Source organism: Thermobia domestica, chromosome 11 (assembly GCF_964235325.1).
Source record: "Thermobia domestica chromosome 11, izTheDome1.hap1.1, whole genome shotgun sequence".
Lineage (NCBI taxonomy): Eukaryota > Metazoa > Arthropoda > Insecta > Zygentoma > Lepismatidae > Thermobia > Thermobia domestica.
The window spans coordinates 209,145,067-209,261,696 of record NC_137464.1 but is presented as its reverse complement, the minus strand read 5'-3'; the positions used below and the strand labels follow the sequence as shown (position 1 = coordinate 209,261,696).

At 35.3% G+C, this 116,630-nt stretch overlaps 1 protein-coding gene across 2 annotated transcripts; it reads left to right on the top strand.

Annotated features, from left to right (window-relative positions):
- The first annotated feature begins 35,188 nt into the window (after nucleotides 1–35,188).
- Nucleotides 35,189–99,878, top strand: LOC145664694 (uncharacterized). 2 transcript variants are annotated; one of them, XM_081731555.1, is made up of 5 exons: nucleotides 35,189–35,311; nucleotides 71,449–71,583; nucleotides 80,414–80,599; nucleotides 89,163–89,462; nucleotides 97,909–99,878. In XM_081731555.1, exons 2-5 carry the CDS (start codon nucleotides 71,532–71,534, stop codon nucleotides 98,412–98,414), a joined length of 1,044 nt encoding a protein of 347 aa, XP_081587681.1. In that variant the 5' UTR covers nucleotides 35,189–35,311; nucleotides 71,449–71,531; the 3' UTR covers nucleotides 98,415–99,878. The 2 variants fall into 2 exon arrangements, with proteins under 2 accessions (XP_081587681.1, XP_081587680.1); XM_081731554.1 differs by having other exon boundaries at nucleotides 35,269–35,447.
- The last annotated feature ends 16,752 nt before the right edge of the window (nucleotides 99,879–116,630 follow it).

Sequence of the window (116,630 nt, the reverse complement as noted above, 5' to 3'; positions counted from 1 at the left end):
CGCAGCTCCCGAAGACTGGCCGAAAAGCAGTAAATAGAAAAGAAGCACTTACATACTAGAAGTCTTTGAGGTTCCTGAGAAAGGATAAGGTACAAAAGCGCTTGATTTTTTTTTTATATATTATTGTTAATTTATTTATTCACAAAGCGGTTATGCTTAATAAATCTAAGAAATGAGATCCTTAAGTTTTACTTCCCACGGTTATGGCGGGTAAGCTAGGAGATACGTCAAATATGGACTTGTAATAAGGGTGGGGGACTCCTTACAAGTCTGGAGCTCTGCAAGCTTGGCGGCTCTTGTGTTCTACACTGCTTCACGTTATTAAAAAGCAGCTTGACAATCAACTTGCACTAATAAGCTTTAGAACATTATCTATATATATAAAAGAGAACGTACAAATCCTTTGTCCGCTCATCACGCTAATACGGCTGAACCAATTTCTTTTATTTTTGGGGGGTTATTAGGATTTGGACCCTAGATGGTTTTTATCATATCACTTTAATTTTCAATTACCAGTGTCTTGAGATAATTGACCATTCAGGTGTCCATTACGTACAAATCCTTTGTTAGTTCATCATAGGTATAAAAATAAACGTATTTATATGCAACCCGCATGACCGTGTCACTCGGCGGGTTAACATACATGACAGGCGTTATAATGGTTTTTATCATATCACTTGAAAGCGAAAAAGTAAAAATTATCTAAGTAACAAAGTTTATTGCGTTCGGGGGTGACCGCAGCGAAGCGGGGCGGGTTAACATAAATGACAGGCGATATAATGTTAACATTTACTGCAATCTTCTATGGTTTTTATCATATCACTTGAAAGCGAAAAAGTAAAAATTATCTAAGTAACAAAGTTTATTGCGTTCCGGGGTGACCGCAGCGAAGCGGGGTGAACGCTGCTAGTCTTCACTATTTAAATAAATACAAACTCCACCACCACTAATTCGAGAAACATAAGCAATGTTTATACCTTGCACTTTATCTGCAACAGCCAATAAATAGTCCTCTAAGACTAAACCAGGAGTACTATCGAATACCACAGCATTTTTTATTAGGTTGCATATTCAATCCTGTTTGTTTTCCGTTATTTACAAAATTATCTGTATTAATATCAGTAGTAGGCGTTGTTGCCATAGCAGCCTTATTGGCTCCTAGTCAACAAATTTGTAGTTATAAATTCTTCATATATATATATATATATATATATATATATATATATATATATATATATATATATATATATATGTGTGTGTGTGTGTGTGTGTGTGTGTGTGCAAACAATATTACCCACAAATACACATTTCAATTCACAGAGTGTAATGAAACTTAACACTTCCGCAGACTCCTAGATAGATAGATAGATAGATAGATATAAACACTATGCAAAGTGTTTTTTTCAAAATAACACTGACAACGTTTAGGTGGGGATTCCTGATACCAAGATAAGACAAAAAGTATAGCCCAATCTGGGTGCTGCCATGCTATGACCAGGCTTTCGACCTTCCTTTCGACGCTATGAAAATCCAAAAATTTTTCGGAGAAATGGAAAAACAGCCATAACTTGAGAAAAAACTGTCGAACCATTTGCTATCCATAATAAGATTCCCTATGCTAAAAGACTTACAAATCGAATTTACTTGATGTCTTTATACGCTATTCGTACCCTTTGCAGTTCTTACAATCAACCTACAATAGTAGTCCTCAGTCTTTTGATGACTACGACTTTTCTCAGTCTTTGTGAGCCACATCTGATCAATCCTTTCTTACAAATACTAATAGCAACAATAATAACACGTATTGAAAGCTACCTTAACAGTAACCCACCGACAAACTGTCAACAAGTCCTGAAGAGACGCGGCCACCTGTTTGGAATAACTGACTTAAGAAAACGTACTTACTATTTCTGGACGAAAGAAACTACGAATTTCACATTCTGAGTGTCTTGTACTTTCTGTACATTGGTTTATCGCACATTATTTACATATCTGTGAGAATCACAGTTGTTCCTCAGAAGTGGGCTTAAGATGGCTTAGTGATGGAGGGCTCACTTGTAGGGTGAGGGAAACCTCGTTCGATTCCAGACTACAAAAGTTCGTTGTAAACAACATCATATAGAGATTATTCTCGGTCCCGGGTTTTATTCCCGGTTGAGGCACTCGATCAAAAAAGTGTAAAAATCTTTTTAAGTCCGGCAATCCTAAATGAGGTTTTCCTGGGTTTTCTTCATTCACACCTGGCAAATGTTGGGATGGTGCCAAACATATAGGTCCCAGTCCGCTTCCTTCCTTCCACAATCCTTTCTTCCTTCTCTTTCCTCTGATAGTATGAACGAAGAGGGACATCATCTTTCAAAGACGTGACTGGCTACCATAGCCATAGATGCCGAAAGTCCAGAAATCTAAATCCTAAATCCTGAATAGGGATTATTCTGTTTTCTCCTACACTTTCATTTCATGAATTCTTTCGCAATAATTACAGTAAGTAGCTCTCATTTATAATCTGTCTCCCTTATTGGATCAGAAAGCGTATGCGGCTTTAGCGTGACAAACCCACCGGGAATAGAAGGTGGTCTTCCACGGTAAAGCCAGAAACGCTACTTACATAACTGGGAGTGATCTCTCTTTTTCCATTAGCCTAGAGAGCATAAAAGATAAACGTTATAGATTTCGTATCACATCAGTTCTTCCTCCGAGAGTTTATTCTGTACTGAGACAAAGTAGATCAATCAAACATAGAGTCATTTAGGGACATTTCGACACGTTAAGAGACAACTGGACACTACTCTGAAAGTTACGATAATTTTATTCTGCAAAAGCCGTAATACTTGCAATAATCCTTGCCCTAGGTATAAAACACAAAATCTTCCTCGTGAATGCAGTGTTTGCAAATACAAGAACACATAAACGGAATCGTGCGGAAAAGTGGATTTTGGAAGTCTTGAAGGATAAATCGACAGTTACTGTAGGAGATGTCGACACTATATAAACAATGAAATCCTTCACATCTTCGAAAACAGTGTCCTTAACAACAAACATAAAACGCAATAAAATGCTAGATGTAAGGTTTCTACTACCTACATATGACATTTGCAAACTTTGCTGCGCTTCATTACAACCTAAGTTGAAATACAATAACACTGAAACAATGTAAGCTCGTTAATAGAAAACTTTGTTTTCAACCTGTTTTGCAACACATTGCTTTCAATATTTCACTACGCATAATAATCAATAATCGAAAATCACAACTTAACACAATCATTTTCGGAATCCATATGCGAAGAATCCAACAGAAGTTGATTTCTTCCATCTGAAACTGACTTTCTCATAGTCTTGTTCCACAATTTTGTCAGGATTCCTACAAACAAAGTTGCCATAAGATAAGTTGAACTTATTTTTCAAACTGCGGAAGAAAGATACATTAAGGATTGACAGTTTTGAGTACTGTGTAGTGGGAACATTAGAGGCTTTCTTTAATACATCAGGATCTTTGACACATGTACTGTGCTAACCTATAACCAAAGGTGCTTTACCATTAGGCTTATACCGAACTGAATGAGCGTGTTTGTTACGTAACCTAAACTTATGATGTATACACTAAAATGAACCAAACTGTAGTCCTTTTGTCTGATGATTTTCCTTATAACAAAGGAACTACATTTCGAAATCTCCCTACAATCACTGTCGATTTCTCCCCTAAATGCATTGATCGACAAAAGCTGGTACGAGTTGTCATTGTAACAAGCAATGTGTGTCAGTCTGACACAGATGAATACAGAGGGTGTACTTTATTATAATAACAATCCTTTGCCTCCTTTCATTAACATATATTACCGCTATACCTAATTTTTGACTTACTGAAACTTATAACATGGATGTTTGTTTCTTAAATAAAGCTTTATGTACACTCATGTACAAAATGATTGTCGCATATCTATAACTGTCTCCTTGTAATTATATAATTTGATAATGATTTTGCAGGGTACCTTTAATACTGATACTATGTGTATAATCGGGAAATGTATATATGAACAAAAACACCAGAGGTGCAAAAAGTGCAGCCAAGTTCGTCAGCCTCAAAAAGTGTTGAGATGAGGATGGATGAGCCAAGTTCCTTGGCCACTGCATCTGAAAGGGACACTGGAACTTGACGCGAGGTGTCTAACATATTCGAATACATTAAGATGTCTGTTCCTAGTTTCACGGCAGGGACATTTCAGTCCTAAGGCTATTGCTGATCCCCAAATCCACCACGCTCACAAACACCACCCCTAAGGCTCGTTAACATCATTTACTTTGACACTTCGTGGAGGAATATAAGTTTTCCTTGTCTGGGTTTGGAGCCACCAATCTTACTGCAGTATTCTGTATATGTGCCTTAGCTCATTAGCAAAGTTGATATTCCTAAGGTTGATGGTGGTCCCAAACCCACCACGCCCACCACCACTATCCCTAAGGTTCCTTAACATCATTTTCCTTGACACCAAGTTCCAGTATCCCTTTCAGATGCAGTGGCCAAGGAACTTGGCTCATCCATCCTCATCTCAACACTTTTTGAGGCTGACGAACTTGGCTGCACTTTTTGCACCTCTGGTGTTTTTATTCATATTTCACTTCTTTTTGTAGTTCACCATGTCAATAGCGTATATCTTAATTGTGGCATATTATTGGATTTAAATTTAAAATTGTACATTTTTAAAGGAGTCATAATGTGTCACATACAACATTAGTTCCCAAGGGCTCTCCCACCGGAAATCGAACCCAAGACCTGTACAAGAAAGGCGCACATGCTAGCCACTAGAACAGCGGGGAGGATTTATTCTATCAAATATCTGTCAGAGCGTTATGTCCAAACGAGATTCCTATTCATTTACCCGAACTACAAAATCACGATCGCTAACATCTCATTTTTCATTGCCTAAATACGAAGAGTATCAACAGGGCCCAAAACCCTTGATGCTGAATCCTCGCTGCTACATCACTAAACATAGCTGGTGTTTCAATATACCTAGTTGTTCTCTACCTTTTCACATTGCGAAATTACGAAGTTCATTACATGACGCGCATGTTGCGCAGTTTCATACTGCCTCGGGTTTTCCTTCCAATGATATACGCCTTTCAAATAGCTTGTAAAGTTAATAATATTTGCCACCAATATATCCTAACTGTATATAAAGCTACATGAACTGGCATAAATTAAAGAGGTGCTTCCGGTTGACGTGGAAAGTTGAATGATGAAGGGGGATGAAGAATTTTCCCATGTTATTTAAATGGGTCTTTTTTTTTTTTTTTTTTTACATATAATCTCATGTTTTAGGAACTTGGAATTGGAATAAAAAAAATGAAATTCAGTATGCTTGTACGTTTTCATTAGTATTACCTAAGTAAATCAGTAAAAATAAACAATTCCAACTTTGGAGTGGTTTTCTGGGGAACTGAAAAATCTTTCCCATGGTACGTATTTATATGGGACACCTTTTACACCTCAAAATTATACGGCACTTCCTGTAGGGCTACAATGATTAAATTTGACGTGATTGTAGTTTGTCGGAACTAACCGACAGAAAAATTGCCAAAACTGAATATTTTTGATTTTTAGGGAGTCTAAAGAGGAGATGAAGAAATTCCCCATGCTATTTAAATAGGCCTGTTTTTGGACTTAGAATCTCATATTTTAGGTACTTGAAATTGGAATACAGACGTGAAATTCGGTATGCTTCAACGTTTTCTTTTGTATTACCTAAGCAAGTCAGTAAAAATGAAAATATCCAAATTTAGAGTGGTTTTATGGGGAACAGAAAAACCTTTTCCATGTTATTTATATTGGACGTCTTCTACACCCCAAAATGTTTAGGCACTTCCGGCAGGGTTAGAATGATGAAATTTGGCACGATTGTATCCTCCCGGGACTAACCAACAGGAAAATTGCTAAAATTGAATATTTTTAATTTTTAAGGAGTCTAAAGGAAGATGAAGAAATCACCATGTTATTTAAATAGGCGTTTTCCTGGAATACAAAATCTTATCTTTTAGATAGTTGAAATAGGAAAAGAAACTTGAAATTCGGGAATTGTAAGCTTAAGAGGTGTGAGGAAGTACGACGAGCAAAGGCGAGGGTGTGGGGGCAAAACCCCGAAGGCCAAATTCAGAAAATATGAAGAGCAAAAGGCACGAAATTCACTGTTGATGAAAAGGCTAATACGTAAGAGATTCTCACACTGTTCACAGATAGAGACACGAAGTATCAAGAACATTTTTACATAACGAATGTGGTAACTATAATATAATTCTGGTACCAATATATTTACGAAATCGGTTACATTTTATTGCTAGTCTCACATAAATTCGAACAATTGGATTTCTCATTTATTCGAAAACTTCATTAATTTTAAACCTCTACATTCTCACCTCTACATTATCTTACTTATCAAATTAATTTCAATATCTATTTAATACCAATGACTGCAATAAAGGAAAAATATTCACCGAAAAAAGACAAAATATTGGCTTTCCTTGTCTGGGTTTCCAACCACGAAATTTACGGCAGTATGTACGTGTCTTAGCCCACGGTTTTAAAAGTTAACTGATTCACAGAACGTGCCTCATTAACTTGCTTAACTACTTATTACTAGCTTTCACTTATTTTACTCGCACACTGAGAAAAACTGTATGTGGCGTACGTAAAAACGTTTGTTACATGTCTTAATCCTGTAGTTGTTGGACTTAACGTACACTAAAATATGACTGAATAAGTATATTTGAACGTACTTTCCGTATAAGTGTTCCGAATAAACATACTTTCCACACGAACGAAAAGACTGTATGTAGGCGGTCAGGATCTCACATACAGATGGCCGTATGTAACTTATAGCTGACGTACGTAATGTACGGAAGACTGTTAGATATCAGACATCCTGCAACGACATTGTGTAACATCTAAGCGGGAAAGAGGGCAGTGCGTATGTAACATATGGATAACGTATGTTAAGTATAACCAATACACCAGCGAGGAGGGCACCAACTCGACCACTCAGACGATTGACAACATTATCACTATGCACATGATGTATTCAATAACGGAATCGTTCCCGATTTCTGATTGTAACGACAGTTTTTTTTTTTTTGCTAATGAAAAAATTTCAGTAGCAAATTCCTCAAATTTCATTTTCAAGCCGTTATAGTGTACCTTTATGGAGAGTTTCGCATCTTTATCTCATTAAGAAGTACCTAATGGCTATGGACAGTTCTTCGCCCATAAAAATTCCCATAGTACATTCCTTAAATTTGGAACCTTTATTTACACAGGTCATTCATTACATATGGTAGGTACCATTATGCAGAGTTTCAAATCTCTATCTCATTTGGAAGCACCTAATCAATGATGAGTGAGTAAATGAACCTATCTCTGTTTGAGTAAGGACAATTTTTCACACATAGAAAACTCCATAGGACATTCCTTAAATTTCGGATATTTTTCATATTCAAGCTATTATAAGCTACCTTCGTGTAGACATTCACATCTTCATCTCATTGGGAAGTACCTAATGGCTACGGACAATTTTTCGTCTATAAAAAAATTCCCATAGCACATTCGTCACATTTCGGACTTTTTCCATACTCAGGTCATTATAAGATACCTTTATGCAGAGTTTCACGACTTATCTCATTGGAAATACAAAATCAATGTGATGAGTGAGTGAGTGAACCAATCTCTGTTTGACTAAGGACAGTTTTCACCCATAAAAATTTTCCATAGCACTTCCTTAAATTTCGGACATTTTCCATACTCAAATCATTATAAGGTACCCTTATGCAGAGATTCATCCTTCTATCTCATTGGGAAGTACCTAATTAATGCTATGAATAAGTCAATCATTGAGTGAACCGATTTCTGCTTGGCTACGGACAGTTTTCACCCATAAAAATTTCCTTTAGTACATTACTTAAATTTCAAACCTTTTCCATACTCAAGTCATTATAAGGTACCAATATACAGACTTTTACGTCAATATTTCATAAACAAGTACTTAATCAATGTGACGAGTGAATGAATGACCGATATCTGCTTGGATAAAAAAGTTTTTCACCCATAAAAAAATTCCCATTGCACATTCCTCACATTTAAGACTTTTTTCACACTCAAGTCATTATAAGGTACCTATATGCACAGCTTCACGTCATTATCATTGGAAACTAACAAATCAATGTGATGAGTGACTGAATGAACCGTGCTTTGCTAAGGGAAGTTTTTCGCCCATGAAAAATTTCCAATAGCACATTCCTCACATTTCGGAATTTTTTCACACTTAAGCCATTATACGGTACCTTTAGCCATTATAAGGTACCTTAAGCCATTATAAGGTACCTTAATGCAGAGTTTCACGTCTCTATCTCATTGGAAAGTACCTAATCAGTTTGATGAGTGAGAAGACGAACATATTTATGTTTGGCTAAGGAGTCAGTGAAACGATTTTTTTCCTGGCTAAGGACAGTTTTTTGCCTATAAAAATTTCCCATAGCACATTCCTCAGATTTCGGACTTTTTCCATACTCACGTCGTTATAGGGTACCTTTATGCAAAGTTTCACGTTTCTATCTCATTGGGAAGTACCTAATTAATTTGATGAGTGAATGAGTGAAACGATTTTTTCCTGGTTAAGGACAGTTTTTTGCCTATAAAAAATTCCCATAGCACATTCCTCAGATTTCGGACTTTTTCCGTACTCACGTCGTTATAGGGTACCTTTATGCAAAGTTTCAGGTTTCTATCTCATTGGGAAGTACCTAATCAATTTGATGAGTGAGTGAGTGAAACGATTTTTTTCCTGGCTAAGGACAGTTTTTTGCTTATAAAAAATTTCCCATAACACATTCCTCAGATTTCGGACTTTTTCCATACTCAAGTTATTGTAGGGTACCTTTATGCAAAGTTTCCGTTTCTGTCTCATTGGGAAGTACCTAATCAATTTGATGAGTGAGTGAGTGAAACGATTTTTTTCTTGGCTAAGGACAGTTTTTTGCTTATAAAAAATTTCCCATAGCACATTCCTCAGATTTCGGACTTTTTCCATACTCATGTCCTTATAGGGTACCTTTATGCAAAGTTTCAGGTTTCTATCTCATTGGGAAGTACCTAATCAATTTGATGAGTGAGTGAATGAAACTTTTTTTTCTGGCTAAGGACAGTTTCTTGCCCATAAAAGATTTCTCATACGATATTCCTCAGATTTCGGACTTTTTCCATACTTATTTCGTTATAGGGAACCTTTATGCAGAGTTTCAAGTTTCTATCTCATTGGGAAGTACCTGATCAAATTGGTGAGTAAGTGAGTGAAAGGATTTTTTCCTGGCTAACTACAGTTTTTAACCTATAAAAAATTTCCCATAGGACATTCCTCAGATTTCGGACTTTTTCCATACTCAAGTTATTGTAGGGTACATTTATGCAGAGTTCCAAGTTTCTATCTCATTGGGAAGTACCTAATGAATTTGATGAGTGAATGAGTGAAACGAATTTTTCCTGGTTAAGGACAGTTTTTTGCCTATAAAAAAATTCCCATAGCACATTCCTCAGATTTCGGAATTTTTCCGTACTCAGGTTGTTATAGGGTACCTTTATGCAAAGTTTCAGGTTTCTATCTCATTGGGAAGTACCTAATCAATTTGATGAGTGAGTGAGTGAAACGATTTTTTTCCTGGCTAAGGACAGTTTTTTGCTTATAAAAAATTTCCCATAACACATTCCTCAGATTTCGGACTTTTTCCATACTCAAGTTATTGTAGGGTACCTTTATGCAAAGTTTCCGTTTCTGTCTCATTGGGAAGTACCTAATCAATTTGATGAGTGAGTGAGTGAAACGATTTTTTTCTTGGCTAAGGACAGTTTTTTGCTTATAAAAAATTTCCCATAGCACATTCCTCAGATTTCGGACTTTTTCCATACTCATGTCCTTATAGGGTACCTTTATGCAAAGTTTCAGGTTTCTATCTCATTGGGAAGTACCTAATCAATTTGATGAGTGAGTGAATGAAACTTTTTTTTCTGGCTAAGGACAGTTTCTTGCCCATAAAAGATTTCCCATACAATATTCCTCAGATTTCGGACTTTTTCCATACTTATTTCGTTATAGGGAACCTTTATGCAGAGTTTCAAGTTTCTATCTCATTGGGAAGTACCTGATCAAATTGGTGAGTAAGTGAGTGAAAGGATTTTTTCCTGGCTAACTACAGTTTTTAACCTATAAAAAATTTCCCATAGGACATTCCTCAGATTTCGGACTTTTTCCATACTCAAGTTATTGTAGGGTACATTTATGCAGAGTTCCAAGTTTCTATCTCATTGGGAAGTACCTAATGAATTTGATGAGTGAATGAGTGAAACGAATTTTTCCTGGTTAAGGACAGTTTTTTGCCTATAAAAAAATTCCCATAGCACATTCCTCAGATTTCGGACTTTTTCCGTACTCAGGTTGTTATAGGGTACCTTTATGCAAAGTTTCAGGTTTCTATCTCATTGGGAAGTACCTAATCAATTTGATGAGTGAGTGAGTGAAACGATTTTTTTCCTGGCTAAGGACAGTTTTTTGCTTATAAAAAATTTCCCATAGAACATTCCTCAGATTTCGGACTTTTTCCATACTCAAGTTATTGTAGGGTACCTTTATGCAAAGTTTCCGTTTCTGTCTCATTGGGAAGTACCTAATCAATTTGATGAGTGAGTGAGTGAAACGATTTTTTTTCTTGGCTAAGGACAGTTTTTTGCTTATAAAAAATTTCCCATAGCACATTCCTCAGATTTCGGACTTTTTCCATACTCATGTTCTTATAGGGTACCTTTATGCAAAGTTTCAAGTTTCTATCTAATTGGGAAGTACCTAATCAATTTGATGAGTGAGTGAATGAAACTTTTTTTTCTGGCTAAGGACAGTTTCTTGCCCATAAAAGATTTTCCATAGGATATTCCTCAGATTTCGGACTTTTTCCATACTCACGTCGTTATAGGGTACCTTTATGCAGAGTTTCAAGTTTCTATCTCATTGGGAAGTACCTGATCAAATTGGTGAGTAAGTGAGTGAAAGGATTTTTTCCTGGCTAACTACAGTTTTTAACCTATAAAAAATTTCCCATAGGACATTCCTCAGATTTCGGACTTTTTCCATACTCAAGTTATTGTAGGGTACATTTATGCAGAGTTTGAAGTTTCTATCTCATTGGGAAGTACCTAATGAATTTGATGAGTGAATGAGTGAAACGATTTTTTCCTGGTTAAGGACAGTTTTTTGCCTATAAAAAGATTCCCATAGCACATTCCTGAGATTTCGGACTTTTTCCGTACTCAGGTTGTTATAGGGTATCTTTATGCAAAGTTTCAAATTTCTATCTCATTGGGAAGTACCTAATCAATTTGGTGAGTGAGTGAGTGAAACGATTTTTTTCCTGGCTAAGGACAGTTTTTTGCCTATAAAAAATTTCCCATAACACATTCCTCAGATTTCGGACTTTTTCCGTACTCACGTTGTTACAGGGTATCTTTATGCAAAGTTTCAGGTTTCTATCCCATTGGGAAGTACCTAGTCAATTTGATGGGTGAGTGAGTGAAACGATTTCTTTCCTGGCTAAGAACAGATTTTTGCCCATAAAAGATTTCCCATAGGGCATTCCTCAGATTTCGGACTTTTCCATACTTAGGTCATTATAAAGTACCTTTATGCAAAGTTTCACGTTTCTATCTCATTGGGAAGTACCTAATCAATTTGATGAGTAAGTGAGTGAAACGATTTTTTTCCTGGCTAAGGACAGTTTTTTGCTTATAAAAGATTTCCCATAGGGCATTCCTCAGATTTCGGACTTTTTCCATACTTACGTCGTCATAGGGTACCTTTATGCAGAGTTTCAAGTTTCTATCTCATTGGGAAGTACCTAATCAATTTGATGAGTAAGTGAGTGAAACGTTTTTTTTCCTGGCTAAGGACAGTTTTTTGCCTATAAAAAATTTCCCATAGAACATTCCTCAGATTTCGGACTTTTTTCATACTCAAATTATTGTAGGGTACCTTTATGCAGAGTTTCAAGTTTCTATCTCATTGGGAAGTACCTAATCAATTTGATGAGTAAGTGAGTGAAACGATTTTTTTTCTGGTTAAGGACAGTTTTTTTGCCTATAAAAAATTTCCCATTGGACATTCCTCAGATTTCGGACTTTTTCCATACTCAAGTTATTGTAGGGTACCTTTATGCAAAGTTTCAAGTTTCTATCTAATTGGGAAGTACCTAATCAATTTGATGAGTGAGTCAGTGAGTCAGTGAGCCTGAAAACTGCATTTTTTGCGGGTCCAGTACTCGAATATGGTTGAAGGTAGGAATGTGAGATTTGGCATATGAGTACATATGTGGGATATCTCTTTATATTCTAAATTTCATGTTTCTATCCTTAATAGAATCGTTTTTACAAAGCCTCGAAATCGGCGATTTTACCCAAAACTCTTGTTCGTGTATCAACATGCACGGCAGTGCATGGCAGCCAAGTTCCGCGAAGCAAATGAAAACTGGCCTGCACTGCCGTAAGCATATTATACACGAACAAGAGTTCTTACGGCAGTGCAGGCCAGTTTTCATTTGCTTCGCGGAACTTGGCTGCCATGCACTGCCGTGCATGTTGATTTATGGTAAATTTCATAGGAAAAGAATTATAAATACGAAAATTATAATGAGTAAAATAAAATTTTGCTAAATGGACAAGAAAATTTTATTTTCGTTTCATTGTTCTTATTTACTGTTCTTTTGACATGAAATTTGGCACATACGTGTCTTTGCCACTTATACACATACTAACATTATAAGAAATACAGGGCAAATTCGTTATCAAATTATATTCCTACAACAACATATTTATAGACAACCGACAATAATTTTGGACATGAGTGTACTATTTTAGAGGCTTCTCCTTCCTTTGCAACAGGTAAGATAAACTTCTCTGCATATGCAATTTGTCACTGAGAACCGACATTAACCTTTCACGTACTAAATGTTTCTTGTCGCGTGCAGGTATGATCACTAGTTTGCCAGATCTTAAACGTCTCAATAAATGATCCCCTGTGTATCCTTCTTTTCAACTCTAACAATGGTCTTCTAACTTGGCCAACGTGCTGCGACTTTTGTTCGTTGAAATATAGAATCTAATTGTAGTTAATTTTGCTCAATCGTCTGATAAAATACCCCAGAATTCTCTGGACGCTACCCAGGCGCCGCCCGCGCATCACAACCAATAGTGCATTAATAGAAACTACGACCAAAAGTAATGGATGTTCCCTTTTACCTGACTTCAATCCGAGATTTTGTTCTCAAGTTATGACTGTTTTGCCATTTTTCGGACTAATTTTGCGGCTGGTCATAGCGTCAAAAGAAAGCAGTTCTGCACCCAAGTTGGTCTATACTTTTTGTCTTATTTCTATTTATGGAATTCCCCGTAAACTTATATATATATATATATATATATATATATATATATATATATATATATATATATATATATATATATATATATAGGTATAAAGTAGAAGATAAAAATAAATTACCAAAAGCACTTTTAAAACTAATAACAATTTTGGTCGTTTATTTTTGCCCTGTATTATATAAATAGATAAAGGGTGGCCACAAAGTTCCGTTACCCCTTGATAAATACAGCACTCCTTCAGACGTTCGACACAATACCAAAATGAACCAAAGTGATCTTTACCGCTGAGTGTGCGATTTACAGGAGTTCTGGCGCATGCAATGTGGTCTTTTAGTCCACACTTTTATGACGAGTTGGAACAGAATCCCCCGTATGTGATGATATGGGCAGGCGTGACAGCAGACGTGTTTGGGCCGTTCGTTTTCGACAGTGTTGTGAATCACCAGCGATACTTGGACATGTTGCAGAACTGGTTCGCTCCTCTCTTGGAGAGGCATCTAATCAAAGATATATATAGGTTTCAGCATAATGGGGCACCTGCCATCATGCCGTAGCCATACGCGAGTAACTTATGGCAGTCTTTCCTGGACGTTGGATTGGTTTTGGTAGTCCGGGTCTGCCAGCACCACTTGCCTGGTACCACGAAGCTCAGACCTCACAACCTGTGATAATGCGCTATGGGGGGTTCATAAAGGGCATCGTTGCACAAAAACCGTTACGACAGCACTGCCGAACTGACAGAAGCTGTGAAACAAGCTTTCATTCAAGTTACACCTGCAATTCGTCGCACAGAACCTGGCGGTGTATTATCCTTTGCCACCGGTCGACAGACTGATCCTTTGGACACTTAATGTTTCCTCTCTCAGTAAAACGTCTCGAAAGCATTGTTGTTCATATCATTCAGTTCTTTCAGTGTAGTTATTTACGTACGTTTCAGGGGCAACAGGGTTTTGTGACCACCCTGTAGATAGATATAGATACTCTAAACATAAGAACTGAAAGAAGTTTTACACAATGAAACGCCTAAGTGAATTGACTCAAAACAGGATAATCCTTTCCTGATATGAAAAATAACTATTCACAACTATTTAACTGCTTTTTTTTCTAAAGTAATAAATTAACAGTAGAAAAGATTTGTGGTATTATTATGAAATCTCCTGAAAAGAAGACCTTATTTTCATGTACCGATATACCGATAAAAATATACCATCAGAAATGTAAAACACCATAATATGCTGCTGCGCCTCGAAGAACCGCTATGTGACGTTTTTGTCGAAAATGAGTTATGAAATGTGCAAATAAACCTGAAAGCTGTCAGGCAGCATCCCTTACAATGTGAGAAGTAAATATTCAATAGTTTTTTCCGCAACAATTAAAAAAAAATAGATTGAAATTAAAGGCTTTAAATTCTAATCACGTACGTATTGATCCTTTATGTGCTTATAAAGGCGCCAAAGATAAACCGATATGTGCTACATAAACACAAAAATACTAATATAATATTGTTGAAGCAACTACAATGTCTGGTGCATAATATACGCAGAACAAATTTTATTATATTTTTCAAGTTTTTCCGTGTATATTTGGCAAAATTTTGTTTGGAATGTTTTTTACTTCTCCTGAAAAGTTGTGGTTTTAACACATAGCGGTTCTTCGAGGCGCAGCCACAATATACAAGTTATTTGATACACTTGCCTTTAGTTGTAATTATTTGTCAAAATAGATATTTATACAGTAGTAAGACAAGCTTGCCACTGCCTTAAACTTTTACAGTAAGTGCTACAGACAGTACTACTAATCAAGTTCTAGATAATCCTAATTTCTGAAAAATAGCCCAATTTTTGTTCTTCCCAAACTTTGACCTGATCTGTCCTAGTTTGGACTTCACACATACGCCCTCTCACAGCACTTCCACTATCACAAACCTATGACACACAATATTCGGCAAGTGCTCCTAAAAGAAATAAGATATTTATAGCCACTTTTGATATGTCAGGTACATTTCTAATTTCTGAAGGGCTTCAATTTTACAAAATACTAGTTTACGTTATTTTACGCACAAACACACACACTAAATTGTCCGTAGCACTACGTGTTTCTTTAGCGTTAACACTCACTTTCGCAGCTGCATTCAATTATGAAATAATTTCATACTGCAATATAAGCTTCACCACAACACTTACCAACTTCCTCAGATGGTTTGTTTCTCAAAAGACAAAAATTTTGTTGTTTTCTCGTTCTTCGTTGCAAGATCTACAAATGAAGTAGTGGCTAGTTAGTGTTCGATTTACAAAACAACCAGAGAAGACCTTCTGTCTTGTCCTGATCTATTACGCAGGTACAATTTTAGTCCCTTTGAAAATGTATGAATCGGCTGCATGCACATGATAGTGTCAGTATGATTTGAAATGAATCTCTGGTCTGAGGAAATATAGATTTGGGAAGTAAAAACAAATATTGGAATGGTATTGTAGTTAGATCAAATTTCCCCATTTTTTAACATAATTTTTCACCATGTTTATTTCGGATTTATTGAACTCGATTCCAATGTTTTTCCACATAAGCTCCCAATGCTTTTTTTTATTTACGAAAATCGATTGTTTAAGATGGCAAGCTTGCACCCTCTCGAAATAATTTTGCCCTTATCACTAAAGTGCTCAACTAGTTCCGTTATAATGGTATCTAACATAGGATAAATAATCCCGTATCATGAAATCTGCCGACATTTTGGATGATATCTAACCAATAATTAAGAAATTGTTAAGTTTATTGAGTTGAGTTGAGTTCAGTTGAGTTTAACGTCCCTTTCATCAGCAAGGCTATATAAGACTTGGGCCCACCGATTAACGTGGAATCCGAACCACCTGAGCTCCCACCAGGAATCGAACCCGTGTCTACCACGCCAAAGGGCCGTATGCTAACCACTTAGGTACGAAAGAGCTCTAAGTTTATTGCTTCCAAACTTAGATTTTCTCTTAAACTCTTGATCTGTTATATCACAGTTATTTTCCTGAGCAAATTTAAGTACCTTCAAGAAAAGACTTAATGATGCTTCTTCCGTTCGTATATCCTGTAATGTTTTTTTTTCTACTGTGAAGATATGTGTATTTGGACACATGGCAAAGTATCTTATTTTGAACAATGGGACATTTCATTTTAAAAGAACATACAGTTAAAAGAATAACCATTTGTTTTAAGTTAAATTACCTTTCGACTTTTTTTTTCTAAGTTCATTTGCCTTTGCTGTCTGTCATTTACTTCTTATGTTTGTAATTTCTCAATTAATAAAATAACAGATTGCTTCCCCGTCCGCATTCCTATCATCACCTTACCTTGGTTAATCTACGAGCACGCACTTTTTCATCGAGACGCAAATCAGAGTGAATAACCGAGGATATGAACCCAGAAGGAACGCCATACAAAATCGATTGAAAGACTATTGGAAGGGACAGTCGACATGGAGCGAGAGACGAGTTAGAATGTAGACCGCGAACTTCATTTTGAAATTTACGTTTGATAGCCTTGCTCTGTCCTATAGAGCACCTTTGTTTCGGCTAACGCCAGATAGCCATCTACGACGATGTATTGCTTTTTGAGAAGAAGTTTTAAGTTTAACTAAAGTTGCGGTCTTCGTGAAGTTGGTTACTCAGTCCGGGTTTCGCTGACTTTTAACCTTGGTTACTTGAACGACCAGCCAGCCAATCAGAGGGATGGACAGACGTCGGCCCGTTGGAGGAATCGTCGAGAGGACAACGTTCAGACCTGCAAGTAAGTGCGAGTAGATTAACCTATCCTGAAAGTTATTCCCTTCTTACCCCTTTTCATCCCCTTTTACATCACAGTCTGTTTCTTTTGTACGTGTTGGATTTTATTTAAATGCAACCCAGGTTGGATCCCGTACCTCGTATCATGTTAAGTTCAACGTATACAAAATCCTGGGCGCAACTTGTCGGTTCTGCCATCCCCAATCACGTCATTTAACCTGAGCTTTCAGACCGACAAGGGGCGACTGCACATGGCGGAGATGTGGTTTTAACTTGTGTAGATGCACACATATCTGCGACCCTCGATTTATTTTGCTTTAGTTTGTTTGCCGCTCACCGTTAGAATTTAATGCAATTCTATTTGTTTTACCACCCTCCCTCCACCCTCTCAATTTGTTGAGTTATTTTGTTTTATGTGCATTTTAGTTATATTATTTAGAGATATTTAGAGGAAATGGTGAATACTAGCATTATGGCACAAGCTCGACTTACGTCTCTAGATTATATTGAGCGACCCACATTTTTTCACGGCAAGTATGGGGAAGACGTCATTCGTTTTTTTGAGTATTTCGAATCTTGCTGCGTCATTTATGAGTTCAATGCAGTAAAGAAGCGTCATTTGCTTCCATATTTATTACGGGACGGAGCCTTAGCGTGGTTTTTAGCTTTAACTAGGACAGAAGAATTTGTGAACTTGTCGTATGTGGACATAAAGAAACGTATGATTACACTATTTGGAGGTTTTGTAGTTAAGAAGTTTACGGAACACACCATTCGTTCTGGAGATCAAAAAGAAGGGGAACCTATTATGACATATATTTATGAGAAGCTAGATCTCATACTTAGTTTTGATAAAGCCATGCCTATACAAAAACAAATCAATTTCCTTATTGAAGGGTTATTGCCTCAGTACTTTAAGCTTACATGCAATAAATCGTTTTTATCCGTTGATGCGTTATGTGAATTTCTATTACAAGAACAGTCAGCTGAGTTAATAGTGAATTATAAGACGCTTATTAAAGCTAATTCGAAAAAACAAGTCTTGCAGTATATTACACCGGAATTTATCGCTAAGATAGCTGATGTTTCATTGCGCGATAATTCTCATGTTTCATTTCCTCTCGAAGAACAACAGGGAAAAAAAGAAATGCTTGCACGTTTGCATTATCATATCTCATCCGCTGGGAAAGAATGCGGTGATCAACAGTCAGTAGATTCTATTCCGTCTCATCAACAGAAATGTAACTCTTTTTCTTCTTTTTGTTCCTCTGAATGTAAGAGTGCCAATAATAATAATAATATGCATGATAGAATGGGCTCTGCGACGAATACTTCTGTTGTTATTGCTAAGAAAGAACAGAACAAGCGCAAAGAGAATCATAGTTCATCTCACGCGAATAATAAAATACACTGTCCGGCCAAAGTATTAGAGTGCAACATGGCACAATTCAAAGGAAATGATAATTGTAATGTTTTACATAGCGGAAATAGTTCAGGGAATAGTGAGAGACCTGCTTTTAAGACCCTCACGATAACTACGCCCATTGTTAGGGATAGGATTCTGCCTTGTATCAAAGTTACTATTGGAAATAAAGAGTATAAAGCATTGTTGGACTCTGGGAGTCAAATTTCAATTTGCACTCCTTCCTCCGAACACTAGACTTGTTAAAAGACGTACTATCATCCGTGGCATCTCGGGTAAAGGACTAGAAACTAACACGTTAGCTGTACTGAAGTTCAAAATTGACGGCTATTCATTTACGCACACTTTTAGAGCTGTAGACAAATTTGCATCTTCTGTTTTGTTGGGGAATGATTGGTTTCTTCCTCAACATGTAACTATTAACCAGGATATTCACGTAGTTCACATAGTTAGGTTTGGGAAACCTACTGATCACGCGCTACCTGAAAGTCATGCTATAGGCACAGTTTCTGAACAAACAGCGAACCTCATGCAAGCCTATTTCATAACGGCGAAATCTGTTACTTTGCCACCAAATTCCAGTGTTTCAGTACCTGTTCGAAAAATTAATAATTTAGTGGGAGTTAAAAATATTTTGCAACCCAATGAGAAAATCTGTTCTAAAGCCGAAATCTTTGTTAATGAGTCTAGAGTGGATCCTGTTAATCCTGTCATTAGAGTAGACAACCCAACCAACAAAAAGTTGTGTTTAGAGAAAAATCTTCATTTAGGTGAAGCTATTGACATTAGGCCGCATGCACATTACCCAAATGATACAGATAGTGTTCAAAATCATGGTTTAGCCAGTAAACAAGACAACAATAACTTTCCTGGTGGTTTTGATGTCAAGCGTGTGGACATTAACCCTCAACTTTCGGACGATCAGAAGCAAATGTTTTATTCTGTTATAGAGGAGTATAAGGATTATTTTTCTTGGTCAGAAAATGATTTTGGAGTGGCCAAGAGCTACGTACATGAAATTAAAATGCTAGACAACGTCCCAGTTCACACCAATCAGTTTCCTATCCCCTTCCACCTAAGAGAAGAAGTTAAAAAACAGATTGATACTTTGCTCAAACAAAAGGTTATTAGGAGGTGTATCTCGAGTTATAACTCGCCTATTCTTCTCGTGAAAAAGAAGTCTGGATCCTACAGATTTTGTTTGGACTGTAGAGAGATCAATTTACACATTGCACCAGACAGTTTTCTTGTACCGTCAATAGAAGACATTCTTTCGCGTCTTAGTAAGTGTTGCTACCTGTGCTGCTCGGACTTGCTCAGTGGTTTTTCCAAGTGAAAATCGCGGAAGAATACCAACACGTCACTGCCTTTTCAATCCCAGGAGCTGGTTCAATTTGTTTCACAGCACTCCCACAGGGCCTTATCACTAATTCCGCTGGTTTAAACAGATTAGTAAAAATGACATTGGAAGGATTAGAATCTGAACAAATTTTCGGGTACGTTGATGAATTTTTTGGGGGTGGGAACACTTTTGAGGATGTTATCAATCTCACCAAGAAGTTATTTCAACGAATTAGAGAACGTGGTCTTAAACTTGCACCAGAAAAAACGAAATTGGCTTATTTTTCATTAACAGTTTTGGGACACGATATTTCGTACGATGGCTTGCGAATTTCCAAGAAAATAACTGACCCCATTAGTAATTATGAACGTCCGAAGACGAAAAAACATGTGAAAAGTTTTCTAGGATTAGCTAGCTTTGTAAGACGATTCTTACCTAATTTTTCTGAAATTGGGGAACCTTTGAACTCACTTCTCAGAAAGGATGTACCGTTTAAGTGGACGCAAAAACAACAAGATGCTTTTGAAAAAATTAAAGACCTTATCATAAAATCGCCATATTTGATGCATTATAATCCAAAACACCCTGTATACTTGCTCTGTGATGCATCAACTCGTGGTCTGGCTGCCGTGCTCAAACAACCCATATGCTCTCCAGATGACCCAGAGTTAGCACCTATTGCTTATTGTAGCCGTAGCTTAAGTAAAAGTGAGAAGTCTAGACATCTCTATTAACTTGAACTTTTGAGTATTATATATGCCTTTAGATCCTTTCGTTACTTTTTGCTAGGACGTCACTTTTTTTTTGAAAACCGATTGTAAGAGTCTTTTGTTTTTGAAGCAGACAAAAAATGTAGGTAAATTTGCTAGGTGGCTTAGTTTTATTGAACAGTATAACTTTACTGTGACACACATATCTGGGATATCTAACATAGAAACTGATGCACTTTCACGTTTTTCTCGTGCCCCCAGGGACATTTCTGATGAGCAACAAAATGAGGAAGACCCTCGAGTATTTTCTTCCACTGTTACTGAGTGTAACAATATGCGAAGTGACGAGCCTTCTCTCAGAGATGAACAAATGAAAGACCCGTTTTATAAGGATATTTTTGATTGGTTAGAAAACAAGGAAAAGAAAAATCCAAAAATTGAAAGACAAGCATTTTATTTCACGGTTAAAGATGGAATATTGTATAGAAAACAAAAAACATCTAGTGGTATGAAATTTTTAGTTGCTGTACCTGTTTCATTACGCTATAAAGTTTTTGATGCGGCTCATACTTCTGCCATTGGTTCAAGTCACGGAGGCTTTTCTAAGACATATGATCTTTTAGTGATATCTGTGTATTTCCCCAATATGAAACAGTATATTTATCAGAAATGCAAAGAATGTTTAATTTGCCAGTCCAGCAAAAATAAACCTGGTTCTGCTTATGGCACATTGCAAACGTATCCTCAAGTGCCGCCCTTCTATCGCATTTCGTAGACATTGGAGGGGTGTATTCCTCGAGTAATATTTTGAGACACAAGTATTTGATTGTCGTTGTCGATGCTGCTACTCGGTATACTATTTGTGGTTCATTAGCAGATATAACAGCATCTTCTGTAAGTAGTTTTCTTTATGAAAATGTAATTTTGAAATACGGTATTTTCAAAGAATTAGTCACAGACAAAGGTCCATGTTTTACAAGTAACCTATTCAAGGAGTTGTGTGCGATGATTGGAGCTAAGATTCGATTTGTTAATGTTCAAGCACATTACACTAACGGGACTGCTGAGATAGCTATCCGAAACATTGAACAGAGACTGAAATCTGCGTTGTGTAATAAAGATCAAGGGAAATGGGTCGAACTGCTGCCATCTGTTGTGTTAGCCCACAATTTAACTGTTAATTTATCCTCTGGATACAGCCTTTTTAAACTTTTGCATGGATTCAGATGTAGAATGCTACACGAAGCAATTTTGGACACCCCTTGTCAATTTCAGGACAATGCTGAACGTTTACAGCAACTTGGAGAAATACGAGATAAAGCCCATGATAAATGGTTCCAGAGACATAAGACGGCGACGAAATTTTATGACAAACGTCATTCGAAACCCAATTTTAAAGTCGGAGACAAGGTATGGATTTTGGACAGTACCATGAAGAAAGGATCCACCAGAGCTTTCAATGGACGTTATTTTGGTCCAGGAATCATTCAAGATATTGACCACCCAAATTCCTATTTTGTTAAGTTCAGGACTGCGCGAGGAAGATTCAAGGTTGATTCGATTGCAGTACAAAGATTGAAGAAGTACTACGAGATACAGGAGAAGGAAAACGAGGAAGAGGGAGAAGAAGATGATGTTGACTTGGATATACAAAACGTTGTCGAGGATGCTACTGCGAATGCCTGCTGTGCCGAAGTACAGGAAGAGAAACAGAAGAAAGAAAGAGAAAAAGAACACTATGAGATCATTTTTAATTCTCATAGTGTGAATCTTCGTGAATCTATGTGAATCTTCGTGAAGTTGTGATTGCCAACCAATTACCCACTTGGGCTGAAACAGGGAAGAATTGTTCCGGTTTGAAACCGAAGTTTGGTGCCAATTCTGCAATCAACAAGAAAATCAGTGTTTTTCGTGGAGATATTGCTATGATTAAAGCTGACGCTGTTGTCAACCCCACGAATGAATTACTTATTCCATTAGGAGGAGCAGACAGAAGTATCCAAGAAGCTGTAGGAGAAGAATTTCGTAAAGATTGCGATAAAATACGTTCTTTGAAACCAGGACAAGTGAAGATTGCTCTAGGCTATAATCTCCCCGCTGATCATGTATTATTGACGTGTGGTCCCAGAGATGCGAACAAGAAGACTTTGGAGAATTGTTATAACAATTGTTTTGATTTTGTGTTGAAAAATCAGTTTTCAACTGTGGCTTTTCCTTGCATCGTTGCCGGTGCATTTCATTTCCCTAAGGAACCTGCTGCGAGAATTGCATTGCTGAGTACACGCAAATTTTTAGAGAATCATGTGGACAACGTAGACCGTATTGTATTGTGTATTTTCGACAAGGATAATTGGGATCTCTATCAGCGTCTTTTACCTGTGTATTTTCCCCTGGAAAAAGGAAAAGAAGTGGAAGCTGTTTCTCTTCATTGAATTTTTTTTTAAAAAAAAAGAGGAAAAAAAGAAGACGGTTCTCAAAGGAAGATTTGATGGATTAGGGACATCTGTGAAGTTGGTGACGAATTTTGTTTTGACACTGGCCATGTCATTATGGAATTTGTTTTGGTTTGTTTGTATTTCTAAGTCTTGCCGGCAATAACAATTACAACGAAGAGAAGGAGAAAAAGGAGTACTCATAGACATCATTGTTTTTTTTTCAGTTACTTAGAACTGTTGGTTAACTTTGTAGAATACGTTCTTTTTCCTGGTCATCTTATCTACAGCTTATGAACTGAATAAATTAGTATCTAGGCGCCAAATCAACATCTTATTGATACATTATGTTTTGCAGAAGAAAACTAGGGAGATAGACGCAACTATGAATTGATATGTGTATGCTATCTATGTTATGATAGTGATGAAGAAGGAATTCTTACGTTTTTTGCATTTTTCAAGATGCATTTTATGATATAAATGTGGATGTAAAGAAGAATGCAGTTTTTCTTTCCCTGGATTTTTGATTTGATCCTACGATTTGTTATTAGTTATTGGGAATATACTCAGTCTATGTATTCTTTTCAAATGAATATACACTGTTATAACCTCTAGTGTGATTTTAGTGATCTTTTGGAATGATCAATTTTTCATCGCCTGCAGTGTATACCCTAATAAATTTGTGTATTTCATTTTGAAGATGACTTGGGATTTATGTATGATGAAGATTTGTGCTTATTTGATGTATATTTTTGTATATTTGAAGATTTGACTTGATTCCACATTTTCCTGTGGGCATACGTGCTTTTACTTTTGTATAAAAAAAAAAGAAGTTTTTTTTCTTTTAGCGCATATTTAGTTAGGGATTTAGGAATATGTTTGGTGATAGTCTATCATGTTGATTTCTTTTAAGGTTTTAATAGCCAGTGCAGAGGGCTATAACTCTGCCAACACGTCGGACATTGTGGAACTAAATTCTCCACAATTCGTTTTTCTAAAACCTGAAATCAACATTCTTTTGTGTTGTTTTATCTATTCTTTCTATGGGTAGCTAGATTATTTTTTCTTCTACCGCGTAATGATTATTTTGATTATAGAGTTACAATTTTATAGGAATTGGAGTCTTTTTTTAGTTACTATATATAGATATATACGCATGGATTATGGCTTAGTTATTACTTTTGCATTTTTCCCCCTGATTTTTCGTCGATTTTTTTCATTCCATTAGATTATCCAATTATTGTCCGTACTCCCATATCTTACATGTTTTAGACAGTCATTGACTGTATCCTCTAATTTTTGTGATGTTACTATTACATACCTGTCTACCCTACTCCTATAATCTAATTGTACTGAATGAACTTTCCAGTTAAGTGATGTGCAAGGACATTGTACCTGTGATTTCCAGACCTACATTTGTGCTTAGTGATGCTGTGTTTACAACATTAACGTTGCTGTGCTTACGTCATTTGGCATTGACTGTTCTGCTATCAACTGTGTTAGTGTGTGAAAATTTATGCTGTACTCATCATTTCTTATCATATGATTCTTTCCAGACTATATTTGTTGCTGTGCTTTTATCATGAAGACTGAATGGAACTACAAAGATGCTTATGCTTTTTTAAAACAGAAATTCTAAAAAAAGTATTTTTTTTGTTTGTCTCCGAAATGTTTTCATTCGGGACTTTGATTTCAGGGGGGGGATGTGAAGATATGTGTATTTGGACACATGGCAAAGTATCTTATTTTGAACAATGGGACATTTCATTTTAAAAGAACATACAGTTAAAAGAATAACCATTCGTTTTAAGTTAAATTACCTTTCGACTTTTTTTCTAAGTTCATTTGCCTTTGCTGTCTGTCATTTACTTCTTATGTTTGTAATTTCTCAATTAATAAAATAACAGATTGCTTCCCCGTCCGCATTCCTATCATCACCTTACCTTGGTTAATCTACGAGCACGCACTTTTTCATCGAGACGCAAATCAGAGTGAATAACCGAGGATATGAACCCGGAAGGAACGCCATACAAAATCGATTGAAAGACTATTGGAAGGGACAGTCGACATGGAGCGAGAGACGAGTTAGAATGTAGACCGCGAACTTCATTTTGAAATTTACGTTTGATAGCCTTGCTCTGTCCTATAGAGCACCTTTGTTTCGGCTAACGCCAGATAGCCATCTACGACGATGTATTGCTTTTTGAGAAGAAGTTTTAAGTTTAACTAAAGTTGCGGTCTTCGTGAAGTTGGTTACTCAGTCCGGGTTTCGCTGACTTTTAACCTTGGTTACTTGAACGACCAGCCAGCCAATCAGAGGGATGGACAGACGTCGGCCCGTTGGAGGAATCGTCGAGAGGACAACGTTCAGACCTGCAAGTAAGTGCGAGTAGATTAACCTATCCTGAAAGTTATTCCCTTCTTACCCCTCTTCATCCCCTTTTACATCACAGTATGTTTCTTTTGTACGTGTTGGATTTTATTTAAATGCAACCCAGGTTGGATCCCGTACCTCGTATCATGTTAAGTTCAACGTATACAAAATCCTGGGCGCAACTTGTCGGTTCTGTCATTCCCAATCACGTCATTTTTAAGTAAATAATCTGAGCTTTCAGACCGACAAGGGGCGACTGCACACTACTAAGGTATCAAATGCATTAGCATCTGCTAGAGTAATTTCCTCTTCTTGAAGAAATGCATTCAATCCGTCCGTGGTTCCGAAAATGTGTGTAAAGACAGACACACATATTTTTCTAGAAATATTAGTTGTTTTTATAGACCCATAGTGCCATAGGACGTGTCACCTACTTCCCGTAAAGCTTCAAGAACTACGCAGTAATTTTTCAACACATCTGCTTCAGTTTGAAAGTGAGATGACTCTAGTGATGTTGAAGAACTCGGTATACTGGAAAGCTTCAGATCAAGTGATATATGAATATCTTGAAGGCGCCCGTGAGGAAGTACTGAGGAAAAATAATTATGGATACTTTGTAAATTTTTTTTTTCTAATCCTTTGTTTTCCTTGACGAACATGCATGCAATAATACCAGAATAAGCTGATGGGGTTAATAATTTGTATAGGCTGTATAAGGATACACTTCTCTGAAAATAGCTTGATCTCCTGAAATATGCCCTCTGCTAATATTTACACTATCGTAGGCCTGACTCACACGTACACTTTCCGCCTTTACTGATGAATCATGCAAGGCATTTACAAAAGCTTTTGGTATTGCAGGATTCTAAGTTTTATAAATTTTGAAAAAAAAAGTTTTATTGGTTTATCATCTTTAACACATCTTGCACATATACTAAGCTGTTCATTGATACTAATATCGTGGGTTTCATCAGCTATAGTTTTGAATTTCCAAGATGAAATTAATTATTTTAATAACTACCTTCTCTGTTTCATCACAGCATGATATAAGTTCATTTTCCGTTCCATTTCCTTGATTTCCAATTAAGTGCATATCCTGACTACCCATTTTATGGTATTTTTGTGAAAGTAAAAATTAATTCAAAGGCTGTTTACATTTGCGTTGTGTACATTGAACCGGACTCCAGTATCTCTCAATATGATTACTTCTTTCAATTTATTGAAGGTAATTGTGAAGTATGCAGCACTATTCTCATAGTAGGGGATATGAACTATTCTTAAATTAATGGAAGGCAATTTTCTTTTCTTAAGTTGACAGGCAAATATCAGCATTTATATAATTTTCTATTGTATTATGACCTAAGATCCCTTAATAATTTGTGCAACAGCTTAGGAAGAACGTTGGACCACGTACTCTCTAACCTTGAGAATGTTACTGTAGAAAGAGAGCTGCATCCTCTCGTAAAAGAGGACATGCACCATCCGTGTCTTCTCAAATATATTGTGTAAGCAAGCAATAAAATCGAAATCCCATAAAAATATTTTAGGTTTCAACTTTCGAAAGAAAAGTTTTTTGCGACTTTACAAAGATCTACATGAAGTTAACTGGTTAAGCCTGGGAACTTACCGGGATGTAAATAGAATGGTGGACCAATTTTACGAAATAATTTATGACACTTTTCGCAAAAGTATTCCCTTGAAAATAAAAGTCCACAAAAATTTTTCCATGTTGGTTTACAAGTAGTATAATAAAAAAATAAAAAATAAATCGTACCACCGTGCTTTTTGGCTGCGGGGAAAGGGAAATTGTCAATATCATTACAACGAATTTTGTAAATTGCGGAAGGAAGTGAAACAGGAAATAGCATGGGAGTATAAATTATTTTAGAAACGGAAATCAACATCCTCTAAGTATAATATTTATCCTTTAAGTATAATATTTAACAATTTATTCTTTAAGTATAATATTTAATTTTGCAATAAGAAACAATGTTTTCCCTGACAAATGGAAGCACTTAATAGTTTGCCCAATTCGAAAATTGGGAAAGAAAAACAATATTGAAAACTTTCGGCCTGTTGCAATTTTACCAGAATTTGCCAAGATATTTGGAAGTGTCCTATATGTTCGAATACTAAATCACGTGCGCCCTGCAATCTCGGTATATCAACATGGGTTCTTACAAAGTAGATCGACAGTTCAAATTTAGGTAATATTACAGACTTTATAGCTTCTTCTTTGGACAACAATAGTCAAGTAGATGTTATATACACTGATTTCAGTAAGGCTTTTGACACAGTACAACATGATGTTTTGCTACATAAATTAGCTTTATTTAACTTTAGTCCTGCTATGGTTAATTTCTTTTCCTCTTATTTGCATAACCGTAAACAGTCCGTTATCTATAAAGAATTTCTTTCTAAAGAAATAGACATGATTTCAGGAGTTCCGCAGACATCGAATTTGGGGCCTCTTCTCTTTTTACTTTTTTTCAATGATCTTCCGTGTTGTATTACAAATTCAGAAAAACTACTGTTTGCAGACGATCTCAAAATATATGCCAAAATCAAAACACAAGAAGACTGTTATTTATTACAACAAGACCTAAAAAAGGTAATGAATTGGTGTAAGGTAAACAAACTTCAGATGAATGTAGATAAATGTGTATCTGTGACGTTCAGTAGAAAAGAGTTTTCTTGCGAATATTCGTATTCCATTGGTGGGGTAAATTTAAATAAATCGAACTCAGTGAAAAATTTGGGAGTAATATTTGATCATAGGTTATCATTCAACCAACATGTAGATAAAATAACTAATGAAGCTTACAGGAACCTCGGATTCGTAATTCGAATGAGTAATGAACTTAGAAATGAGATGACATTGAAGACTCTTTACTTTTCGTATGTTAGGGCTAAATTAGAATATGCATCAGTTATCTGGAATCCATACTTAAAATCTGAATGCCAGAAAGTTGAGCAATTACAAAGTAAATTCTTGAGATATTTTACCTAGAAAAATACCGGTCTTTATCCCAAATTTGAGCACTATACCAATCTTATTGACAGCTTTAAATTCGTTAGACCAAAGAACGTTAGACAGGATGTTAGAACAAAGAAGAATACTAAACTAACTAACTAACTAACTAACTCTATGGCCTATGGAACCCGGAGGTTCAATGCCGCGTTCACAAAAGCTCTCCACTGACTTCTATCCTTAGCTAACTGCATCCAGTTTCTACTCTGTATTCCAATCTCTGCGAGATCCATCTTAATATTGTCCTCCCATCTGCGCCTAGGTCTTCCTAATGGTCGTTTTCCAATTGGTCTTCCAGTCAAGACTTTGAAAGCGTCTCTACTTTCTTCCATTCTAGCTACATGAAGAAGAACACTAACTGACTTAATTTTTCTCTTTCGACTTCTGCATAATAAAATTGACTGTCCAACGCTGTTACAAAATCTATTTATTCAAGCCCCGTCCCTCAAGACGCGTGCAAAAAATAATAACATATTCTTTTGCCGGAAAGCAAGGACAAATATAGTGTAATGTCACCTACTTGGAGAATTAGTGCTGCTTACAATGCAATAAGTAAAGAGAATGTTTTTGGATATATTCAGTAACAAAGAGCGTCACTTCAGGAGCCAAGTTTTGGAAACCCTATGATTTATGGCTTATTTGTACACTTAATGTATTTTATTTGTCTTGTCTTGTTATTATGCATTTATTTATGTATGTATTTAAACTTATTTATCATCATTACACTTACTGGTTAACTGGACATAAACACTAATGTTAACCTTCTGTAACTGAAGTTTTATACTCTGTTGAGGGTACAAATACAAATAAATAAATAAATAAATTATTTAATTAATGTTGCACAGAAAGGAGACAAGTGGCAGGAGACAATATGAAAGGTCTGCTGTGAAAACTTAATTCTAGAAGAAAGAAAGAATCAGAATTAATTAGTGTTCTATTCGTTTTTAAAAAAATGCATTTTGGCGCTTAGCACCTTTCTTCTTTGTGGGGGCGATATTTTCAGGAAGTATCAAATGTAGATCGGATGAATTGTAGATGTAAATATGTTACAAGTATTAGTCTTACAGCTCCATCAAAACAAACCCAGGGTCAAAAATAAATTAACAGTACACCTATACACGCTAAAGATAAAGTACAAGGATAATTTGTCCCTTAGCTCTAAACGCTCCTAATGAATTATATATTATTATTATTATTATTATTATTATTATTATTATTATTATTATTATTATTATTATTATTATTATTATTATTAGAACGAATAATAAATGGATAAATCAAAATAGATTTAGGGGGCACATGAGACTTTTAGGGGAACCGGTGCACCAGCAGGACTCCTCTCTAACGATGTCATTGTATTCGTAATGATATGTAAAACATAATTCAATGTGTAAGTGTTATAACAAATTCTTTCTTTCTCTCTTTTAGATTCCATTTTGCAGTACCTTCAGGACGACAGAAATGCAGTGTTTTCTTCATGTTAGTATGTATCCATCTATATTTGTAGCTGCTTCTTATAGTAGAATGTAGCGTAGGTGTTATATACCTAGGTATATAAGTTGAAAATGTAAATATAGTAGTAGCATTAGTAGCAGTAGTAATGGTAGAAATAGTAGATAGTAGTAATGAGGAAATAGTGCATTAGTAGTAATAGTAATAGTACTTGTAGTTGTTGTGGCGCCTAGACTTCATCCTGCTCCTTATCGGTTAGTAATGCAAGACATGCTACACGTGTATGTTTATAGCTATTTTAATGACTTGTGTAGAAGACCTTTTGTTCCACTGAAATTAATGTAATTGCTAGCAATAGCGTTACCTCATTATTTGCGTATTCTCTACTGTCTTGTAGTAATTATATAACTTTGTAACATATAACTAACTCAACATGTATCGTAAATAATTTATTTCCTTTCTATACACACTGCTTCCTTATCAATGTTAATATAATTTCCTATTACAAGAATGTAGCCAAATATTTCCGTCTGATACTAACATTAACTTTTCCTTCCTTTACAGATGTCGATATTCTATAACACACACGATAGATGGAAGGATGCGTGGATGTTGTACAGGAAATATAGTAAGCAATATTTTGTGATTGTACCCTATAAGGTAAACTAACATTCTGAACTAAGCATTACTAATTCTTATCACAATGTCCGGATTTAAGTTTGAGTTCTCCTGGAATTTGATGAGTCATGACAATATGTTAAGATGAGTAACTGTATTTGAGATTCCAAATCTTGATTTTTCCCGGCTGTAACTCATGTGGTTCGGATTCCACGTTAATCAATAGGTCCACGTCTCATATAACCTCGCTGCTGAAAAGGAACGTTAAGCTCAAAATCAACTCCACTCAACTCAAAGTCTGATTTTAGAAAGAAGACTTCCTTCCTAGTCCTGGACGCCTCTAATGCATACTTAGATAACACTTTGCACGCCGTTAAAATAGAATATTCAAATTTAAAGAACAGCAATCAATATACTTGCCAACTGCTTTTGCTTGATCTTACACCTCTTACTTTTAATAGATTTCATTTTTTTATCTCTATCTAGATTACTATTCTCAAGACACGATAATGTTTCTAGGCATACTCTACGTTGAACTGAAGTTCATTCAACAGTATTTCCGTCATTTTTTCCTTAAACTGTATTAGAAATTAAGTATTATATCTAGACAGCATACATTTTAATCACGCTCGACTCTAGCCATGGGAGCTAAATACACGATTCTGATTGGTTGAAGTTATCCATTTCTCGCCACATAGCACACAAATACCACAATCAAACGTCAACTGCTGTCGGTCCTCGTGGCCGAGCATGCTACCGCACAGGCTAGTAATAAAAGTCGCTTTTGGTGTGGGTTTAAACCCAAGCATTTTTTAAAATTTTAACACTTTTATCATTAAAAGAAGATACAACTAATACTCATTTGCCATTGTACGTAATATATAATGCAGAGAAAGTTATTTCCGTTGCGCAACATAGCTGAGCGAGCGAAGGGGTTAGAAGCCCCACAGGGCTCATCCTGTTCCGCCTTGACCCCCATGATATAAAGTTTGAGACCAACCTTAAACAACAGGCTAGAGTAGCGCGTAAAACAGCTGGCCAGGGTAGCGCATAAAACGTCATAGAGGCTAGGGCAGCGCGTGAAAAAAGTTACTTCCGAGAGTATTACTTTCCCGAGCGTGAGGACCCGCTCGGGAGAGCAATACTCCCAAGAGTACGTTTTTCCGCGCGCTACTCTAGCCAGCTGTTTTATGCGCTATCCTAGCCAGTTGTTTTAAGTTGGTCACAAAATTTATATCATGAAGTACAAGGGGAACAAAACGAGCCCTATATCATGGAGTACAAGGGCATAAGTACTACAACTACTTATCTGCACAAAAATAAATAAATCACTTTTTTAAGTATTATTTTCATATTATTTTAATTTAATAAGTGTTATAAAAATGTAAAAAAAAACTTTCCTCGGGCCGGGTTTGAACTCGCGGCAAAACAGACTTTTATTACTAGCATATAGCACTAGCCTACTCGACCACGAAGGCCGACAGCAGCAAGCGTTTGATTTCTATTTTAATGCAAAGTGGCAAGAAGTGGATAACACCAACCAATCAGAACTGTGTTTCTCGTTTCTACTTCCGGGAGCATTACTCTCCCGAGCTAGTCCTCGAGCGTGTTGTTTCAAATTAATTGCAGTATTTCTTTGTCATTTTCTTGTTTCTCAGGTGTGGCATGTGCATGGAAGTTCAGTCACTTTAATCCCACATTAGCAAACATCAAAACTTCAACTAATGAATATTAGCAACAACATAACAAGACGACAATAAAAGAATATTAGCTATATAATTGAAATAAACTGAAAAATTTTGTTTAAAATAGAATAAATAACTTTGGCACCATCTTAATATTAAATATAACTTGGTGTGGGTTCCCAAGTCCGAGGTAGCATACTATAGTGTGTTTCGTTCTGAAATGTCTTGGGGGATTTTAATACGAGAACTTATCGTAATGCACATATTCAATACAATTATTTTAATCAAACTTTGAGGAACTCAGCATCATCGGGTCCGCTCAAAATCGGCTCCCATAGCGTACAACTCCATGACTTGTTTAATTTTGTAAAATGTTGAATGAATGAATGTTAATTAGTTTCCTCCACTGTTAGAAACATTTAATTTATGTTCCTTTACATTTTATTAAAGTTAGTTTTAGGCGGAAGCATTTATCGTAGCATTTTTCGTGGTAAAAATCGTATCATCGATATCCTACCATGTAAAGTAGCAAATGCTATAGCATTTCTCATGCCATGGCATATCCTATGGCATTTCTTGTCGATAGAACCTGCTCTATTTTGTAGCATTTTCCCTAACATTTCAGGTCCGATTGCAGCACCGTGGTGTGTTAAAAGGAAGCAAAAGATTTTGTGCCAAATAATTTACCGAGTTATAGTGAATGAAAAACTTCAAGCTACCTTTCTCATTTGGAAAATATAATTTGTTAGAGCATTGTTGCTCCCACGTCCACAATCTGATATTTCAAATCCTTTCAAAAATATCATAAATATTTTTAAAGTATGCAATGCTGCTTAAAATTAATAATTATGAGAACTTGTAATTACAAGTACTAAAAATTTTCTGTAATTTATAGAAACAAGGAAAAACAAACCTTTATTTTTCTAAAAAAAAAAATCCCACAAATATCTAATTTTTAGTAGTATAGCACCGTAATTTCTACCTGTTTCACGTATCTGCTAACGGTTTGACATATTTCTTAAAATTGGGTTATGATCTATACGTCTTTCGAATACCATCTATGTGCTCGGAAGTGATACATAATTATTTAAGCACTTTTTAGAAATAAAATCTTTCGGACAAATCAAATTCCTAATTTCTTGAAACTTTGCTCCTACTCATTCGAAGCATGTCACATGATGAGTCATGATCATACTATACAATAGTAAAGTACTTTGGATGTGTATTGCACCGCCCGCAGAGGCTTCCAAATGGATACTGAATTTGGATATTTCTGATATTGTAGCTTCCTTAGTTTCAACTAACTCAACACTGACTAACAAATGTGGTATTGTAAGTTTTCGTTAGATTTGAAATACTGTTCGTAATAATGTGAAGTAATGCCATTTGAAAAATAAACTTTATTTTGGGTAAGTAGATCTTTAAATTGGTAGCACTGCAGAGTGTGAGAAATAATCTCCCTTGTCGATATTTTCATTAAAGATTTTCTCTTTTGTCATCAGGTCAAAATACCCTTCCCCCATAACGAATTGTTCACTGCAAAATGTTCAATATACGTGAGATGATTTTGAGTTTAACGTCCCGTTCAGCAGCGAGGCTATATGAGACGTGGACCTACTGATTAACGTGGAATCTGAACCACATTAGCTCCCGCCGGGAATCGAACCCGGGTCTCCCACGCCAAAGGCGCGTACGTTCACCGCTTAGCCACGGAGAAGCTTTGTTCAATATACGTATAAGTATATAGCTTTATACATATAAGGGGCTCAGTAGTAGAGCGTTCACCTCCGGTGCTTGGGGCCCCGGGTTCGATCCCAGCCCCCGCCAAGTGAACTTTGTGGTGGACACACGTCGTGTGCGTGGGTTTTGTCGGGGTTCTCCCATTTCCTCCCACTTCATTCATTCCACCATTTTATTCATTACTCATCATCACCGTCTCCTTTAGCCTTACCGGCATAAGCATGGGACGTAAAACTCAACGATTTCATTTCATTTTTTCTATACATAAAAGATCTTAATGAATGATTGGTCAACGTCCAGGTAAACCATTTACGCTTGAAACTTGATATTTGGACAGTTCATAAGATTTGTGACAGGTCTGCACGGGCCAGAATTTTTAGCCCAAGCCCGGCCCGGCCCATGAATTTATAATGTGAGGTCCGACCCGAGTTCCAAATATGTTTTAAGCTTTAGGCCCGAGCCCTACTTGAGCCAATGTGGTAATCAAAAGAGCTCGAAATAAGCCCGAATTACAGAAACTTAATAATTAACGAAAAATTATATTTTTATTTACAGCAATTAGAGGTTTAATTTTGTACCTTAAAAGTTCTCCAGAAAGAACGGTCCGATAAACATCATTCTACAGTATATTTGCAAAGTTATGTCCAAAAATGAAAGAAAGGTACTTCTATGTTTAAAAATTTATTGCCCGAGCCCTGCTCGAATCCGAATTGATCAATGTTTTGTAGGCCCAAGTCCGACCCGCGAGCTCGGCCCGAGTCCGTGAGACCTTGTATGCTCCTACTGAGGGAGAGTTTCTGGAAATTCGACAAAGAAAACGAGGGGGCGACAATAGGAGAAGCAATTATTTTGATATTTTACCTAGGTAAGTAGTTTCCATCACAATAAGATAATTTAGTGCACGTTTAAATAGTCGTTAATGAAAACAATTTTATTAATTACTAAATTCAACTTACATTTTCGTTAAGTGATATTTTCAGTTTCGATATCTCTATACTGCAATCCTAGTATGGTCGTTCCTAAATTCACAGATTTCTTTTCTCTCTTCTAAAAATTATGAACATACAAATTCAAGTGAGTTTTCATTACAGGAATTGGATGACGGTGAAAACGCAATACATAGCGGTACGAAGCGAAAGAGAACATTGATTTAAAGAAGTGCTTCCCTATTCATGCACGCAGACGCATTGTGATCGTCAGATGTTTGCTTCCCGAGAGGGGGTTTTTCATTCATACCGCGATCGATCCGTATTGCGTCGAAGCTGTGACGTGAGCAGCGCCCAGGTAAGACATATTGAACAATGAGAGGATACAAGTGATTACAAATTAGAAAGAAGTGAGAGTTATCAGCGAGCATTTTATTAACAGTTACAACATATCTAAGAAGCATAACGGCAGAAGTGTAAATTCCTAGAAATGAGTATGTATCATTTTTAATGTTAATTATAACATTGTATAAGTTTATAAGTAATCCTTAGTTTCATATGACATCTAACGATCGTTCCCGCTTTAACAGAACAAACGCAAAATTACTAGGATCATATCATACCAAGGTTTATGTAAAGTATATGTTAATTACTATACTATAGTTTGCATGATATTCGATTTTTTTTCATTACGGTTAGTAACTAATATTAATATCCTTAACTTGTTTTGCATTTACTTTAAATTTCTTAAAATATTACTATTCAGTGGCGTAGCGTGTTTTAAAATTTTGGGAGACCACCTCTAAAAAGGCTAATCATAAAAAAGATAAACGTATATTTTAAATAAGTCTGGTTTATGAAAACTCTATGAGTATGATTTAACCTGTCTGTTGGTGTGTCCATTCGTTCAGGAGACAAAGACTACCAAGAACTACTAGATAAATCACCAATTTTGGTCAAACTCAGGAATCAGGTCCGTTGATGGAGGTGATATGCAAACCGGAAGTGGTTGAAATAAACAATTTTTGGTTTTAATATTTATCATTATAGAGGAAGAACGGGAATAAATAGCGAGAAGCGATTAACCCTATCAGGAATACATGTCATCACCATCCTTAACTACCTACTAAAGTCAGAAGGGATGGAAATCCACTAGTATTTCCACTTCCAATATTGATCTACACAGAATAGAAACAACAAGATATAACGAGAAGCAGTCTTTTATGGAATTAACATAGTGTTTCAAAAATAGGTACCATCTTCGCTCTCTCTCAGCCCCGTATTCAAAGCGGAAGTGACACATCAATCACTTCGATTATAACGTTGATCACTGTAGAGTATAAATGGTAGTAGGTAGCAAGGAGCGGTTTCTGAAAAAGTGTTCCAAGAATGTATATCTCTACTATAATCTCTCTACTAAAGCAGTAGAAATCCTCTAACGCTTCCTTCTGACTTCAATATTGATTTTAAGCATGTCACGCTGTACAAACCAAACTTCTTCACGTGGTGTACATGCGACAGCGCCATTTGTTTTTTTTCTAAATCTTAAAAACACAAATGTCCTCTCCAGTCGTACTCAGCACCTTTGTGTGAGAGTATAAAACATTGAGATAAGAAAATGGCCAGAAATTTCTCGGTTCAAATTTCATCACAATGGGTTCCTGAAGTCTCAAATAGTAACTCTGGTGGAATTTACCATCTATGAGTAGGGTAGATAAATGTGTCCGCTGTTTCTTGGTTCAAATTTGATAGGTCCCAAATAATGTTTTCGCACAATTTCAGACCGGACCTCAGAAAGTAGCTCAAATTTACGACGAAATTTACCGCCTATGGGCAAAGTAAATAAAAGACTTATGGTTCCTTTGATATGGCTCCTTAAATCTCCCGAAATCCAAACATTTTGGCCAATATCTGGGTCGCCAGTTTGCCAGTGGCCACCGATTACTATTTGGTGCCAAAATATTCAATATCCTCTTAAGTATTGACCAAGACCAATATGATCTCTCTATGACTTACGATTTTCGAGTTATGGCTCCTTAAATCTTACGGAATAGGAACTTTTTTTTGGCCAATATCTCGGGAACGACAAGAGTGACGCGAAAAATTCCATCAGTTCTTTCAGATAGTTTTTCATGCTTTATCGAATGGAGGGCTCAAAATTGAAACATTCGCGAATAACAGGCACACACACATACACACAAATACATAAAGAATTAAGTAACGAACTTCGTTATCCAAACACAACAGAGTCAATATTAGTGAAACAACTTGGGTCTCTAACCGTAAGACTCCAAGGGAGTGTAACTTTTCTTCACCAGAGTAGTTAAGGGTTAAACAAAGATATAGGTTTTCAAGTAGAGTCCAATTTACAGATTAATAATGCATTGGATCACCTTTCCTCTCAGAAAACCTCTGATGTGAAGTGGAACATACAAGTGTAGATAAAAGGGTTCACGTCTTTTCGGTTCGAATTTGATCCAAATATCTTCCTGAGGTTCCAAGCAGTATTTTCAGAAAATTTCAGACACACCAACGTTAAAAAGTTGCCCAAAAATACGATAGAATTTACTGTTTATCGGAGGGTTAGTAAAAATAGTTCACGGCTTTTTAGCTCACGTTTGATTATAATATGCTCCGAAGATCCAAAATAGTGGTTTTAGAACATTTCAGACCTGGGAATCGCACAAAAGTTGCCCAAAATTATGACGGAATTTACTAGCTTAGGACGAGGTAGATAAAAGAGCCCACGACTTTTCGGTTCAAATTTCATCAAAATTTTTTCCTGAGATCCCAGGAAGTATTTTCAGAAAATTTCAGACCGGGCAAACGTTAAAATATTGACCAAACTTATGCAGAATTTATCGTCTATGGACGGTGTAATTAAAATAGTTTTTTTCTTTTTCTTTTTTTGCTCAAATTTGATTATAATATACTCCTAAAGTCCAAAATAGTTTTTAGAAAATTTCAGATCTGGAAACCCACAAAAGATGCACAAAATTATGATGGAATTTAGCACCTTGGGACGAGGTAGACATAACATCCCACGGTTTTCAGTTCAAATATGATCACAATGTATTCATACAGTCCCAAATAATTTATAAGGAAACCAAAGAAAGTTATGTCACTTTTTCACCCACCACCTTCAAACATCGATATGTCACCTTAAACCGTATCTGGAAGATCAAAAATAGTCCCTATCACCGTCGACGACCTTTTTCGAAGGACATCGAAGTACAACTTGATCGGCCGTGAAGCGAAGTGCATTTGTCCTTCTGCTAGGGATTTGAACTAACGTCTTCTAAGGTGATTGTCCAAGGAATGGAACAGGTGATAATCGGACGGAGCAATGTTCGGTGAGTGCTTCCCATCCAAGTCGTAGAATGGTGTCTCGGGTCATCCTAGCCACGTGGGGTTTAGCGTTGTCCTGTAACAGGAGGACTCCTTTGCGATTCAGAAGGGCTGGCTCCAGAGTCTTGAGTTTTTCTTGAACACAGTTCAACTGCTGACAGTACATAGTTGCATTGATGCTCTGACCAGCTGGAAGCAGTTCTCGATGCACGATACCGCGAGCAGTCCACCAAACACACAGAAGGACTTTCTAGGTACCATCACGGCATTTCCCTGGTTTGAATGAGGAAAACCCACGAAAAGCCTCATTCAGAATGACAGGTCTGAAAAAGCTGTTACACCTTTCCAACCGAGTATCCGCAACGAGAATCGAACCCGAGACCGCTTGCGCAGAAGACGACTGCGCTACACGTGGCCACAAGAATTAGACTTAGGAAAGATGATAAAGCATTTAAGGAGGTGAAATTTATATAAATATGGAGGAAACGAGGTATTATTACGATAGTAGTAGAAAATAAGAATGGGGAGATAGTAAGTAAGAGGTGTGTAATCTTACGAAGATAGAAAGAATATACTGAGAACTTTTATGAGAGTAAAAATAGATTGCATGGCCTAGATGTTGAAGTAGAAGATTATAATATTCAGGATTTTAAAGGGTTTAATATAGTTCGGGATATATTTGAAAAAGTTATGACCGGGATGAGAAGTGGGAAGTCAATAGAGATAAATAAGGTATCAATCGAATTCATTTAGAATATTATTCCACCTTTGTAATGAAATACAGTACATGAAATGGGATGATGGTCAAAAGATTTCCTAAAGACGACTATGAGAACATTGAGTAAGAAGTCAAACCCCAGAGAGGTATGGGAACGACAGAACTATTGGTCTCATACCGTATAAGCAAAAATTACGCTTCGAATACCGAAAACAAGTTTGTATAGAAGAACAAATGAAGAAGTTGGGAGAAACAGTTCGGATTTAGAAGCGGTAAGTGCACGGGAGATGCAATTGGCTTATTAAGAGTAATAGGTGAAATGTTTGTAGAAAAAGGAAAGAAGGTGTATGGTATGTTACTTGGTCTACAGAAAATACTTTTGACCGGGTAGTCTGGGAACTGATGGGAGTTTTAAAGACGGTTAGATTAGAATAAAAGGATCGAATGCTTATAAGAATCTTATACGAAGCAGTAGTAAGTGTTCGAATACACGAAGAAGTGACACAGTATATTGTAACTGGGGGAAGGGGAACTCGACAGCGATGTTGTCTCTTGCTAACGTTATTTAATACATATCTAGAGGAGATAATGACTAAGGGATAGTGAAAACAGGATTCCAGTAGGCGTTAGAATGATTATATGTACTGTATATGGTTTGCAGATGATATGGTGTTTGCTACAGAATGGAGGCAGAAAACATAATTAATTAGTTAGAAAACATGAGGAAGAAAATAGAAGAATGCGGGATGAAAATGTGTTAAAAAGACAAAATCAATCGTGATTGAAAGTTGAAATATAGCATTTATTGTCAAATATAGCGTTAGGGCAGAAAAGTAGAACAGTTGGATAGTTTTCGTTATCTCCGTAGCATTATTAGTAGGACCGTAAGTGCGAACGTGAAATAAAAACAAATGAAATCAAACAATGAAATGGCAGAATTTGACCTGACGATCTTAGACTTTTGCAAAAATTGGTGCACAGCTTTATTACAGTGGGAGATGAAAAAATCCCAAGTATTACCACTCTCCTCCTGAAAGTGTCCCCATACAGGGTGTTCAAAAAAACCGGCATTTTTCAGTTACAGTGATTATTAAAAATTGTCATAAAATGGTTAATATGAGCACTAGAGACGTAGAACAAGCACCATTGGAAAGCTTAAAGATTTCTCTAGAAGTTGTACTATATTCAAAAAACCTGTAAAATAAAAAATAACATTTCAAAAATTCAAATCAAGATTTGATTTTTGAATTTCGCATAAAAATGTCCCTCTGAATTTGTTCAAAATTGTCCAAATTGTAGTCTCATATGTGTACTAACACACCACAAAGTTGCATTTTGGGCACTCAATGGGATCTGATTCAAAATTCAACATAAACCAATCATTGCACGATATTGACCATGTGAATATCTGGGTTCAGATCGATAACCATTTGCCTAGAGTTATTTAACTGTAGCATCAAAGGAATTCACATTCAATTTAATTTGTTTCTTGATGTATTCATTTGAATTTACACAATTATCCATCTTTTGACTTATTTAGAGAGGTATTACGTTTATAAACAGTACTTAATACAGGTCATTATTCTTGGTAATCAGCATGGATGTTTCTAAATTAATGTTCGCTACATTGATACATGTTATTTTTATTTCTTTGTTTCAGGATTGCTATTACAGAACATATTATGATAGGGAGGGATATATTTTCCTCCTTTTCTCAATATTTGTATCAAATGTTTTATGAAACACAGTAACACTGCTCACGATCACTTCACACACTTTCAGCACAAACAATTAGTCAATAAATTCTTTTTCCTATTTCAATTATCCACTTCCACATATCTGTGACAGCAATCCTGAAACAAAGGAATGAAAATAACATGTATCAATTTAGCCAATATAAATTTAGAAACATCCATACTAACAAGAATAATGACTTGTATTGAGTACTGTTCGGAAATGTAATAACTCTAAATAACTCGAAAGGTGGATAATTGTGTAAACTCAAATGAATACATCAAGAAAACAAATTAAAGTGAATATACATTCCTTTGATGCTGCAGGTAAATAACTCCAGGCAAATGGTTATCGATCTGAACCCAGATATTCACATTGTCAATATCGTGCAATGCTTGGTTTATGTTGAATTTTGAATCGGATCCCATTGAGTGCCCAAAATGCAACTTTGTGGTGTTTAGTACACATATGAAACTACAGTCTGAACAATTTTGAACAATTTCAGAGGGACATTTCTATAGGAAATTCAAAATTCAAATCTTAATTTGAATTTTTGAAGTGTTATTTTTTATTTTTCAGGTTTTTTGAATATAGTACAAAGCAATCTTTAAACTTTCAATGGTGTTTGTTTTACGTCTATAGTGACAATTTTTAATAATCACTGTAACTGAAAAAATGCAATTTTTTAAAACATTTTTAACACCCTGTATGGAGACACTTTCAGGGGGGCGAGAGGTAATATTTGGGATTTTTTCATTTCCCACTGTAATAAAGCTGTACACCAATTTTTACAAAAATCTGAGATGGTCAAGTCTGATGACTTGTTGATTTGACATGGGATGTCCCAAGATAAGAATTATTTAGGCGAAAGAAACATTTAGGAAGAAGAAAGGCGTGTTTTTGGTCGTTAAAAAAGACTCGAGGTTTCGAAATGTAAGTGTGGAGAAGAATTGAGAGAATCGGCCAGGTCGAAAGGAAAAGGAATAACGAAACGTTATAGATAGTAACAGAGAAGATAATAATATTGGATGTAATTAAAAAGAGGAAGACAACTTGATCGTAATGTTGGTATTTTATCATGAGACATTGCTAAAAGGTATCGTGGGGATAAAAAGAGGGAAGAAGAGAAGGACTGTGATGATAAGTGAATGCAATGGTGGAATTAATAAAGTGGGAGGAAACAGAAGAACTCCGAGAAAACCCCCACACACGATGTTTGTCCACCACAAAAGAAGAAAAAGGCAGTACACTTAATGGACGGTATTAAGTAAGAAAGTTTTTAGGTGACGACTGTTTGAAACAAGTGACCTGCCTCAATTTGAGGCAAGTGACCTGCCAATAATGTCAGAATCAATGATGATGCTGATCATGAGCGTCGATCCTCGAGCGGGCCGACAGAGCCAAGATCTCTCTGAAGTTTGTTTTGGATATATATTTGTATTAAAATCCCATTGATGTCGTCAGATGATACCTGAGAAATCTGAATGCAAACCTCCTCAATTTTACAGAAGTCAGCGCCACTGACGATAACAGATGGGAGTTTACTGGAGATCAGAACAATTTAGAAAGTTTTAAAACTAGTCTTGTCTTTTGAGAAAATATCTGTATTGTCAGGTAAATATAGAAGGATGCATCGGACCTTGAAAGAATAGGAACCCTACATTAGTTAAAGTCAACATGCAACATTTCAAAACCGGAGGTAAAGTAGGTCCAAATTCATACATGTAATCACTATTAATGACGTAATATTACTGTATTCTATCTGTTGTTTCTTTTACGTGAGGCACCGCGTTGACCACATACAGCAAGCTATGTTATAATTAATTCCGTCGAAATTGATTGCCAACGAACCGCGTCGTTGTACCACGTGATTGTACTTTGTATCACGCACTGACATAAAAGGTAACATTGTATGACCTTTGGTTATTTCTGTCGTCATCGTTTTTTCTTTTTCCTCTTATTTTCAGATTCTTCATATGTTGAAGTACATATTTACATGCCATCGTCTGCCAGTACGTAATTTTACACAACAATAAATGCCTGTTGAAGACACCAAAATACATCATTAAAATCGAGAAAAACGAATTTTAAACTTAGAAATTGATACTGTATAAAGACCATGACACTTACACTGTAAAAAATTGATGTGTTATTTCAACGACATGCCTATGTGTTAACACGATTGTGTTAAAATATAACACAAACAAGTGGTTAGAACAACTCACTCTTCATTTGGAATTGTGTCAAATGCCGGTAGTTGAAATGATACACAACCTGTGTATTAAATTAACACAAGTGTAGAATCTCGGGTGATGTTTTCTGCGTGATTGCCAAATATGTTGGGCATTTAATTATAAAAGCTTATGAATTGAAACCACAGACAAACACAGTAGAAAGAAATACTAAAACAAATCCAGGTATACGCAAAATTTCAAAATGCAAACCGCGCGATGTGTTTTCAATTGTTTTACATAATGTTTCTGAAGAAACCATAACAGCACAAGATGTGCTAGGCATGTACCATTTAGGTGTTCTAAATTCATCTCCCACATTTCATACATTTATTGCTTCTTTCTCTAAGCGATTATATACTAGAAACAACAAACGCATCAACTTTATTGTCAAATATGTTGGGCATTTAATTATAAAGACTTATGAATTGAAGCTACAGACAAACACAGTAGAAAGAAATACTTAAACAAATCCAGGTATACGCAAAATTTCATCTCCCACATTTGATGCATTTATTGCTTCTTTTTTTAAGCGATTGTGTACTAGAAGCAACCAACACATCAACTTTATTAGATGGCAACTGTCGCCGATCATTTGAAAGTGAATTTGGAAGAACTATAAAATAAAGTAAATAGACAGTCGTCATTTTGTTATAAAATTACATGGCGAGCAGATTTTATCTTATTGCAAAGGGTTATGGTCGAATATACGCGGCTTAAAGGAGTACTCTGATTAGTCAAATTCTAAAGACCTCAACAATTTATCCCTCTAAAAGCAACATTTTTTTTTCATCGCCTCCGTGGCGAAGTCGGAAGAGCACGCAGATAGTAATTGAAAGGTTGGTGGTTCGGGCCCTCCACAGGCCACTGGAGTATTTTTTTTTTTACTTGTTTAAAGTGTTTTTTTTAGACTCAGCATAATGTAAACACATTACACATATAGGCGATTTAACATATTTTACTGTGTATTAAAATGAAGCTTTTACTAAAGCAAACTCTTTGCATTACGACACTACCAAGACAATATTTTGGTTAGTGATGTGAGGTGGAAAATGTTCCATTTCGGAAAATTTTACTCTATATTTTTCCGGAAAATTTTCCGTTCTAAACAAATATCAGTGACCAAGTAACAGTTCCTTATTAACCATTAAATTGATTGAATTCATGTATAGAAATATTGAAAAAATTAAAGATCGTTTAAAGAATCTGAAAATGTTCATGACTCAGAAAATATTCTGTACTATGTAGGAACAAGTGAAACAATTTTTCAAGAATCGAAAAATTTTCTGTCGTGTATGGAAAAATTGAAAAGCTTTTTATAAGTCGGAAAATTTTCATAATTTTGAATCTAAAAGTAAAACAACGTTTTATGAATCGGAAAGTTTTATTGCTGTGTAGAATTTTCATGGATCGGAAAATTTTCATTATGACGTAAGAAACAAGTGGAAAAACTTTTCATAACCCGGAAAATCTTGAATATAATGTACAATGATGTTAGGTGGAAAATTTTTCACTATATTTAACTGCACATTGAGCTATAAAATTGAATTCTTGTAAAGGAAAGTTAGACAGCAACAAATTATAATTTTCCAATTAGCTTTCGGGAACCGGAAAATTTTCTAATATTTCGAGTTGGCAAGTAAAACTTTACATTGTGTTTCTCTATGTCTCTCTCTCACTCGGTTTGTCTGTGTGTGAGTATGTAAGTGAAGGGAACATAAATCGAGTTCATAGAGTACAAATATTCTATCTCATTGTTTAAAATGTAACAAGAAAGCGAAAAGAAGTTTTTGTGGATTTATCAATTATTTCAAAAACAGAAAATTCCACTACGTCTTTACATATAGGTCTGCCTATGTAATAACTATGTAAAAGTTCCTTATTTTTGCAACAAAAGATAAGAAGAAATACTTTGATTTTATTGTTTTGAAAGCTATGAGAAAACTTAGTCTCACGTGTATTAAACTGACGAAATATGATTTTTTGAGATCAAATGTGAATTCTGAGGGAAGAATACATTGAAGTTTTTGAAACATTTTTGCAGAAATGAAGAATTTGTTCGATTTTTACTTCATGAAACTTTTTTTCACGCAATCTTTATTACAAGTAAATTTTGCGGCTAAATAACGATGTAAGAATAAGTGGAGTATACTTTTATGAATCGGAAAATTTTCATCACTGACTTTGGTTAATGAGGTATAGGTATAGTTGAAAATTACAATTAACTTTTAAACATCAATTTTTGTAGTTTTTTGTTTAACTACAATATTTTGCAAACATGTGATGTATATCAATCAAACTTAGCAAAATGACGTCCTTGGGGATAAATCCTCATGAGTAGTTGTCGAGAAAATAAAAAAAAACTAATTTTATGGACCTACAATGTCAGTGGCGTATTTAGGGGGGACTATCGCGCTCAAGCCTCCTCCCCCCGAAATAAATGTGTTAGTTTTTCGCATTTCACGTACAGTAATAGTCCTTCTTATACCATTTCTAAGAATTTCACTGACTTTTCATTTTCTTCTGCTCATTGTTCAGAAATAATACTGTATTTGTCAAATTTCATTCCATGTAAGAACTGCGTTCTTTTATACTTTCTCTCGTCTATTCTACTCTTCTGTTTCTATCTTCATTCCACCATTTCACTCATTTCTCATTATCACCGTCTCCTTTAGCCTGACCGGCATAAGCGTGGGACGTTAAACTTAAGGATTTCATTTCATTTCTTCTGTTTCTTGTTCTTAGTTGTTACTTTCTTTCGTTTCTCCTATTATACTTTTCATTGTTGTTAGTTATGATTTAAAAAAATGAAATTAAATCGCAGTTTTACGTCCCACGCCTGCTAGGCTAAATGAGACGGTGATGAGCAATAAATGAAAACTGATGGAATGAAGAAAGTGGAATGAAACGGGAGAACCCCGAGAAAACCCTTTCATACGGTGTTTATCCACCACAATGTTCACTTGGCACAAGACGGGATCGAACCAGGGACCCCATGCACCAGAGGTGAACGGTTGTGATTCAAGTCGGCTGTCATCAGTAACACCTAAGCTAAGAGGAGCTGATAAGCGAAACTGGTGTTCTACACCAACTTGCACGGATATCAACTTAACGGAACTTTAGTTATTATATCACAGGAATATTTACATCGTTTAGTTATAAAGCAAGATGAAAATCAAAAGATACACCCCGAAACAAAATTCTAAATATGCCACTGTACAAAGTATTTCGTTCGTTGTCAATAATGATTTATGTTTTATCAATAATTTTTTATTCAGTTTCAACAATTATTGAGTTACTTATTTATGAACTATACACGAAAAATATACACTTAAGTAGCAGATAGTTTATATCAGTAATGATTTCAGGGATTGTGAAATCACCTCTGCTCCCCCCTTCTGGACAAATCAACAAGGGTTACCAATATTTTGGCAGTACTATTTTAATCTTCTGTGCATTGAAATACCTCCTAAGGAAATTGTCTAAATCAGGCGGTCTCCAAACTTTTTCTTATTGCCTAAGGGGCACACTAACTTCTCCACTAACTCCTAAAGGTCAAGGCCTAGCTAGCTCATAATACCAACATACTGTAGCGCCAGCGTCATGTTGTGGGGAGCGGCAGAATTACACAAAACAACAATTATGTTTGGTTACTCGATGTATGCAGGTGGAACTTCCAAGCCGTAGTTTGGGGACCCTTGATCTAAGTCATCACTGGTATCTATGATTGTTTTATCTTCTTCTGACAAGTACACACGTCTACCTGCAGACACATACGATTCTAACAGTGACACATATTATCTTAACAATGACACGCGTACCATTTGTAAACGCCAAATGCCAATGAATATCAGAAATTCTAAAAATGAGGCAGATAATGTATACAAATTGTTATTAAATTTCCTAATATAAATTCTAAGAGTTTTTTTTTTTATATGTCAGAAGATACAATAATTTTATTGTTTATAAAGCCAGTGTCATGTTATATGAACCATATAGAAACATTAGATTCCTTACTCAAAGACTAGTATTGGGACCGCGGTGGCTCAGCGGTAAGGCGTTCACTTCTGGTAAATGGGGTTCTTGGTTCGATCCAGATCGCACCAAGTGAGCTTTGTGGTGGACAAACACCGTGTACGTTGTTTTTTTCGGGGTTCCCCGTTTCCTCCCACTTTCTACATTCCTTTCTCATCCTTAACGTCTCTTTTAGCCTAGCTGACATAAGAGTGGGACGTAACACTTAAAGATTTCATTTCATTTTTTTTCAAAGACTTGTATTGATTGAACAATAACTTGTGAACTTATCTTTGAATACTCTAATGTATTAGCTTGTTCTTAAACCTATGTAGAACGATCTGCTATACATTAGTATAAAAAGAATGGCTCCTATACTAGCTAGCAGAAAAGATTATTACGAAATGAAATTAAATATAGAGTTCTACGTCCCACTCTTAAGCCTGGTAGGGTAAAGGAGACGAATGATTAATGAAAGTGAATGATTGGTGGAATGAGGATGTGGGAGGAAACTAGAATCCCCATGGACACGATGTTGCCCATCACAGATTCGCGTGATCGGAGATCGAACCCTTGCACCAGAGATGATAGCTATACCACTGAGTCGCCATGGCCCCAAAAGAATTGTGACCAAAAAATCATTGATTTTTACCAAAACTTTCTTTTAAGTACTGTATATAGTCCACTTATTTAACATTTAACACGATAAGGAATAACTTCAAAATTAATATTTATTAAGGTTGTTTAATGCATTATCCACTAATGTTTAATGCATTATCGGTTCTCGTTTTGAACCGGTACATGAAAATGTGATTTCCTTCCCCATTTTGAACTGGTACATGAAAATGCGATTTTCTCCATGTTTACCTGCGCCAATTTTGAAAATTCCTTCACTAATCGATTTATCTCGTCGAATACTACAAGAATCATTTAAAAACTCGCGGACACTTTTTTCTTCCCATTTTGAACCGGAACATGAAAATGCGATTTTCTCCATGTTTGCCTGCGCTGATTTTGAAAATTATTTTACTGATCGATTTCTCTCGTCGAGTACTACAAGAATCAATTAAAATCTCGCGGGCCCTTTTTTCTTTCCCATTTTGAACCGGTACAAGAAAATGCGTTTTTCTCCATGTTTGCCTGCACCGATTTTGAAAATTCTTTCACTAATCGATTTCTCTCGTCGAGTACTAAAAGAATCAGTTAAAATCTCGCGGGCCGTTTTTTCTTCCTCCCAAACGATTGTTGCTTCAATTAACTGTTTTCTTGTTGTAGGTGTTCTTACACAAACCAAAAATTTCAAATCACGTCATAAATTTTCAATAGAGTTTAAGTCTGCCGAATTACCGGGCCAAAGAAGTTAATGTTAAATGCCGCGAGGATAGAATATAATGTCTCTGACACGGTGACAAGGAGTAGAATTTTCTTGAAAAATAAAGGGTACATTGTTGAATAAATCTCTTCCCCAAGGTATCATTTTAGTCTGAACAATCATTTGTACGTTTGTGCATTAACAACACTATTACAAATATGGATTCTACCGATCCCACTGGAAGAAAAACATCCCCAAATCATAACACTTATGGGGTACTTTGAGGTTTTAACAGTACACGCAGGACGAAGTGCTTCACCCAAATAAATGTTGATTTTTGTTTCATCACTGTACTAGGTATAGTACTTTGACCTATTGTTCACTAGTGTAGCTAATCCTTGTGAGCCTTGGTCCACTGCATACACATTACACATAGTTTTTGTGTAAGTCATGATTTCATGACAGCCCTGTGTGAAAGCAAACCCATGAATTTCAACTTGTTTCTCACTGTACGTGAGCAAACGTTGACACCAGACGTTTCCCGCGAACTTACTCCAAGATCTTGTGATGATTGAAACAGTGGCGGATATATCCTGGGGCCGGGAGGCCTAGGCCCCCAGTTTTTGAGCGACAAACATCATTTAAGCTATTGTTTATAGCCCCTATGTTTTTGAAAGTTTACAGTAAACACACGATATACCTACCATAGTCTGGATTCTGGCAGCCTCCCGTTCTCGTTTTTATCTTCTATACCCGCCACTGGATTGAAATCTGTCCTTAAAACACAACTTCCAAATGTACTGTTCTGTTTAGGAGAGAATTTCACTTCGACCACATTTACCAATTCATCCGTTTTTTTCACCTCGCTTTCAGAATCTTAGCCAACTGGATACCTACTGTACTTTTATGCATTTTCATCAGCCATGCAATTTCAGTATTGGTTTTACCACACTCACTTAATTTTGGAATTTTATCGGCTTTTGTCGATGTTATATCAAGGGATGGACAAAACCGGTTTTTATAAACCGGAAACCGGTTTCTAGAAAACCGAAATCCGAAAACCTCATTTCGGTTTTCTCCAAAACCGGCTCGGTTTTTTACTGAAACCGGTTCGCTTTTCACCGAAAACTGTTTAGGTTTTCTCCAAAAACCGGTTCTGTTTTTCAGTGAAACCGGTTTCGGTTTTCATCGAAACTGGTTTCGGTGAAATCTTTTGGGAAACACAAAACTATTTCTGTGGAAAGGTAATCGGTTTCCGGAGAACAACGAAACCCTATTCTGATCAGAGATAGAACCAATTTTTGGAAAAAATCAGAACCAGTTTTGAAGCAAACCGAAACCGGATCTGGTGAAAAAGCGAACCGATTTTGGTGAAAACCGGGTTCGGTAAAAACCCGGTTTTTTGGAAATTTTCAAAACCTGGTTTCGGTTTTCCTGGAAACCGAAAACCAAAATACCGGTTTTTGTGCCCACCACTAGTTAGATCACACCTTTTCTACATCCTGTTCCAAGTGTACTGCATGACTTTTTTTTTGTTTTTCCAAAATGCACTCAGTTCAAACATTGTGAAAGAAAAACAAAACTTTTAGGGTATAAATTTGAATCTCGGAACTGACAACAAGTTTTACTACACGTTTGACAACTTCAACACTCCATCAGTGTAATACTGAACACCTACACAATGAGAATGGACAGAAGAATGGTACTGCACAATCAAAGGGTTAATTAAATAGTCGAGTGCAGAACTCAGGGTAAGCTAGAGTAGGTCGGCTATGAAATGAATCTTCGGAAAGGCTAATTTTTTTCATTTACGTCACAGTTTGTGAAGTGTCACCCATTGTTGCAGATATACTAGTAGGAAACTTCTGCAACTTAATTTGCGTTCTAAATAAAATTTCCTTTAATTGATGTATATTTTATTGTATGTTTATGGTTACCTATATAGAAAACTTGTAAACAGATAAAATTACAGGAAGTTGCTATTAATTTTTACATTACTGTAGATATTTTACCTATGTATATATATAGCAAACGTATACACTTGCCATTTGTGACTTTTTTTAAAAGAAAAAACGGGGCCGCGGTGACACAGTGGTAGAGCGTTCACCTCTGGTGCTAGGGGTCTCGGGTTCAAACCCTGCTCCCGCCAAGGGAACTTTGTGGTGGACAAACACCGCGTGCGTTGGTTTTCTCGCGGTTCTCCCGTTTCCCCCCACTTTCTTTATTTCATTCATTACTCATTATCACCGTCTCCTTTAGCCTAACCGGCATAACTGTGGGACGTAAAAAAAACTCAAACTCAGTTTTTTTTTAAAAAAAAAGGAAAAATAAATCAAGTATGAAAATAAGCATATCGATACAAACTTTGTATCGTGTATTGAATACTTTCTTTTCTTTCTTTTTTTTGGGCGGACATCACAAAATACTTCCTTGGCAACCAAAAACCATCTACATTTGATAATTATCAAATATAGTATATCATTGTTCTTGAAACAAGTGATTTATATACAGAAACTATTGAGCACTTTTAGACCACGAGGATTAAATATTGGATGGTTAGAGTAACAGTGAATGGGAATGTCAGCAGCTAGGCTATATGTCTCCGTCACGATAGATACGCCAGGGAGGATTAAATATTAAAACAGGAAGTACTTGGTTCTACAATTTCCGGTTACATTAGAGGGATAAGGTAACAGATTGAAATTCAGATCGTTGTTCGGGCGCTGAATGAATATCGCAAAGAGTTTCTCGATACTCAGTATATAGGAATCAATATTAAAAATGGAAGTTGCACTCGTTTTTACTGCTTCCGGTTTCAGGACAAAAACAATAGAGTTAGATAGAAACCTGTTCTTAACATCCCAAATCTATATCAGTAGACCGTTTATCACATGCTCTTATCGTTATTCCGAGTAGCTTTCGGCCAGTTCAGTTGGCACGTTCTTGGCTTTTGATTATCTACGCTTGCACTTGAAATGCATGCTTTCATACAATCTGCCTTTTGTTGTACTTGCAAGCGATGCTTTATACCCTTCACAAAGCGTCATAGTATCACTGGTCGTTCATTGGCTATTGACTTGACTGGACTTATAAAACGCTTGCGTCAAGCTTGAATGGAACACTGAATACAAGATTGCCCCCATGTAACTTCGTTACTGGAATCCAGCTTGCGGCATGGTTGCACGTTTTCCAATCATGCAGGATGCAAGCTTGGCCGGCTTCCAATTCAAGCTTACAACAAGCGGTTTGCTAGTTGTCTCTGCTACTAGAGATTGTTCTATAGGGATTAATGTTTGAACCTGGAATGGTAGTAATTTCTACCACACTTCGGGTCGCAATCAATTAATAAAGTTAATGCAATATATATATTAAGCATTCTAAAGTCAATATTTATCGAAATATATAACTGTTTTATACACTGCTCAAATTATCCCATTACTCACGATGTCAAGTAGGGAAGAGTACGACACTCCACAGTAACTTTTACAAATGGTACATTATTGAGGTAAATGTACACTCAAGTCCAAAATAATTGTCGCATATCTATAACTGTCTTCTTGTAAGAATATAATTTGATAATGATTTTGCAGGGCACTTTTAATACTGATACTATGTGTATTAATCGGGAAATGTATATTTGTGGTAAATTTCATAGAAAAAGAATTATAAATACGAAAATTAGAATGAGTAAAATAAAATGTTGCTAAATAGACAAGAAAGTTTTATTTTCGTTTTATTGTTTTTATTTACTGCCTTTTTTGATATGAAATTTTCCACATACATGTCTTTGCCGATACACATACTAACATTATAAGAAATACCGGGCGAAATCGTTATCAAATTATATTCCTACAACAACATATTTATAGACATGCGACAATAATTTTGGACATGAGTGTACATGTAAACCATATACTGTATTTTAATTCCAAAGTATGACATTTAAAGAAAAGCCAAAAAATATCAGCACTCAAACGTCACTTCGCTTGTTTGTATCTGAACTGCCTTTCCTTGCTTAAGAATTTTTAATTTAAAAAAAAGGTCTGCTACAGTTTTATACCTTTTAGTGCTAAGTATAGTAAGGTACTTTCACACAAATGACTTTTTCAATCAGCAGTTAAACTGAAACTAGAATATCTGTATTCCTGCGCTGAAAATAATTACAGAACATTTGATTTTTTTTTTTAACTGCAACAGATACCTCTAAATATTATACCTCTAGAGGAAAAAATAATGCTCTATGGCTTGAGCACAAAAAGACAGTAGCACTATTACGTTAATATGAATACAAAACTAAACTTTTAACGCATAAAACACGTCATTCTCATGACAGGTTCATATTTATTCAAGACTGTATTTAGAAAAATTGATGCCAAACAGAAATGAAGATTGTATTTGTTCTCTTCACTTAAACATGATTGGAGTAGATAACTTTAAAATAACATCATTCATGTCAACGTAACTCGTGGCATTGTTTTGTGGTAATACAAATTTAGAGGACCCTGTCTTTTTACGCAGGAACTGAACTTTACATTCATTCGATGAAACACCATCAAGAGTGTCATTTCAGATTTTGTTTGGGGAGGGGGGCAAAACCCCCTTTGATATAAGTAAAGTTTCGCGTTTTTCACTGAGTTACTACTATTGTATTGATAAAATCTATATAAATCTCAAACTCAGGGAGGCAGTGTCCCTCCCTGCTCCCCCACCTCAATGACGCCCCTGAATACCATTAACCTTTCCTACGTAGTGCATCATACATTTTTAACGCTAAACTTCACAAGTATGAAATCACTTTTCTAAATTTGGATATTAGTAATTTCAAATATTAATAATTTCTAAATTTGGATTTCTGGTTAATTTCTCCCAAATATACGTCAGTGACTGAACTATTGAAGGATCGCAATTACTTTCTCGCAGAGGAGAAGGCGTGTCTTCACTCGATGACTCAGAACTGTAGTCATGTTCTTCCTGCTTAGATGCAAATGATAAGACTTGTTTATGTTGATATTTGCTTCCTCCCAGTCTTCCCAAAGCTTCTGTCTCGATTTTTGCTTTTTCGACAATACTTGTTCAAATTCTTGTCTGACCTCTTTCTTTCACGGCTGTTTTCCTTAGCCTACGCGATCTAGCTTTAGGATGCGGCCGAATATCCTCTGCAGTTACAGGCTTGACAGAAGATGATGTAGAAAACATTAAGGAAGCAGGTTGTGTACTTAATGTAGGACAGAATACAGAATACTTCAGGAACATGCTATTTCAATGAACAAGTTGTACTCTGTTCTCTACGAGGTACCAAGAACAGACTCTGGACAAGTATTATTTTCAATGTCTGTCGGAGAAATGGTAGCTGTAGATCACATATCTTGTGAAGGATTTGGACGGTCACGGACTGATGACATTAGATATTATTCTTCTGTAAAGGGTTCACTGTTGAGGAGATAGATTCCTGTTTTACGAAGTCCAGATATGATATTCGTTTGAGTCATCGCAAATAGGTATAGTATTTGTAAGATTTCCCTGGAATACAATAGAATATTTCATTATACTTTTTTTTTTTTATATCTTAACAATGGCGGCTCTAGAGTTCTGCAACACGAAAGTCACATCAGCAACGGGATCAAACTCACTTTGGATCCGTCCCCCTCCCCCAGTTACAAAATCATCTCCTGGTTTTAGGGCCTCTAGTGCAGTGTCATAACTAAAGGCTTGAGAGCCACCCCGCAGACCCGTGGAGTGGGGCCCCTTTTCTACTTCCCACATCACGAGTTGGGGGCCCCCTGATGGCTTGGGCTCCCCGCAATGCAGGGTCTGCGAGACCCTTATTTACGCCCCTGCTCTAGTGATGTTTTACTTTGAAGACATTCTTAAAATTCAGATATTATATATAAATATTGTCTTTGTACTATATCTACTATGTCTTACATATATAATTATTAAGCTGAAATTTACATCCTTTATTCAGCACAAAGAATTCAGGGTACTCAAAAAATAAACAACGATTGGTGTCGCTAACATTACTCAACCAATGAAATGAAACTTATAGTTTGGGTCCCATGCTGTAGCTCTTTACACTAAAAGAGACGGATAAGTTAATGAAAGTGAACATGATATAATTGGTGAAATGAGAATGTTGGAGAAAACTTCGAGAAAACTCACAGACATATGTTGTCCACCTCGCGGACTGGGATTAACCAGAGATCTTTTACACTAAAAATGAGCGCTTTCTACCACTGAGTTACGGGGTCCCCCTCTCAATCGATTCTGAAAAGAAAAAAAAAATTACATAGCCATTAACGTGCATACTTTAGAGTATAATTGGAACGGATATAAAAACTAAGTAACAATAAAAGTTAACTGGTTTAGTTTCTCGTATATTTACTACTTTCTAACTTCTAGAATAAGGAACAACGATATTTTCATGATGCATTAAAACAAGTTTGCATTCAATTTTGATCGTAATCAAAAGAAAAATAGTAATTCATTCAACCATCTATCTTCAGCACCAAGACGTAGACTCATTGTTCAACGTCGACTCTGAATCAGAAGTATTCCTGTTGAGAATCGAATCCTGGTATCCTATGCCAAAGATGCGTTTGCAAGCTATATGTCCATGAGAAAGCTTCAAAATATTCATGAAGCTCCACAAGTCTGCGGAGAAACGAATTTACTGGACTCTCATGAATGCTGTTCGCCTTAAACCTAGGCTATACCATACCATACCATGACAACTGAATATTCTGTTCATATTATTTTATAATTATTCATTTGAATACAAGTGTAACACTTACATGGTTGTCTGTGGCTTTGTGTATTCCTCCCGACAAGGTCATTTTGAATTACAGAACCTATAACCACAAACACGATGCAACTAATAAAACAATGACGTACCGTAAATATACAACTATACACAGTAAAAAATGGTTGTGTTAATTCAACTCAATTTTAACACGGGGCAGTGGTTCCAGCGTGACTACCATTATGCGGTGTTAATTCAACACAGACCTCGCGGTGTGGCGTTTCACACAGTGAGTGTGTTACGTTTTTAACACACAACCGGTGTTGAGCGATGCTAAATTCGGATCTGTGTTAGTATTTTCGGTGTTGATTCGACACCATGTGGGGTCGGTAGTGTGGGGAAAAGTATTGAGTATTACTTTTGGGCGATCTTGTACTAATACGAAGAAAGTAGCACAGTGTGTAGTGTGTTAATTATTTTGTGTTAATATTACACCATGTCAAGTATCAATATAACACAGTCCCTGTGTTATTCCAACACACCATCTCTGTTATAATTCATGGTGTTAATTCAACGCCCCCTGCTTTAAAATTCAAAGTCAGACCACCACACTAACACCGTTTTTGGTGTTAGTTCAACTCCACTTCTGTGTTACTACAACACCTATTTCGGTGTTGAAATAACTCCGTGTGCGGTGTTGATGTAAAGCTGTTTCTTTGCTAGAAAAGCTTGTGATGTGCGCTTACGGCGGTTCGCCATCTTTGAATACTCGCTAATTAACATGGCAACCACTTTATCGCGTTCGGAAATAACAAAACGAACGAACTTAACGAAAAGAACTGCAACAGATTAATTCGTGAACATCGTCAATTTCGTCAAGTGTTTCCGAACGCGCTCTTTCTTGAAATACCCTGCTAAAATGTTAACAGGACGAGGAATGAAACAAATTACAATTTAAAAATAAGAATAGTAAACAACAGAACACTTCATTTAGAAAATCTTCACAAAATTTTTTTGTCGTCCTCCCCACAATTTATTGTGATGTATTTCTTGATGGTGCGAAACACAACATTCACCAACATCTTGTTCAAGAATGATAGGAAACTCTTACCTATATCCTTATAATATAATTGCTTCTTAATCGCGTTTCTACTTGTTTTCCGCCATATTTGAAACACAGTCCCGGTGTTGACTGGTGACTTCTAGTGCAGTGTAGAAGTGACATAATAATACGATGTTGTTTCTCGTTGTTGACATGTTTTTCCCAGAAACATTATGTAAAACAAATGAGAACACATCGCGCAGTTTACATGTTGAAAGTTTAAGAATACCAGGATTTGTTTGAGTATTTCTTTTCTACTGTATTTGCCTGTAGCTTAAATACATAAGCCTTTATAAATAGATGCTCAACATATTTGGCATCATGCAGAAAAGATTCTACGCTTGTGTTGTTTCAACACACAGGCTTTGTGCTATTTCAACTACCGGCATTTGACACACAACTCCAAATGGAGAGTGAGTTGTTCTAACCATCTGTTTGTGTTATATTTTAACACAATCGCCTTAACACAAAGGCATGTCGTTGAAATAACACAACGATATTTTTTTACAGTGTAACATTACTTTCTATTCCCAATATAAAAATATCTACTCACGTTATATCATCTGCTTACATTATATTTTCCACTTAATAATTACCTAGAGTGGCGCAAAACGTTTGTCTTCTAGAAATACTTCCTTCTAAACAAACTGGGAAGCATTTTTCTAGGAAGTGCAAGTGCTGCCAACCTAATTTCTTACAAAGGAAGGAAACACGAAATGGATAATAAGAGGGAAATTTTCAATGTACCACTCCTCCCTCTTTTCCCCTATACGTAATTTAAACGTCGTTCAGTTTTTATTTATATTAGGGAGTCATTACAGTCCTCTTTAACCATAGTTACCATTTAACTACACTAGTTTACAAGGTTTTTGCCATATAAGTCAAATTTATGTATTATTGATGACTATAGATATAAAAAATGTTCCATTACACTCCAGTTTATAGTAAATTATTAAAACCTATTTTCATTCTGTGATATTTTCTATAAAAACAGATATTTTCACAGAAATGTCTGTCTTTGTAAACATAATTATTGTATTTTAATTAATTGTACCGTATTGTATTTGTTTTATTTGTCTCAGAACCGCTGTCAACTAATCTCTAAAGAAGAGCTAGTTTAGCTGAGATTAAGAGAAATCTATGGAATTTCCCAACAGGAATCCTTTATTATATATATAAAGGATTTCTGATTTGAAACATTATGTCTTTCCTTTTTCGTTTTGAAACATTATGTCTCAACTGGAAACACTGCTTTCTGACTCACGTGAGAATATTACAAATGTGATTTATATTTTTGAGCTTAATGTCCCTTTTAGCATCGAGGCTATATGAGATGTGGACCTACAGCTTAACGTGGAATGTGAACTCAGTTCTCGAACCCAGTTCTCCCGGTTTCGGCTTCTTTCATTTGCTCTTAACCAATTAATATTATTGGTCAAAAGTCAAATATGGAATTATACCTAAACAGTCTTGTTTTTCTCTGACCTGCATATTTGGAATTTGTGCCTTTATTAGGGATGCGCACGAGTCGAAACATGCCTCGAATGTCGACTTGACTCGACTCGAATTCGAGATGAGACACACTTTGTAAAATTTTAGACGATTCGAGACAAACGTATTTCTCGAGTTGAATTTTCGAGTCGAGTTGAAACTGCTCGTAAAAATCTAGACTCGACTCGAATGTCTCGAAAATCTTTCTATAATGTTTAATATTAATTTGAAGAAAGTATTGACTCAGAAGCAGCCTTGAAAAAGGGAAACGACGTCCAAACGTCGAGGGGTTGGGCGCCCCCACATCATTACAGATGTCGGACGTCGTAGGCTGGGCAGACTGGTAAAACAGGACAGTGGCGGTAGTAATATCTGACTATAATGCTGGGCAAAGTACAAGTGTGTTTGAACACACACTGCACCGAACACTCCTAACGATGGGCGTCCGCAGCACGACACATCAATATGCGCATGCTAACACCACGACATCGGCAACTACAACTGAAATGAACACGTGACTATCGCCACTGGACCTTGGCGCAGTGGCAGAGCGTTGTATTGTCTGATGATTCCCGATACCTTCTTCATCATGACGATGGGAGGATGCGAATCCGTTAAGAACAGCTCCTTGACAACTGTACTGCGGGACGGAGACAAGCTGGGGGCGGCTTAATTGGAGTCTGGGGAACATTCACGTGAGCATTCATGTGTCTAGTGGAGCTCGAGTTCCAAGTAATGTGCTGCCCCTCCCAAACTTGCCGGATCTGAACCCAATCGTACAACTCTGGTATGTGATTGGACATAACGTCAGAGCACATCGCTCCCCTCCCCGGAATTTACGGGAATTAGGTGACCTGTGTGTGCACATGTGGTGCCAACTCTCTCCAGCGACCTACCAAGGATCATTGCGTCCATGCCAGGACGCGCCGCCGTTGTTATCCGTGCCAAAGGTGGGCCTAGTGACAAGTAGGTAGGTAGTCATAATGTTCTGGCTGATGTGTGCCTATATTTTAATTCGTAGACTATATTTTGACTCGACTCGAATTTCGAAACGTACCTCTCGAATTCGAGCCAAGTCAAGACAGAAACATATTTTTGAGTCGAGTCAGGCTTAAATCTCGTCTCGATTCGACTCGACTCGTGTGCATCACTAGCCTTTATTTTGGCGGTTGCCATACTTCGGTTGAGAAAGCTTAAAGCTGTGTCTTCAAATGTCTTCCGTAATCATCCAGTTAGTTTAAGTATCCGATACCAAAAGCACCTAACGTATCCACACAGCCACGAGGAAAATTAGACGACAATGTGAAACGGTAAGTATTTTAAATACATAAACATTTTAGAGATACGGACCGTTGTTCTATATGGATGCGAAACGTAGTCGCTTACACTGAGGGAAGAATATAGACTGAAAGTATTTGAGAACAAAATCCTGATACGAATATTCGGACCCAAGAGGAACGGGAATAGGGAATGGCGGAAACATCATAACGAGGAACTACATAATTTATACGGTTTACCCAGCATTGTTAGGGTCGTCAAGTCTAGGATGATTAGGTAGGCAGGTCATGTAGCTAGAATGGAAGAAAGTAGAAACGCTTTTAAAGTCTTGAATGGAAGACCAATCGGAAAACGACCATTAGGAAGACGTAGGCGCAGATGGGAGGACAATATTAAGATGGATCTCGCAGAGATAGGAATACAAAGTAGAAACTGGATGCAGTTAGCTAAGGATAGAGGTCAGTGGAGAGCTTTTGTGAACACGGCGTTGAACCTCCGGGTTCCATAGGCCATAAAGTTAGTTAGTTAGAGATACGAACTAAATATATTGCCCCTTCTTTTTTTATAACATATCTTCATGTATACACGGCGTTAGCAAATACATAAACTCCTATCTCAAGCTCCTCTAAACTATTTTAACCATACAAAGAACTAAGAAAAAACGTGTTTAGCTGAATGTAACTATTCAACCTACATAAGATATGAAACGGAGTATGCTACTGTAGCGAATATTATCTCTTTATTGTTATATAAACCTGGCTAATAAGACTTGGCTAAGAGTGTGTGTTTTATTGTGAAAAATTCGTACCTATATTACAGTTTGGATTTTCCTCTTACAATAAAATTTCAAGTATCTGAATGGCAAGCGTTGTTTTCGCTGCAATGAAGACCAATATTTGTATCTAAAAGTTGGAAAGGACATTCGAAAATTACAAAAACTAATATTGAGTACTTTAATGATCCATCCGCTATAAAACCCATACCGCATGGATCTAAATTCTGGATTTTAGTCCACTTTCAAAGCTAGAATTCTCTCGAGTAGAACAGGAAGATTTGTTATTTAAAACATTCACGTTTTCTGCCCAAACAATATAGCCCAGAACTTGAATAAAATTTAATTTTTCCTGATCATTTTTTCTAAACTGGACAAGTTAGAGATTTCTGATTCTCACTAACAAGGCAGGGTACCCAGGTGTAACACGCCGATTGTGATAAGATTGCACAGGCGTAGAGGTCATCGAAAAAGAAGCGACACGTATTTTATATATATATATATATATATATATATGGTCTAGGAATTAATTCGTGCGGTTGGTACGCACACATTGAAGCTGTAGTACAAACACAAAATACATAAATACCTTAAGAAAAATATTGTCCATCGCTAGCCACCACTTTCGCCCATCTGTCAGGCAATGTACGGATTCCGTGGCGAAAGAAGTCCTCATCCTTGGAAGCGATCCAGTCAGAGACCCATGTTCCGATATCTTCTGAAGAAGTAAACCGCTGTCCAATCAAATCGTTGTTCATGCAATCGAACAAGTAGTAGTCCGAAGGAGCAACGTCTGGTGAATACGGCGGGTGGGGTAAAACTTCCCATCCGACATTTTCTAAATAGGTTTTGACCGGTTTTGCGACATGTGGGCGAGCGTTATCATGTTGAACAATAAGTTTATCATGTCTGTTCTCCCATTCTGGTCGTGTTCTGGCCAGAGCTTGCTTCAAACGCATTAATTGTCATCGATAACGTTCTCCATTCATAGTTTCACCCGGTTGCAGCAGCTCATAGTACACCACACCTTTCATATCCCACCATATGCACAGCATAACCTTTGCACAGTGAATATCTCGTTTTGGTTGTGATGGACCTGGTTCACCTGGTTTCACCCAGGCCTTTTTTCGTTTAGGTTTCTCGTAATGGATCCACTTCTCATCACCCGTAATAATTCGATGCAGAAACCCCTTTCTGCTCTGTCGTTGAAGCAGCAATTCGCAAATGGGTTTTCTTCTTCCAACGTCTCTGTCTTTCAATTCATGTGGAACCCAATGTGACATCTTTTGAATCATTCCCATGGCTTTCAAGCGTTTGGAGACTGTTGTTTGATCAACGCCTAATGCTGCTGCAAGTTGTTCCTGCGTTTGACACGAATCCTGCTCGAGCAATGCTGTCAATTCTTCGTCTTGAAATTTTTTTGGCTGTCCAGCTCGCTCTTGGTCTGCCAAGCCGAAATCACCACTTCTAAACCGTGCAAACCACTTCTGGCACGTTCGCTCAGCTAGAGCATGGTCACCATACACTTCCACCAAAATACGATGACTTTCAGTCGCACTTTTCTGCATGTTAAAGTAATGCAGCAGGACACCCCGCAAAAACACTTTATCAGGCACAAATTGCGCCATGTTCACTTAACTACAAACTGGTGTTGTTGACGCTTTAATCCACTGCCCTATACTACGAACGATACGCGATGACAGGGGTTTGCAACACATGTGTGGATACACGGAACTGTGGGACGCTCCGTTCGTTGCGCCATCTCTTGTCCATCCGCACGAATTAATTCCTAGACCAATATATATATATATATATATATATATATATATATATATATATATATATATATATATATATATATGAACTCAAATAGGGGGCATAAAACTGGGGTCAAAATGAGATTATGTGGAATATAGCGAGAACGAGAAGAGAGATCGGAAAATGTTAAGTGTACGAAATACTTCTTTTATAGTCGACGCAAGGCAATGAAGTAGAACACACCCATGCGAAGAAAGCAGAACATCCGGGAAATGGACCGTGTACAACATTGTCACAATGTGTTACGCAAATGAGCGAAAAGGGTGATAAGCAGCAGGGAGAAAGAAGAAACGAAAACAGGAAATACATGTTTTTACTTCCGGTGCATATGTTGCCCGTATGCGAAAGAGACGCAGATTCATCTAAATGCGCGAAGATGGGATAACACGCAGGAAGGATACAAATTCCGTTCGTATAGACAGCCAGTGAGACAGTACTGCGCAGTGGGTTGCATATATCACGTAATGGAAACAACGATGAGATGAATGTTGGAAACGAAAATATATGTAGGCAATAGTAACACAAAAACAAAAATATTACTATTACTGTCATGTTGTACGTATATTTTCGTAGTTATGTATTGTTGATACTCATGCGTGGTACTGATATTACTGTTGCTGTGTATCTTACATATCTGAACCAGCTGCTATTATATTGTACTGTGATATGCACGTTTGTTCCCATTACGCGATATATGCAACCTACTGCGCAGTATTGTCTCGCCGGCTGTCTATACGAACGGCGTTTGCATCCTTCCTGTGTGTTATCTCATCTTCATGCATTGAGATGAATCTGCGTCTCTTTCGCATACGGGCAACATATGCACCGGAAGTAAAAACATGTATTTTCTGTTTTCGTTTCTTCTTTCTCCCTGCTCCTTACCACCCTTTTCGCTTATTTCCGTAACACATTGCGACAATGTTGTACACGTGATTGGTCCATTTCTGGATGTTCTGCTTTCTTCGCATGGGTGTGTTCTACTTCATTAAATTGCGTCGACTATGGGTAGTATTTCGTACATTTAACTTTTTCTGATATCTCTTCTCGTTCTCGCTATATTCCACATAATCTCATTTTTGACCCCATTTTTATGCCCCTATTTGACTTCAATGTGCTTGTTGGCCGATATAAAAAAATACGTGTCACTTCTTTTTCGATGTTCTCTATGTTTGTGCAATCTTATCACAATCGGCGTGTTACACCTGGGTACCCTATCTTGTAAGCAACAAGCTGACATGCTTGGGTATATATTGCAAGAATGGAATTTAGGAACATACGTGAACGATTTTTGGGTTACTATGTAATAAAAAAAAATCCATGTGCTTGTATAAATATAGATGGTTTGTAATAAGCACTAAGTTTTCAACACACTCTTGAAGAACCGACTCTCCTAAACTAAGCCTGAAACCACTATTATTATGCAAATGGGACATTTTTTAAGTTTAACTTCTCATGTGTTATGCCCTTCAGAGTAAATAAGACAATCAATGAGAGTGAATTACTGATTTTTCGTGTGTGTTCTGCCAACGCAAATCGATCCCAAAAACACGTGCACCAAAGACACGCACTAGGCACTAGGCCTGACAGAGATGAAGTTGGTCAGTGTGTCGGTGGGTCAAGTTTTCCGAGTAGGTCAGTGGATCGTGGGTCGTAGGCATCTGACACACTGTGACCCACCACCCACCGTGACCCACTGCAACTCACCACCCACCATGACACACTGTGACCCACTACTCACCGTGACCCACTGCAACCCACCACCCACCATGACCCACTGTGACCCAGCGACTCAGTCTGATCTACCGACCCACTCTGCTCACTGCATTGTAGACAGTATCTTCTGAAGACTGATAAATTTGTCTTCGTTTTACTTTCAACACCTTTATTTCCCTTCCTTTTCCATTTGTTTCTGTCTACTTGCCTGAGGTGAGTAGACTATATCTAAATGAAAAAAGAACTTCAGGCACTTTTGGATATTGATATTTTTAATTGTAATAATAGGAATAGAACTTATTCTTCTACTTGGCTTTCGAGACCTGAGAGTTTTTAGAGGAGCTAACTACTGGAAAAAATACATTTTTGAATCACTGTAATATATAAATTATTATATAAAAAATTGAATGAAACTATGTGTGCCTGATCATCACGGTCAAATTGCAAAGTCAAATGAAATTACTTTTGGTATGTAGTTAAGCCTTAATCCAAATTGGGATGTTGTATTGCTTTCATTGTAATGCATAATATCCTAAGGAGCTCGTGAGAATCCGAATTTTTGCGGATAAAAAATGAGTATCTCGCAAGCCGTTAAACTTACGGAGCTAAAATTCAGTGTATTAGCTCTTTATTGAAAATAAACAGAATGTGTCCTAGCATTTTTTTTAAAATTCTCCTTTATATGCGGGGGGACTTTCTATATATGGAAAATTGGTAGTGAGTTGGTTTGTAAAAATGATCGAAAACGATCGATGTTATTTAAGAAAAAAATCAGAAACAAAAAATACATTGCTTGGCTTCATATATCCGTTGCTTTCTACTATAATAATTGCTGAAGCTTATGTTTATTATATGGAGCGCTTACAGCACAGGGCAATCAACCCAAAAAACTTGTGAGAAAAATAGTCACAAAATTCGTACTCTAAGCTTAATTACACGGAAATTTTAAGTTTGGATTGTACGCATAATTAAATGGAAAATTTTACACTTCTTCTTTCCTTTACGTTGGTCTACTTACCTTGATTTGGAACTTTCAAATTTCATCTTTTTTTCCACTGAAAAGTATCGATAATTCAACAAGGAAATAATTATACTATGATAATTTAATTAAAATTAATCGTAATTTGGCAGATGGCAAACATCAGTGTGGTAATTGAAGGGGAAGAAGGAGGAAAATTCCCATTCACCTCTGAACACTATCCAGAACCTCGTTCCCTTTCGCTTTCTAGAGGAAGGAGGGAACATGCTAATGGCATCAAACCTTCATGTGTAATTACAAAAATTAAATTTATAAACAAATAAGAAATCATCAGTTTATCAGACTTTAATTGATAATTTATGCACACGATTCCCTATCGAAGGTGTGGTAGATGAAGTTTCTGTTCTCCATGAGTCGATATGGCCAACTGACATGGTCGATATGGAAAAGATGTTTTATGGTGATAGAGAGATGATACTTCTCGCTGAGTATTTCGAAACTGACCGAGAAAAATCGTTATCAGACTTAAGTCTAACAAGCAGATTGTCGATGAGGAGTTGCAGAATCGGGTCGTAGAAGTATTATCAATTTCCACGACAGAGTGCGAACGGGGATTTCCCCTTTTGAATTTACAGATGACTGATATTAGAAATACACTAAGTGCTCAAAGGTTACGTAACTTGTTGTTCATCAATGCTAATGGCCCACCGGTAGACAAGCTCGAAATAGAAGAGCTAGTTATTTCTTGGCTGAAGGATGGACATCATTCCGCTGCGGATGATTTACCACGAAAAAGTCCTGGAGGCCAACGGGAAATAAACCCGATTTCAGATTTGTTTTAAGGTGGAAAATTACGAGTAATGGAAAATGTATATTTGTATTACTAATGGCTTATTTGTGTTATTCAACTTTGTACCTAATTTTTAGTAAGTCTCTTCTTTGCTTTAGGTAAACTACTTTGAACAAATATTCATAATAATTGCAATTATGCATATTTGTCACTTAAATTTAACGTAGTGTTTTAGTGATTACACAAATTACAATTATGAGCATACTTTATAGAGATGCTCTCACATAGGGTACGCGAGCACCTTTATACACTATGAAAAACTGACTTTTCAAGTGAAAAAATACTGTGAACTGAGAAACCATAACCTTTTCCATATTGTACAGGGATATTTTCTTGCGAATAGAAGTTTCTTTTGGAATGCGTTTAGAAATTAACACTTGCAAGAATACTCGCTTAGTACAAGCATATTTTAGGCACACACTAATTCCCCCCCCCCACCTCGAGCTGTTTCAATTTCCTCACTGACAAACACTTTACCATTTTATATCGTAAAGGTCAGATCCACCGTTATTGTAACAGAGTGGTACTTGAGCGATTGACTAGAAATTCAAACTCCGATTAGTGACAATTTCACAGTCTTGATTTATTACAATAAACTCCTTAGTCAGTACAGAAGAGGCCGTGGATCGTGTTCAGAGTTGATGACGATGGATTTTGGTGAGTCAGAGTAGGTCACTGTGGATGAGAGTGGTTCATGGTGGGTGGTGGGTCACAGTGGGTCATGGTGCTCGTGGATCAGAGTGGGTCATGGTAGGTGGTGGGTCAGTAGGCCGTGGGTCAAGTTTTCATTGACCCACGCCAACTCTGAGGCCTGCAGGCTGGGCGGAAACACTAAACCATCAATACCAGTGGCATATTGCATAGACATGAAGAAAGCAAATGATACATCTGTATTATTAGATAGAAATCATTGTTAGAAGTACTGTTGACTTTGTGGATCATTGCTATCTTACTGGAATTACAGGGATAATTTAAAAATGCTGTTGTTTTCTTTGTTTCTGGGATATGGGACAACTGAGTCATACTACACTGTGAAAGACTAGTCCTTGAGAAAAACGTGTACACCATGACATCGCAGAGTTAAGTACGTCTCTTTAGAAAATACACACAAAACACTGCTTGTTACTTCCTCTACATACAGAACTAACGCCACTTTCTCGCTTATCTGGGTTAAAATAAGAAAAATTAATAATATGTTCCGTCAGTCAGTCACTTTTTACTATTATTGAAGTAATTTCTAATGTGTCCTTTTCGATCATTATATATATATATATATATATATATATATATATATATATATATATATATATATATATATATATATATATATATATATACCCCTCCCCAACGCGGGGCTGAATTTAGATTTAAACGGCATCGGAAGTGGCACTGTTCATCTTAGCGACCCCGAAAATTATGGATTCGTCACCACTAATATTGATCATTTTCGATCATTTTTATATATCGCCCCTCCGCAATGCGGGGCTGAATTTGGATTTAAACTTTATCAGAAGTGTCACTGTTCATCTCAGCGACACCGAAAACTATAGATTCGGCATCAATATCGGTCATTTTCGATCATTTTTATATATCTTCCCCTCCCCTAAGTTGCACCTTCAAAGTGAAATAATGAAAATCATCCCACGGCCGAACCTTATCCATGTTGAAAATTTGGTCGGGATCAATCATGTGGTTCAAGAGTTATTAAATCACGAACATAGTTACTTTCATTTTTGTATATATAGGTAGATTAGATCTAACGAAAAACTTTGTTAGAGCCATGGATAGCTCGGTTGAAAATTCATTTTATAACACTGTATATTGGATGTATATTTGGATTAACATTAGCACAGACGTGCTGAATGTTTTGTATAATTATAAGAAATATGATTTTCAAACCAAATTGGTCTACAAAAGAAAACTTGAAATACTCGTGTTGATCAGAATTGAAATTTAGAATAATATTTTATTATTTACTATATTTAACCAAGTTTGGGTAAATGTCAATAATAGATAAATTTATTGAAAGTCAGAGTCTAATTTTACAAGACAAGATTAGTTTATTACATTCTGCGTTATCTTATGAGAAAAGTGAATGCATTTTCTAATGAGATGCCATAGTTAAGGGGACAGTCTACTAGATATTTTTCAAAAGCTAACAATTTGTCTTTTGCCGGTGTTTCGTAAGTGGAAAGAGATAATGAAATGTAACTTACTACAATAATAGATAATGTTATTCTACACCCGAAAATATGAATCAGAAGAATTATCAATATTGCCATCCATAGAAATTACAGTGTGAACAGAATTTAAATTACCCAAAAATCTGGGTTAAGGCAGCGACTTGAAAAATGAACTCAACGGTAATTGATTTATCATGCTGTCTTTGTTCCTTATTAACTAATTTTTAAATAATATTTATATTTTTTTGTGATAATTTACATAAGTTATTACAAAATAAATACAAATATTATTTAAAAAGTAGTTAACGGGGAGCAAAGACAACATGATAAATCATCAATTACCCTTGAGTTCATTTTTCTAATCGCTGCCTTAACCTATATTTTTGGGTAATTCAAATTCTGGTCACACTGTAATTTCTATGGGTGGCAATACTGATAATTCTTCCGATTCATATTTTCGGGTGTAGAATAACATTATCTACTATTGTGGTAAGTTACGTTGCATTATCTCTTTTCACTTACGAAAAACGGGCAAAAAAAGTTGTTAGCTTTTGAAAAATATTTAGTAGTCTGTCCCCTTAAATAATTATATTAGTGATTCAATTAAAATTGTTTATTAAAAGCAAAATTCATAGGTAAGATTAGGAATCACGTAGGCCATTCTCCAACACGCTATTACAGGAACATATCATCACCATCCCTGATTTGATATTTATTGTAAGTGTTAGCTTGTTTGGTTTTTTAGATCTATTAAAGAGGACTTTGCGTAAATTTTAAGAGTTACTGTCAACGTTCGGATTTACTAACACATATTAGGAAAATTTGCAAAAATAGTACGGATACGTGTTGGTTATTCTAAATTCATGTTTTGGACAATTATTGTCTCTCGAACAAAGCATTTAATTTTAAACTTGAAAAGCATGTTAGCGATACAAATTTTTACCAGCAAGGAAAATGTATAAGATTAACTTGTTTCTAGGTTTAATAATTAATATTTTGTCAGTTAAAAATACTGCAAGCAGGATTTTAGAATATAGAGAATAAGCTCATTAACTAAATGTTGAAGTATGACATTACAGCTACTGCTGTCATATAAGGATAATGACAAAGAGATCCATTAGTTAATTACTGCTCAATAAACGACTCGGAGTTGATCACTCGTTAACTGCGAAACAATTTTATGTTCTTTTATAAATGGGAAATGTCTGTTTCTGAGTAACGCTAATTACTAATACAGTAAAACTTGTCTTCAGCGGACTCTTTATTAAACGGAAATTTATGTTGAACGGAAATATTTCACGATCCCATGCATTTACTGGCGAAAATCGTGTTAAATTCCATTCATTAAACGGAAACTGTATTACGCGGACAATGAAAATCAAAATAAACCTCTTAAAGGAAAATTTCAAGTTTTGAAGTGCAACATTTAGAAAGTTTTAGACATGCTATGAAAGGTTAGACATATATTATTAGCAAAACAGACGACAGTGATTTGCAGACCGAAGCAGACATGATGGATATACATGCTTTAATTGAGAATTATACGGAAAACCTGAAAGAAGAAGAGGATGTGGAGGAAGAAGATAAATAAGGCATTGAGTTGGAAGAAGAGTGTAGGCCAAAGTCTTATCAAGATTCTGTCAAAAGTTTAAAGGAAATGCAACATTTATCTTCCGTCGGAATGACTTATATCCTTAGTGTGTTTCTCAGGCTAACGTTTTTGTAGAAAGTTGAGCTGACAAGCAGCGATGTGTTAAAAAAAAAACTTAGCTATTGGAAAAATTTCGTTAACGTGTGTACTGTATTTTTTGTGTTCATTGTAAGTTGTGCATGTATTAATTTGTAGTAGAAATAAATACTAATTGACTAAGGTACTTACAGCATCTTGCTTTATCTGAGTATGTCCATTATATGCATGTACTTTTTTTTTACATAGGTCTATCTTCATTAACCGGAAACCCACCCTTACCGGAAACCTACCGGAATTTTTTTCAAGTCCCTTTCGACTCCGCTAAGACAGGTTTTACTCTATCACCTCTCTCTACTACATTCGCTACCTGCTTTTGTTTGACAATGAGTTGTAATAATGCTTACCATGAACTTGCTTTTATTATTAAGACAAAGGTCGTATTTTTTTTAAATAATAATAAGTAAGGTTAAAGCTATTCATAAAAAATTCACAGGTATTATTCCATGTCAATCACAATTTAGTAACTAAGTAACATGAACGCAGCATATAATCTACAGGCAGTTATTATTTACCTTTAGGAGAATGCAAAGCTTAAGGTTTACCGGCTCTCCACACGAAACATGCCACATTAACACTCACTAGTAAATATAAATAAGGTTGTAATTGCCATATAAAGATGCAAATTTACTGTACGGACCCACAAATTTGTAAAGTTTACAGAACAAATTTGTAATAACATTTTAATAAAATAGTGTATTAAATAATCTGAATTTGTTTTGTTCTTATCTGTGAGATGCATATCTACGTAAAAATACATTAATGAAATTCAAACCTGTTATGCACGAATTCGCTCATAAGGAAACTAGTAACCACGGTATATAAAGCGAAATGAAGGGAAGTACCTCAAGTCAATGTGCTAACTCATGACACACAACTATAGAAGTGTCCGAGAGTTAAAGGATAGTGGTGAAATTTACGTTAGCAGTGTGTTATATTTCTTTGGAACAAAAATATGCAAGCAATGAAAGCATAGAGGAATATTACTTATAACATCTTTAGTAACGTATATGCCATATACAGTATTTTGCGCTATTCTCGTTTATGTGCATACTCACTTTCGCTGACGCGTCTGCTCCCTATGGACGCACCCATACGCTAACGCTTGGGCTCCCCTGCTGCGCTCCTTCATTCACCAGGTCAGATAGCATTCTTGCTTTTTAAGACAAAGGCCACGTAGCACAAGTCACTTAGTGCAATAGTTCTTATCGTGTATATACACTGAAGAAAACACATAAAGTAAATATGTACAGGGGAATCCAAGTCCCCACCCCAGAAATAATTGTTTAAGGTACAAAAAAGTCAATTTACTGAAAAAGAAGTGTATATCTCCAATGAATTCATGTATGGATCCATACAATAAAACTACACCCATATAAATTCCTCAAGTTGTTCCATGTCTTTTACTTCCTTTCTTAAAATAACTAATGGGTTTAATTAATGCTGCAGCCATAAGCCATGTCAGCTATTACACTATACATTGTTAAAAAGTATACAATTGTTTTAAGCAAATTGATAAACACTATGGTTTATAAAACAATATGGAGCAGACATGTTGTCCGAAAACGCCCGTGTTAAACTAATTGCTGTACACTGTAAAACATTGTAAAAAGTAAGATTAACGTTGTCAGAAATGTCCACACTCATTTAAAATTTGTTTCACACTAAAAAGAACTATAAAAAAAACATTTGTACAAAATTAAAATTGTATTAATCCGTCCGTCCGAGATGGACCGTCCTATATCGGCACCATTTAATCTCGAACCCCCTGTTTCATGTCAAGTACAATATAATTTAATAACTATCATCACGAACACAGTAGCTATATAACTTACAGACAGCTGTTCCCGTTTACCTTTAATACAGTGCAAAGTTTAATATGGTTTACGCCAACCGACATAAATATATTACCATTAACACTCACTAGTAAATGTAAATTAGGTTGTAATTACTCATATAAATTCTACAAGTATTTATTCCATGTCAAGTACAATATAATATAATAACTAACATCATGAACAAAGTATATAAGCTACAGACAGTTGTTCCCGTTTGCCTTTAGGACAGTGTAACCGGAAGTTACTTGGTGAGCAAACTGAATAAAAAAAATGTAAGCAATTCGAACCTTTTAATAAGTTCGATTATAACCTACAGCGTACAGCGAGTCGAAAGATTGGGAGGACAATTAGCTTATATCGATTTAAATAAACTTGTAATGCTCAACATACCAGTTTAAAGAAATAGAGCACATCATATTCTTAGAGTACAAAAATGCCATTGAATCCAGTAGTTAATAAATGCATAGAAGTTCAATTCTTTCTGGGTTCTTCTTATTATTCAGAAAAATATAGTTTAAGGCTTATTTCTCTGTATTCAAAGATCCTTGAGTTTAAGTAGCTTATTTTACATTAATAACTAATTCCCTAATTGATGATTAAGCTTTCTGTAATTTTTTTTCTTTAACAGGTATACAAGAACCTAACAGAGATACACGTTGTCTGAACATGAAAACAATGGACTAGTACTACCAATGGTTGAAAATAATAGCTATGGAAATTGTGAAAGATGTTTCTTCTTTAGTTCTTATTCTGTTTCTTCAAGGTAAGATAATTATTTTTCATTAACGAGAATACTTTATACTTTGAACGAAATCTTACATATACCAATGTAATAAAGTAATATTTTATTTCCTCTTATCAATATTATATACAATGTTTCGGTCGGGTCTGGGTCTCGTTTCTCAGACCCGGCGTGACCTAGTAACACAGTGATCTAGAAATAGCCATATATAATGGCAACACTACGGCATTATTGCAAAGTTTACAGCAGATTAATGAGGTCAATTACTCACTCGAATATTCAACTGTTCAATTCCCTATGTGAAATTTCTTAATAAAAGTACAATGCCTGATATATGTAAAATATAATTTGTTATTTATTCACCTTCTTATACTGAGAGAGAATAGTGTGAGTTTGCACATTTATTCAGTATCTTATACTGACAAAGAATACAGAGTTTGCACACTTATTAATCATCTTACACTGAGAAAGAATACCGTGCGTTTGCGCATTTATTCGTCTTCTTATATACTGAGAAATTATACCGTGAGATTTCACATTTATTCATCTTCTTATACTAAGAAAGAATACCGTGAGAAAGAATTAGGGCGTGTAAGTTTTATGTCAGTTAATAATATAAAGCTATAATATTCGTACAAGGTACACTGTATATTGTTTTTGAATATGAAAGGACCTAATATGATGAGTAAATAACATTGATCCAAGTTAAAACATTAAAAGATAGAAAAAAAAACTCACCTTTCCCAACTCGACATTTTGTTGAGTTTCCGCCAAATTCACTCCTTTCTATAAGCACTAAATAAACAAATGACAAGCGGATATTGCAGGTCCAGCGTTACCGTAGACCAAAGCCATCTATTCGTAAAATAATTACTTTAAAATAACAGTATATAAAAGAAAACAATCAAAAAATAGACCGCTACATTTTGGGGCAATAGGAAGATATGGGTTAAAATACTCGTACGTATACAAATGGGTAGAAAGAAGTTTCCAATAATTTTCGTAAACTTAAATTCTTCCCAAGCGAAAAACTAATATATTGATAAGGGAACTTTTTAATCCAATTGCAAAGTTCTCGGTTTTTGCAATTCACACAAGCTATTGAAGTACTTCATTTTAAAAATTGAATATGCTCGTTTCGGAGATTTAGTAGGGGAAAGTCGGACAAAACCGGAACCCAAAATGTTTTTGCTTCTTCCTCAGCATCTATATGAATGGTATAGTTTGAATTAGTTTTCAAATACTAAATAGATTTGTTATTGACACAAAAATGTTTATTTCAGTGGAAAAAGCTGGTAAATTTGGAGAGCAAAAACATTTTTTTAAAGGGTATGCAAAAACCCAGTTTTGTCCGACCAGATCGGACAAAACCGGGTACATGTAAAATAATTACAAAAAAGCTTTTCTTTTGCAAGAAAAATATGTAATTACTCCCAGAACTAGTACAGTAAGAATCAATACAACTGAAAAAATATGTGAGCTTAAAAAGTACGGAAAATATAGAGGGCTAGACTATATTAAACCAATAACATAGAAAAAATAATTTTAGGTCACAATTTTGTTAAATCTAAGAATAAAAATCACAAATAAAAGTTTCATCATATTAATCTACATTGCTACAAGCTTCGTGTGCCCATCCTTTACAGTTAAGACACTGTATCTAACTTTCTCAGATTTACACTGTACTACCCGGTTCTGTCCGACTGTTGATGTCCCGGTTTTATCCTATTATTCAGAGCTACAGGCCTAGTACCTCTCAAAGAGCACTAATATCCTGATTCATCACATGAAATAACAGCAGGAAGAGTTATTATTATATGTTGTATACTTACATAAGTCAATCTTCCAGTGGTTAGGAACAGCAGTATATTATCGATGGGAGACAAATGAAAACTTTTCTTCACAAATTCTTCAATACATCGCCAACGACAAAGAAGCCAGTTACTCAGCTTTCTCTTAAACTAAGAATGACATGGCGGTTGTTTGCAACTAATTCCATGAGTTGGGCGACATATAGTGGCACTAATATAGCCAGAAAACCCAGGTCCCGGTTTTATCCACCTACCTGGTTTTATTCGACTTTCCCCTACTAGCTAGTTCTAGTTTTCTAACTGGTGATCTATTGTATATGCATGTGTGTGTGTGTGTGTGTAGGTATAACATGCTATGTTTAAGGAAGTGTTGCAATATCTTAAAAATGAAAATTCGTGACGCTACTAAATTACGAGAATCTTTGAAATGCTTAAAATGAAGTGTTATATATTATTGTGCTGCCAAAATGTCTTGAGCCGTGGCAAAAATGCGAACTAAAGTTTATACCCTCACACACCCTCGCGTTGAGCCAATAAGTAGTGATGTGAGGTGGAAAATTTTCCGCTATATTTTTCCGGAAAATTTTCCGTTCTAAAAAAGTATCAGTAATCAAGTAATAATTGTTCAGAAATCATAAAATTGGTTGAATTCATGTACAGAAATGTAAAAAAGTGAAAGATCGTTTAAAGAATCTGAAAATTTTCATGGCTCAAGACAATTTTCAATACTATTTGGAACAAGTTAAACAATTTTTCCTGAATCGAAATATTTTCTGTCTTATATGGAAAAATTGAAGTAGTAGAGAAAAACACTATGTAAATTTTTACTTCCCAACTTGAAATATTAGAAAATTTTCTGGTTCCTGTAATCTAATTGGAAAATTATAATTTGTTGCTGTCTAATTTTCCTCTACAGGAATTGTATATCTCAATGTGCAGTTAAATATAGTGGATTTTCGACCTAACATCACTATACATAATATCCAAAACTGTCCGGATTATGAAAAGTGTTTTCACTTGTTTCTACATCGTGATGAAAATTTTCCGATTCATGAAAATTCCTTACATTTGTTTTTCAGAGCAATAAAACTTTCCGATTCACAAAAAGTTGTTTTACTTTTTGCTCCAAATGAAAATTTTCCGACTCATAGAAAGTTCTTCAATTTTTGCAAGGCACAAAATATTTCGATTTATGAAACATTGTTTCACTTGTTCCTTCATAGTACTGAAAATTGTGAGAGCCATGAAAATTTTCAGATTCTTTAAACGATCTTTCAATTTTTAACATTTTTATACATTATTTCAATCAATTTTATGAATACTGAGGAACTGTTACTTGATCACTGATATTTGTCAAGAACGGAAAATTTTTCGGAAAAATATAGAAAATTTTCCACCTCACATCACAACTAAACAACGATGAAGGAATAAGTAAGTAGAGTATGTTTTTATGAATCGGAAAATTTTTCATTTCAAAATTTTCCGGAAAATTTTCATCACTGTACAGGACAGACAATTCTTCGATTCATGAAAAATTGTTTCACTTGTTCCTACATAGTACAGAAAATTGTCTGAGCCATAAAAATTTTCAGATTCTTTAAACAATCTTTCAATTTTTAACATTTCTATACATGAATTTAATCAGTTTATGAATACTGAGGAATTGTTACTTGATCACTGATCTTTGTTAAGAACGGAAAATTTTCCGGAAAAGTATAGAAGAAAATTTTCCACCTCACATCACGGCTATACAAGGATGTAGGAATAAGTGGAGTATGTTTTTATGAATCGGAAAAATTTCCGGAAAATTTTCATCACTGCCAATAAGGGTTCAGCTGTTGCTAAGCGAGAGAAAGCGAGCAGAATTCCTTCAGACGATAGCAGCGCTTGCAACGGAAGACTAGGGATCAAGTCAATGTGGTATCATAATTATTTACTTTCTTCCATTAGATAGAGTTGTTCAAGTATTACGTAATAACACTTTTATTCATTTTAGTAGACTTTCTCCTTGCTAGTTAAGCAAACGTAAGCAGATGATTTACCCCCCCCTCTTGGTAAGCAATTTTTTTAAAAAAATATCAAGATCTGTTATGTTTCGTGGCTATCAGAGTCTGTTTTAGCTCGTTCAAGGTATGATGCTTCCTTTCACGCGTTTTCTCTGTTCGATTTGAATTTTTTTTAGTACGGTTAATTCATTAGCAATATGTTCTGGCGGCGTGTGTTATCTTCAAAGAACTTCTTTTGTTGAATATTTACTTTATTTTAAATCTTTTGCCCTTTGCTCAATGAAACGAATGCTTCGTTCAATATCAAAGTTGTTAAATCGTGAACTTGATTAAATCCGTTTTATGTAATCAAGTTTTTTTTTTTTAATATTTGAATTACCATACCCAGAAGTTGAAGAGAAAAATTATGTACGTAATCCTGTAAAAAGAGCAAAATATAATATTCCCTTTCTTTCTTTTTTGCTGAAATCCGGTACATTTAAATGTCCCGAGAAATATTTTCTCCGACGGGACACGGATCTCGATTCCGTGACGGTCCCGGATATTCCGGGATGAATGGCAACCCTAGTTTTGGGTTGAATTTAAGTAGACTTTTTTTGTATGTTGTATCGTATTGTGTTGCAAGTGTTAGAGGTCTGCACGGTCCGGAATTTTTAGCTCGGGCCCGTTAATTTATAATATAAGGCCCGACCCTAGTCCAAAATGTGTTTAACATTTAGGCCCGAGCTCCTGTGATATTCAAATAAGTCCGAATTACAGAAACTTAATAATTAACTCATAATTGTATTTTTATTTGCAACAATTAGAAATTTAATTTTGCAGTTGTGCTTTAAAAGTTCTCCAGAAGTACTGTGCAATATATATATATATATATATATATATATATATATATATATATATATATATATATATATATATCGTTGTACAGTATATTTACAAAGTTAGGCCTGAAAAAACCCGAGAAATATGGCTGTATGAAATACCTGTTTTTGCTTTGGGTGCATACATCACCCATATGCGAAAAAAACGCAGATTTATCTCAATGCACGAAGATGGGATAACACACAGAAAGGATGCAAACGCCGTTCGTATAGGCAGCCAACGAGACAGTACTGCGCAGTGGGTTGCATATATCGGGTAATGGCAACAAACATTCATAGCACAGTTGAATGTAATAGCAGGTGTTCCACATAGTACGACAAACAACAACATTAATATCAGTACCACACATGAGTATCAACATTATAGCACTACGAAAATACGCGTACAACATAACAGTAATAGTAACAATTTTGTTTTGTGTTACTACTGCCTACACACATTTTCGTTTCCAACATCAATCTCATCGTTGCTCTCATTACGCGATATATGCAACCCAACGCGCAGTGCTGTCTCGCTGGCTGTCTATATGAACGGCATTTGCATCCTTCCTGCGTGTTATCCCATCTTTGGGCATTAAGATAAATCTGCCTGTCTTTCGCATACGGGCAACATATGCACCGAAAGCAAAACACGTACTTTCTGTTTTCGTTTCTTCTTTCTTCCTGCTCCTTATTACCCTTTTCGCTCATTTCCGTAACACATTGTGACAACGTTGTACACGTAATTGGTCCATTTTCGGATGTTTTGCTCTCTTCTCATGGGTGCGTTCTACCTCATTAAATTGCGTCGACTATGGGTAGTATTTCGTACATTTAAACTTTTCCGATATCTCTTCTCGTTCTCGCTATGTTCCATATAATCTCATTTTGACCCCATTTTTATGCCCCTATTTGACCCTTTCAGTGTGCTTCTTGGCCAATATATATATATAAAAAAATACGTATCGCTTCTTTTTCAATGTTCTTTATGTCTGTGCAATCTTATCACAATCGGCGTGTTACACCTGGGTACCCTGCCTTGTGAGATCATCTTTTGATGATCTTTAGTTTGCTAAATCTCTTTCCCTTGCCTTATAATGAAAATAAATATGTATCCAGTTTTGCGCCCTCAATCCGGCGTCCGGGACACAAGCCTCGTCTGTTCCCCTTAGTTACTTCACTGCGTATAAGAGTTTAACGTCTCTTTCAGCATTGAGGCCATATGAGACGTGGTACTGCTGCCTAATACGGATTTCAAACTACATGACCTCCGCCAGGAATCGAACCCCGATCTCCTGCGCCGAATGTGCGTACGCTAACCTTATAGTCATGAATGGGATTGGATGTAAACATAGTATATCATTATTTTACAAGAGACCCATTTTTACACAAAAATAATTGAATCCTTCAGGTTTACGTTCCACTCCTATATAGGCTTGAGGAGGCGGATAATTTATGAAAATAAGTGCTTATGAAAGAATTGTTGGAATGAAGGTGTGGAAGGAAACACACCCAAGAGATAACCACAGACACTGTGTTGTTAACCATTGACTTACAAGACTTAGGATTGAATCAGAGACCTCTTGCACTAGAAATGAGAGCTCTGTCATGAGCCAATGTATCTCTCACTTTCACACAACGTGAATTCTCTAATGTCCAAGAAATGACTACTTCGACGTTTCCTCTTTCACTGTGTGTTTGCAAACTGTGATAAATTTCCGTATCTTGCTGGATACACCGTTCATTGAGGAAGAAAATATGACAACGTTACTGTGTGCTACCTAGAGATGTATTTCCTCCCAATTAGGTAAAGCATCTGAGAGTTGGGCAGAATTACTGTGCCACATGCTGGGCTCCATAGGTCCTGATCCTGTGGGGCTGCGAAAGCCTGCCCCGCCAAAGTTTCGTTCGAACCACAGAATTTAGACATATTTGCTTCAATCTTTGTTTGGTTACATGACGATGAAACACAAATACCTGAAGCCCCTTATTCCAAGTTATACATAAATTGGCGCAGCTGGTGGTCTCAATGTTTGATCAGAAAAATAGGTGACAAAAATAGAAGCTTCCGAGCTGATTTTCAATTATGTAAATGGCAACAACATAATGTTCAGTAAAAACATATCTAATGACAACAAATAGAGGGGAAAATATCCTAATATGCATGAACCATTAATTAAACTGTTGTGAGAACTAGGATGTTCGTTCATTTGAAATACAAACAATAACATTCAAAAACTCAACTTTTGCCTAAAGAAGAAAATCGCGTGAATTGAAATGAAGCCCAAAGCAAACAATTCACCAGAAAATAAAAGGTACCCGGGATTAATATAATTATTTCTCCTGCAAACTCCAGGCATCGTTTGTCTGTGGTTGTACGCTTCTCTCGCTCTACTCCTAATAAATATCACCAGCTAATCAGCGTCTAGTTTCCGATATTTACTACTCTATTAACCTTGGTGGAACTGCATAGCGATGTCGTTATAGGATCCTGTCAGCTGTTAGCTCCAACCTTATCTACCGGCACTGCATCGTACTATCAGCTCGGAAAGACGTCAAGGACATTTTGCGGTCGATTCTCTCTTTATATATATTCTGAATTCGTATACTGACATATTGTTTGTAAGCCGACGGAAAAAATACAGTGGAATAAACAAAAATAGGGCACACCTGGTATAAAAGGGGTAGGTAGCCATTTCAAACACGATTTGCATCTGAATGGTAGGTGTCGCTGTGGTGATCGGCACATCCTGTGAATTATACATCCTGGCCAATCGAACAGATGAGTCAGTCACAGTTCAGCAACCGGTCCGTGCAGTTTATCGTAAATCATGTCTGAGTTGACAGAGTTTGATAATGTCACTTCAATAAATAACGTGGTTTTTGTACAATATCAATTTTTAGATTTACGAAGGAAAAAATAGTTCTTGTTCGATTTTCTCAAAAACTGTGCATGAGGTTTTAAATTAATGTATTGACATATCACTGTTCAGCTTATGTACAGATGTATAGATTGGTATATGCCTCGTCTTTTGACAGTTTTTTTTCTCGTTAAAAGTCGACACATTGTAGAATTAGTATCAAGAGTAAAGTAAAATATGAAATGAAATCTTTGAGTTTTACGTCACACGATTATGCGGGTTAGGCTAAAGAAGACGGTGAAGATGAGAAATGAATGAAATGGTGGAATGAAGAAAGTGGGAGGAAACGGGATAAGGCCGAGAAAACCCACGAGCACGGTGTTTGTCCACCACAAAGTCCATACGGCGCGAGCTGGGATCGAACCAGGAATCCCAAGCACCGGAGGTGAACATTCTACCACTGAGCCACCGCGCCCCCAAGAGTAAAGTAAGAAATAACTATTTTTGGATCAAAAGCTCCAATATATTTCAGACAAAAATTTTCTTATATGCCTTATATCTGGAGAACTACATATAGTGTAGCCAAACTCAAACTATCGCTTAACTTAGCATGATGTGCTTATTCCGTAAAAGCTACGGAAACTCGATTTAAGGGCCGTTCAAAAATTTTCTGGCACCTGATCCAAAAATGCATCAAAAGATCCAATAGATTTCAGTCAAGAATTTTCTTGTAGACCTTATATCTGGAGAACTACATATAGTGCAGCCAAACCCAAACTATCACTTAACTCAGTAGGATGTGCTTATTCCGTTTAAAAGAAAAAAAAACGAAAGTTCCATTTAGTGGCCGTTCAAAAATTTTGTGGGCCCTAATTCAAAAACTAATTATTGGCCTAGATCGCAATCTTTTGATGCATTTTTTTTATCATTCCTAGGATTCTTGGCCAAGATCGCAATCTTCTTATCTATTTTTTTGATCATTCCTAAATTCTTTTCTTTTCAAGGCAGTATTTAGTGGTGTACCTAATTGGCTTGGTAATGGTGTACCTACTACTTAATTGGCTTGTTTTTAGATGTACCCTTTTGTGTGTGCTTGTGTGCAGAAAAATCTGAAATATTTTAAACAGGACACATTTGTAAGGTTTCGAATATGTAGAATTATATAACCGTTCAGATTTAACATTTGCTTAAAGAAAAAACTCGTTATTTTGTCAATGTGGTACCTGAGAAGTCTCAGGGGAAACAGTGCTGCTGCTAGGCCTCGCAGATATATGAAAAACACACTTATTCTAAAATGTGATCCTCTATTTCAGCATTCAAAGGATGCCTTGTTGAAGGTCAGGACATCAAAGTGAATATACCTGTAAGTGATAATCGGCAACTTATGACCTATCAGATACATGTGAATATCAACCCAAGAGAACTTAAAGATGCCTGGGCGAATGGGAAGCCATTATACACCAATTATTGGTTTTTCAATAGCCAGCATAAACTATACCGCAAGTATCACTTTCTTTATTATTTTTGTATTTAATTTATGGAAGCTTGAAAATTGCTTTTCAGCACTGTTGCTGTATAATAAGGATTAGCAGAACTGAGTCCTGAAATACCTGGGGGTCGGGTAATATTAGATCCTGGCATCCAATTCTTGGTCGTTGAAACCAGTACCCGATTCTCGGTTCTGAAATCGCGTATCCGATTGTCGGTTCTGGAACCAGGTACCCAAGTTGCAGTTCTGGAACCGAATATCAGATTTTCGGTTCTGGAACGGGTACCTGAGTCTCCTTTTTGGAAACGTTTGCCCAGGCTCCGAAATTTTCTGGTCAAACGTAGTAACGTGTCGTTTTAAGCATTAGCAAGGGGGAAAATGTAAGGTCTATTTTTAGTCATTATTTTATAGATTTTAAGTAATAAGTGCTTGCTTTCTTTTAACATTTAAATCATAATCAATTGGGACCTAGTGATGAGTTAAATTTCTTTTAAGGGTTGGATAAGGAAAGGCATTTCATACTAGGTAAATAGCAATCTGTATATGGCGAGGACAAATCTTTGTTTTATTGTTGTTTCTATTTAATGAATATCTAAAGTGTAGTTTACCGTGAAGCATGTTTAATTATGTAGTGTAATGCAAAAGCGCCTCTAGTCGCTTTTTATTAAATTAGAGGGTCATTGATGTAGAGGAACACAATACACAGAAATAAAGTGTACAAACTGATACTATATTTTTCTATTAGAAAAGAGTAAAAATACGAGGATAGAAGTTAAATAGTTTCTAACGTAGTTTGCAAGCCTCTGGAGGCTGTGTCCCCAAGACTCCCATCACAGAGCTCCTGGGGTCAACTTTTTAAGATTTCAAATGGAAGCCCCATAAAGTTGGATTTCGGAATTCGTATTCCATAGTAAAAATACAGTAACATTTATCTCTGTTACTTTTATGAGAAAATATTTTAATTGGTGGTTATGTCCAAAGAAAGAATAGGTAGCCGCTGTGGCTCAGTGGTAGAGCGTTCACCTCTGGTGCGTGAAGTCCCTAGTTCGATCCCAATTCGTGCTAAGTGAGTTTTGTGGTGGACAAACACCCTGTACATAGTTTTCTCGGTGTTCACCCATTTTCTTCATTCCATGATGTAATTTCTCATCAACAACACCGTCTCCTTTAGCCTACATGGCATAATCGTGGGATGTATTTCATTTCATTGTTTTAACCAAAGAAAATGAAGGATTTGTAGGGAAAAAAGTTCAGATTAAGGCCATTGTCACTGATAGCCATCGTAGTTTTGGTAGAGAATTTATAGCTCCATTCCCACGTGCTTGACTCGGAGGTAGATTCGACTTTATTACTTTGATTTTCTTCTCGATTAAGTAAGTAGAACTGTTTGTAGAAAATGAAAAAAGAAATGTAATATTCAACAGGCAGTTAAACTGAAAACAGGTAGTCTACTCGTCGTCGTCTTGTAGTCTATGTACAGTCATGTTCAAAATGATTGTCGCATGTCTATAAATATGTTGTTGTAGGAATATAATTTGATAACGATTTCGCCCGGTATTTCTTATAATGTTAGTATTTGCCGGCAAAGACATGTATGTGGTAAATTTCATGTCAAATGAACAGTAAATAAGAACAATATAACGAAAACACCTTTCTTGTCCATTTAGCGACATTTTGTTTTACTCATTCTAATTTTCGTATTTATAATTCATTGCCTATGATATTTACTACATACGGTATATACATTTTCGATTATACACATAGTAACAATATTAAAAGTTCCCCACAAAATCATTATCAAAGATTTATGCCCGTTTTTCCTTTTCCCCTTTCGCCTTATGCCCTCAAAACATATTTTCACAGACAACCCATAGAGATGTTATCTTAAGGTGGAACGGGAATTCCTGTTTGGCCTTTTCCCATTTCGCCTTATAACATACAAGGGAATTTTCACTCGCTATCTGTAACAAAGAGGGATTTATTTTATTCTCAACTGCAATCTCCCTTCTATTTCAAACAAATTAAACTCAAATATCTCACAAGAACATAAATTTTATTATCACATCCAAAAGTTTCTATGTGGATATAGTATGAAATATCATCAATATATTAAATTACATCAATTTCACTGTTCTCTAGTCTATCCTTTAGGCGGTGAGTCCTGTCCTCCAGCCGTCTTCACTTTAGCTTTCTAGGTGTTCCCTGATTACCCACTTGAAGAAGTACTCGCAGTCTTTCATTTACACGTTGCTCGTCTTTCATTAATTCAATGAAAGGGTATAATATGTCTAAGTGGTCCTTTGATGCCTTTCTTCGTAATGTGGCGTGCCACCCTTCTGCATTATTAGTCGTTCGTTCTTGATCGTTTTCAAAATGAGTCCGCAAGTCACTGCAAATGGGTAAAAATAAAATTATTAGGACATTAAAGATTCAAAGGATTGCATGAGAATCTACGTTGGAAAGTCGATAGTCTTATTTCTTTTGGAAATCAAAAGAATTCTTCTTTTCTAGATAAATTCTTTTGATAATTTACAAATGAGTGAATGCAGAATCTTCAACACGTGCACATCACAAGAAAATCTATGTTACACTGCATGAGGTACTAATGTAATAAAGTACTTTATTGTAGAATACTCGAAATAGCTTAATTGATGATTTAATAATAAAAAATGCTTGCAGGAAACGCCAGCTATCTATGTATTAAAGAAAACATACTTACAGAGGAAATAGCGCTCCACCATTATCCAGCCAAGTGTCTACAAGATAATCATGAAACTCCTCCTTACATGGAACGTCAGGCGTATCTTTTTGCAAACGTACAACCACTACATTTAAATGGGAAGTTGAAACCAGAGATAGTGCTGCTGTACGTCGAATCCGTCTTTTTACTTCAGAGTTCTCTTTGTACAACTGAGAAAGTCCTAACTATTGAATCTTCCTCCACACAGACTGAGAGAAGCGGAAGAAACACCCTCTGATTATAACACCAGGAAATACTTGACTTTCATCAGTGATTGCTGCTTTTCTAAAAAACAATAGAAACTTCTTTCAATTTGAAACGCAGTCCAAATTTATCTGAACCATCTCTCATTACCCTCCTTCCTCCATTACGTCCCTCATTACCTCCAGTAATCTTACATGTGTGTCTTGTTTTTTACTGGGAAGTAAGCAGAAGAGAAGAAGAAATACCTGGCCCAAATATTTTCCTTGTATAATTGGAAGAAAAGGCAACGTACAGTCTTAAATGTCCCATCCGTTACAAACCTGATGCACTGACACAGAATCTCAAAATTTTCAACAGTGCCGAAAACCTAATGAAAATATGTACATAAAAGGCTAGAATAAATAACACAGATATTCTAACGAAAATGCTTTAATATTAATATTCTTACTTTTATTACTATTGTCATATCAGACTTTCACGATTTAAAAAAGCACTAAAACAACGCAAGAAGAAGTAGGAAATGATAAACTATTTTCTTGACTATTAAAATATAACTTACAAGTATTCTACTAGAGTCAACGTCTTCATCCACCAACACAATTTTTTGCCGTCGTGCGTTTCACTCCACGATCCTTCCACCTTCAATGTACTCAGGGTCATTCCATATGAAATCAAATTAGAAACTAAAATTTGCTCATATGTTTTGGATTTTTTTTTCAAATTTTGTACAAATGTTGTGGTATCCAAACATAGCACACCTGTCAAATTTTACAGCTCTACCTCAAACGGGACTGCTGTAGGAACCATTCGAAGTTTGGGGGTTTTGTGCAAAAAGCACCTAAGTCCGCCTTCGACTTAAATTACTCAAACCGCTACATCTCTGGAGATATTGAAGCTATTTGAAAATGGTTTTCACTAAAACAATCTTAGAATTTGTAAAATTTAAAAGATTGTAGTAATAAACTGCCCAAGTGGGGTTAAGCATATGAATTTGAACATCAAAGAGGAAAAAAAAAAAGAAAAAATAATGTCAAAATTTGGCAACTATTTCTGAAAAAGGCCCACCTAACACCAACCTCAAATTTTCAAAATAAGTACCTCTGGTGTTCCTCTTTAACATATTAAAAAATTAGGAGGGTGTTGTTTTTCGGTATGTTCAAGAAAAACAAATTATGGCACAATGTAAGTTGAGAGCGGATTTAGACACTTTTTCCACAAACCCCTCAAATTTCCAATGCCTGTTTCCAATTTTCCGTGTTGAAAATATTTGTAATTGTCAAGACTGAGGTGACTGAATAAATGAATGGTCTGTAATCACTGTCTCCATTTGGGTTCTGTCAGTTTGAATTAATTTTTTGTACTTATATCTTATAAGTGAGCCAGTTCTTTTAATGCACGAACGAGATACTCGGTTGTTCCAAATATTTCAATAGTTTTCATAGTCGTCAATGATTATGGAACTAATGACAGAATCTGAGTCCCTTCAGCAATGGTACTTGAAGTTTCAGATTTCTGACACAATTCATTTATTCAGTCACCTCAGTCTTGAAAATTACAAATATTTTCAACACGGAAAATTGGAAACAGTCATTGGAAATTTGGGGAGTTTGTGGAAAAAGTGCCTAAATCCGCTCTCAACTTACATTGTGCCATAATTTGTTTTTCTTGAATATACCAAAAACACCCTCCTAATCTTTTTATATGTTAAAGAGGATCACCAGAGCTACTTATTTTAAAAATTTGAGGTTGGTGTTAGGTGGGCCTTTTTCAGAAATAGTTGCCAAATTTTGACATTTTTTCTTTTTTTTCCTCTTTGATGTTGAAATTCATATGCTTAACCCCACATGGGCAGTTTATTACTACAATCTTTTAAATTTTACAAATTCTAAGATTGTTTTAGTGAAAACCATTTTCAAATAGCTTTAATATCTCCAGAGATGTAGCGGTTTGAGTACTTTAAGTCGAAGGCAGACTTAAGTGCTTTTTGCACAAAACCCTCAAACTTCGAATGGTTCCTACAGCAGTTCCGTTTGAGGTAGAGCTGTAAAATTTGACAGGTGTGCTATGTTTGGATACCACAACATTTGTACAAAATGTAAAAAAAAAAAAAAAAAATCTAAAGCACATGAGCCTCCATGATTTGTTGATTTCATACGGAATGACCCCTCAATCTTTGCAGTAGTGGTTGCTGGTTTCATGCTCGTATGTTATATAGAGAGTGTTTGACACCACTAAGGGCAGGAACAACAGATGCAGTTTCAATTTTCCTTAGCAATCTCCTCCCTGGAAAGAAGAAAATAAATTAATTGTAAATATCAACAGAAAAAAAGTCATACTTTCCCTCGAGAAAGTCAAGACAAACGAAATTTTGCTTAACTGTGACCGGTTAATTGTGTTACACTATAAATAGAAAGTGGACTATGTATTTGTGTGCTAGCTAGAATGCGATTATAAAAAAAAAGTTTCACATCTGAAGTTCTAAAATAACTTTATGGAGAAGTTGCAAAAATAAATATTAGAAGCATGCAGAGAAACTTGTGTCAAAATTACTTATACCTTATTACAACTATTACTAAATACTTACCGAGCTCCTTCGTGGTTAATCGGTTAGCGTACGCGCCTTTGGCGTGGGAGACCCGGAGGAACTCATGTGGCTAGGATTCCACGTTAATCAGTAGGCGCTATTTCATACAGCTCGCTGCTGAAAGGGACGTTAAACTCAAAATCAACTCAATTATATACTTACCTATATACGTATCTTAGTAATTGTTGATGTTGGTTCTTCTGCCACTCTTCTACATATTTGAGGTACAAATACAAGGCTGCGTGAACATTTTTTTTTTTAAACAGTGACGCAAATAATACATTTCTCTGAATACTTACTTTGATTATACGCTGTTCTATTCGTTCAGCCTTATCATAATTTGAAAATTCCCTCCTCTAGTGCAAGGCGAAATGGAAAAAGGCCAAACGGGCATTCCCGTTTCGCTTTACAATCAAATTAACATGCACTCTGTTAGCATCATAGCCTGGAGTAATGAAAACAGGCATAAGGCGAAACGGGAAAATGCCAAACGGGAAGACACCTTATTAAATTATGTTCCCACAATAAGATCATTTGGACATGATGATACTTTTCTTGTTAGGAGAATATTGTATTCAGATGTTTGATCAACACAGTTGCAAGACGTGTCTGTGTTAAGATCGTTGCATAAAATCTATTATCACAAAATAAAAGTCCATTCACTGAATATTTCAAAAGCCCGTAATTTGAAAGATTTAACTTTTCTTAACAATGTGATAGAAACAAAATTTACCTCAGAATCCGAAGTTTTTTTTTACCGTAGAAACCGAAACCATAACTTTCTGTAGGGGTTAGCAATTGAAATTTTCAAGATTGAAAGAATTAATTTAAGTCCCACGTCTATGCGCTTTAGGCTTATTTTAATGTACCACATGAATACGCTTTAGGCTAAAGGAGGCAATGATAAATGAAAGCAAACGATTGTGGTACTAATTTTCTGTGCTCTGCCACCGGGAATCGAACCCAAGACCACGCACTACAGAGGTACACGCGCTAGCCATTAGACCAGCGGAGAGAGCTAGAGGGACTATATAATGGGGTGCCCTAGATGCAGTTGGTCTTCACAGAATTGCAAACTTCGTTTGAAACTAATGAACTTCTATTCTCATCCATTTTTACCTCTGGGGGTCGCGGTGGCTCAGTGGTAGAGCGTTCACCTCTGGTGCTTGGGATCCCGGGTTTGATCCCAGCCTCCGCCAAGTGAACTTTGTGGTGGACAAACACCGTGCTCGTGGGCTTTCTCGGGGTTCTCCCGTTTCCTCCCACTTTCTTCATTCCACCATTTCACTCATCTCTCATCATCACCGTCTCCTTTAGCCTAACCGGCATAAATGTGGGACGTAAAACTCAAAGATTTCATTTCATTTTCTATTTTTACCTCTGATGCATTTTTATCCATTTGTCCTATGATGCCGGTGTTTCGAATCCCTGTATCAAAGTGATTTCAAAATAGGCCGAGAAACTTGGAGAGATAATTCTACTTTTTTAAAAAAAAAGACATTAAAACTTTCTTCACACTTTCTTCCCGTATGCTTGGTTTACAAGTAATACCCCTTAGAAAGTTTCCTACGCTTTTTTTAACACCCTTTATCTTGAAACCAGAAGAGATACAAACAGACAATCATGTGCATTGCGAAAATTTGATATAGCAAATAACTTGTAATATGTTGGTTCTTTCAGAATTGCATTCAGTACTCTTTAGAACTGTTTCGTCACTTTTAAATTTATTAGTTGTGTTATTGTTTTATGAATTTAAATTAGTCAAATTTTGAGACATAAATGAATATCAAGATAATTAAAGTAGCGAAATGGATAACTACCACTAACTGAAATAGATTTTATCTACCGGTAGCAAGGATCTTATAAAAGAGAGGATCTTCTGGAACTGGATACCCGATTATCGGTTTTGGATCCGGTTCTCAATTTTTGCATCGAACCGAGTATCCGATCCGTACCGGACGGATCCGAAATTTTTGTACCATCTCTACTGTACTATTTTGACTAGAATTTCAAGATTAAAGAGGAGGAGGATTAAAGCATTACTTTAGAGACGACTCTTGAGGGATGTCGCATACGTAAAAATTAAACTTTATTACTAGAAGGTAAGAAACGAAAGGTTACCTAACGTACTAATGTTTGTATACAAAAATAAGTACATCAGAAAATTCTAGCGATAAAATTTCATCTTTACCAATGTAACTTCCCTCAAGAGCCGCCACTTCCTGTAATTTAAGTTAGTAAATATTTAGGAGTACCCATTCCAGTATGCTTCATCAAGTTCTTCTCACAAAGCCCTTCCAGAAAAGAACTATCTGGTTTCAAATTTAACTTAATGGACATGGCCTCCAATGCTTTCCTCTATGGGGATGAGTGAGTATGCCTTTGGAACCGTGTAATATTCTTTAAAAAAATAATTGGATTTTTTAAAACGTAATCAATATAAACGTATTTGCAATAGGAAGCGAATATAACCCCAAGACATTTTCTTACTTTGCTACTCCTGTGATTGATTTGAATTATATTTGATTTGACTAACAATAAATGAAATAAAATATTTATACTAAGGGACAGCGTTTATTGTTTTTGAAGGTGGCCCACCATGGGCCATTTAAGCGCTGTTAGCAAATAAGGAGGCTGCGGTGTTTCCACGTCTCTGTACACATTCATATCAGTTTGTGCTTATCACAAATAAGCGACTCATCACTCACTCGCGTCTGTTTAGCCGCATGGCAACGTTTCGTTGCATTCGCTCAGCCCACACGCCATTGATTGAGTCTCACGCTTTAACTCGAAGTTCCACTGTATTCCCTTTGGGCTAACACAGACTTATTAATAAATATGAATATGATTACACATGTAAAAAAGTTTGGTGGTATGTAACTGTAGAAGGCAAAGGTAGAATCTCAAGAAAGCTCAAAAAAGTTGTCCAACACAAACTCAAGTGCCTGTCATTGGACCAGAGATCTTTCGCACTAGAAGTAAGCACTCTTCCACTGCCTAGGTTATCTATGTATAATCTAATATTCCAAATATTCTTTCTTTCAGGCTCAACTATATCTAATCCCGATTTGAATAGACTAGTGTTGAACTTAGTTCCACTTTCTGATAGGTTTATGAAAAAATGTGTTTTTTATCACCTGGAAAGAAGAACAACTGTACCTCCAAATGATAAATTGTGCTTCGTAAAACTCAACGCAATGTTGAAGGCTCTCCCAGAAAAGATGTGTTACAAGGAATATTATTCGATCCTGCACAGAGAGTATCAGTGGGTGTTGTATGATGTTGAACTTATTGTGGGATTCAGGAGTGAATTTGATTCCAAATCAGCTCAAAGCAGCGAACGAGGTATGTCATATATACAACAATACATATAAAACTAAACCTAGCAGTAAATTGTACTACCTAATGCAGAATTTATTGCTTTTGTTAATATATGCAAAGTTCTGTATCCTCAGCCATAGCTAAAAGTAAATCAGACAAATCGTCAAATTTAATGTCCTATATAAATTTTGTCGATTTTACAGGAGAAGGAAAAGAAGCATTTGATGTGATTTCATTTGATTTGCTTTCATTTCATTTCGTTTGATTTGATTTAATTTTATTTGATTTCATTTGACTTGATTTCATTTCATTTGATTTTATTTGCTTTAATTTGATTTGATTTGATTTCATTTCATTTCATTTCATTTAATGATTGCATTTCATTTCATTTCATTTTATTTCATTTGATTTCATTTAATTTGATTTCAAGTTTTTACAAACATTTTAGATTCATTAATTCGTTGCTATTGAGTTCCTTTAGAGCTACTTTCTAAATAATATGGATCTAAACTTTTGCAATAGAGACTAGTGTATTTAAAAAGCTATAGTGATTTTTCGTCAGTTGATGCAGATATTTGCCTAAATTTAATGGTGAGCACTATAAGTTTGTCATTCATAAGTAAATAAAGCAGCTGATATGCCTTTCTGATGACCATTTCGTGATTGTTTATTCCTTTTTTTAAGTTTTCAGTTTATTGCCTGGACATTTTCAATAATAATGTTATACAGAGAACAACGATGCAGAAATAAAAAAAAATAATAATGTATAACAAATAACAAGGTACACTAAAAACATAAACAATCTAGTTGATAGGAAGCTAATGTGAATATTCAATAGTGTCATTGGTCTTAACACTATTTGTTTTCTATGGTTTTAACCCCATATGAGTTTATAAATACTACGAGGCATCCCTAGCAGCCATGTCCTCTATTACAGTGAAAATTGTTTGTAGATGAGTAAAGTGTATTAAACTTTGGAATTGTTTGCACTAGTAAAAACGGAATCATGCACACCATGATCAAAATGGCGCGGGGGAAACCTAAAATTTGCCTGTATTAATCGAAATTCTTATAAAGTAAATCCATCGTACAAAAACAGTGACGGCAGGGATTTTCACACTACAGTAGAGCGTCGATTATCCGAAGTAATTGGGGGACATAGGTGTTCGGAAAACTGGTTTGTTCGGACAATCGAACTGTATATGTTTATTTGCCAAAAAGAAGTACTGTACAGTAAATTTATTCATTAAAACAGGCATCTCTTTAAGTATTACAAAGTAACGTACAAAGGCAACTTTAGCGGTGCCGGTCAGCAGCGCCTTATGAAGGCCCCATTAGAAGCAATGTTCCGCCAGCGGTGGCTCAGTGCGGCGACTACTGTGGGAAACTTGGTTTGGGAGCGAGGGGGATGATGGACGGTAGGATGGGAGAGTAACAGGTGCGAGCGAGTACACAGTTCGGTTAAGCGATCGTTCGGTTGACCGACGGTGCGAAAACGCAAAAAGCTGGCCAAAATTAAAAAAACGAAAGTTAATAATATAGGAATTTTTTTATGTAGTTGGCTAGAGTGATGTTAGAAGGGGCCAAATCCATAAATAGAATAGGGTTTTTACTTTATTCCGACTACCTGAGCCACTCTTAAATAGACCCTTCAGCAGATCAAATGCGTAGAGAACAATAGAAGAATTGTGACGCGTCCGTTTAAACGGTTGTAACTTTCGAACGCGTTCATAGTTTTTAAATCTGTAAAGTTTTCCTACACCGTACTGGTATGTAGAATAAGTGTATGAAGTGAAAAATTAATAATAATGATGTAATAATTTATAATTTGAATCGCAAGTCAGGCAAAATTTTCACATTGTTGATATATTTTATTAACTTAAAGCGTTGAAAACATTATGTGCACCCTCGTGCACCACGTTCATATTTTGTAGAATGGTAGTCTGAAAATTAATTAATGCTGTAGACAAAAAAGTAGCTGCCAAAACATGCCAATTACGAAGCGTGTTGATGTTAATTATTGCTCATTAATGTTACAGTGACAAACCGTTGCAGTTATCATAACTGAATCAAATACCAATAATTTGTGTCATTTAAGTAATAATACATTTCTAATAAATAAGAACGTGAGTAACAAATAATTGTTCATCAAAAAATGTGAAAAAAGTGAATGTTATTAAAGATACATTGTGAAAATTGCAAAGTATGTTGACATTCTTGTTATTCCGCCATTTTGGATCCGCCATTTTTTTCAACTTTAGTTGTAGAATCGTAATCAGCAACCTCAATAACCCCTTTATCGCCACTTTTGAGAACATTTCTACGACTTTTTCGACTTTTGCAAATTTTATTCCGCCATTTTGTTTTTTTTCAATGTTAGTTGCAGAATCGTAATCAGCAACCTCAATAACCCCTTAAAACTAAATTTCATTCAATCTGAATATAGTTATCATATTTTGGCCAGCTTTTTGCGTTTTCGCCCCACTGTGCGACGTTCGGATAATCGACGCTCTACTGTCTGAAAATTTAATTAAATTGGAAAAAGCACAAAAACAGTAATTGTATTAAACGATCACAAAGTACAGAACAGGAGCTAAAGACAAACCAACAACCCCCGGCGCGAGGTTCACTCGAACTCGATAACACTATTTAGTGATACATTTATTGTGCACTCTATTACCTTGACATTTTTCAATACTGTTATCAGTAACAATAAGTCAGAAATGTAAGACAATATAGAGTATAACAAATAACATAATACACAAAAGCTATAGTAATAAGCAGTCGAGTTAACAAAAGTTTAATATACGTACTACTTCTGCATTAGCTGATACAATGCTTCTTCATAAGATTATACGTTGAACAAGAAAACCATTATTGAATGCAAAAGGTGAAAATAAGTACTTTTGTCTAAAGATGCAGTGAATTTCCTCAATACTTAATCTTGATAACACTGTTCAATTAAGTTGTTTGTAATAACTGACATGATCAGGGTGACTAATGACAAGATAACTTCCAAGACACATAAACATCAACTCATATTTTTCATTCGTGACCATCCAGAAATGTTTCGTGCAGTAGAGGAATAACTTGAAACCTACTTCTGTAGTACTGAAACGGTTGACAGCAATTTTGTCGTGTTGCAGTTGAACATGACTTGTTTAAAAGCAGAGTGTATGCGGAGAATCCTTAAGCAATTTAATCTTCCTAACATCTTCGAAGTTGAACGGTGTACCATCAGCAGTTTGTGAAGTTCAAATAGTCGGATTTTCTCAGCAATAGATCTGAAATCAATAAAATCTTCACTTCTCATTGGATGTGTGTTGCTAGTTGTATGATTGGAATTGAGAAGGAACAAATACTTCATCTGTTGGCTTTATTGTTCTTGTTATTACACTATAAGCTGAATCGTCTTTGTTTTGACCATGTTGAGGTTCGAATAATCTCAGCACAACTTCTACTGTGCTTTCAGCTTTTAAAACTGTAGACAAAGGTGCAACAATTATTCTATCCAGTTAGTTTTGATCAGTACATTAGTTGCAATATAAATGTATAGTATTTTCTCCTTTCTTGCGAAGACTAGTCAGATGTCGATGCAAACACATAGGAACATAACGCTGATTAATACCAAGAGTATTGTGAAAACTTTTAGCTTACAAACTTTGAACTTTATCCTTATAGTGTTCAAATAATGAAACGGTGTTTTATTCTGTATGAATATTCCTTTGTTGGTGAGCTTCTGGGTATTTACTACTTCTGTATGGCAACTTATGAATTCTCTTTGTAACTGTTAGTTGCCAATATCATAGAACTCATTTAGAGCTTTCTCTGACTCTTTTCAGCTCAAAACACTGCCTTTCTTTCTTCATAAAACCGGCACTAGGATTTTCAGCACTCTTCGCCTAACAACAGTTTTTCCTATAACTGTACTTACGTATCAGAACCCTTGATGGCATAATTTTTTGTTCATTTCTTTCTTAGGATTTTATTAATAGAAGCTATTTATTTACAATTTGACTTCTACATCATTGAATCTTCGTCTTCATACTGACACTTCACATGATGATTACAATCTTCATCCTTAATGAAGTGATTTCAACATAAAAGAGTAGACCATCTCCCGCAAAACGAAAATATTTCTTCCTTACAGCGAGATACTCCATAAATCTCTTCATGGCTAGGAATGTAGTTAAAATATCGCTGCTACGTATTTCAAACAAATCTTTGTTGCTGAATAAGACGTTCGCATTTTTGTTGGATTTCTTGCTTTCATTCATCAACAGATAGAAGGATCTATCTTCATCCGAAATGAAATGAGTTTGTCACCCGGGTTCAAATCTATTATTGTTTCTTTGTGACACTTATTTTCTGGTGCCACCAGAGTTTCAAAATTGAACTAATCTCTGTTACTTCTCGGGTCTGACAAAAGTAACTAAAGTTATTAGATTCAAACTCCGAATCGCTAAATTTTATGTGAAGTAACCACTTTTAGGTTGTTTTCATTTTTGACATAAAATTTGCGTTTTAGATTGCGATAATCGGCATATAAGTTATTAGCGCTGCGTTGCGATCCGCAAAATTTGACAAAATTGACACGGAATAGGACCTAATGAATAGCAAGAGTTAAAAGAACAAAAGAACAAGAACTTGAGTTATTGTAGTTAGCAATAAAATATATGTTGGTTGTGGTCATGTTGGTTTTAGTCGTTTTTAATCGTTTTAATTATTAATTTCTCGTTCAAATTACAAATAATGTATTATCCAAGAATGTAAATTAAAAAGACTTCTAAGTTACACACACTTAAAAAACTTAAAGTAATCAGTTTTTAAAATATATTTTAACAATTATTAATGATTTTGCGAATTATTTACTTATATTTCTTGTTGCTTACAAATTCTAAAAGAAAAAATGTGCTCATATAAACAACAGTTAAAGAAATTACTGCATGTTCCAAAATAGACCTATTGTCCTGTTTTATTTCTTCATTACACTCTATAATCAAGACGTGACATACCGATAGAAATACTAAGAAGTTCCAGTGACAAACTATTGTCATAGGAGGATACAATGTAGCTAGATGAGTAAAAGAAAACAAACCTAGGCCAGTTGACTCACCCAGCACCTATAGAAAATATAAATACAGAGGACTTAGAATTCCTATTCTATTTAGTGGCTTAAACGGTTCTATAAAATTGATAAGCAAAAATAAACTACTTTGCAAAATACTACTTAACTTCACCCTACTTCTCTTCACCCTACAAACCTTCTTCCCCTCTTCGCCTCATCTGTTCTAACACCTTATCCAACCTCTTTTGTACCTCGGACAAAGTTCTGGCTCTCTTGCAATCGTTATCTCCTCATAAATCACTTGGACCTGATAAAATTAGTCCTCTCTGTCTCAACAAAACTGCTTCAGTTATTGCGGTTCCTCTATCTATCTTGTTCAATAGATGCTTCAAGGAAGGGTATTACATCACCAGCTGGAAACTAGCTCACGTGACCCCAATATATAAATCTACCCTTAAAGATCATGTTTCCTCTTATAAGCCAATATCTCTTCCTTCTGTAATATCAGTTATTTCCGAAAATATAATCAAGGACACACTACTTAAATACACCTCGCCTTACATTCACACTTCTCAGCACGCTTTATACCGAAAAGTTCAAGTCTAGTAAACTTACGTACTCTTCTTTTCTGTGCAATTAAATATATGAATAACAATACTCAATTAGATGTTATCTACTTAGATCTCTCCAAGGCCTTTGATTCTGTCAATTTCCAATAGGTTTAATATACATGGTATTTTTTTCTCTTTAATAACCATCTATTTGAAGGATCGTAAACACGAGAGTTGTTCTTTCAGGGGCGACTTCTAACCCCCAACCTGGGATCTCAGGGGTGCCTCAGTTGAATATACTTAGGCCCCTGCTATATGTACTGTATGTGAATGATCTCTACTCACACTTATCACCTCATCCTAATGGTCTTCTACTTTTTGCTGACGATTGTAATTTATACAGAAAATACCGTGTCTGCAAAATACGATTTCCCTACAGGAAAAGATAAATTACCTTATAGGTTGGTGTAAAATGTGGTACTTGAACCTTAACAGGAAATGTGACAGTATTACCATTAATCTGAAAAAATCTCCTGTTCCCTCCACATACCATATCAACGATTCCCCTATTACACATTCTGCTAGTCGTAATGATCTTGATGTCATCTCTGATTTGAAACTCACGTTCTCTGACCACATCTCCTCAATACTTAAGAATTCAATGCACCTGTTGGGGCTTCTTTATCGATTTACTGAACTATGCACTGTTTCATCATTAGTAAATTTTTATAAAACTCGAATAGCGTCCAAGATCAAATGCTGATCTCCCATATGGGCCATGGCAGCACATACACATCTCCCTAGACTTCAATCTATTCTCAATTTCTTTATTACTATAGTACATTTTCGTGTCCCGCACTTGGAAAATTACCTAAAGAGAAACTCTTGCGATATATTAATACTAGACTCCGAAAGTACGCAGAAACAACTCTGGTCTGAAATGTCATCATACATAGTTAATGGAAACTTAAAATCGGAAACTTTACTTCAGGAACTATCCTTACGTGTCTCTTCCCGTTAACCCAGAATACCCACCTATTCCGACTTTCCCACCCTAGATTAGCAATTATACATAGGGATCTTCTTTTTTTAACAGAATACTGAACTGTTATAATCATTTAACAACTAATGTGAACATTTTTTCGAGCTACTCGGTGTTTGAAGTAGCAATTAAACGAGTTTTGGCGAAATAATATTACTTTTGCACTATTTGTTGACACTCTTTTTGTTGTTTTTTACTGTTTGTTAACATTTTCCTGTGTAAAATGGCAAAGTTATGCTGTATCTGGGAGTTTGTTCAATAAATAAATAAATAAATAAATAAATAAGTAAAATAAACTTCGATTTACACTTTGAAACTAATGTGGATTGGGTTTGTCAAGTGACATTTCATTGCTAAATCCTGATTTGTATTCCTTTTTTTTTTTTTTTTAGTATACACTTTAGTATTATGTCAAAACTAGTTTTTGTCTAGGGGGCGCGGTGGCTCAGTGGTAGAGCGTTCACCTCTGGTGCTTGGGGTCCCGGGTTCGATCCCAGCCCCCGCCAAGTGAACTTTGTGGTGGACAAACACCGTGCTCGTGGGTTTTCTCGGGGTTATCCCGTTTCCTCCCACTTTCTTCATTCCACCATTTCACTCATCTCTCACCGTCTCCTTTAGCCTAACCGGCATAACCGTGGGACGTAAAACTTAAAGATTTCATTTCATTTAGCTTTTGTCTAGCTGAGGACTTCGTCTCCCGACCCTATATTTACTCAGCCTACGGCCTCGTACTTCTCATATCCCTAACATATCTCCAATCGAGATATGGCCATCTTATTATAACAATTACAACTCCCACTCTTTTATCTTCCCCTATTTTCTTCCCTTCCAAGGGTAACGATCAAAAAACGTTGAAACCATCTTGAATTATCATCTCTTTACAATTAAGGAACTTCGAAATATGGGCATATTTTAACAATTACAACCCTCACCCGTTTTCTTTTTTACATTTTTCTTCCCTTTCAAGAGAAACATTAAAAAACGCTGAAACGTGTTTTTAATTATTTTAAATTAATAGCCCAAAAACCTATTTTCATGTCTCTAACCTTAAGAGATTTGAAGATATGTCTGTTATTTTACGACACTGAAGCTCAATCCTTTTTCTTTCCGCTTTTTCCGTTCCTTATAGGGGAGATATCAAAAGAAGCTGAAAGAAGTCTAATTATTTTAAATGAGAAGTCCAAATACCAAATTTCATGTCTCTAATCTTAAAGGATATCCGTAATTTTAACCCCATTTTTTCCTTCCATTCTAGGGGATGAAAAACTGCTGAAACACGTATATAATCATTTTAAATGAGGAGTCTAAATATCGAATTCCATGTCTATAACTTAAGAAATTTCAAAGATATGGACATCTTATTATAATAATCCTAATTTTCCCGTCTTTTTCTTCTTATCTTCTCTTCTTCCCTTCGAGGTTAAATACTTTTAAAAATCTGAAAGACGTATCTAAGTATTTTAAATGCCAATTTCATGCCTCTAATATTAAGAGATTTCGAGATATGAACATTTTAAGATAATAATTGCCACCCCTCTTTTCTCCATTTACCCTTCGAATTTAAAAAAAAAAAAATCTTCCTTAGTGGGACCTTACATCACAAATTCTATGTCTTGTCCAAATTTCGAGTTTCTAGTTCAAGTGGTATGGTCACGGAGTTTATCAATCAGTCAGTTAGGACTTTTTTTCGTATTGAGAAATGTTCTAGAATTGAAGCTGATTCCTTACTCATGTTCCTTGTTAGCAATCCTTACACTAATACTTCGAACTACTTTCAGACTCGTTCTTATTTGAAGTTTTTCTTTGCAGATTGGAATTCGCCGCTGAAGAGAAACAATGAGTATTCTTTACTTGTAGTTGCATTATCTATCACCATTGTTTCCTTGATGCTGAGATCGAAGCTGAAACATCAATGTAAACATAGAACCATATGCAATTCACCGAGCCAACAAATCACAAACGTGTCAAGACCACGACGGTCCAGATGGAGGTCTTCAAACAATCAAAACTCAAACCGAGCGAGGAATGCAGCACATATGCAAAGCATACGTGGGAATCGATCTGCCTCGGTGTCCGAAAGAAGTGAAATTTCGATAGAAGTTCCTCCGGACTCTCAGGACAACATAAGTGTCTCACATGATAGTGTTTCTGCATTACAACTTATGGAAAGCGCTGGCGCCGTATTTCTGTTAAGATATTTTGAGAGACATGCTGGAATATTCCCATTAGAACACATGAGTATATATCATAGAGTAACTAGTATTCAACTGGAGATGTCAAATTCACTTACCGATTTGTGTCCCCCTATTGCATAAAAACGGGACAAAACTCGATTCATGTACTTTGAAGAAAAGCGATCCTACCTATAGAAATAACAATTGAACTATAGGCTACATAATACCCTGACATATCGCGTGAAAACTTTCAACCAACTAACTACCTTTAAAATTAGGTATGCTTTATTTTCCTTCTGGTTGACAAAGTTTATTCTTAAATTATAAACGATCTTAAAATTTATGTGTAAGTCACCAGTAAAATTTTATACATAATCCATAGTTTCTTTCGACTATAGCTTCGAAATGAATGCATACATTTGAGAACAGTTTTATTTTATAGAAGAATGTAAATTTTTGTAAGATATCGAAAACTGTACTTAAATTGGATTATTCGTTCCGAAGTTATCGACAAAACAACATGAAAGTAAATATACGCTTTTGCTGTAGAAGGGATAATCGTCATGTAATTTAACTGTATATATGTATATAAGTGAGAATAGCACCAAACCTTCGAAGAGCGAGAAATTCATATTTTTCTGCATTGCGTTGTGTACATTATTCTGTATTTACCATTAATTTGACTCATTCTGATGCAAAGATGATACTTTCGTGAAGCATCATTACTATGAAGTAATATTTTAGGAAAAGAAGAAAGTACATTTTTACAACATATATGGTAAACGTCTAATTTAATATTGCAATCATACTGTATGTATTGTAAGCACCATTAAGAAAAGTACCTTGTATTCAGTGTGCTATTGCTGCACAGAGCATATAAATGTTAAAGTATGTGGAAAAATCTTTCATATATATTCAAATTAAACTTCCAAATACATTTTTGGTGTGTTGTGTTCCAACTATAGAAAATAAATTGTCACAATGAAGTTATGTAAATAAATAAATAAATAAAAGATAAAAATTATGATAAGTAAAGTTTAGTGAAAATCAAGTAGTAATAAAGAGTGTGCGATGTTTTCTTTGAAAAAGGAAAGAAAATAGATACTTTTGGTATGGAAACGTTTTGTCTGTGATAAAGGATTTGGCTAAATTACGTAGTAACTAGAACTGAAACTTTAAATGAAATATACATAATCAATAAAGTACGAAATAATTCAAGGCTTATTTTGCCTTAGATATTAAATTAGATACAAGATGCAATAATACATATAAATTTACATAGACTTAAACGATCCCTATATATAATTTGCCTTGTACTAAATTATTTTTCATAATGTGCGGATAAAATGTAAATTATTGTAAGTGCCAATAATAATGATACAAGAAGAAATATTCTGTAAAACAGGAAATTGTTATCAAATTAATGTGTCAAAAAGTTTGATATTTTATGATTTCGGATCTTCTGTGACATTTAAATCTTACACTGTACAATATTGTGTTAAATGCTAAAATGTGCATTAAAATATATTTTGAAAACAATTATTAAAACTATCATGTTATTAAGTTCATAATTTGGCAATAATAAAATTGAACTTGATTACCGAAGTTGTATATGTTTAGCTGGATTAGTTTATTTCTCATTTAGACGTACACCCATGTCCAAAATGATTGTCACATATCTATAACTGTCTTCTTGTAAGAATATAATTTGATAATCATTTTACAGGGTACTTTTAACACTGATACTATGTGTATAATGGGGAAATGTATATTTGTGGTATACGAAAATTACAATGAGTAAAACAAAATGTTGCTAAATGGAGAAGAAAGTTTTATTTTCGTTTTATTGTTGTTATTTACTGCTCTTTTGACATCAAATTTTCCACATACATGTCTTTGCCGATTATATACATACTAACATTCTAAAAAATACCGGGTGAATTCGTTATCAAATCATATTCCTACAACAACATGTTTATAGACATGCGACAATAATTTTGGACATGAGTGTACATTTGATTTTTAGATTCACAAGCAAGATAAGACCCCAAGACCACCAGTTATCATTCATACATATGCAATAACAGTGTTATTAAAAGTTTTGTTTATTTGATCATCTATTAATAATGTACATAATTGACTTGATTCAATGCACAGTCTTAAACAAAAGCAAGAGTGCTTTCCCACCACGATGTTTTTCTTATACCAATAACTTTTTATCAGTTGAAACATATTAGTATTGTGCTCAGGTTATCTTAATCCAAGCAATTAACTAACGCCATTAAATATATCAAGAAATTACTTAGTACTTTAACTGATTCTCTATTAAATTTTTGATTACTCCAACATTTTGCGCTTATGGTTTTGATCAGAACCAACGTTGCCGTATGTCAGAGTGACGTCAAACTTCACCACATTTGAGCCCTCTAATAGTGAGATTGCACCAACACAGCCTTACTTAGAGAAGCTTGACATCCGTTAAAAGAAGTGCGTACGCAGTTTAAGATTTTACAGAGTTCGGTGGGTGCCCACAGAAAAACAAAGGAATGTCTCCAAGACTAATCCAGGACAGAATGTTAGAAAAGTTGAGTTATTGTATATTTCATCATTCAAGTTGATGTTTATTTACAGTCTGTTATTAACAATTCTTTCGCCAGATTTTTATGGATTTCTTTCAATAGCTTGTAAGTTGGTCAACGATTGCTAATTTGTTATACAGAGAATTGAATAATAATTGTAATATATACAAAGAAAATAAAAGGTTTTGAATTGGGTATTTAGACAAAGAGAATTTAGAAATACGTACAATAATTATAAAATTTGTATTTTCCAAGTATGTTTCTCCGCGATAGGTTACCTCTTTGTAACTTCTTTAGACCATAGTCTCTCGAGAAATAAGTGTCTTAGTTGCATCTACTGTGTCCCGGTTAACTTAGAGCAAGTGTAGAAAAGCTGTTTGAATATATTAAGAAATCGTCTATAACTACTTTAACAGGTTCCCTATCATTTTCTTTTATAAATTCAACACCTCGATATACCTGTGGTGCATGGGGTCCTTGGTTCGATCCCAGCTAGAGCCAAGTGAGATTTGTTGTGAACAAACACCTTGTGCGTGGATTTTCTTTGGGTTCTTCCATTTCCTTCCAATTTTCTTCATTTCACCATTTCAATCATTTCTCATCATCACTGTCTCCATTAGCGTAGCTGGCATAACCATTGCGTGTAAAACTTTTTACTTAAGTTTTGTCGTTGTATATAAAGATTTTATTTCATTTCATTTCAACACTTCTATAGAAATAAATCAATTCGAGTATGGTTTTTGACACAGTGTACAGAATTACGTTCCCTCTAGTCAACTTTAGTCGAACTACTACAAAACGAAGGTAAAAGAAAAAAATAAGTGGCTGGAAAGTATTCTTTGTTTTCTACTGTACATTGTAATTGTCATATACATTATATACATTATATATATAAGATATATATATATATATATATATATATATATATATATATATATATATATATATATATATATATAAACTTTGACCCTTATATTGCTTCCATTACGAAACATAAGTTAAATGTGGTTTCAATGTATTAAGAAAAGAGTAAACGTTTCTGGTAAGCATATTTTTTGATAAAGCTTGTCAATTTTAATGAATTACTTTAATATTTCTCAACATTATAGAAACTATGTAAATATCTGCGCTGTCTTCACAGCACATCATTCTAATATGGGCATAAATCTCCCTCTCATTTCATCACTATACCCTTACATATCCTTGAATGAATGCATTGTAGGATTTTACAAAACGAGTGTTAATTAAAGATACGAGAACACTTGATGTTTGCTTGTTGTTTCGTGGATAAAACAACTCTGACATCATTTACCTTCTCACTTCCAATGCTCGCTTGACATTCGAGATAAATAACTCAGAAACAACGAAAGATATCGGAGGTTTGTTTCCGGTAAGTTCAATATTCTAGCTAAAGCTTCCTCGTCGTTACTTTTTTCTGAAAAAAGAGAAAGATAAAAATTCGCAAGAGAGAGTAGGTGACTACGGAAATGATTCGGGATTGTACTGACTTTTCCTGTTTAACTGTAAGTTTTCGCATATTTTTTGTCAGCAGCAGCAAAAGCAATGATTCCTATAAACACTTAAACCAAGATTGACTAAAATTGCCTAGTTTTAAACGGGAGAAACGATCGTTTAAAATAAAATAATGGTTTACCGCCTCGGTATTTGTTTTAGCGACACAGTTAATCTCTGGGCTCAAAACGACCCCTAAAGCGTTCAAGAGGAAATTTTCTTGAAATTTGTTTTATGAAAACACAAATCTACATACAGTTTGGTACCGATCAGCGAAACACATCACGTTTCTAGAGCTTATGATTTCCGAGATCTTATTCTCGAAAAGAGTTGGCTACAACCATGTAAACGTAGCATTTTAATATATAAATTGTTTTCAACTCTTTCTGTTTTTTTTTTTTTTTCTAAACATATTTACTTCAGGTTTATTGGCAACTGATCAGTTAAATTCTTGTAAAAGTTATGGAAAAAATGCTGTAACTAGATCTTCAAGTATTGTTTTAAAAAATGTTTGTAATCTCTAAACTTAAAATTCAGAAGTTTTAAATTTTTACAGAAGTTTAGAACGCCGAGAATATACGGGACATCCTGAAATATTCTATAAATTTTGTTTAAACCACGAATCAACACGTTAGATTGTCTGCTATAACTAGTGATGGCGATAGTCGTAAGATACCTTAATATTCTGCTTCACTAAAGAATTAGTTTGATATTTTTATTACAATGGATAATAGTACATTGAGAATAAACATAAAATTTTTATCAATAAAAGTTGAAAAGTTTTTACTGACATGTGTAAAATAAATGTTAATATGTTTATACTAGAGATACCTCGTAAAAAAATTTCCGTGTTGGAAAAGCTGAAAAATACTTCTTGATTTTAATTTAGAATTATTAATGCATATAGTACACAGTTTCTTGATACTTTTCAAATGAATAATTTTAAAAATAACCACATATAAATTTAAAATATTCATATTTTAATTAAAATTCAACTACTGTAGCAAAACAATTGAAGGGGTTAAAGGATGAAGATTGTATGTAACAAATTATACATTTCGAAAAAATCGTGGTCAGTGTTTTTATGATTGCATTTATTACTAAACCTCTGTGCATGTTACAACTTCCAAATCTTTATTCAGACGAGAAATCACTTAAATGTGGTGTTATGTAGCAAGAATAACCTATAACACTTCCATCTACTACCACAACTCAACTTTTCGAAAAATGTAACACTATATCTTTATCCTCTAACACCTTTAATTCCCACACCACTATAATTATAAAGAAGTTGATAATATATATCGGGTGTTCTAAAATGGCGCACACGGACCACAGAGCGCTATTCCACAGACCAAAATAAAACGAAAATATTATATGATGATATGCCCTCTGGGGTCTTCTTCAGCCGTTATGAAGAATCAAAATTTCACAATGTGGCAACGTCATAAATTAACTTGGAGCCATTAGCATTACTCTACGAATACAACAAGAAGTTGAATCGATTTCTACACTAAAAAGTGATTCTAGTGTCAATCAATATCGACTTTAGCTGCCATCTGGAAAGAATCGATATAACTATTTAATAGATTGGTAGATCTAATCTAAGATTTCTTTATTTGCGACGTTGTCACAGTGCAATTTGTGTCTCCAGACGAGGACTCGAAAGGTATATATATAATACGAATACAAAATAACTTACTTACGTACATATATGCATATAGATTGACTTTATATTAATACGAAAGTCTAAATTCAATTGGGGATTGTGTAGGTTTACATTCTTTTCTATATTTTTCTTATTGGGTGCGGAAATGAATAAACTATGTATTCTATAATTGTCGATTATTATTAAAGCACACAGCAGTGTAAGTGACTTCAAAAGAACGCAAAGATAGGATTGCCGATTGTTAGCAGTCGAGCGTTTTGGATGGGCCGGAACAAATGGAACATTGAATAATCGAAAGTCGAATTATCGTGACTGTATATTCCTTGATATCATTCGTTTTTCCTTAATATTCATTTATAAGTTATATTTAACGTAGTTCACGTGGATAAGATAAAATCCCGACATTTCCACTCATGTTTGATTTTATTTAAATGCTATCATTTCAAAATAAAATTATGAATTTCATTCTTATCCTCAATGAAACAAATAAATATTCTAGACTAGCCACAATAAAAAATAAAGAAAACCTCAGATTTTTATCCTCAGCCTCAATAAAAAATAATAACCCCAGATTCATCCTGAACCTCAATAAAAGGTAATAAACATGCCACACTTTTATCCTTAGTCTCAAAGAAAAATTAGCAATAATCTCAGGCTCAATAATAATGAAGATCCCAGATTCTCAAACTCAATTGAAAGTCCCAGTTTTTCATCTTCACTTTCAATTGAAAATTCCACACTTTCATTTTCAGCAAAATTCCATAATTTTATTCTTAGCTTCAATAAAAAGTCCCAGACATTTATTCCTCAAACTCAATAAAATAATCCGACATTCATTTGAACCTCAATAAAGCAATACAATACTGCTGGACAGCCGTTACAACATTGCAATTCTTCATTGATTGTTTAATAATAAGAACATTGTTTCAACATAGATCTATTTTAGAAAATAAATTATTAAAAAGTTAGTATTTGATGCTCATTGTAACAACTTTCCGAATACAATCCAAATATACATTCAAATATATATCCCGAAGTTTTCTTACAATAAATATCAAATACTAACTTTAAATTGATACTTAATTTTATTTGTATTTCCTCTTAGTAATCTTTTATAGACATGAATCATATCTGACAATAGAAGTATTTTCAAACTATATTCTATGATTTTCTTCCAAAGCACACTATAACAAATCTAGAGTTTTGTAACTGATTCAAATGATATATCTTTCTTGTTCTCCAGATCTGGTCTGAATTATTCGTCGCGTTTTGCTCATATTTTCATGGAATCAAGAATCCTAATAAGTCGATTAATTCTTGATTTTTCATAGAGCATCTGTTTATTTGATTCCTATAACTATTTTCATTACATATATTTGATAGAAAAAGACGTACTATTTAGACCAGGTATATATCATTATTTTATTAATGGAGTCCTATTTATGCAACGAGTAGAGATTTACTTTAAGTATTTTATTTGTGACAAAATTTATATAAGCAAAAAAAATCCTCACTAGATACTTGTTTCTAAAGCTATTAATAAGTTACTAACACATTACAAACTGTATTCGTTACATATGTTCTCAGCGAAGATTGTTTAATGTAAGTTTGAAAGTTGTAAAGAACAGAAGCATGCAATAATACTTAAAAGAAGAAAAGAAAAGGTTTATGAAGTTTTGGAACATTTTATGCAACAAACGTTTCACAGATTCAAAGAGAGTAGCTGAAATCAGTTAAACCTTTCTATTTTTAATTTTCCTTTTATCTCTTTTTATCTCAAGATGTATGAGATATACATTCAACAGTGTATTCTATATTTCTCTTCGTATATTTTAACCATAATAGTTAATCAATAACAATATGTAAGATGGGCATTAAAATATGAAAGACACAAATCGAAATTTGAAATATAGGAAACAGTTTACTACTGCAATCAGTGCATCATTCTTTTCAAATTTAAAATAATCCTATGATAAGGCATAAAACAAAATTTTATTTTTAATTAACTACTATCAATTATTAATTTTAAATAAATTTGAAATATTCTTCAATGTTGTAACTATTATTGCAGCGGTTTCCTAACGTTTGTTTCAAATTATTCTTTCTTAAGTAATATAGGTTTGATAATATCCTAAATAACTTAAATGTCTTAAAAGAAATAAGTTTTACAGTGTTAATTAATTTATATTTGATAACTGTAATTATAAAGATTTTTTCATACCAAGGGAATTAAAATATTTTCTTTGAAAAGTGTAAAACTATAAACGTATATGATAATTACATACGTAAACGTATATGTTAATTACATACGTATGGCTATACAATCAACTCATTATCTTTTAATAGTCTGTAAATATACCTATTCTACATTATTGCAGTATCAAACACTCCTTAACAAAATTTACATTTCCTCCAAAACTATCTTATACTTTCACATCAAATAGAGAAATTATATTATTTTGAAATGCTATTATTTTGAATACCTCAACTGAAGTGCCAAAACTGTTAAATACCGATTTAATTTATTTATTCCTAAAATTTAGTAATTAAAGATAATCCTTTGGTATCCTTTGGTTACTTATCCTCATTGGATTTGAAGACAAAAATAATATATTTGTATATCACATAACTATTTAATAATAATATCAACACTTAATAAAGATAAAATATCATATACATCAATATTTATGCTTCATATTAAAGCAATAAAAATTCTATGAAATGTTAAGATTTGAAAAGATATTTTAATATATATATATATATATATATATATATATATATATATATATATATATATATATATATATATATATCCGTGCTACTTTTAGAAACTGCAAATGAAGCAAAATACATATAAGTTTATTAAACATTTTGAACGAATAATTGACAAAACACGAATTTACCAAGCTTTTGTAATTTTGTAAAGTTTAGTTATGCACAAAACAATGACCTTTAAGGGATAAAATGTATTATAACATAAAATGTTAATGTGGTTTTACAGAAGTTGATGTATTTATTCTACCGTTTCTGTATACATTGTTCATATTGATTATTCATTAATTTAAACATGTGGTTCTGTGTTTTTAAAGAAAATATAAATAAATATATTTCTAATTCGTTAAAACCTCTCATTGCGTAAAACTCTACGAATCACTTGTTCTTTAATATTTCGTTTCCTTAATATAAAATAATTATATATAAAATTTCCCGAAAATTATGGCAATTTTCCGCCTAATTAGAGATCACTTTTATTTTTAAAGAAGTCAAACGAGATGCTACTGTAAAATATCTTGTAATTTTATAGATAAAAATTTTGTTTATTTTATATATAAAAATGTTATCAATTTAATCCCTTGGTTCGTGTTATTTATTAAAGTTAGAAATACGTGTAACTACTAATTTTAAAATGTTAATATGATAATTTTCATGTAACAGAAACTTTCGTTTCACTCCTCTGTAAAAGTGCAAAACGTAACTTATACAATGATTTACTTTAGGTAAAGGAAATCGTAGATATATTCCTTGTAATAGAAAATGTTGCTCTATCCATCACGACTCTGGAACTCACTAAAGGAATAATAAACACTTCTGACCAGAGTATATACACTAATTTATTAAAAACTAAATTACAGTGTAATGGTTTCGACAACTTAACGTTGTCTTCATCAGTCGGTAACTGAAAGAGATATCTTCAGAGCATAGACATTTATACTAAAAGCATGGGAAACCACCTGATTCGTACTTCACCGGGCGTCATCTGTCGGCTACTTGCCCTGACTTAATTATCCTCCCAACTGTGTTTATGTTTTCGAAACATCTGTAACACACATGTTGTTTATACCTGACCAATTGCCTTAAAACTTTCTCTTTATCTTTCTTTGATGCTTACTAGATACAATTTAAAAGTACTATAAGACTAAACTAAATACAAAGGCTATACTAAATAGTATAAATGTCTAATCTCTCAAGATATCTCTTTCAGTTAGTTTCTGATGAAGACATCGTTAAGTTGTCAAAACCGTTACACTGTAATTTAGTTTTTAATAAATAAGTGCATATTCTTTGGTCAGAAGTGTTTATTATTCCTTTAGAAAATGTTAGTGTAGAAATCTGTAAACAATTTTATATTATTTAATCGTAATAAGATTCTTCTAACATTGCAACTTGACAGGCATTGTATATGCCTTCAATTAACTTTTCTGACTCCTAGTCTGTATGTTGTGGGACAGCAACTTACTCTGTAACTCTTTATTTTGTGTCTTTAAACTAGATTGAGGAGGCACTAGATGGTTACGTTAATTTTAAACAAGTTTTTTACGATGAACCGTAATTGCACCTTTAGACAGGCAGATCAACACTATAATTGTACATTTCGAGATTCTCTTCTCAGTTCGCTTTTGCTTTCTATGCAGAACGATTTCAGCTACGGAGGCCATTATGAAAGACCTTTCATAATGCCCGAAAGATGTCCTGTCATTTTGTACAGTCGCTCGAAATTAGAACCCAACTGTCTACGTATGTTTATTTCTTTCAACACTGGACTATTACTATAGTCGCTAATGATCATAGTGAGACAAATACTAATGCAGATAGATATTAAATGCTTTCCAATTTATGTGTAGGTTAACGGGTATAACATGGCGTTTCCAAATAGTTAAATAAAAAATCTGCTTTCTCACGGCTTCTTTCTGGTAAATGTGTCATTTCAGAAGTTTTTGATGTGTATGTTATTTAAAAGTATTACTAAACTATTTGTGATGTGGATCGTTTCGTCATTTACGAAAACAGGAGATCCGCAAAGCTAAATAGATTCTTTGCAACCAGTGCTTAAAAAAAAATACAATCGGTTCATTGTATCAAAATCTTTAGGCATGTTGAAGTTACTTTTCTCAAAGTTACTCCCATAAATTCTGTTTTCTCGAGAGCAAAATATATGTAAATTACTTTGGTCCTTCTGTAAAGTATATGTATTCACTACTATTATAGAAAAATCCTTACACCAACTGGAATTTTTTTCAAAACTACATTACACAGAAAATTCTCAGAGTCGAGTCATAGGTTCATGTTCTAATCTTTTTATATATATATATATTTTGAGTAGGATATAGATCATCTTAAAATATGCGGATATTCTTTCTTAATTCATGATTTAACCCTTTCGCTACAACCAGAACATATGTGCTCTACCAGCTTCTAGTACAACCAATGGCAAAACTTGTTTGGTGCCATATCATCCGTAGGAAGATTGATTTCAATTGATTTCCGTATTGATGACCCACATAAGACTGCTTCGATTTGAATATAACAATGAAGTGATTGTCATTGAGTTAAGTTTCCAACTTGCCAAACTTCTGTCTATGATCACATTTCGAATATTTTTATGCCAACGCGTGTAAGTGCAAACATTAGTAGGATAGCATATGTAGGAAAAGGGGCTTCCGTGGCAAATTTATTGAAGAAATCTTAGCGATAGTTTTAATCGTACACATCGTCTACGAGATTGAGATCAATGAACACCAAGGAGAAGTCCATGTTGCTGAGAATAGAGTTAATTAAGCTGCGAGATTTGAATCCTAAAGGTCCCACATGTGAAGCATGAACTTAACCGGATGAGCAATTTCCTTGAATATTCTCAGCTAATCTTCCAAACCCGAATGTATTAGAGCAGTTATGTAACAACAAGATATGAAAGGAATTTGTGATAGGAAACAGGAAATAGATAACAAAATATAAACAATGTTTCACTCGAGTAGTTGAAGACCTTAAATTATTAACTTGGGGAACAAAAATAAAATAATGATAATATAATATACCGTAATATAATATAATAAAAATCACTCCCTTTCTTTAATTAGGTGCTAAGATAATTCCTAAAATGGAGAAAGCTAGCCAAACGGAAAAGACCTGTTAGTTTCAGATAATATTAAAAATGAAATCATAAATTAAGGTAGTGAAATTAAGGAAGTCATGTCTCACACTAAACCAAAACGCAGAAAAGACTAACTGTGTTGTTCCTCATTAAGCATTTTTCAAAGGATGTCGGGATCGATTTCTGGTATAGACATATGTTTCCACATTAACCTGATGGTTCCTAACTTGAAGCTCAAATCTCCTTCTGAACAGAACACCAGTCATCATCCCATTATTCGTACAATAAATCCCTATGCTAAGCATTGCGTTGTTTCGTTAATGCAAATTTGCAGGCGCTGTATTGGATTATTGGCTTTTTTCTCTTACTTTCTAGATATGCATTTATTTCAGTAATTATCAACCGGAGTGCCGCGGCATACTAGTAAGTCTGGGTGATTGATGAAAGCCACGAATTCAAAGAAATTAATTGTCAGTAGCCTGCTGTTCTACCACAAACACATCGTTGACAATTCTCGATGTGCAATAATTTTTCTGCCATGGATATAAATTTTAAGACTATTGTCGAGATTTAGCAGAAATCTCTTGATGATTATACTCTTTCGAGAATACTGCTTTTGAGACATCTTCCCTCTTACAAGTTGCGATGATTTCGCTCAGATTACTTGTGAGCTTGAAAAGAAAGGCAAAAGCGTTATGAGTGCCCCGAAACAATATAGAGTGAGAACCACTTCTCGGTTTTACACCAAACCTTGGATATTCAACGCCGGATCTTAAACGGGATATTCTGTGCTAAATGTATAGTTAAGATATCATCTTGAGAAACATCAGTCAAGATGACGGGAGCAGGTAATACCACTTCCGAGACATTAGCCGCTAAATCACAGTCTCAGCATAGTACGGTTTGACGTTTTAATATGTATACAATTTATTCAAGTTTCAACATTTTTCTATGAGGTTTTCTTCTAGTGAGTGGTCGTGTGTTACATATTTGTTTCAGTGACACAGAATCATGCAATTTTATAAGTGCAGAACCATTTACACCTGACCGGAATCGTAGTATTTGCATTTAATTTGTAAGTCCTTTAGGCAAATTTAGCTCAGGTAGGACAGGTAATAAAGGAATGGATTGGGGAATGAAGAGAGTTGGCGAAAAAGTTAAACCAAAAGAAACCCACGCTTACGGTGTTTGTCCACCACAAGGTACATATCATAAAATAAGGATCAAAATGACAGCCCATAGCACAAAACGTGAGCCCTACCATTGAGCCACTATGATCCTACACTAAAATCATCTAAGATCGTACCGTGACAGAACTTTGAATTTATTTATAGTTTTATTTTGTTTAATTGACTAGTAGGAAAAATACTTAACCCAACCAGGACTCAAACCTGTGTCCTTGTAGTGTTGTTTTAGAAATCAAATGCTTTAACGTTGAGCTATTTTTACAGCCAAACACACATGGCCAACATTTCTCATTTTTAATTGAGTCGTGTTAAGTAAACCATTTTATTACATATTAGTGATTTTAGATAAGGTAAATCAGAGTGGTGTAAGATTGTAATAATGAAACAAACTTGCTGCTTGCGTAGGGAACGTTATTGATTTCCGCCTACTGTTTTCATAACAGAACAAGTCCGTGGATGCATTTTCTAAGTTTAAATCAAGAATATATATATTTTATACATGTAAAAGCAGTGTAACAATTCAACTTTTTAAACAGCTCTTCTTACGTATTAAGTATTTATTATGGATACTATTATAATATTCCTTTTGCCATTTTAAGATTTCTTTCTCGGATCGTTGAAAAGTTCGTTCCCCACAACGGAAGTGTCCTGTAAGTAACCACTCACATGCCAGTTACTAACTGTTACGTGTTACTTCCTGCTCACAGCTCAGAACATTGCTCACCGTGAACAGACGTTCAGCAATAATTATCTTATAGGAGTTCGAAGGCTAAGCCTATACTCCAACTGCAGCTGGTAAGCGAATTGGTATCCTGGTGTTTGCATCTAGGCGATAGATTTGCCAATATGCTATTATAGATCAGACTGGTAATTTACAATCTCATGGACGTCCGGGTGTCTACCAAGGCGGACGATGCGAGATTGGTAAACTGAACCCAGTTAGACCCATTAAGAACGTTTAGATAGCTAAGGGAAACTTCCCATTTTCCTGGTAGTAAGCAAATAGCGCTCCGAAGGTTTCGTCATGCTGAGTTACGTGGCCATGAAGGAAAATTTCTCAGAACAGAAAATTTATTGTCTCGCGTTTGTACATGTGAATATCTAGTGAATTCATCGTGACCGGGAAAACGTAATTTTCTCAGATGAATCCGTGTTCACAACATCGAGTGAAGGACGCCGTTTTGTGTATAGACCGAGAGGTGCCCGATATAACCCTAGATATAAGGCTGCTTGCAATCGTAATGGCCATGTATCTATCTCATGTTGGGGTTTAGATTTCTAATCACATGATTCAATACAATTTCACAGAATTGAAGGACAAAGGGACAATGCTTCGTAATTAGACATTACGAGTAACATAACGGTGCCATTGGTACGAGTACTTCAGCCTAATGCTATAATTCAGTTGCAGAAAAACCAGTCACCTATACATACTTCCTGTATGTTTCAGGAGTGATTCGCAAGGCAGCCTAATATTGATTTAATTGACTGGCTGCCTATTGAAGCAGACCTCAATCCCATGGAAAATATGTGGACAGAGGTGAAGCGTACTCTAAGGGTCAGTTGCCCTGAGGCAGATCAACATAGAACTCGGAATGAAATTTGGGACCTTGGTTCCGAGCCATGACTGGAGGTAGGGAAAGGAGATAGATTTGTCACCTATTTAATATATTCCATGTCCAGAAGAATGAAATGTGTAATAAATTCAGTAAGGTCTTGGACAAGATATTAGTGTCCCTACCTTAACACATAAAACAGACCTTTACAGGGTTACCTAAATTTTTCTGAAAATATTTCTAAGATTAACCACTCCTTGTATCATATTTTATGTGCAATTCTACTAATAAAACATAAGTCTCTGCAGAACTTGACTCAGGATCATGATGATTGGGAATCCCACGCTCTACAAGTGAACTAACATGAACACACAAACCCATTCTGAAGAGACGATATTGAATTTCAATGTTCGATGACAATGATACACTTATCCGTTGAAAATGTTGTATTAAACTTTCGATATTTCGCAACCTATGAGTCCCGATGTAGCAAACGTTTGAACATACTTCAACAATGAATGATGATGAAAATATTTGAATTACTCATTTAGTGAAAGTGTGAATTTATACGATTTCTTTCCTACAACCCTGTCAAGTTTATGTGTCATGTTTCGTATGTTTGATTATGGGATCTTTATTTTCTACAGTTGGCAAATTCGAAGAGATTTTGACGTTCTTGAATTCGGAAATTGAATTAATGATTTCCTAACGCTACCACCGCTCGTTCTTATCAAGATACGTCAAAAAACTTCAGGTTGGAAGCCTTTAATGACATACAATTACGTATGTTTCAGTTTTTCACGTAAAGTGTGGGGTGGGGTGGGGGAATGCTAATACATTCAAAAGAGTAGAGCATACTGCTTTACTCAAATTGTACAATAAGTAGTGTATTTCACTGTGCATGACTGTGATCATGCATTAGGTCAATAGTTTCCAACTTGGGGTCGACTCCTGGAGAAGCGTGAAGAACGAGCAAGTGAGGTGCAGATATTAAAGAAATAAAGTGTAGTATTATGATAAAAAGACAACTTGTAATATGAAAATAAAAATGAAATATTTCAGTTTTACGTCCCACGATTATGCCGGCTAGGCTAAAGGAGACAGTGATTATGAGAGATGAATGAAATGGTGAAATGGATAAAGTGGGAGGAAACGGGAGAACTCCAAGAAAACCACGCACACGGTGTTTGTTCACCACAAAGATCACTTGACTTGAGCGGGGATCGAACCAGGGACCTCATGCACCAGAGATGAACGCTTTACCAGTGAGCCCCAACTTGTAATAAGAATTTACACTTTAGCTTGAACAAACTTCAAAATGCTACAATGACATTTTCTCTTGCTATTTCTTTTCTAGATTTCTGCTTTATATAGAAACTGAATAATTCATTTATTTTATTGTATCAAAAATGAGTACAAAATTTTATTTCAGTGTAAAAGATCAAGTGAAAACTTATCAAGTAAGGGCAGAGGAAAACCTCAGCATAATTGTTGACATTGCTTTTCTACACAAGTTTATATATATATATATATATATATATATATATATATATATATATATATATATATATATTCGGTGATAAGTTCGACAAAGATAAGTATGATCGTGTATCTACTTAGAGTTTGTGATTGAGATCATTTAATATGTCAAAAAAAGTCAATAAAATATGAAAGAGAAAATACAAATGTGTCATCAGTAAAGGATGTATAAAGTTAATCTTTTCCAACATTTAGGAGAAATATATCCACATCTGAGTTACTCTCGTACAACCTACTTAGCATGTTATCTCTTGACAACCAATGAACTTAGGAATGGAAAACTAAAGTGTTATATTCAGCACTGGGGTCATCACACAAGGCCTCAAAGAGAAGAGTATTCAGAGCACTTGATTTTTTTAAAAAATTAACAACTTTAATAGTCAATGATAATGCTTGCTTCAGGTTCTCTGGTAAAGTTTTTGCAGCTAAGGCTTGCTTCTGAATTAAACAGTGCGAACCAATAATTGTAAGATGTCAGGGTCCTTTGCCAGCTTTATAAATCCATACCGCGAACCTAACGTTGCTGGAGCTCCATCAGTACATTTTCCTACAAATCTGACCCAAGACAAATCATTCTGAACAAAATAATAATAATAATAATAATAATAATAATAATAATAATAATAATAATAATAATACTGATGGGAGAAAAGACACCAGAACCTTTGGATGATGTCTCCAACGTTATTGGAAACAATATTTCTTCCATTCACCTCAACTCATTTACAAATAGACAGTACACTATTAAATTGCAGCATTGAGATAGTCCGTGGAATCATCATATTTTCCATGGAGATTTGTTTTACCTTTTCAACTACCTGATCTTTTAAATCCAAGATATTTGACTAATTCTATGTTTCACAATATTGCATGAAAGCGATATTTTGTCAATTTTCTCTGGCTTTCTTCACCAAGTACAATTTTGGGTGCCTTAAGTACATAAGTGCCTCACCAATAACATGCATTGATAAGTGTCTCACAAATAGTATGAGATTATTTATCTTCGGCTATTAGAAGTGAAAGCTCATATGATGCTTCTACCACCTTCCCATTTTGCTCGTGAGAGGTTCCGCAGGAATCCAACTTCATGTTTCAGCGAGTTTCTTTCCAAAATTAAAAAAAAAAATAGATTTGTCTTTGAGGGCTTGAGGTACTGTCGACAAATGCTATTACAATCGGAAAGAGCAAAGTGCCGCACCTAATATAATCTTCATTGTATATACAATCTTCTCTTTGGACTGGAAGCTACAATTTTATTTCATACAGACACACTGATGCAAACAAGAAATTACAAAATCAGTAGAATATTCAGGTCAGAAAATAAACTTCACATATCACAACACCAGCCTGAAAAGTTAATGAAACATACAATAGTTTGTGACTGATTCCAATACTGCAGGGATCAACAGTTTGCGTTATGTTTGTTATTAACAAGCAAAACTAGCGACACAGTTGAAACAAGAAAGAGCACGTTATAAGAATACTAAAATTCTGTGGGCTCATGCATGAACCTGATATGTTACATTTAAAGCATTATGAAATACAGAGCTGCAAACGTTTCGGGATATAATACCTACATTTATTGCTTTGATCATTATAGTGCAGTTTCAGTATTTAGTAAATGATCATAACACAATATCCACAAATCGCTGTCAAGTTATGTGCTAAAACATTACGTACACAATTGTTGAAAAGAAAAATGACACATTCGACACAGTTCTTAGCGTGCATGAACCTTATACATGTATGTTACATGGTAGTGACACTACTTTTGATTGTCGCCACTTTCTTCCTCTGCTAGCGCTTCTATTTCGCTTTCTACATCTAGATCTTTTTCGGTATGTTGACCTGCAGAAAACCGTAATTTCTTTGGCGATGGAGTAACACTCTGATTATCTTCGTAGTAGTCTCGAAATTCTGGTGGAATATAAATGAGACGCTTTCCCAAATAATTTCGCAGCAGACAAGTTTTCGTCCAAAGTACAGAGCAGGCAATTCCTTGAGACTTGGGCGCTGACCACACCTGGTTTGCCAATTAGTTATATCAGAATAGGAGTACGCAATATAAACAATATCAAGTTTCTCTTTCGAAAGTCTAATTTGGGAAGTTTTCTGTATATAAACTGGTTCATCTTGAACACATTCTTTGCGGACAACTAATGGTGAAACCAAGGATGTTATAAAATAGAGGATCTGCCCATACGTATCTTCAACATATGAACTCAATGAAGCCGAAAAACAACCGAGCATCGTCTGAGCCGGCACGTCTGATTGGCTACTCTCGTTTCCGCTATGATTGTTGGCTCGAAACATTGCGATCTTAGTGGCGCGGAGTGGGCAGAGTAGGTGTGGCGAAACTGTGACGTATGGCTTCACGATTTTGTTGTATGGGCAGATCCTCTAGTTTATAACATCCTTGGGTGAAACAACTGGAGCAAGGGAGAAG

Bases quoted from the DNA above. Each gene is read 5' to 3' on its own strand.
- LOC145664694 (XM_081731555.1), top strand. From the start codon at position 71,532: ATGGAAATTGTGAAAGATGTTTCTTCTTTAGTTCTTATTCTGTTTCTT. The intron at 71,584-80,413 runs GTAAGATAATTA...CCTCTATTTCAG, and splicing joins TCTTATTCTGTTTCTTCAAG to CATTCAAAGGATGCCTTGTT. The intron at 89,463-97,908 runs GTATGTCATATA...TTTTCTTTGCAG, and splicing joins AGCTCAAAGCAGCGAACGAG to ATTGGAATTCGCCGCTGAAG.